General features: G+C 34.8%; 4 protein-coding genes across 7 annotated transcripts; all 4 read left to right on the top strand.

Annotated features, from left to right (window-relative positions):
* The first annotated feature begins 68,626 nt into the window (after nt 1-68,626).
* Nucleotides 68,627-74,396, top strand: LOC120072819 (uncharacterized protein C24B11.05-like). The gene is made up of 8 exons (XM_039025330.2): nt 68,627-68,901; nt 69,269-69,334; nt 69,432-69,529; nt 69,640-69,677; nt 71,203-71,290; nt 71,402-71,686; nt 72,753-72,818; nt 74,011-74,396. The coding sequence occupies exons 1-8, from the start codon at nt 68,838-68,840 to the stop codon at nt 74,170-74,172; spliced, it is 867 nt and encodes a 288-aa protein (XP_038881258.1). The 5' UTR covers nt 68,627-68,837; the 3' UTR covers nt 74,173-74,396.
* A 2,374-nt stretch (nt 74,397-76,770) lies between these two features.
* On the top strand, nt 76,771-80,891 carry LOC120074713 (NAD(P)-binding Rossmann-fold superfamily protein). The gene is made up of 7 exons (XM_039027933.2): nt 76,771-77,179; nt 78,791-79,062; nt 79,140-79,176; nt 79,262-79,359; nt 79,679-79,740; nt 80,142-80,265; nt 80,489-80,891. Exons 1-7 carry the CDS (start codon nt 76,912-76,914, stop codon nt 80,606-80,608), a joined length of 981 nt encoding a protein of 326 aa, XP_038883861.1. The 5' UTR covers nt 76,771-76,911; the 3' UTR covers nt 80,609-80,891.
* Nucleotides 80,892-81,868: 977 nt separating this feature from the next.
* LOC120074032 (membrane protein insertion efficiency factor) lies at nt 81,869-84,342 on the top strand. Of its 4 annotated transcripts, none has more exons than XM_039027009.2 (5): nt 81,871-82,172; nt 82,259-82,318; nt 82,438-82,578; nt 82,727-82,816; nt 84,102-84,342. In XM_039027009.2, exons 1-4 carry the CDS (start codon nt 81,980-81,982, stop codon nt 82,789-82,791), a joined length of 459 nt encoding a protein of 152 aa, XP_038882937.1. In that variant the 5' UTR covers nt 81,871-81,979; the 3' UTR covers nt 82,792-82,816; nt 84,102-84,342. The 4 variants fall into 4 exon arrangements, with proteins under 4 accessions (XP_090167902.1, XP_038882937.1, XP_038882934.1 ...); XM_039027006.2 differs by having other exon boundaries at nt 81,875-82,172; nt 82,438-82,619; XM_090311776.1 differs by lacking the exon at nt 82,259-82,318 and having other exon boundaries at nt 81,869-82,172.
* A 9,223-nt stretch (nt 84,343-93,565) lies between these two features.
* On the top strand, nt 93,566-109,247 carry EMB2730 (Ribonuclease II/R family protein). Its single transcript, XM_090312276.1, has 17 exons — nt 93,566-94,031; nt 94,325-94,490; nt 94,634-94,747; nt 94,835-94,912; nt 94,983-95,114; nt 96,196-96,417; nt 96,506-96,688; nt 96,900-96,962; nt 97,168-97,274; nt 97,347-97,496; nt 98,127-98,286; nt 98,526-98,921; nt 99,472-99,696; nt 100,151-100,336; nt 100,741-100,816; nt 101,096-101,214; nt 108,883-109,247. The coding sequence occupies exons 1-14, from the start codon at nt 93,730-93,732 to the stop codon at nt 100,271-100,273; spliced, it is 2,421 nt and encodes an 806-aa protein (XP_090168402.1). The 5' UTR covers nt 93,566-93,729; the 3' UTR covers nt 100,274-100,336; nt 100,741-100,816; nt 101,096-101,214; nt 108,883-109,247.
* Nucleotides 109,248-144,179: the final 34,932 nt, after the last annotated feature.

The raw sequence follows: 144,179 nt of genomic DNA, 5'->3' as shown, positions 1-144,179 counted from the left end.
AATGTATCTTCAACGTATCAGTATCCTCGTTTTTTAGAAATATATATACATTTAAAAAATATATAAAAAGATGACGCATCCTTAGACGTATCCGTATCTTAGTTTTGTAGAAATTGACGAATCGCTATATCCGGTCGTATCTGTATTATATAGTCGTATCTGTGTTTGTGCTTCATAGGGCTTAAAAGTTCAGTGTAATAATTTATTATTATTATTTAAATTAGAAAATTATTTTTTTAAAAAAATATCCTCTTCTCTCTAAAATTATTTTAAACATATTTTTGTAATTCAAAAATTTATATAAATATATAAAATGAAAAAAAAAGGTTAAAGACCTTTTAAACATATTCTTACGAACTTGGGAATTAAAAAGAAATATTTTGAAAATTTAGGGACTAAATGCACTATTTCTAAAAAACTTAAGGACAAAAAAGCATGTTTTGAAAATTAAGGGATGAAACACATTTATTTTATAGAATTCATGGACTGAAATGGTAGTTTGTCCTTTATTCATCGTCATAGTAGTTATATTACTAAATGTGCGTTTGAAAATAAAAAAATATTTACTTTTTTTTTATCATACTTAATTATTAACTTTTACGAAAATATCATTTTATATTCATTGACTTTGAATTGTATCAGTTAAAACTTTCAACTAGTATTTATATTAATTTAAAATTTGAACATTCGTTAATTTATACACTCATTATGTTTTATTTAGATAAATATGATGTGAGATTAATAATTTTGTCAATTAAACATGGAAAAAATGGTCAAAAACAGGACACATTTTAGGGTGTTAAGAATTTTTTGGATCGCATTTTAAAAAAAGAAGACTTTTGGGACAAATAAGTGGTGAAATGTCCATTTTACCCTTAAATTGAGAGAACCTAACTTTTTATTCTCTTTTCCTTCAAATTTCGTGACTTCCTCTTCTTCTCTCATCTTTTCCTTCATTTTTCTCTTTCTGTCTAACTTCTCTTCCCTTAAGCTCCCTTGCCATGCCTTCAGATTATTAGCAACTTCAACATTCTCTCAACTTCAATCTCTCTGTGGTAAGTTTTTATGATTTCTTTTTATTGTTATAATTTTTTTTGTCCCTCTACTCTTATTCTTACGTTGATGTTCAGTTTAGTTAGATTATTTTTTTTCCTTTTGGTGCAACTTCCAAACTTGAATGTATAATCCCAAATCTATTTATACTTATTTTAAGTGATTTAGGGTGGTTTTATACACATGTTTTAGCAAGTTTTTAGCTACTTTTTTTTTTTTTTAATCTTGCAAACATCTCGCAATATCTCGCAACAATAACTTTTCAACTTTCAAATTAGAAATGTCCAACCACAAATCATTTTTATATGTGTTTTAGGTGATTTAGGGTGATTTAGAAATATTTTAGATAGCATTTTAGGTAATGCTTTTTATCTTGCAACATTTCGCAATAAATTTCTAACTTCCAAATTTGAAATGTCCAACTCCAAATCATTTTATAAGTATTTTAGGAGATTCAGGGTGGGTTATATATGTTTTAGATAGTTTTGTAGGTGTTTTTTTTTAAAAAAAAAATCTCGCAACATCTTGTAATATCTTGCAATATTTCGCAATATCTTGCAATAACTTTTCAACTTCCAAACTTGAAACACCAAACTCTAAATCATTTTTATATGTGTTTTAAGTGATTTAGGGTGAGTTTAGACATATTTAGATAGTTTACTAGGTATTATATCTTATCTCGTAGCATCTTGTAACATCTCGCAATGAATTTTCAACTTCCAAAATCCTGAAACACCCAACTCCAAATCTTTTTTATATGTGTTTTAAGTGATTTAGGGTAGGCTTAGGCATGTTTTAGATAGTTTTTTAGCTATTGTTTTTTTTATCTCCCAACATCTTGCAATATCTCACTTAACTTTCTAACTTTTGAACTTGAAATGTCCAACTCCAAATCATTTTTATATGTGTTTTAGGTAATTTAGGATGGGTTTGGACATGTTTTAGATACTTTTTTAGCTACTACTTTTTATCTCGTAAAATCTCGCAATATCTCACAATAACTTTTCAACTTTCAAACTTAAAACATCTAACTTCAAATCATTTTTACGTTAGCATAATTCCTTTAAATCTATATTGAATAAATTAAATCTAGGACTATTCATGCCAAATTGTCAAGAATATTAATATACCGGATTCCATTGAGAGATAAATGATAACTTCAAGATGATGATAGCTTTAAGATGACTATTGTCTTCCTCAACCAAAACTCCGAATGCTCCTAGTAGATCTTTCTCTAGATGAGATTCAAGAAAGACCAAGTGTGTGTTGTTTTGGTTTATAGGAGACCCTAGCTCTAAGGTCTCTATATATATACCAGTTCAATTAGGGTTCCTACTAAACTCTAATTAACAATGAATGAGCTTCTACCATTAAGTCCATATTCAATTAGGAATCTAGGGCCTTAATTAATTAGATCATATAATTGGGTCCAATATAATAAAATAACCTATTTGATAAAATATTAATCCACATACATAGCCTACACTTTAATTATACGTATTATTATTTAAAATATGTCTAAGAATCTCCCACTTAGGCTATGTCGTATATCTGATGTAATTAAATTATATAAACCTTAATCGTGCATAAACAAGTTATTTCAATAATAGAATTCCCTTTTAGTTCAATCTGGTCCATCTTCTGTATCAGCACGAAATCAAGACGACTTTTGTCATTACCCTTGTAACTAAATCTTCCTTAGCTCCAATACATTTAATGACATAGATCAGGTATGAATGGATAGCATGGAAACTACATGCAAAGTGATCGAGATCATGCCTATTTCCAACTGGTCCAAATTCCTTAGTGAGATCATTCTTAAAAAAAAAACTTTATGTAAAATCGCATGCATGATAAACAAGTTCAGATAATAAAGCATAAACCATCAACTTTAGTCTATATAGAAAATAAATAAATAAAGATAAAAAAACATCCTCAATAACAAACTTCCACTAAACCATGGAATCAGAAAAGTGACTAACACCCATGTGAGCAATATGCCCATGAAATACTTTAAGTGGTAAACCTTTAGTCAATAGATCTGCCACCATAGAGTTTCTTCCTAAATATTCTATCGAAATTTGACCATTCTGAATTCTTTCTTTTATAAACCGAAACTTCATCCACATGTTTTGACTTCATATTACTTATTTTGTTGTTGGAATACATCACTGCCGACTTATTGTCACAAAATAATTTCAGTGGCCTTTTTATGCCAACCAGTATCCGTAACCCTCTGGCAAAATTTCGCAACCATATTTCATGATTGGACACCTTATAACATGCTATAAATTATACAACCATGATAGAAGAAGCCATAAATATTTGTTTAACACTTTTTTGGGATACAACTTCTCTAGCTAACATGAAGATATAGCCTGAAGTGGATCATTAGGTGTCTTGACATCCAACATAATCAGAATCAGAATACCCAATGATCTCTAAAGTTTCTGCTCCGATAAGTGAGCGTATAATCGCTTGTTCTCTGTAAATACATATTAACCCTTTTGGCTACTTTCCAATGATCCATCCCCAGGTTATTCAAATATTTGTTTAACATTCCAAATATGAACGCAACATCTAGATGCGTACATACTTAAGCGTACATTAGACTTCTAACAGTCGATGTATAGGGAACCTTTTGCATCTCCTTAGTCTCAGTACTATCTTGGGACATTGACCTAAATAAAATTTATCATCTTTAGTGACAGTGATATCTCCTGATGCATAATCTTTCATGCCAAATCTACTCAAAACTTTTTCAATATAGTTCTTTTGTGACAATCTTAAAATACCTTGAGAATGACCTTGCAGTATTTCAATTTCTAATACAAAAGAAGTATCACTAACATCCTTCATCTCAAAATTATTTTTGAGAAACCTCTTAGTATCATGCAATAAACCTACATCATTACTTGCTATGAGTATGTCATCGAGATATAACACCAGAAAGATTGATTTATTCTTATTGAAATTGTAATACACATATCTTTCACTATATTCACCACAAAATCAAAAGATGTTATTACTTCATGGAATTTGTGATACCATTGGCGAGAGACTTGTTTGAGACCATAGATGGATTTCTTCAATTTGTACACCATATATTTTGAATTACCAGATACAAAGTTTTTTGGCTGCACCATATAAATCGTCTCATCAATTTTTCCATTGAGAAATGCAATTTTTACATCCATTTGGTATAGCTCTAAATCAATGTGGGCTATCAGTGCCATGATTACCCTAAAAGAGTCTTTCAACGAAATCGAAGAGAAAGTATTTTTGTAATCAACACCTTTCTTTTGAGTAAAACCCTTTGCAACAAGACGAACCTTTTATCTTTTGATATTGTTGTGCAAATCCCTTTTGGTTTTTAAATATCCATTTACAACATATGGGTTTTCACTCCTGATGGCAATTCGATAAGTTCCCAAACATCATTGTCTTTCATGGATTTTATTGCCTCTTCCATAGTATTTATCCACTTTTGAGAGTTAGAACTCTGTAGAGCTTGTTGGAAATCGATTGGATCATCTTCTATTACACCCGTATCATCTTGATGTTCTTGAAGAAATACAACATAATCATCTAGAATTGCACTTCTTATTTCTCTAGTGGATCTCTTTAGTGACACTTCTTCAAGTTGTTGAGTTTGAACTTCAGGTCCAACAATGGGGACTATAGTGTTGTCTTGTTCTATAATTGTTTCAATAGTGAAGTCAGGAATTGGAGCCTGAACATCATCTATAACCACATTAGGAAAAGAAATTAATTCCTCTTCAAAGACAACTTTCCTTATATTATCTTCCCCCCAAACTTAACATTCTCAAGAAATATAACATTTCATGTCTCAATCAATGATTTAGAAGTGGCATCGTAAAACTTGAAACCCCGAGATCGCTCATAATACCCAACAAAATAGCAGCTAATAGTTCTTGAGTCCAATTTTCTTTCATTAGGCCTATAAGGCCTACCCTCAGCTGAACAACCTCAGATGTGAAGATGCCTAAAACTAGGCTTCTTTCCTGTCCACGACTCATAAGAGGTTTTAGTTACCGCTTTATTAGATACCTTATTGAGGATATATGTTGCAGCCTTTAGTGCCTCATTCCAGAAAGATTCTGGTAAAGAAGAATGACTAATCATACTTCTTACCTTATCCTTAAGTGTTCTATTTCGCCTTTCCACCACACCATTCATGTTGGGCTTCTTTGGCATAGTGTATTGTGGGACGATACCATATTTCTTTAGATATTTAGCAAAGGGCCTGGACGTTATTCATTTGATTCATCATATCTGCCATAGTATTCACCATAAGGATTAGACTTGACAACCTTAATTTTATTTCCAAGTTGAAGTTCAATTTTAGCTTTGAAAGATGTGAAAGCGTCCAAAGTTTGAGACCTCCCATGTATTAAATGTATGTACCTATATCTTGAATAGTTTTCTATGAACGTAATAAAATACTGTTGTCCATTCCAAGAAGTCATATGGAATGAACCACAAATATCTGTATGTATCAATTCTAAGATGTCTGACCATCTGTTGGCACCTAATTTTCTTATGTTTGTTTGTTTTCCCTTAATACATTCCACACAAAATTTAAAGTCACTTAAATCAAGGGAATCAAGAATTCCATCAGCAGAAGTCTCTGAATTATCTGTTTAGAGTTGTGACCTAAACGCTTGTGCCATAACATAGCATAATTCTCATTTCATTTATGTTTTGTACCACATGAATTAGATAACATGATCTTGTTAAATGAAGCATATATAGATTATCAATTAAAGAACCGGTACCAATAAGCTTGGAATTTTGAAAGAGACTAACTTTATTATTTCCAAAAGAATAAGAAAAACCAAATTAGTCCAAACAAGAAATTGAAACTAAATTTTGTCTAAATGATGGTACAACAAAATCTCATTCAAATCCAAATAACAACTAGTTTTTCAATGTAATCTAAAATTCCCAATAGCTTCAACTTGAATTGCTTTGTCACATAGATAAATCTTTCAACATCACTTGGCGGCCGACTCTACAGGCAATCCTACATAGATATACTTATGTGGAAGTAGCACAGAATCTATCCACCAAGTTACGGTAGGTATATAAGCTAAATTAATTTCAGAACAAACCAAAAAAAGAAGTTTACCCTTCTTTACACACTGCTTGGTGTACTTGAGACAATCTTTCTTGAAGTGACATTGTTTTCTGCAGAAAAAACAAGGATTTTCAGTAACCTGTTTCTTGCTGTTATTTTGCTGAGATGTCCCTTCTACAACACTCATAGATTTCTTTTTTTTCTTATCACGAGAGTCAGTTGCCAAGTGAGCACTTTTTGTCATCTCTCTTAATCCTATCTTTTTCTTCCATACATCGTGAGATAAGCTCATTAATAGTCTATTTATCCTTCTGAATGTAGTCTATCTAAAACTGAGTGAATTGTGTATGAAGAGAGATAAGTACCAGATGTTCGAGTAAATTTTCATTTATCAAGTACCTTTAGTTTACCTGTGAGATTGGACATTTCCGTAATGTATTCTCTTATGTTCCTATTGTCCTTATACCTCATGAAAGTTAAAGAAATCAAAAGACTATTTGCTTTACCTTTTTTATTTTTAGCAAAATATTTCTCAATTTGAGCAAGAAACTTATTGGAATTTTCATTCTCCATAATAAACCCCAAAGGACTCAGGAATGGAATGCCTAATGATCATCAGATACATGTGATTTGAACGTTCTCACTTCTCAATATTAATCGTATTTGGTTGTTCCTCAATAGAAGTAGGTTTATCGGTCCTTAAAGCAAGGTTCAAATCCATACGCCCGAGAAGTATTTTTAGACTTTCCTTCTAAATCTTGAAGTTCGATCCACTCAACTTAGGAATTGAACAAAGATTTCTAGATATTTGAGTAAGACCAACTGAAACAGAAAAAAGTAAATAAAGTATATACTCAAAATTAATATAATATATCATAAAATAAAATATGACAAAATAATTTTACATATATGGTGGGCCCCTTTTACATGATACCTAGCACAACATTGGTGCCTAGTTTTGAGATAAACACACCAACTGTAAATAGTACTGTTAACGTAGTAATCAAAGTACTGACAATAAACTCCGTGCAAAATTAGACTTTGTTTGGATCGACTATTTTTCAAATAAGCAATCCTTATAATTGTCATATACTCATTACCTCACACATACTCATAATTTGGCCAAATAACTATATTCCTTTGGACCAACAATTATCCCCATAAATCCATGAATATGCACCTCTTATATTTTAGAATTAAACTAATCTAGTAGAGGCTATTTTGATAACATATTATTTTGACTAATTCAGTCCAAAATATAAGACACAATAATATAATAATCTTAAAATATTATTGTACATAAATAATATGAGAAGAACACCAAATAGTCTTGACTAAAATTCACCCAATAATTGCATATATAGAATACAATTAAAGCAACATAATCACGTAAATATCACTAAAAAAAGTAATCTATCAAATTCAAGCTTAAACCCACGACATGATCGATTAAACTTGAATCCACAATATGATTAATGAAATTTAAACCTAAATTCACAATATGATTAATATAATTTAAACTTAAATCATCAATCAAACTTTAGATTTAAATTTATCTTTAAATTCAAATGGTCATATAAAACTAACCATAATACATAATTTAGTGATAAATTTAATTATTTAATTAAAATTTTCTCACATTGATGATTTAAATTAATTGACTTTTTACAAAAAAAAAAAAAAAGGAACGGGAAAAAATTTCCTGTGCGGAACCCGATCCCCGCGAATTCCCCATGGGGAATCCCCGCCTCGATCCACGTGAAAAATTTCACAGGAATGTGGAATGAAATGGGGAACAGGGACGGGGATGGGGAATGGCATCCCGGCCCCGCCCCGCCCCATGGACATCTCTATGTCCAGCCTCATCTTTGTGGGTTTCACTTTTAGGCGGTGTTCATGCCGCAAAGAAGTTTCTTTCTCCTTTTTTTATTTTCTTTAATTATTTAATCATCTTTACCAAACCCAAAATTGAACCACAATACCAATGAAAAACAAATAAAACCCAACAATTCAACATGAAATTCAAGCTTTGATACCACTTGTTAGCATAATTACTTTAAATTTATATTGAATAGATTAACCCTACGACCATTCATGCCAAATTTTCAAGAAATTATTAACATACTGGATTCCATTGAGAGATGGATGATAGCTTCAAGGTGATGATAGCTTTAAAATGATTATTGTCTTCCTCAATCAAAACTCTGAATGCCCTTAGTGGATCTCTATTTAGATGAGACTCGAGAAAGACTGAGTGCAAATTATTTTGATATATAGGGGACCATAGCCTTAAGGTCTCTATGTATATACTAGTTTAATTAGGGTTCCCATTAAATCCTAATTAACTAGGAATGAGCTTCTACCCTTAAGTCCATACTCAATTAGAATCTAAGGCCTTAATTAATTAGATCACATACTAAGTTCCAATCTAATAAAATAACCCAATGTGATAAAATGATGAGGAAATTCAATTAAAAAAAAAAATACAGAGCAACAATAGAAACAATAAGCAAAAGAATAAATGATGGTGGAGATTCAATTATTGAAGAAATGTGGTGACATTCCATTGGTTGTTAAAATGATGGGGGAGATTCAATTTAAAAAAATCACGACGGAGTAAAAATACAGAGTAACAACAAAAAAAAAAAAAATGATGATGGCGATAAAATTCATGGAGGAAAATTAGAAATAAAAAAATTTAATTTCAATTTCTCTTTGGTTTCTCATTTTATTCATATTTCTGCAAAAGAAAAAATATAGTGGGCTAATTATTGTTCATTACCAAAGAAAAAAGAAAGAAAGAAAGAAAAACTTTAAAAATTAAAAGAAAAAAAAATTGCAATCTATATTTTATTTAAACAAAAGTGGATAGGATTATTGAATAAAAAAGTTTCAAAATAAAATAGTAATCATAAAAGTAGATTATTTAGCCCCCGTTTGAAAACCATTTGATTTTTTGTTTTTTGTTTTTGAAAATTAAGTCTATAGACACTAGTTCTACTTCCAAATTTCTTCCTTTGTTATCTACTTTTACCAATGGTTTAAAAAATCGAGTCAAATTTTGAAAACTAAAAAAAAGTAGATTTTACAGTTTTGTTTTTGGAATTTGGCTATGAATTTGACCATTGTATTTAAGAAAGATGCAAATCGTTGTACGAAATATGGCAGAAAGAGGCTTAGTTTTCAAAAACCAAAACAAAAAAATGAAATAGTTGTCAAACGGGACCTTAGAGTTCAAAAAACTACACCAGATACCCCAGACATATGAAATCAACTCTTGCACCCCAAACACATGAACTCAGATCAAATAACTTTGTACCCCAAACACATAATCTTAGACCAAATAACTCTGTACCCAAACACAGACATATAAACTTCATAGATATATGAACTCCTAAGACATATGAACTTCATACATCCTATCTCAACACAACGCTCCAAACAACCCCATCATATAGGAATTGGTGGAAGCTTGGAAGCCCATCGTGAAAGGTGTTCGTGAGAAAGAAAGGCATCTTCTCTTGTTAGCTCTGGAATGCTTGAAGGGTCTAATATTCAACTGAACCTCCATTGTTCTTGGTGATTGCAAGCACATAAAAAGGTGGCCTACCAACAAATAAATTTACAAATCAGAAAACTAAAAAAAATAAAGAAAATAAAAAACCTAAAAAAATCAACAAAGAATTCATCGATGATGCGTCGCTACTATCCGAGCCTCCGCAGTCACTAGATGGTCCAATTGTGGTGTCACTATCCGGTGGAAGCAACTTTTCAATGTTGATGCAACAATAGTCGCATACAAGGGGAGGATTCAATTGTGGAAGGCCAAATTGATTTTTAGGGATTTTTTTCACTAGGGGACAATAGGGGTATTCAAAAAACCCGACAACCCAAAAAAAAGATCAACCCAATCAAACCCGATTTGGGTTGGGTTATCAATTCATTTGGGTTGGGATGGGTTCAAATAAATGAAAACTTTATGGGTTGGGTTGGTTCATGGGTTCACCTAAATAACTCGAACCAACCAGAACTTATCATTAACTTTAATGTATATTTTTTTATACTTACGATATAATTATATATACATATATTTATTTTAGTTTCTGTCACACCCCGCCCCAAGCCTGCACTCCTGAGCCCGAGGAGAGGCATGATATTAACTAATGCTACTTTTTATTATCTTACTAGTTTCCTTTTATAACCTTATTTACAACAGCAACGGAAAAAAATCTTACATGTTTCATTTAGAAACTAGTTTACAAATTCAAGTTACATTTACATGAAGGACACTACCCCGACTACCAATCTCATTTAGTACTACTTCTAAATTTGTGGCAGACCTTGACCAATTTCGCAACCTAGGCTCTTCTGCTACCTGCGAGAGAAACACATAAAACAAACCATGAGCTTTACAAAGCTCAGTGAGTGGAATCACAAATATTATACCACGAGATTCCAATGCAAACCTCTATCATACCATGAAGCTTTTCACAAACCTATCCACACACACGGTAGATAGTTAACATTTCACATATAAAAATATCAACCTATGTGCACATAGTTCCCCCTTTCATGGGCTCAGAAGCTAGGCCCGTCGGCCCTCTGACCATTCCATTCAAAATTTTTCCTTCCCACAGGCTCAGGAACTAAACTCCTTGGTCCTCTAACCATCCTGTAAAGATTTATTTTGAGCCCAGGTTCTAGGTCCACAAACCCCCTGACCATCCCAATGTCATATTCACCTCATAATATAAACTACAGCATATTAATTCTAAATATGCTTAAAAGAGTAGAAGAAGAAACCACTCACAGTGACCCACTGAGATCTTTCTTCTCAGTTCACCCGGTTTCCCTTATTCTTTCGCTAGATCCTATTTCAAATTTAAATTTAAGCTTAGATTACTCACTCTTTCGGGCCTTATCTCAAGACATTTCTTTCTTCGAAAATGTGTGAAAATGTATTAGCCAACTTACCTTAAAGTTTCGCCTTGAAACTCCTTGGAGAAAGTTCAGAGTCTCAAGTTTACTCCCCCTGGCCCGACTGCTTCTCCATTGGTGAGCACCTCTCGGTTTTCCTTGAATTTGACAATCTTAGATTTAGAATTTCATTAAGGCAACCCTCACACTGAATCTACATTTAATTTAGAAACTTTTGGTCTATAAATAACCTGATTTGCACAAATAATCCGGAATAACTTCTCGTTTGAATTTAGCCTAGGCGTCTGTCCGTATACCCAGCTTCTTTCGGCACCTCTACTCGTACTTCCGCCCGATCAACGCCTTTCTTCCCTCATTCAAACTACGAATATCTCTTATTTTCTCTTTTCTTTGTGGTTTTTATAGACTCAAATGATTTGTGGGTTAAAGTAAAGTGTTGTGCCCCGTTTTTAGGCATCTCACCCTTCTCCTTTACCCGACACCTTCTCCATTGATCACATCCAGGTGTATTTCTCACCTTCTACCAATGCCCAGCCTCTTCCACCTCCTATTTGATGTGTCTTTTTCCCACACTATCAATGCAACCTTCATATCAATGCAACCTAAGGTGTCTTCCTCTTTCTTAGCCAACATTTAATGCTTAAATTTGCATGTCTTCTTGTGCATCCATCTTATTTGCTTACAACCTAAGATTTCTTCCCAATGGGCCACATGTCCGGATGACGACCATGAATGCATTCACTCAATCTCATATGCACCCATTTACCACCATTGCGTCCATTCAACTTCATTTGCGTCCATCCAATTGACGCAACATATCTATGTCCGTACACCACCCCTTGGCGCATGCGTCCATCCTATCTTTGCACCCTTGCGATGTTTTTTTCTTTTTTTTTAATCTCCACATAACACCCTTCAAGCCATTTTCGCCTAGCACCTTTCCCTATATGCAGCCTACTAACCTTAATGGTGCCATTTCCAATTAACGCAACCTTATCTTGTGCATCCAATTGACGCAACTTGGTCGCATATGCTAGACACTCGCAAGGCTCCTTCTTGGCCGCATGCCTTCTACCGCATGGCTTACCTTTGCCCTATATGCTCAACTAGGGTAATGACCCACGCTCTTCCAACGCAACTATTTTCTTTGTCCTACGCGCCCACATACCCTCAGATGTCCAACGCATAGCACATTATCAGCACATAACGACCCTATGTACCGCAAGCCTTAGCAATGCAAGACGTTTCACCATGCGTTCACCATGGCTCGTCTCATCGCCGCATAGCTCATCGTTTAGTACTACTGCCGTATAGCACCATCGCATAGTGTTGCCGCATAGCTCCATCGCATAGTGTTGCTGCATACCATCGTGTAGCATCGCCACATACACGATAAGCCCGCGTACACATCTCCAACGCCTTGCACCTATGTCTGCAACTTTGAGGCAACCACATGCTCTACTAACCTCTCAAATTCTAATGGCCAACGCATGGCACAATACCAACGCTAGCATAAGACCAACACATTGTCTAATACTTAGCTATTTTTCCTAGCCTCCAATGCATAGTTCTTTTTGGATTCATACTTAACCAAATTTTTACTAGTTAAGGCTTTTTTCAAAGTTACTTAACAAATCTATTTAAACACTTAGGATTTTCCTACTCTTTGACATAGGATTTAACTTGTACTTAGTTAATCTCTTTTATTTCTTGTTTAAGTAGGGAAAATGAAAATCCAAGTTTCACAGTTTCATTTCATTTATTTATGTTTTGGATAATTTATTCGTCAAGAACTCCTAAAAATAGTTTTGTTAGCACTTTGGAAAAAAAATTCATTATGTAAATTGAAATTGAGTTTTTAATTGTGAAATTATTTTAAATGACAAAACTACTAAAAATATTTACAATTAATAGTAAAATATCATAGTCTATTTGGGATAGATTGCGATAGATTGTGATAGACTACTATCTGTATCATGATCATATAGTAGTCTATTGCTGTCTGCGTGGTTTATCGCAAGTAGACAGTAAAATTTTGCTATATTTGTAAATATTTAGTTTTTTCCAATATTTGAAAACAACCATTTTAAATTTTAATTCAATATATAAAAATAGCTAAATCAAATTTTTATGTATTAACATTTTACTTCTTTTTAAAATAAAAATTTAAATAAATGACTCGAATCAACCCAACCTAAATATTTCATGGTTGGGTTGAGTTGTGTTCATTTTTTTTTAAATAAGGGTTATTTGGGTTGAAGAAATTTACAATCTGAACAATTGAGTTGATTCTTAAAAATCTTTAAACTCAACCCAAACTAACCCACGAACACCCCTAGTTTGATGTTTGAATTATGTTTGATTTATAAGACTTTGCTGGATAATGACTTTATTTTGAATTATTTTTAGATGTAAAAAATTCATTAGTTTACTAATTATTTCGATGTTTAGATCCCATTTGTTAATTATTTGTTTTTTTTTCCTACTTTTGAAAAACTAAGTCTAGAAAAATTCATTTTCACCTTTAAAATTTTTGCTTTGTTATTACTTTTTACCAAAATTTTTAAAACCAAGCCAAATTTGAAAACTAAAAAATAATTCTTAAAGACTTGTTTTTGTTTTTTAAAATTTGACTAGTATTCAGTTTTTCACTTAAGAAATGTGACAACCGTTCTATGAAATTGGAAAAAAGTAAGTTTAGTTTTCAAAAACAAAAAACTACAAATAAGATGGTTAAAAAAATAAATATAATAAGATCAAAATTATAAAGATAATTTGTCAGAGATTTAATGAACATTATTTATTATTTTTTTTAAAAGATCTTTTATCAAGTGAACTATAAATTTTTAATCTTTAACAATTATATTTTAGTTATTAAATAAATTTTACTAAACTTTAATTTTATCCTTGTTATTATTAGTAGTATCAACATTTAATTCAGGAACGTATTAGGACCACAATAGACAGCAATAGTCTACTATCATGACATAAATACACATTTTTTTAAAAAAATTGATTGTTGAATGCATAATCTAAAAAAGAATATTTAAGAATACAAAAAAGTATTAGAAATTTCAATACATAATATAATAATTAAAATTAATTTTTTAGTTCCTTTTTTTATGAATTATTTTTGTTTTTTATTTTTATCTTCTTATTATAGAGATCTATCTTCAAATGTGAGCCACCTATTATTCATGAAAATTTTCTATAAAAGAGAAAGTCAAATCAACACTATTGTAAATGACATAAAAAATATCTATCTCAGAAGGATTGAAAAGAATCACATGAAAGGCAGCAACTGCCCCTGAAAAAATGCCGCATATGGCTAAGTGTCAAGGGGCGGAAGCACGACTATACGTATAGTCTAAAAATTTTTTTGTGCGGCGTCATGGAAGCCTTCACTAGCCTAGAGCTTGGACCCAGTTTTTGAAGGAACTCTAAAACTAGAGAAGTAATGAGTGGAAACAGATCGTTCCAAATCCCATTGTGAAAGAATAAGACATTTACAATCAAACAATAACAGTTATGCATAAAGTTTAAATTACAGTATGCTTCAAAAGAATAAACATAAAGGGAACGGGTAAACATACCTTTGAAGAACTTTTCTTCTAGTATTTCTTCGATCCAATAACACAACGTCCAACAACACGTACGCAACACAAGAAAATCAGTGAACAACACGAACTAGAGAATACTCAATCACATTCGAGTTAAACTCGATACTCGACCCTCGAATGCAAACTCGACACTACCACAAGGCTACCTTGGTATTCTCGGTGTGAGAATCTAAAAGGTGTGGGCTCTATATGAATTTGGTAGAGGGAAGGAGGAACTCAACAATCGGGTAAATGATCGAGTAAGTGAGAGAATGAAGAAGTCTATCGTATAGACTTGGGTACCCGATCAATCGTTTAGTAGCGAGTGACTATTGTATAGAATAATCGTTCCTTGATCGTTTACTCTCTCAAAGCTATGTGTAGCTTTTGCTTCTTGCGCGTTTTATTCTGAAAAAATGAAAACATTTTTCATTTTATCCATCATTATCAAAAACTAATTAAAACTTCTCACTAAGTCGATTTTTAGGAGAAAAATCGAAATTCAGTTATCTTATAATTGATTTAATTGTAAATGAATATAATAACTAATTTATCATATTATATTTATAACTTGTAATTTTAATATCATATCATATGCAATATATAAACCATAGTTCTTTTTCTCCTTTATGGCATTTAATATAAATCATATTTATATTAATTTCTCCAATAATGTATTAAATACATTAAATCAATTATATCACATATAATTGAATAAATTAAATTATATCATATATAATCAAATTCTCTCTTGTTAATTTGAACACTTCAAACTAATCCAAAAACTGTTTCTCAACATGAATCCATTGAGCTACCAAGGGGACCTTATAGACCTGTAGCTTGAAACTCCAACGGTACATGAATAACTGACTAAACTCTTTAATCACGATATCCACCATCTGTTAACTGTCGGGCACTCCACTAAAGACCGACAGCTGCACTTTTCGCACTATAGATATATTTTTTGTCCATTAGATATAACCAATCAACAGTACGATGACCCTTCACAAATCGCTCGTAAGTACAGATGGGCAAATTTACCGTTTTGCCCCTGTAGTTACATCTAACTCCTTAAGTACCACTGATTCCTCTAATGAACAATACATCATAAACCCACTATTAGTAAACCCTTCTCGGGCCATGAAAAGGTGTGGCGCCACATTGTTCAAGCCCTAGAATCAGCCTTTAGGGGAGCAATTTATCTACTTACCTCTACTTCGGGGAAGGAGTGAATTCTGTCTTGTTTAGTTGAGTTCTCAGTTCCCCAATCAGACGAATCTCCAAAGTGGTAGGTTTGAGTTGGTGATCTGGCCACTTACACCCATGCAAATCAAAGGACTGCCCTCATAGGTAGAAGTTCACAACTCACTTAGGATTAAGGTCATGTTACCTATGGTCATCCTAGTGAAATGAAAGTCTTTGTCATGAATGACGTTATATAACGAGACTAAATATTTTGTGGTCTGGTTTTATGCAAACTCCTTCATATAGAGCATCCCCATTCATATCCATATTTCGTAGCATCACCAGGATAAGGTTTCCCTCCTATATCCATATACTACAGACCATTTAGCTTTTCACTTAAAATACGATCCACTTGTATGTCTCCACATACATGCTTAAGTTACAACGATAACTAGGGATCTTAGTTTATTGGTTTGTGATTAATGCAACTAAAATATCTCATATTTCATAGATAGAAGTGAATAAAATATCTTATATTATAAATTACCATATGTTTGTTCATACATATATTTACAAACTACAAGACCCTACGAGATTTAAGGCATCAACCCCAACATTATTTTTCCATACAGGAATCTACTAAGTCTCACGAACCCTAGAGTGGGTTGTGTGGCTAACTCACGTTTAGAAGTGATTGAGAGAGTAGACTTGAGGAAATAACTCTTTATTCACAAAGGGCTATGAAAACCACAACAAAAGGGGCATTAGTTACAAGACCAACTCTTTAAAGAGTTTACAAATAGAGAGTAATTCACTAAAGGCCTAAAGTGAATGCGATATTTTGACAATCCTAAGACTATCACTATTTATATAGGTGGCAGGAGCCTAAAATCGTGGAAGTAGTGAGGGAGTGCCCAAGTGGGGTTTAACAGCCTATTTCCCTCAACTTTAGGGCCATTACCTATGTCCCATGTTTCCTTCCTTTCAAGGAGGGGATATGCCCACTAATTCCCTTATTTTAGCTACCATGATCCCACTTACTAAATTTAGGACACCGTTACCTATTCTGTAGGAAATTGTTATCCCACTAAGTGAGTGATTGTACTTGGAAGCCTTTTTCAACATGTAACTTCATCTCACGCTAGGCACATGGTCTTCATGCACTTGAGAAATCTCCTAACCCTTCAAGGGTCACGTGTGCACCAAGTGCACTGCCCTCTCGTGGCTACCAAGATGAACATTGAAAAGGATCTCTCGTATGCGCTGTCTCGTGCATGTGCCACTGCCGGATTCTTGGTGCATGCCTGGGACACCCGTGCGTTCGCTTGACGTGTGTGCGCCTAGCGCTGGCTCATCGAGTGTCGCATCGCATCCATCAGGGTTGTGTGCCATGCGCGTGTGCACGCTCTATCGTTGAACCTCATGCACAAGCCTGATGGCGCTTGTGGGGCGAGCGTGTGTCTATGTGCTGCGAGGCACCTTCCTGCCACCTGTGCGGTACTAGCCTCTAAGCATGGAGCATGGGCTGCCTGCCCACGTCATGCCCTTAGTGCCTGACTAACCTCCCTAGGTCAGCCCCTTGCACTAGCCCGCACGACCCCCTTGAGTGTGTCTTTCTTGACTAACCTGCCATCAGCCTTGAACGTGCTCTCTGCCCATTGAACACCTCATGTGCTTTAGGTCTTGAGGGTCTGACACTAAGCCTACAAGTTGTGTCATATGCTAGTCTTTGTTTATATTAATACTGTATTATCTTTGAAAATTTAAATCCCATTCGATAATTATTTAGGCTTTTCTATTTTTAAATCATATATTTGTTTACTCTTAATTTTCTAATTATTATTTTACTCTTTATTAAATAAACATTTGAATTTATTGTAAAATTCAAAAAATAAAAAAGAGCAAATATCAATTTATACCTTTGAACTTTGAGGTTGTGTCAATTTAAATCTTATACTGATAATTGTATCAATTTAAACCTTAAACTTTGGAGATTGTATCAATTTAAACGTTCGAGTAATAATTGTATCAATTTAAACCCTGAACTTTTGAGATGGTATCAATTGAAAATATTTACTACTTTTTTTTAAATATTAGTAGAAAATTGTGATAACAATATATAAACATTTATGAGTGAAAGTATATGTTTATAAGTTTAATTTAAAATGAAAAAAAAAGAAGAAGAAATGTTTAGGTCATTGGTAACCATTTGATTTTTTATTTTTGAAAATTAAGTCTATAAACAGTCATGCCACCTTTAAATTTATTGTTTTGTTATCTACTTTTTACTAATGTTTTCCAAAAGTAAGCCAAGTTTTGTTTAATTAAAAGAAAAGTTTTTGTCTTTAGGTTTTGGCAAAGATTCAACCCTTAACATAATATAACAATACATTATAAAGAAGAATACTAAATCAAAATAATGCATTCGTAAAAAAAAAATCAAATGAATGTATATATTTTTTGATGTATGGGTGTTCAAAAAACCTGATGACCCGAAAAAACTGATCAACCCAACTCAATCCGTGCGGTTTTGGTTGGGTTGAGTTCAAATAAATGAAAACTTTATGGGATGGGCTAGTTCTTAGGTTTATCTAAATAACCCGAACCAACCCGAACTTATCGTTAACTTTAAAGTTTTGTGTAGGGAATTATTTCAAATGGTAAAACTGTTGGAAATATTTACAAGATATAACAAAATTTTGGAACTATCAATGTCACTGATAACCCGAACTATCAAATGATATACGTTGATAGACACCGATAGACTTTTATCAGTATCCATCAATGTCACTGATAGATAAAAGTCTATCAGCATCTATGAGTATCTATCATTGATAGTTCTAAAATTTTGCTACATTTTGGTTCATTTTTCTATATTTAAAAAAAACCCTTTTGTGTACTTATGATACAATTATACATACATATATTTATTTTAGTTTTCTTTAATTTATTTATATTTTTTATAATTTATTCTCCAACAACTTCTAAAAATTGTTGCTTTATCACATTGGTAAGAAAAATTTTATTGTGTAAATTGAAAATGAGTTTTTAATTTTAATTCAATATATGAAAACAACTAAATCAATTTTTTATATATTAACATTTTACTTCTTTTTCGAATAAAAGTTTAAATAAATGCTCTGAGTAACCCGAACCAACCAAACCCAAACATTTCATAGTTAGGTTGGGTTGAGTTCATTTTTTAATAAGAGTTATCTAAATTGAAACCCGTACAATTGGACTGAATCTGAAAAGCACTTAAATCCAACCCAATCCAACACACGAATACCCCTAGTCTGATGTTTGAATTATGTCTAATTTATAAGATTTTGTTGGATAATAACTTTATTTTGAATTATTTTTAGATATAAAAACTTCTTTAATTTACTAATTATTTCATTGTTTATATCACATATGTTAATCATTTGATTTTTTTTTTTTTTGAAAAACTAAGCCTAGAAACATTCATTTTCACCTTTAAATTTTTTGCTTCGTTTTCTATTTTTTTACCAGTATTTTAAAAAACATAACAAAATTTAAAAACTAAAAAATAATTCTTGAAGACTTGTTTTTGTATTTTGAAATTTGGCGAAGAATTCAAATTTTCACTTAAAAAATATGACAACCATGGTAAGAAATTGGAAAAAAAAATAGGCTTAGTTTTCAAAAACAAAAAACAAAAAATAAGATGGTTAAAAAAAGACCATAAAAATAAATACTATAAGGTCAAAATTATAAAGATAATTTGTCAGAGATTTAATAAACATTATTTTTAATTTTTTAAATTTTTATCAAGTGAACTATAAACTTTTAATATTAGTATCAACATTTAATTGAAGAAGGTATTAGGTCCTCATATTGTTCAATAAAAAAAATATTGATTTTTGAATGCATAATCTAAAAAAGAACATTTAAGAATATAAAAAAGTATAAAAAAAAATTGATAAATAATATAATAATTAAAATCCATTGTTTTAATTTCTTTTTTTTTTATGAATTTTTTTTTTGTTTTATTTTTATCTTCTTATCCATGGAGATTTACCTTCAAATATGAACCACCTATTACTTTTTAGAATTTTCCTATAAAAGAGAGAGCCAAATCAACAATATTGTAAATGACATAAAAATACTTACCATGGGAGGATTGAAAAGAATCGCATGAAGGGCGGCCGTTGTCCTTTAAAAAATGCCCCATATGGCCAAGTGTCAAGAGGCAAAAGCGTGGCTATGCGTATAGTCTAAATTTTTTCTGTACGCCGTCAAGGAAGCCTTGACTAGCTTAAAGCTTGAACCTGGTTTTTCCCCAGAAAGGAACCTACTAAGTCTCACGAACCCTAGAGTGCGTTATGTGGTTGTCTCACATCTAGAAGCGATGGAGAGAGTAGACTTATGAAAATAACTCTTTATTCACAAAGGGCCAAGAGAACCACAACAAAAGGGACACTAATTAAGAGCCCAACTCTTTAGAGAGTTTATAGGTGGAGAGTAATTCACTAAATCCTAAAGTAAATGTGATGTCTTGACAATCTCAAGACTACCATTATTTATATAGATGGCAGGAGCCTAAAATCGTGGAAATAGTGGGGAAGCGGCCTAAGTAGAGTTTAACCGCCCACTTCCCTTAATTTTAGGGCCACTACCCATGTCCCACATTTTCTTTCTTTTAGGAAGGGGACATGCCCACCTATCCACTATTTTAGTTCTCATGTTCCCATTTACTAAATTTAGGACGCCACTACCCTATTTTGTAGGAAGCCATGATCCCACTAAGTGAGTGCTTGTCTTTGAAGCCTTCTTCAACGTGTAACTTCATCTCACGCTTGGCACATGGTCTTCACGCAATTAAGAAGTCTTCCAACCATTCAAGGGTCACGTTGCATTAAGTGCACTGCCCACTCGTGGTTGCGAAGATGAGCATCACACAATATCTCTCGTTCGTTTTACCTCGCGCATGTGCTGTTGCCCGGATGCTTATTGCACGGTTAGGATGCCTGTGCATTCGCTTGGTGTGTGGGCGCCTAGTGCTGCCTCGTCGTGTGCCATGTTGCTTTCATTTGGGTTGTGCATTATGCGCGCACGCATGCCTTATCGTTAAGCCTCATGCACGCGCTCAGTAGCACTCGTGAGCAAGCGCGTGTCCGTGTGTCGCGTGTGCACCTGCCTGCCGCGTCAGTCGTGCTAACCTCCAAGCATAAGATGTGGGCTACCTATCCACGTCGTACCCTTAGTGTTCGACTAACCTCCTTGGGTTAGCCTCGTGCGCCAGTCCTGACACCCGAACCTTGGGTGTGTCTGTCTCGGCTAACATCCCGTTAGACTTGGGCGTGCTCTCCGCCCGTCGGACACGACCCACCTTTTGTGTCATGTGCTTCAGGTCTTAGGTTTTGACACCAAGCCTATAAGTTGTGTCGTACACTAATCTTGGTTTATATTAATACTATAATATCTTTGAAAATTTAAATCCCATTTGATAATTATTTAGGCATGATTTGGGGTTTAATTTTCTATTTTTAAAACATATATTTGTTTCCTCTCAACTTTTTTAATTATGATTATACTCTTAATAAATAAACACTTGAATTTATTGTAAAATCCAAAAAAAAAAAAAAAAAAAAAAAGAAAAGAAAATGGGCAAATATCAATTTATACCTCTGAACTTTAGGTTTGTATCAATTTAAACCCTATACTGATAATGGTATCAATTTAAACCTTGAACTTTGGAGATTGTATCAATTTAAATGCTCGACTAATGATTTTATTAGTTTAAACTTTGAACCTTTGAGATTATATCAATTTAAACCCTAAATTTATTTAAGTGTATCAGTATAAATTTTGACTTCGTTTTTTAAAATATTAGTAGAAAGTCAAAATTTTAAATCGATACACTTAAATAAGTTTAAGGCTTAAATATATACAATCTCAAAAGTTTAGGGTTTAAATTGATATAATTATTAATCGAGTATTTAGATTGATACAATCTCCAAATTCAAGGGTTTAAATTGATATAAGTATCAGTATAGGGTTTAAATTGATACAACCCTAAAGTTCAGAGATGCAAATAGATATTTGCCATTTTTATTTTTTGAATATTATAATAAATTCAAGTATTTATTTAATAAGGGTAAAATGATAGTTAAAAAAATATAGAGGAAACAAATATATGTTTTAAAAATAGAAACTTTGAACATAAAATCATGCCTATATAATTATCAAATGGGATTTAAATTTTCAAAGATATTACAATATTAATATAAACAAAGACTAGTGTATAACAAATCTTGTACGCTTGGTGTTAGACCCTCAAGACCTGAAGCACATGAGACGACAATGGGTCGTGTCCGATGGGCGGAGAGCACGCCCAAGGCTAAAAGGAAGTTAGTCGAGACAGACACACCCAAGGTGTTGGGCATGCATGCTGGCGTAAGGGGCTGACCCAAGGAGGTTAGCAGGACACTGGGGGCATGACATGGGCAGGCAAGTGGCCCATGCCCCGTGCTTGGAGGTTAGCACGACACACACGACAGGCAAGCATGGGTGCTCGCCCACATGCACCATCAAGAACGTACGTGCAGGGCCCAACAACAGGGCATGTGCGCGCGCATGGTCTCACAATCTAAGTAGATTGTGAACTTACTTGTGCAGACAGTAAAGTGGCGACACGTGAGTGTTGACACATTTGGCAAAGACAGAGGGCCAAGATAAGTTCCATGATGCGACCGAGGAGGACGGTGCATCATCCGACACACCAACATAAGTGGGAAAACATGTCATGTTGAATATTAAGTAGAAAGACAAGCAACCATGTCATTAATGGTGTCAGTAACAAGCTTAGTGGGGGCCAGATGGGCCCTAGAGTCATGACCTCGAAAGGTGGGGTTCCATCGCAATTTTGGATGGGTGGCTCTAGAGTTAGATGCATATTGATAAGATAGGAAAACACGTCGAATTTCATGTCAATGGGAGTTTAGACGGGCGTTCTACATTGGTGAGTGACCATTCGCCACATTTCATATACATGGGTGACAAAGAGGAAAATATTCAGAATGCACTATAGGGGGAGGCATGGTGTCAACTCTCCACCACCCCTGGGCCTTATGGCCCACGTGAGATACCCCATGGCACATGCGTGTGTCATGGTGTCGACGAGACTTACAAGACAAGTGTCTTGGACATCTTCCATCGAGAATGGGATCTCATGGACAGTGTCGGACGACACGGGTGTGCCAACATTGTGCCTCTTCCCATGGGCCAGAGGTTCAAGGTAGCATCTGGTATGTCGTTTTAATTCAACAAGGACTTGGAAGGGTCTAAGTCTCGATACATCCGGATGGATGGATGTCCAAAAAATTCCCGAGTTGGATAAATGTCCATGGGTCAATTGATGATGATTCTTGATAAGCGTGCCCGAATAGGAGAGAAAGCTGATGAAATTTTGACACTCGGGATGGAATCCTAAAGCATCAGTGGGGCTTGATAGTTTCCAATTGGCCCAATACTTCTTCAAGTTGTCTTGATAAGCATTGTCATGGCTAAGTAAAGCCCGGTAGGAGACCATTAGGCCGGTAGAAGCCTAGTAGACGATGAAGTGGGCCAGTAAACTCCAGTAAGCATTGTTATGTCCTGGAAAGCTTCAATAAGTGTCTGAATCACCCATAATCCCTAGTAAAGGGTTATAAGCCTGTTTTGGCCTAACGAAGGGTCAAAACTCATCCTGATGAAGTTTCGAAGCGATGCAGAAGTATGGAGGATGCGTTGTTGGGAACCAAGATGACAGAGAGAGATGTGACGTTGCATTGTGATGACCTTAGCCTCATATATGGACAAGGTCGAGCCTCAAGACTTGGCCTAGAGTAGAGGCAAGTCGGTTAGAGTTGCACATGAGGGAAATACACATACGGACGACGTGTATGACCGAATGAAGTTCAGTTTTGCATGATTCAGTTTGGTTGAGGATGGAATAACCTCGCTTAAGGTCCGACGAAGCTTCAAAGAGTCGAGCAAAAAATGAATTAGGACTTAAGCTTCCCTTAAGGTTGACGAAGATGACGAGTGAATCATAATGTCGCTCGGTTGGAGAAGTACGATCATGACACAAGGTGCATTGCACCCATCACACGATGAGACAACACTGGGCTCGCATACACGTTTAGCGGATGTATAGGTGTCCTAGACGTGTGTCAAGCATCCAAGCGACGACACATGCACGGGAGATGTTGTCTGATGCTCATCCTGGTAGCCGCGAGTGGGCAGTGCACTTTGTGCACACATGACCCTTTAAGGGTTGGGAGACTTCTCAAATGTGTGAAGATCATGTGCCTAGCATGGGATGAAGTTACAAGTTGAAAAAGGCTTCCAAAGACAAGCACTCAGTTTGTGGGATAATGGCTTCCTATAAAGTAGGGTAGTGGTGTCCCAAATTTAATGGCTTCCTATAAAGTAGGGTAGTGGTGTCCCAAATTTAATGGCTTCCTATAAAGTAGGGTAGTGGTGTTCTAAATTTAGTAAGTGGGATAATGGAGCTAAAATAGGGGAATTGGTGGGCATGTCCCTCCATAAAAGGAAGGGAACATGGGACATGGGTAGTGTGTTGGAATTAGCATGTAATTAGCGGAAGAAAACAGAACCATTAAGCACTTTAGTTCATCAATTTTAGCAACTACGAAAGCATGTTCATAGAATAGAAAAGAGGGTTTTTGATATACCTTTGTAGACCTTCTTCAATCCACAAATTCAGCTTCAATCTTGACTTCAAAAGCTTGTGGACCACCACTGGATCTTCCTTACTATTCTCTAGGAAATAGATTGGGTGGTGAAACCCAAGATGAACTAATTTTTTTAGGGAATTTTGAAGGGAAAATTTTGGTTTTTAGTTTCAAGATGAAGAACTCTTCCTCATTTGAAACTTAGCAAAAAAACACTCGTGCATGCTCAATATTTCTAGTCAACCAGCCTTAGTTTTGTTCAATCTCAGCATGTTATCTCATAACACAAGAGATTGACACCTAGGTAACTCGACCTCAATTTTGAGCCAACTATGAACTTCTGTTTATTCGGGATGCTGCTTAGATTTGCATAGGTGAGAGTTGGCTCAACAATGCCAGCTCAATAAACCTCCCATTTTAGGGGTAAAACCGAGTAGATAGCTGGGGACATATGGTGCAAGACCAAATTCACACTACCCGATTTAAGGATAGGAGAAAGGTTGTCCTTTTAAGTACTGAATCCAAGTCTTGACACAAGAGATTGTGTATACTGATTATGGTTATATCAAATGGACACAATCAGTAAGTCAACCCTTCACAGGTTGTTCGTAATAATGGTTGGGTCAAAAGTTGTTTTACTCTCGAGCCAATTAGAGGGTCGAGTCCATTATTCAAGATCCGGAGTCAGCACTTAAGGGAACAACCTCTCTACTATCCCTAAAAGCGGGTAGGAGTGAGTTACATCTTACACCCTATGTCTCCAGCTATCTATCCGGTCTTACCCCTGAAATGGAAGGCTTATTGAGCCGACATTGTTGAGCCAACCCTTACCTATGAAAATCTAAGGATAATCCCGAATAAATGGGATTTCATAGTTAGCTCAGGATTAAGGTCAAGTTACCTAAGTCATCGCTGTGAAAAAGTTAGTTTTAAACAGTAAACTGTTGGGTTGTATGTCCTAAAACTTGCAGTTTGTAAAGTTAAACATTTTCTTTTAGCAAAAAAAATGTTATTGCCATTTATTCAATTAAAGTATTGTTGAATCTGTAAATTTCACTTATAAAGATTAAATTCAATAAACTAAGATTCATGACTATTACATGAATACTTGAATTTTATGTAGAGACATAAAGATGGATCAAATTCGAGTAAATATGTAACAACTCAGATTTGTACGCATATAGGAAATTAAATGTCAAATATTAAGCAGAATGAAATTTTATTTAAAGGGGTGGGAATTTAGAAGGGAAAAATAGGAAATTTATTCAAAAATAATGAATAAGGGAGCAGAATCAGGGAGGATTAATTAGAAGTTGGACGCTAGCTAATTCAGGAGACAATGGGCAGTAGATAACTTTTTGTTTGGGCACTGCTCATTAGAAGAATTGGAGGTGAATTAATTGCCCATATACTCTTAAAATTTGAAATAGTTAAAAAGAGGAAGTGGAATCCATAAGCAGTGAAGGCAACTATGCGTGAAAACTAGCGAGATTGGAGAGAAAATTGAAGAGAGCGAGATTCTCAGCGAGATAATGGGAGAGAGTGGGAGCGGGAGCGGGAGCGAGAGCGAGAGCGGGAGTGAGAGCGAGAGTCACGAGAGCCAAACCAGCGAGAAAGCTGAAGAGAGCGAGATTCTGAGAACAAAGAGAGCGAGATTTGGACAGACACATGGATTATGCGTTGAATTTGGCCACATCTTATAGATTATACATGGAAAAACCCTAAAATTGAATACAAACAAAGAATGATGACGTAAGGGAAAACGTTAGCCAAGATTAGGTATCTTATTGAGAGAAATCCTTAAACCCTAGGTAATTTTAAAAGAAGCCATCTGTACGATGATTTATCACACTGAGAAAAGCTGAAAACTACTATAAATAGAACCCTTTGCCTAAAGATTTAACCCATTCTCAAACAAATCTCAGTAACAAAGAATCGTGTGAAAAAGTAAGTGTGAGTGAGGAAGTTCTGTGAGGTTAAAAGAGAAAAGCTCGGGTAAGGTGCTGCCCAAATTTCTTCCCAAATTTCCTTCTAGTTTAAAAAAGGAAAGCTTTACTCATCAGATCATAAAGAATAATAAGGAATAACTAGATCAAAGTAAGTAGTTTATCTCACCCTCTCTTTAAATGTTCTATGGTAGTGTACCTTTATTATGTTTCATGATTATGTTAATTGTTATATTGCATTACATGTTTAAAACACGTTTCTCTACAAGGGACCCCATGCATTATGTTTGTTCACGATTACGTTAAAATCAAGTTTTAATTAGGTGTAAGTTATGCTTCCAGTCTAATCTTACGTTTATGTTAATGGTTGATGTTGAATGCGACTCTAGCCCTACTGACTGCATGACCCACTAATCATCAGACGGGTTAGTTTCCGCTTAAGTCCTCATCTTCCTATCAGGGCGAAAAAATTTATGCTTCAAGGGCTGGCAGGGCATGTATGGTTGCACCCCTCCAGGCCTAATCTTACGTTATGTTTACGCTAGGGACTAGCAGGGTATGTATGGTTGCACCCCTTTAGTCCAATATTACGTTTATGCTAATGGTTGATGTTGGATGTGACTCTGGTCCTACTGACTGCATGACCCGCTAATCATCAAATTGGTTAGTTTTCGCTTAGGTCCTCATCTTTCTATCAGGGCAGAGAGATTTATCTTGGAAGCATAACCGACCACCACATGTTATAATATGTTTTAGATCCCAACCATATGTTTTCATGACATGTTGCTTGTGATTGTGCATTTGGTCACTACCCTACGTGAGAACTACTTACTGAGTATATTATATACTCATCCTATATTTTTACGGACTTTGTAGGTAAGGACACAGCGTAGATGGTAGAATTGGACTCGCTCAAATGGCCAACCATCAAACTCACTATTATAGGCATATGCATTTTGTACCACCACGTTAATGTTTTATGGATCCTAGTGTTTTGATAAATAAACTTTTTATATAGTTTTTCTATCTAATTAATAAAATTTAGATATGTTCTTTAAAATTTTCACCAGAACTCATCTTATGATAGAAAAGTCTAAGTATGCATGTCATAGCGGTCGGATCATAAGGTGTAAGGATCCGGGCGTTACAAAATATCCAAAACGATCTATAGTATACAAATGAGGTTGGGTATATTTTACTGGTAACACTATCGGATGCGACCCGCTTTGTAGATAGTATAAACGATGTGATCCTGACTCATTCATGTGGAGACATGAGAAGTGGGGGCATCCAATGCAATGAGTTTGCATAAGATTGGACCATAAAATAAGTCACTTTTACTTTATAACACTGTTTGCTGTTTAAGACTGACTATTTCGAATAGATGACCTAGGTAACTCGACCTTAATTCTGAGCTAACTATGAACTCCTGTTTATTTGAGATTATTCTTAGATTTGCATAGGTGAGGGTTGGCTTAATAGTGCTGGCTCAATAAACCTCCCATTTCAGGAGTAAGATTGAGTAGATAGCTGGGGACATATGATGTAAGACGGAATTCACACCTACCCAATTTAGGGATAGGAGAAAGGTTTTCCTCTTAAGTAATGAATCCAAATATTGAATAAGGGCCCCACCCTCTCATTGGCCCGAGAAAGATTCGGTTTCATGATTGGATCGTAAACTAATTGTTCATTAGAGGATCGGTGGAACTTAAGGAGCAAGATGTAATTTCGGGGGTAAAACAACATTTGACAAACCATTATTATGGACAACCTGTGAAGGGTCGACTTACTCATTATGGTTAAATCAAGTGGACAGAAATATATCTACAGTGAAGAGAGTGCAACTATCGAGCTATAGTGGTGTGTCTTGGTAGTTAACAAACATTGATTAATTTGATTTAAAGAGTTTAGCCAATTAATCTCATATCGTTGGAGCTCATGATCTGTAGGTCCATAAGGTCCCTCTACTAGCTTATAAAACAATAACACTTTGGATTAGTGAATTGAGTGATTTTGAAATGTTCAAAATCAAGAATTAAGATTTTCAATTTGAAATGTTCAAATTGAATTTAGGGTTTTCAATTTGAAATGTTCAAATTTTCAGTTAGGGTTTGAATAATTATACTCGATATAGTTAAAGTTTAATTTTGCTGAAATTAAACGAAACTAGAGAGTTTAAAATATTTAAATATTGATTTAATTAATAAATCACATGAATAGGATTCATGTACGAATTAGGTGTTTAATTCATTTAATATTTTACATTAAATTATTATTTAATTAATTAAATTTGTTTAATTAATTTTTAAATCAAATAATTTCCAAAATTAGAAATTCAATTTGAGAAATTGTTTTTTAGTTTAATTCAAAATTGAATTAAACTAAATCAATTTGAAATTGGATTTGGTTAGTGAAAAAATCCACAAAAGTTTGATGTGCTTTGTGGATTGATCTCAAACCTAGACCTAGCCCACTTCCAAGTGCCAATTAAAGTAGCATTCAACATTATGGTTTAATGGATACGTGTATTAGATACATAAAACTCTCCAATTTCTCAGATGGAAGAGGAAGTTTGGGTGAAATTTGGATTCAAAGGATTTCTTCAAAGGTAACAATTTCGATTTGTTGAAAAACTGTTTTGCATGCTTTTAGAACTCAAATTAAATGTAATTAGAGTACTTATTGATTCTGATTGCTTCCATTGCATGCTTCTACATTCCATCATAAACAACATTATAAAGTAAGAATGACTAATTTCTTGGTCCGATCTTATACAAACTCTTTGCTGGATATAGCTTAGGTTGTAGGATTACTTTGTAGGTTTACAAACAGACCTAGTATAGAGCATTGGAATGCTATAGAAAGGGTTATGAGGTACTTGAAGAAAACCCAAAACCTAGGATTACATTATTAGAAGTTTTTTATTGTCTAGAAGGGTTCAATGATGCTGACTGGAACTCCCTCTCGGATGATTCAAAAGCTACAAGTGGCTATATCTTTAATATAGTAGGCAAAGTTGTCTCTTGGAAGTCCAAGAAACAGACTACTTTAGCCCAGAGTCAGAAATGATAGCACTAGTAATAGCTAGTGAATAAACAGATTGGCTTAAAAGTCTGCTATCAGAGATTCCCCTATGGGAAAAGCCGATACCAGCCATATTGATCCATTGCGATAGTACTGCAACAATTGCAAAAGTTTAGATACATTACTACAACGAAAAGAGACGAAAAATACATCGTAAGCATAGTACTATTAGAGAGTTCCTCACTACTAGTGCAGTTAGAGTGGATCATATATGGATTGATGAAAACTTGGCAGATCCTTTAACGAAAGAATTGGCCAGAGAGAAGGTTTTCAAAACCTCAAAAAGGATGGGACTCATGCCTATAGAGAGATGAATCACCTGTAAGGAAAAGCCAACCTGTAGGCTGGAGATCCCAAGAAACAAGTTCAATGAGTAAAAACTGATCAAAAGTGATATGAAGTGAATCATGCTAAAAAGAACACAGAGTTCTCTTCTATGATCTATAGTCTGAGCATGATATCTTAAAGCGTAAGACAGGTTGAACTTAGTTCTTAATGAGATCTATACGTGATATCAAGTGGGGTACCTAGCTACAAAAGTGCTTTTGATAGACTCACTTATGTGAATGTGGAAGTGGGGGTCGTTTCCTACGGAGTTTTAGGCAAACTCTCTAGTGCGTTCACTAAATCGGGATACACGTGCTAGGTGTTAAAGCACGGGCCTTCGAACTACACCCTAATGATGTTGTGTGTGAGATATTGTTAAAGATAGAGTTCAAAACCATGAGTTATTCTAGTATATTCTGAATCATCTACACTACGTAAAGGTTCAAGTCGTAAGACACATTTGTTTATGCACAATATTGTATAGATTGATATTGCTCGATGAAAAATACTTTTCTTATGTTTTTTAAATTTTCAAGTGGGGGATTGTTGGTGAAAATTTAAGTTTTAAAGGAAAAAAAGGCTTGTTTAGAATCCCACATTGCTTAGTTTGGGAAGTGGAATCTCCTTCTTATAATCCCACCTTGAGTTATAGGTTTGGGCTACAAGGGGTACTCATGTCTTAAAGGGAGTGAGGAGATAGGCAAATGTGGGTATGGTGGACATCTCACACGCGCGCCGCCACCATTTGTCCATCCTAAAAGTTCTTATGCCAGTTACTTGTTTCGCGCAACTTTTCGGATCTGATGTTGGCCTTCGGGCCTATAAAAGGTGCAACGTTTCAAATATCTCAATTCATCTTCATAATATTCCATTTTCTCTCTCGACCTCTTCTTCCTTTCTGTTTTGGTTTTTTGAGCATCTTAGTCCTGAAGGGTGTGAGTTTTTCGACCGGGTACAATGCAGCTCCGATCGAGACAATTTTATTTATTATGGGTTGTTTTATCCTGGGAACGACGTGGCAATTTCGTAAAACTGCTTGCACACTTGGGCAAAGCCACAAAACATCTTAAAGAGAGCGAGATCCGCAACTCAGCCTGTAACAAGTTTCTGTTTTGCAGGTTCCATTTTTCTGATGACTGTCGTTTGTGATTGTTCGCTGCTGTCAAATCTTGTCCATTGAAGCTAGTCGGTTCTAACATTTTTTTTAGGAATACATTATTATGATTTTGTATTCTTTTTTATAATGTATTTTTATATTATGTTAAGAGTTGAATATTAGCCAAAATCTCAAGATGAAGACTTTTATTTTTAATTATTCAAAACTTGGCTTACTTTTTGAAAACATTGGTAAAAAGTAGATAATAAAACAATAAATTAGAGGTGGAATAAGTGTTTATAGACTAAATTTTCATAAAGAAAAAAACCAAATGGTTACTGAATTCCCTAAATATTTCGTTTTCTTTTTCATTTTAAATTAAGGTTATAAACATATACTTTTGCTCATAATTTTTATGTCTTGTTATCACAACTTTCTAATAATATTTAAAAAAAACAAAGTCAAAATTTTAAATTGATACACCTAAATAACTTTAGGGTTTAAATTGATATAATCTCAAAAGTTCAGAGTTTAAATTGATACAATTATTAACTAAGTGTTTAAATTGATACAATCTCCAAAATTCAAAGTTTAAATTGATTCAATTATCAGTATAGGGTTTAAATTGATACAACCTCAAAGTTTAAAGGTATAAATTGATACTTGTCCTTTTATTTTTTGAATTTTACAATAAATTCAAGTGTTTATTTAATAAGGGTAAAATCACAACTAAAAAAATTGAGAAGAAACAAATATATGTTTTAAAAATAGAAAATTAAACACAAAATCATGCCTAACTAATTATCAAATAGGATTTAAATTTTCAAAGATATTACAATATTAATATAAACAAAGACTAGTGTATGGCGCAACTTGTAGGCTTGGTGTTAGACCCCCAAGACTTGAAGCATATGACACGATAGATGGGTCGTGTCCGATGGGCGGAGAGCACGCCCAAGGCTAATGGGAGGTTAGCTAAGACAGACACATCCAAGGTGTTGGACGTGCAAGTTGGCTCATAGGGCTGACCTAGGAGGTTAGTTGGACACTAGAGACACGACGTGGGAAGGCGGCTCACGTCTCGTATGAAGGAGTATATCAGCATGCAGCAGAAGCAACAAGGATCAATAAGCATTCTAATTCATTAATTTTTGCTGTAAATATAGCATGCTCATACAATAATAAAAGGGTTTCATGTCATACCTTTGTAGAACCTTTTGAACCTCGAATTTAGCTGCAAATATTTTCCAATTCTTCTTGTGAACCATATCAAGATCTTCCCTACTATTCTCTTGAAGTTTTAGATTGAGTTGTGGGACTCAAAGTAAGTTTGAATGAAGGGAATTTGGAGAAGAAGCTCACTGCAAAAGCTTGAAGAACACTTCTTCGACCTCTCAAGTTTTCAACAAAACTTCATTAATTTCAAACAATTTGCATGTCCGATTTCCACTTCCATCTTCTCTATTTATTGCAGGACAATCATGCAATGAAGAAGGCTGCATGGAGAACACCTCATGCTTAGAAGATTGAAGCAAAAAACTTAAGTGGGTTTTGAGTGAGCTACTAGAATGATGGTGGAGAAATCCAAATTTCCAAAGTTTGTGTTTTTCCAATTTCTAATTTCAATATTGATTTCCAAAATCAACTTAATTTCAAAAATAAAATTATTATTGATTTTAAAAAATTAATTTCATAAATTAATTTTCTAATAAATTAATAATAAATAACTATTAAACAATTTAATTAATTCTAATTAATTTAATATCAAATATTAATTTTACACAAATTCTACCTTCATGAATCCCTATTCATAAATTTAATATTTAAATCATATTTAAATATTTAATTAATTTTCCAATTCCATTTATTCTAATTTGAACGTTTCAAATTAACTTATCACGCTACTCTAAAGCTAATCCATTTACGAGCTAGTAGGGGGACCTTGCGGATCTACAGATCATGAGCTCCAACGATCTGAGATTAATTGGCTAAACTCTTTACACTGAATTAATCCCCATTCGTTAACTAATGGGTCACTCCACTAAAGCCCATAGTTGCACTCCCCTCAGTGTAGATATATTATGTCTACATGATTTAACCATAATTAGTAAGTCGACCATTCAAAGGTTGTTCGTAATAACGGTTCGGTCAAATGTCTGTTTTACCCTCGAGATTATGTCTTGTTCCTTAAGTTCCTATTGATCCTCTAGTGAACAATTGGTTTGTGATCAAGCCACTAAACTAGATTCCTCTCAGCCTAGTGAGAGGGAAGGACCTCTTATTCAAGACCTGGATTCAGTACTTAAGAGAACAACCTTTCTCCTATCCCTAAATCGGGTTGCACCCTATGTCCCCAGTTATCTACCCGGTCTTACCCCTGAAATGGGAGGCTTATTGAGCCGGTGTTGTTGAGCCAACCCTCACCCATGCAAATCTAAGGATAATCCTTAATAAACAAGAATTCATAGTTAGCTCAGGATTAAGATTGAGTTACCTAAGTCATCTAAGTGAAATAGTTAGTCTTATATAGTAAATAGAGTTATAAAGTAAGAGTGACTTATTTCTTGGTCCGATCTTATGCAAACTCATTGCATAAGATGCTCCCACTCCTCATGTCAATACATGAACAAATCTGGGTCACTTCATTTGTAGTATCTTTACAACAACTCATAACAGCTACAGAGTAGGCCACATCCAATAGTGTTACCAGAATAAGGTACCCAACCTTAATTATGTACTATAGACCGTTTTGGCTATTTACTCGAACTTGGTCCATCGCTATTTCTCTACATAAAGTTCAAGTATTCATATAATAGCCATGGATATTAGTTTAATGGATTTAGACTTTTACTGCAATTTATAGAATCAATAATAAGTTTATTAATTATAGATTATGTTTATCTTTTTACAAACTGCGAGGTTTAGGACATAAAACCCAACACCGTGCTTGAAGGTTAGCATTGAAGGAATCAATGAAGGTTCGTAAGCGGAAGTGGAAATCAGACCTAAATCCCAATTTTACAGAACTCACAATTTTTACAGAATCATCATGCAACAAAATAAAAGTTACAGCTTGCTAAATGAAATTGAATAAAATAGCAAAGGGATAAGAAGACCCTTACCTTTGAAAAACCCTTCTTTAAATGAATCCTCTTCGATTTGGAAAATCACAATCAAAATGATTACTAAGTGGCCACGGACTCAAAACCCTAATTTAGACACCACCAAGTAGAGCCTTTTATATTCTCTGGGATGAGAATCACGGGAGTTTGTGGGCTCTATGATTATTGAAGAGGGAATGAGAATTGAGAGAGGAAAAGAGAGATTGGGAAAAATATTATAGATTTAATTCTCTAAACAACAATATGTAATATAAACCCCATTTATATTAAATTTAATTATATGAATCCAATACACATAATTAATATTTGAATCATTTTCATATTGGAAAAAAAGAAGTATGCACAGTGGAAGTAATGCATCATTAACGCTCTAATGACATTAAATAAACAAGGATTAAGCATGCATAGAGAGTTAGAGATACAACCTCTGTAGTTTCCACAAAAATCTTCGTCTCCACGATCAATCGGCACCACCAATGGTAAATCTCGCTATTCTCCATTTGAAAAACACGACTGTGAGACCGAAACTTTAGTGAAAGATAGGGAGTTTCACTAATTAAATTAGAGAGTCAAAGAGAATTTGTGGAAGAAATATATTGAATATTCAAGGAAGCATTAGTTTTTAAATTTTGAAAAACAAAACCTATTTATAAACAAAACACATGCAAAAACCCTTTTTGCATGGCTTCCACCTCAAACTCCATTAGCATGAATAATGTATGTGTCAAGTTTAGCATAAGCCACTTCAAAGCCCACTTAATTAGTGGGAAAATCCAACAATTGGATTTTTTCTACTAACTAATTTTTTATTAAAATAAATTTTATAATAAAAAAAAATTTGACAAAAAATATGAAATACTATTTTCATATTTTAGAAGTTATTTAATAAAAATAATTTTAATTAAATAAATAAAAAATTTAATATCACATATTAAATTATCTTTGATACCTAGTTTTTGATTAATCACATTAATCAATTTTCAAACACTTTCATACTAATATTTTATTTAAAACATACTCTCCAAAAATAATTAATTATATAAATGTAAATTATATCTCATATAAAATACAATTTTCTCTGAAGACCGAATTTGAACATTTCAAATTCTCACTTCACATACTTCTTCAATTTGGTCCGTAGTGAGCTAGCAAGGAGACCCGATGGACCTACAGATCATGGGCTCTAACGATACGAGACTAACTGGTCAAACTCTTTAACCTAGTTAATCAATATTCGTTAACTAACAGAACTGTCCATTATAGCCTGTAGTTGCACTCCCCTCATTATAAATATATTATGTGTCCATTTGATATAACCGTCATCGATAAGTTGATTCTTCATAGGTTGTTTGTAACCTCAACTAGGTCAATTACTATTTTACCCCTAAGTTACATTTTTTCTTCTTAAGTACCACTATCCTTCTAATGAATAATTGATTAGGATCTTAATCACTAAATCCATTCCCTCTCAGGCCAACGAGAGGATGGGGCCCTTTGTTCAAGACTTGGGATAGCCTTTAAGGGAACAAACTTTCTACTATCCCTGAAATGGGTAGGAGTGAATTCCATCTTGCAAATTCTATGTCCCAACTATTTACCCGATCTTATCCCTGAAATGGGAGGCATATTGAGTAACGTTATTGAGCTTATCCTATGTAGATTAAGGGACAATCCCGAATAAATAGGAATTCATAGATAACTCAAGATTCAGATCAAGTTATCTAGGTCATCAAGAAGTGAAATTAATCAGTATTAACAGTAAATGGCGCTAATAAGTAACAGTGATTATATCGTTGTCAGTCTTACACGATCTCATCGTGTAGAACACCCTCGCTCACATGTCTCTACATGAACGAACTGATCACATTGTTTATGACACTTTACAACATTTGTAACAATCATAAAGTGGGTCGTATTCAACAATATCTCCAGAAATAGGTACCCAACCTAATCCAAGTACTATAGACTATTTAGGCTATTTTACTTGAACTTGATCCAGTTTACGTCTCCACAAAATGTCCAAGTATTCATTACAATAGCCAAAAGTTTTAGTTTATTGGATTTAGAGTTATCAATTCATTTTCATTCAACAACATTTGTCTGAATAAACTTCATGTATGTTTATTGTTTACATACTACGAGTTTTAGGATATACAACCCAAAAAACTGTATGTGGCTTGTCCTGTAGACCTATACTCTGCAGGTGACCCTTAAACACCTTAGTCGTGAGGGCCTTTGTAAATGGACCAGTAACATTGTGCTCTGAAGCTATCTGCTTGACGATCACATTTGCTTGATGCACAATCTCTCGGATGAGATGATACTTACACTTTATGTGTTTCTCGCATTTGTGACCCCGAGGCTCGAGAATTAGCCACAATACCACTATTATCAAAATAAAAGGTGATGGGTTTTGACATGTCTGGAACCACTTCCAGATTAGTCAGGAATTTCCTGAGCCACACAGTTTCCTTAGCAGCTTCACAAGCCGCTACGTACTCAGCCTCCATGGTGGAGTCAGCAACGCACCCCTGCTTGGTGCTCCTCTAGACTACCACCCCTTCTTTAAGAGTGAACACTGATCCTGATGTGGATTTTCTTGAATCCTTATCAGTTTGGAAATTAGAGTTTGTGTATCCTATAGGATCAAATCCTTAGAACCATACACGAGAATGTAGTCCCTCGTTCTCTGTAGATACTTGAGGATGTTCTTAACGACAGTCTATGATCAAATCCTATATTAGATTGATATCTACTGACTATCCCCACCGTAGTAGATGTCAGATCTAGTACATAACATCGCATACATTAGGCTGCCAATAGCCGATGCATAGGAGATCTGTCTCATTTCCTCAACTTCTTGAGGTGTCTTAGAACACTGTTCCTTAGACATATAACTCCATGTCTGAACAAAAGTAAACCTCTTTTAAAGTTCTGCACCGAAAATTTGGCAAGTATTTTGTCATTATACGATGTCTGAGATAGAGCTAGCATTTTGTTCTTTCAATCTCTAAAGATTTGAATGCCCAAAATAAACTCTCAAATCTTTCATTTGGAATTAGGCTGCTAGCCAATTCTTAATTTCAGTCAGTAGACTTACATCATTTCTAATGAGTAGGATATCGTCTACATACAACACTAAAAAAGCTACTGAATTGTTGATGATTCTCTTGTATATACAAGGCTTATCAACATTCTGATGAAGCCATAAGATTTGATCACATTATCAAATCTTATATTCCAAGATCGAAAAGCTTGCTTCAATCCATAGATGGACCGATTAAGCCTGCAAACCTTTTATTATTGACCTTGGGATATGAATCCCTTAGGCTGCTCCATATAAATGGTCTCTTCGAGATTGTCATTCAAAAAAACAGTCTTGACGTCCATTTGTCAAGTCTCATAGTCATAATATGAGGCAATGGATAGGAGGATCCGGATAGACTTCACATGGTAACAGGTGAGAAAGTCTCCTCATAGTCGATTTTTCTTAACTTGCGTATATCCCTTTTGCCACAAGTCTAGCCTTGAAGGTTTGTACCTTCCCATCAACACCTCATTTTCTCTTGTAGATCTATTTAATCCCCTATAGATTTTACCCCATCATGTTGATCTACAAGATCCCAAACTAAATTGAAGTACATAGACTCCATTTCGAGATCCATAGCATCGATCCACTCATCTTGTCAATATCCTCCATTGCCTTCTTGTAAGACAATAGATCCTCAACATCTCCGCCAGCTACCATAGCTAGGATTTCTGTTAAACCCATATAACAGACAGGTGGGTTTGTAACCCTCCCACTATATAGAGGTTCCCTTAACACTTGAGATGGACATGACCTACTAGATGGACCAACTTCAACAACTCTTGTTGAAGGTTCAGTAGTTTCCGTGGAAAGTTCATTCAACACAATCTTACTGCGAGCCTTATGCTCTGTAATATGGTCTTCCTCTAGAAATGTAGCATTTTTCGGCACAGACACTTTATTTTCTTTAAGATCGTAAAAGTAACCACCTTTCGTTCCTCTAGGATAGCCTACAAATAGGTACAATTTTGAACGAGGTTCCAGTTTCTTAAGATTTTCATCAAGCACAAGTGTTGGGCAACCTCAAATCCTGAAATGGCGTAAACTATCTTTATGACCATTCCATAATTCCAAAGGTGTTCTGGTAACACTCTTGGATAGAACACAATTCAAAATATATGTTGCAGTCTGTACTGCATAACCCCAAAACGAGTCTGATAGGGATGCATAACTTATCATAAACCAAACCATGTCCAATAGGGTTCAATTTTTCCTTTCTAATACACCATTTTGCTAAGGTATACCAGGTGCTGAGAGTTGAGAAATAATTCCATGTTCTATCAAATAGTTCTGGAATGTAAGATCCAAAAAATCTTCACCTCGATCAGATTGAAATGTTTTAATCACTTTATTTAATGCATTTTCAACTTCAACTTTAAACTCTTTGAACTTTTCAAAGGCTTCAGACTTATGTTGCATTAAATAAACATACCCATATCTAGAATCATCATCAGAATGTAATGAAATATTCAAACCCTCCTCTTGCTTTAATATTCATCGAACCACAGAGGTCTGATGTACAAGCTCCAAGGGTTCTTTGGCCCTATGACCTTTTCTAGTAAAAGGTCTTTTTGAATTTTATCTTCAAGGTATGACTCACACACTAGTAAAAAATTTTCTTTTAACTCGTTTAGAAATACATTCTTGATCAATCTCTCAATCCTATTGAGATTGATGTGTCCTAACCTTAGGTGCCAAGATGAGCATTTTCTTTAGGAGAAATTTTAAGTTTTTTATATGATTAAAATCGCATTGATTGTGTTGAGCTACGGAGGGGACCTCATGAACCTGTATCTTGAAGCTCCAATGGTACTTGAATAATTAATTAAGCTCCTTTAATTATATTATTCAACATCCATCAACTGTCGGGCACGCCACTAAAGACCGATAACTAAACTCTTTACACTACAGATATATTTCAATGCCCATTGGATATAACTAGTTAACAGTGTGATAACCTTTCATAAATTGCTCATAAGTACAACTAGGCAAAAATTACCATTTTACCCATGTAGTTACATCTAACTCCTTAAGTACCACCGATCCTTCTAATGAAAAATAAGTCATAGTCTAACTATGACCAAACCCCTCTCAGGCCAGGAGAGGGTATCACACCAGATTGTTCAAGTCCCCCTTAAGGGGGAATTTATCTACTTTCCCCAACATTGGGGAAGGAGTGAATTCCGTCTTGTGTAGCTGTGTTCTTAGCTCCCCAATTAGATGAATCCCCGAAATGGTAGGCTTGTTGAGTTGGCGATCTGGTCACTTTCATCCATACAATTCAAAAGATCACCTTCATAGGTAGGAGTTCACAACTCACTCAGGATTCAGGTCATATCACCTATGGTCATCCTGGTGAAATGTAAGTCTCAATAATGAACGACGTTATATAATGAGACTAGTCATTTTGTGGTCCAGTCTTATACAAAATCCTTTGTATAGAATACCCCCGTTCACATGTCTCCACATGAATGATCAGGATCAAATCATTTGTAGCACTTTACAACAATTGTAAAATCTACAAAGTAGATCGTATTCGTAGTGTCACTAGAATAAGGTATCCAGCTTTATCCATCTACTACAGACCATTTAGGTTATCACTTAAACATGATCCACCTATATGTCTCTACATACATGTTTAAGCTACAGATGATAACCTTGAATGTTAATTTATTGGTTTATGGGTTTAATGCTACTAAATGTCAAATAAAACATCTCATATTTTATTAAATAAACAAAAAGTTTGTACAATTAAATTATAAACTACATGACCCTATGATATTTAAGACATCAACTCGAACAAGCATGGCACACGTGGTAGGCAGACACGCGTACACACATATGGGCGCTCACTCACAAGTGTCAATGGGTACGCGCGTGAGGCCCGACGACAGGGCATGCGCACGTGTTGGAGTATATAAGCAAGCAACAGAAGCAACAAGGATCAATAATCACTCTAATTCATTAATTTTGTCAATAACAAAAGGGTTTCAAGACATACCCTTGTAGAACTTCTTGAAATCTTGATTTTTAACTGTAAACTCCAAATCTTGTTGTGGACCACCTCAAGATCTTCCCTACTGTTCTCTTAGAGCTTTAGGTTGAGTTATGAGACTAAAAATAAACTTGAATGAAGGAAACTTGGAGAAGAACTCAATGCAATAACCCATTTGAAGAACAACTTCTTCAACTTGAATTTTTCAGCAAAAACTCTATAGATGCATGCCTCAGTTTCACTCCAATCTCTTCAATATATTGTAGAACTTTCATTCAAAGAATATGGTTGCATGAGATGCAGCTTATGCTTGGAGTTATTGAAGCCAAACTTAAGTGGGTTTGGTGTGAACTAGTTGAAGGTGTTAATGGAAATTCCATTTTATGTTTTTCAATTTTTCCAAATGATTTCAAAAATTGAAAATGTTATTAATTTTGCAAAATTAATTTTTCTAATAAAATTAATAAATAATTATTTAAAAAATTTAATTAATTCTAATTAATTTAATATCAAATATTAAATTAATTTTACACAAATCCACCTTCATATATTTAAATCATATTTAAATATTAATTCTCTTATTCTGTTTAATTCTTAAAATTAAACGTGTTATTATATCTCATATAATTACTAATTCCTTTAATTCTAATTTGAATGTTTCAAATTAACTTATCATGTTACTCTAAAGCTAATCCATTTACGAGCTAGTAAGGGGACCTCGGGAACCTACAGATCATGGGCTCCAACGAATAGAGATTAATTGGTTGAATTCATTACACCGAATTAACCTCCATTCATTAATTAATAGGTCACTCCACTAAAGCTCATAGTTGAACTTTCCTCACTGTAGATATATTATGTCCACTCGATATAACCATGATTAGTAAGTTAACCCTTCACAGGTTTGTTCGTAATAACGGATGTCTGTTTTGCCCCCGAGATTACCTCTTGTTTCTTAAGTCCCACTGATCTTCTAATGAACAATTAATTTGTGATCCAATCAACAAACTGAGTCCCTCTTGGGCCAAAATGATGGTGGGGCCCCTTATTCAAGACTCGGAGTTAGCACTTAAGGAAACAACCTCTCTACTATTCTTAAAAGCGGGTAGGAGTGAATTCCTTCTTGCACCCTATGTCCCCAGCTATTTACCCGGTCTTACCCCTGAAATGGAGGTTTATTGAGCCGACGCTGTTGAGTCAACCCTCACCTATGCAAATCTAAGGATAATCCCGAATAAATAGGAGTTCATAGTTAGCTCAGTATTAAGGTCAAGTTACCTAGGTCATCATTTTGAAATAGTCAGTCTTAACAGTAAACAACGTTATAAAGTAAAAGTGATCGATTTCGTGGTCCGATCTTGTACAAACCCATTTGCACAGGACGCCTTCACTCCTCATGTCATAACATGTACGAATTAGGATCACTTCATTTGTAGCATTTTACAACTCTTTGTAATAATTATAGAGTAGGCCACATCTAATAGTGTTACCAGAATAAGGCACCCAACCTTATTCATATCCACTTTTATGCCTCCACATAAAGTTAAGTACTCATGTAATAGTCATGGGTCTTTTAGGTTTATTGGATTTCTAATAAACAAAACATATATTCAATAACAACTTATGAAAATTTTATAGTAAGTGTTATTGTTTACAAACCATGAGTTTTAGGACATAAAACCCAACGAACTCCCACTTGAACTAAAGCTCTAGTGGTAACTTATATATACGAATATATAAGACTGAGTTTCTGAGTTTTATAGAGAAATACAATAAACTAGTGCATCACATACCCATGGTTTACCTTCCGGTATCACATACCCGGTATTTTTCCACATGCCCTAGGATATTAACCTAGTATTCCTAGTCTTACTAGGTGATTCTCAAACACTTTAGCCGAGAGAATCATTGTAAACATGTTAGCGTATAATAGACTTCTTATTAAACTATATGATGAATGCATCTTATTCTCAATAATGACCAGGAAGTCATACTTTCCTCCCACTACATTGAGGTACTCTAAACTTTTTGAGTAAGACACATTTGACCTGTCTTGACAACTCTTGTTAACAGAGTTAATTAAATAGATCTAGAAATCTTTAAACTTTCTATACTTTGATCTAATTGATTTCTAGCCGTTTTAAATATCTGAATATTTACAAATGACTTTTAACTAGTTTGATTCTTAGCAGAAGTTGCTATGAGATAAAACAAACATAATTTTCGAAAATGAACATTTCATTTACAACAGAAATATATACATTTTGTTCTTTACAAGATAACAAAAGCAAGTAAGATTATCATTAGACAACAACATCTCCCACTGGTTAAGCTGAGCAAGCGATCCTCAGGAACTAGTGTCACACCCCCTTCTAAATTACCCTTTTAAACTAAAAGAGGATATGACCGCGGTAGTTACTAGCCCTACTGCCAGCACCCACCACCTTAGCCCTCTAATCTAAATGCCAACCTGCTAAACATTAATAATGTATGAATATGGTACGCCTCCCTATAAGTTCAACAAAAAATTATATAAACACATGTATACAGCTATGATATAACATCTAAGGGGAGAAACATTCACGGATGAGCCCAAACATCTCTGACAGAGCCCTAGTCCCTCTCAAAACATGTGTACATAAACAGAACAACAACCTAAGTCCTCTTAATAAGCCGAGTCTTTCAGTGGCAAGCAGCAACAGGATCAACCCTGAGGAATCTGACCGCTACCTGAGAAGGGAAACACAGAAATTCCGTGAGCTAAAAGCCCAGTGAGCGACTATAAAATCATATAACATTATGCATTACATTACGAATAAACATGTAAATATATTAATGAGCATCTCAGGCAATTGTCTCTAAATGTAGCTTTAAACCATTCTTAGATATCATCAAACATCATTATTTCCTAGTTGAGAACGAGCCTAAATGCTCTAGCTCCCAATGTTTATTGCCGACTAAGAGACCCATACTTCGGCCTCTCATTCAGAACTGCCTACGTGCACGTGGCCATACTAAGTACCGTCATACCTTAGGTACTTCCGCTCAGATACCTTCTCAAACTTGTCCTTCAGTATCGAGCTACTAAGATACCTTTTCAAATGTCCTTCGGTATCAAGTTGGTCAGGTACCTTCTCAAATGTCCTTCGGTACCGGGGTATTTTATAGCATCAAGTTAAGTTCCATTACCTACCATCTAAACAAGAACTCATTTTCTCATAACCTTCCTCTAGGAAGCATATTTCAACATTAGAACTTAACTTTTGTAATGACTACATGACATACCTTGGCCTGTGCTACACATATACAAGCCGAGAAACATGCGTTAAGTTATTCTTTAACCATTTATTGCTTGAAGAAGTATAAATTTATCATTTATGTCACTATAACTTACTTGATCTTATATGCATAAGTACTAGAGACATTAATTCACTTAGTCACTCACCGCTCGTCAAGCTCTTAATGCTTTATATGCCCCTCCTAGCTCTTCTTGGCCTGAAAGAACATAATTCCCGATTAAACTACTTGGAATTCTAAGTAAAATACCTCAATTAATTCATTTATTAAAGAAACTTTCATCAACAAAGACAGCTTTACTGGCGAGATCCACTTGAGCGAGGTCAACGAGATCCTCTAAAGTGAGATCATCAAGATTTCCTTTATAAGCGAGATCCCCATCCCCCTATCTCTCTATAACCCCACGGTGAACTGTTTGCTTGTTCTTCCCAAGTAGTTGTCTGCTTATGCACTGATTCCCTGTTATAACTTCAAAAATTCATAACTCAAAATCCAGAGCTATTTTCAAAAATCTTCCTTCTACAAACTTGTTTAGAATTAAGTTAACTTTCTTACCTTAAAATTTAGCCAAGAATTCATTATAGTTTGGCCTAGAACTTTCAATATTCACCTTAGGCCCTGATTAACCCAAGATTCTGCCTCCTCTGTATTTTCTTCACTTCTTGTTCTTCTCCTTGTGCAATCTTCCTCCAACAAGACAACCTCGCAAACTAGATTCTCTCAGTTTTCGAATGGCACTAATTTCACTAAATTTACTCATGTCAATTGCCGAAACCAAACTTTTGAAGTTCTTCTTCTAAAAACTTCCTGTTGCCTCCAAAGTTCAAGGGTTAACTGCCACGTCACTCCTCATTTAATATGTTTTTCCTTCCCTTCCATCATAAATTCCTATAAATAAACATGAATTTCTACTTAATAAATCCGTAATATAACATTCTTTTGGCTAAACATGCTTATCTAAGAAACCTAGAGTTTGGGGTTTACAACTAGTTTTCCTGTTTTGCTTTCTCTACTCTCTTCTCAGCAAGGTACTGCAAGCAGTTTCTCTTCCAGTGCCATTCTTCATTGTAGTGGAAACACTTTCCTTTGTCTACAATGTTATTCTTGCCTTTCTTTCCAGCGAGTTTCTTCTTCCCTTTCCCTTTGTTCTTCTTAGCAGGAATACTCTTACTCTGTGAAGAGGAAGCAACATCAGCTTTTTGAAGGACGTTCCTCTCTTCTCAGTGATAGTAACGTTTACTTTTGATTCCAGACCTTTATTTCTTAACATAGTCTGGTAAGCTTGTAGCTCATTCAGCAAAGTAGTCAAACTGTATTCAATTTTAATTCATGAGTGCATTCGTGCAGAACTGCATAAAACTCTTCGAAAGAGATTCTAGAATAAAACCGACTTGAATTCTCTCATTAACAACAACGTCATTTACTTTTGCCACATTAAAGTGTGCCATTATTTCCAGGACATGTTCATGAACAGAGTCTCCCTATTTCATGCGGCAATTGTAAACGTACTTTATAGCATCATGCCTTAAGGAGAAGGACGGTTGCCCGAACATCTCCCGTAGAGATTCCATAATCTCTTTGGTATTACTTATATCCTCATGTTTCTTCGCCAAAACATCGGGTATGCTGGCGAGGATATAAGCACGGGCTTTATCATTTTCCCTGATCCATCTATCATATACATCCTGAACAGTTCAATTTGTGTTAAACGGGAGAACAATCTTCTGTTAAGACGAACCGTAAATCGTATATCACTAGTATAGTATTCAAATTTGATTTCCATGTTGCATAATTATCCCCAATCAATTTATCAGACGCCAACAATTGTACTAGTGAACTTGTCATTCTGAAATTATAAACAAATTTTATAAGTGAATTGCTTTTAAATCCAATCAAGTTTTAGCAAAGTAATAATATACCAAAATTATTTTTGCAACAATACTACAGCAAGACATTCTTGACTAAATATTATCTCCAGAATAAATCATATTCCGATAGTCATTTAGCTATCACTTTTGGTTAGAAATTACTAACACTTTAATAATTTTGTAAGTGTAACCCTCCGTTTTGAGACGTTAGAGGTCGGCCCCAACTATGCTACCAAAATGGAGAGCCAAGGTTGGGAATGGACCTAAGAAATCCTATCCATTTCTAGAGTTTGATTGTTCCGAATCCTATGTTACAACCCTCCGTGGGGATAGCCGTCGTTAAACGACTAGCAAAGGCTGCATAAAGCAAACCAGCAGGCGCAACATAAGAATCTCACGGTCCAAACTAACGGAAGAGACTGCAGATATATTGACACATATCCTTCATCCACTTACTATAAACAACTTCCCCCATTTACCTTGTTATTGACTCATACAGACATTTTCCGTATAGAGGTCACTCCCAGGGAGACACGAAGCATCATATGAATCTCATAGTGTAAACTATGTGGAGACGCGACAGTTGAAATCTATATGTCATATAATTGATTTATGTTTGAACAACTTCCTCTTATTCACCGAAATCTAGATTTATGCTAAAAATACTTTCCGTATGGAGGTCACTGCCAGGATGACACGAAGTATCGCTTAAATCTAGATTGTGAACTCTTAGGGACGTGAGAGCTAAAAATAACGTATCGTATATATTATTAATCTTCCACTGAAGTGTTCTAATAACTTTATCATATAGAAGTTATTAAACTCCCATTGAATTGTTCTATTAATTGGGTAAATTTATACTTAGGTTCATTTTGGCTAACAAACCACCCTAAGTCTATGTGGTTTATCCAAGTATAACACTTATAAATAGATTTAAACATACGATGTCTGGCCGATAAATCATTTTATTACCTCACATTGCTCACTTATGCTTATAAAACCGGTTCTCAATAATTCGGCCATAATTTCCAGATTGTCAACTTAAATACCTCCAGCTTTCAACAGGATTATATACCAGTTGAGTTTGTAACCCGAGTTTTACAAGTTTAACAAACTATTTCAACTTTTAAAACGAGTGGTTAACCTACATGAGCATGCAACTGTTCTTTGTTATGGATTTTAAATGTCTAACCCAATTTTAGAACAGCTTACAAAATTTTAGACATGCTAAACATCCACAACATACATTAAAGGCGTTCAATATTTAATATAACAATTATATTAAATAAAAGAAACCCTAATATGCAAACTATATATTATAACATTTTATAACATATTTTCAATGCATGTAACATGCTTTCTATGGTGGGTTTTAAATCTACATGGCATATTGTATGCTCATACAAGATTTATTTAATTATAACGTACATCAAATGCATAAATAATTAAATACAAACTAATATGGTTTTAGTTTTGGCAAAAACAAGCAAACAAAAACCTAATTATTACAAAAAAACCAGTGACAGCTTCAAAACCGCTTTCGGACCGCTCGAACCAAACCAGAATAGCCTGAACCGGACCAGCCAAAACCCTTTTGAGGCTAAACTAGATAGGACCTAAAGAAAACTGGTCGAATCGGCTGCTCTCGCTAGCTCTAGTGTCGTTTGGTTCATCGTGTAACGCTGACGTCTAGTGTCTGCCTGATTGTGTAGCGCCATCGTCTAGTGCCTCTTCACATCGTTCAGCATCGCACAAAGCTACATGATCGCTTAGTGATTATACCGATCGTGTAGTGCTATCGTCTAGCGCCTCTTCACATCGTCCAACACTCGCACAAAGATACACGATCGCCTAGCGTTTATACCGATGGTGTAGTGCTATCGTCTAGCGCCTTTTCACATCATTCATTGTCCATAGCTACACGATCGTCTAACACACAACACTTCAATGCCCAACGCCCATAGCTACATGATCGTCTAGCGCACAAAACTTCAATGCCCAGCGCCTGTAGCTACACGATCGTCTAGCGCACAACACTTCAACGCTCAGATTTGAGGAGAGGCTAAAGAACTGGAATCTGTTGCTCGACCTTTTTCACTTGTTTCTTCAATTACATCTTAATTTCAACTTTAATGACTCCAAATAAATTACAGACTCTTGAGAACACATAAAAACTCATCACTCAAGAGCCAATTAAAAATTTAATCAAGAAATCAAAGAGAAAATAAATGCCAAAACTCAGAAAATCATATCAATGCACCATTCTCATATAACTCATGAAAAATACCCATCACACCAAAATTAAACCAAATTGAATGCTTAAATGATGCTCTGATACCAATTTTTGGAGTATATCATCAAGCAGCATAAGCAACAAGGATCAATAAGCACTCTAATTCATTAATTTTGACAATAACCAAAACATGCTCATACAATAACAAGAGGGTTTCAAGACATACCTTTGTAGAACTTATTGAAATCTTGATTTTCAACTGTAAACTTCTCCAAATCTTGTTGTAGACCACCTCAAGATCTTCTCTACTATTCTCTTGGAGCTCTAGGTTGAGTTGTGGGACTCAAAATAAGCTTGAATGAAAGGAACTTGGAGAAGAACTCACTGCAATAACCCACTTAAAGAATAACTTCTTCAACTCGAATTTTTCAGCAAAAACTCTATAGATGCATGCCTCAATTTCACTCCAATCTCTTCAATATATTGCAGAACTTTCATGCAAAGAAGATGGCTGCATGAGATGCAGCTTATGCTTGGAGTTATTGAAGCCAAACTTAAGTGGGTTTAATGTGAGCTAGTTGAAGGTGTTAATGGAAATTCTATTTTGTGTTTTTCAATTTTTTCAATTTTTTCAAATGATTTCAAATTAAAAATATTATCAATTTCTCAAAATTCTAATAAAAATAATAAATAATTATTTAAACAATTTAATTAATTCTAATTAATTTAATATCAAATATTAAATTAATTTTACACAAATCCACCTTCATATATTTAAATATTAATTCTCATATTCCGTTTAATTCTTAAAATTAAACATGTAATTATATCTCATATAATTACGAATTTCTTTAATTTTAATTTGAACGTTTCAAATTAACTTATCACGCTACTCTAAAGCTAATCCATTTACGAGCTAGTAGGGAGACCTCGCGGACCTACAAATCATGGGCTTCAATGATCCAAGATTAACTGGCTAAACTCATTACACCGAATTAACCCCCATTCGTTAACTAATGGGTCACTCCACTAAAGCTCATAGTTGAACTCCCCTCACTGTAGATATATTATGCCCACTCGATATAACCATGATTAGTAAGTTAACCCTTCACAGGTTTGTTCGTAATAATGGATGGGTCAAATGTCTGTTTTACCCCCGAGATTACTTGTGAAACCTGGAATCCATTTTCCCTTTCATAGCAGGAAATAAAAGAGATAACTAAGAATGAGTTAGATCCTAAGAAAAAGAGTAGGAAAATTTCTAAATGATAAAAAGGATTTGTTAAAAACTTTGGAAATAAGCCATAACTAGTGAAGATTTGGCTAAGTATAACCATGTGGTGGAAGCTAAGGAGGAAATGACTAAGTGTGGGACTATGCGTTGATGTGGTGCCATACGTTGGCCATGAAGAATTGAGAGGTTATTTGGGCATGGAGAGAGTTGAAGTATGGCCAAGAACAACGCATGCGGCAGCCACTATTGAGAGGTTAGAACAATGCATGGGGTGCAAGGGCTGCGATGGACACGACGGTATGTAGCAGTGTTACGCGAGGCATGCGTTGGTTACGGTGGTACTGCAATGCGGTCGATGGTTTGCGGCCGAAGAGATGTATAAAACCCAAACCCTAATTACTATAAGTAAGAGTAAGTAATGAGATGTCTCCTAATGAGTTAAATGAAGCCATATCTTAGAAGGGTTAGAGGATGGAAGCAAGAAGAAATAAGCTCTTGTGTAGCTAAGTGTAAACCCCGAATTCTAAGTTCCTAAACAAGTATGTTTAGCCAAAGGAATGATATATTAAATATTTAATAAGTGAAAATTATTGTTATTTATAGAAGTTATGGAGAAAGGAAAAGAAAAAAATATTAAATAAGGAAACTCACTTATTGGTTTAGCACGTGGCGGTTAATCCTTGAATTCGGGAAGCGGCAGGAAGATTAAAAGGAAGAGGTATTCGAAAGCTTGGTTTCGGCAATCTACATGAGAAAATTTAGTGAAATCGGTGTCATTTGAAAGCTGGGAAAATCTAGTTTTCAAGGTTATCTTGCTGGAGAAAGATTGCAGGAGAAGAAGAACAAAAAGTGATGAAATTATAGAAGAGACAGAATCTCGGGTTAATCAAGGCCTGAGGTGAAGATTGGAAGCTCTAGGCCAAACTATAAGAAATTTTTGGCTAAAATTTTAAGATAAAAAATTTAACTCAATTATAAACATGTTTATAGAAGGAAGTTTCTTCAAAAGAGGTCTGGATTTTGAGTTATAAATTTTTAAAGTGGTAACAGAGAATCTGTGCATAAGCAGACAGCTGCTTGGGAAGAACAAGCAAATAGCTCACCGTGGAGATTATAAGAAGATTTTATGATAAGGATCTCACTAATGAAGGAAATCTCGCTAATTTTGTGATGAGAATCTCGCTCTAGAAGGGAATCTCGCTAGAAATTGGGTTGAATCTCGCTGGAAAAGTGAGTATCACTAGGATGAAAGGATCTCACTCATGAGGAGGATCTCGCTCATGAGGATCTCACTCATGACGAGTATCTCGCTGGTAAAGCTGTCTTTGATGATGAAAGTTCTATTTGAGGTATTTTGCTAGGAATTCTAAGTAGTTTAATCGGGAATTATGTCCTTTCAGGCCAAAAAGAGCTAGGAGAGGTGTATAACCCGTTAAGAGACCAACGAGCTGTGAGTGACTATGTGATGAATTGATGTTTTAATGATTTAGAAACCATGATTTCCTTGAAGTTATTTCTCATGCTAAGTGTTAGAAACAATGATTTCTTTGAAGATATTCCTCATGCTAAGTGTTTAAATGAAGTGCCAAGCAACGTATTTGTGAAACTGTTTCTCATGCTAAGTAAAGCATGTTTTCCATGGAATTGACATGATGTAAATATGTTATCTTGTCCAAATACTTTCAGGATGTTTAAGTAACTCCATTTTTATGATAAGCTAGTATGATGGAGGAACTAGTATGATGATTTGAGCATTAAGCCTTAGTGTTCAACTAAATGTTTATGACTAGTTTTACCTAAAACGCGATACCGAAGGACATTTGAGAAGGTATCCGCCCAACCAGATACTGAAGGGAATTTGATAAGGTATCTGACCAACTTGGTATCGAAGGACATTCGAGAAGGTACCGGACCAACTTAATACCAAAGGACGTTTGAGAAGGTATCTTAGCAGCTCGATACTGAAGGACATGTGAGAAGGTATCTGAATAGAAGTACCCAAGGTATGATGGTACTCAGTTATAACCACGTGCACGTAGGTAATACAACGTCGAGGGATTGAGCAAAAGGGTTCTCCCCGACTAAGGTTGACGTTGAGGGTTAGATCTAGTAGTTCACTCTCAACTAAGGATAAAGGCAGTCATATCTTCTCCTAGGCTAGAAGGATAGTTTGAAATTGCTAATGCTTATAAATGTTTATCAACGCATGATGTTACTAATGTATGAATTTTTCAAGTATGTTTTCCATATCTAAAGCATGCTAATAGTTTTTATAAGCAAGTTCAACACGATTTAAACCAACTTATTTTATAAAGTATGAAGCATGCGTTGGGGTTAAAACTAAGCTTGATATGCTATGTTTATATACCTAAGATTGCTAAAGTACATGCGTTGATATTCCTAAACACAATAAAGAGGAGTACTGAAGGTAAGAAAGGTATATGAATAAATGTACCTAAGGTGTTGACGGTACATAGAAACCTCCACTTACACGTGGGTAGTTTTGAAGGAAAGGCTGAAGTATAGGTCTCCTAGGCCATAAACCAGCAAAGAGAGGCCGAAGCATGGGTCTCATGGCCGATAATAGACGTTGGGAGCTAGAGCGAGGTATGCTCGTTCTCAACTAAGAAATAATGATGTTTAATGGTGTTTAAGAGTAGTTATCAATGCTAATGTTTAGAGGAAGTTGCTTAAGGTGCCCATCGATATATTTTTAAAGAGATCGACATAGGGTCCCTCCTAACAATAGCTCAGTATGAAGAGATCGAAGTAAGGGTCTCAATTAAGATTCAGGTTTCAGATACAATGGTTGTAAAGGTTTTATGTACACGGTTGCTTGGTATATTTTAGTTCTAGTATTATGTTTTCGAGCTTTTAGTTTAAGCATGAGATTTATGTTTTATTAAGTCATTCACTGGGATTCTAGCTCACGTTTTCAAATGTGCGGCCGAAAGTGTGCGTCGATGGTATGCGGTAGCACTATGCATTGATGTCACACGCTGATGTTATGCGTCAATGCGATAGGATGTGGCAACGCTATGCGTTGATAACATGCGGCGGTGCTATGTGTTGATGACATGCGACGGTGCTATGTGTTGATGTCATGCGACAGTGTTATGCGTTAGTGGCCTGTCGCAGCCTTGCTACTCGAGAGTGTGAGGCCAAGGGCATGTGATGATGCGACTGATGGTATGTGTATATGCGGCCGAATGAGTGCATTGGTAGCATGCGATGGCCTACGGCAATGGATACGATGGATATGATGGATGCGGCGGCCTTGCTAAGGTATGAGCTATGCGATGGAACGAGCTAAGATGGACGCATAGTGATTTGCCCTTGCATTGTTGGGGCTTGCGGTACCAAGGTTCATAAGGTGGGTTGCGTTGGTCATAAGAGATACGTTAGCAAGAACCTAGGTGATGGTGAGCTATTCCTTGAGGTGTTGAGTTGAGAACCAAGTTGACCCAAGGGTTGCTATGCGATGGTGATATGCTATACGTTGGATATCCGAGGGCATATGGGCACATAGTACAAGGCTAGTAGTATGCATTGAAAGGGGTTTTGGTCATCATCCTAGTTGAACGCATATTGAGTTGGATGGACGCATATGAAGGATGAGCGTATATGAAGGACGTCATCCAGACATGTGGTTTGTTAGGAAGGAGTCTTAGGCCTTAAGAAAATGAGGTGGGTGCACGAGCAGACATGCAAAGTTAAGCCTCAAAGTGTTGGCTATGGAGGAGGAATGTAACGCCCGGATCCTTAAACGTTATGATCCGACTGCTACGACATGCATACTTAGAATTTTCTATCATGAGATGAGTTTTGGTTGAAATTTCAAAGAACATATCTAAATTTTATTAATTAGATAGAAAAACTATATAGAAATTTATTTATCAAAACACCAGGATCCATAAAACATTAGCGTGGTGGTACAAAATGCATGTGCCTATAATAGTGAGTTTGATGGTTGGCCATTTGAGTGACGTCCAACTCTGCCCTCTACACTGTGTTCTTACCTACAAAGTCTGTAAAAATATAGGATGAGTACATAATATACCCAGTAAGTAGTTCTCACGTAGGGTAGTGACCAAATGCACAATCACAAGCAACATGTCATGAAAACATATGATTGGGACCGAAAACGTATAATAACATGTGGTGGTTGGTTATGCTTCCAACATAAATCTCTCCGCCCTGATAGGAAGATGAGAACCTAAGCGAAACTAACCCATCTGATGATTAGCGGGTCATGCAGTCAGTAGGGCCAGAGTCGCATCCAACATCAACCATTAGCATAAACATTATGCTTCCAACATAAATCTTTCCGCCCTGATAAGAAGATGAGGACTTAAGCGGAAACTAACCCATCTGATGATTAGCGGGTCATGCAGTCAGTAGGGCCAGAATCGCATCCAACATCAACCATTAGCATAAACGTTATGCTTTCAACATAAATCTTTCCGCCCTGATAGGAAGATGAGGACTTAAGCGGAAACTAACCCATCTGATGATTAGCGGGTCATGCAGTCAGTAGGGCCAGAATCGCATCCAACATCAACCATTAACATAACCATAAGATTAGACTGGAAGCATAACTTACACCTAATTAAAACTTGGTTTTAACGTAATCGTGAACAAACATAATGCATGGGGTCCTTTGTAGAGAAACGTGTTCTAAACATGTAATGCAATATAACAATTAACATAACCATGCAATATAATAAAGGTACACTACCATAGAACATTTAAAGAGAGGGTGAGATAAACTACTTACCTTGACTGTGATCTAATTATTCCTTATTATTCTTTATGATTTTATCAGCAGAGTTTTCCCTTTTTAAATCAAAAGAAGAAATTTGGGCAACACTTTACCCGAGCTTTTCTCTTCTTCACAGAACTTCCTCACTCACACTTACTTTTTCACACGATACTATGTTACTGAGATTTGTTTGAGAATGGGTTAAATCTTCGGCAAAGGGTCCTATTTATAGTAGTTTTCAGCTCTTCTCAGTGTGACAAATCATCGTACAGGTGGCTTCTTTAAAATTACTTATGGTTTATGGATTCCTCTCAATAAGACACCTAATTTTGGCTAATGTTTGCCCTTACGTCATCATTCTTTGTTTGTATTCAATTTCAGGGTTTTTCCATGTATAATCTATAAGATCGTGGCCAAATTCAACGCATAATTCGCGCTTCTGTCCAAATCTCGCTCACTCTGCTCTTAAAATCTCGCTCTCTCCCGTTTTCTCGCTAGGAATTTACTCTGGAGCTTTCTTGCTGAAAATCTCGCTCTCTCCACTCTCGCTCTCAAATTTTCTCTTCCGTCTCGCTCTCGCTCTCTCCAGCTTTCTCGTTCTTGCTCTCGCTCCTGCTCCCGCTCCCGCTCTCGCTCCCTCTCTCGCTCTCGCTCCCGCTCTTTCCTACTGTCTCGCTAAGAATAGCTCTCTTTACTCTCGCTCTCTCCAACTTCCTTGCTACAATTCTCGCTCTCTCCAAGTTTCCTTCAATCTCGCTCTCTCCAGGGATCTCGCTTTTTCTACTCTCACCAGCCTCAATCTCGCTAGCATCACTCGCTGGGTTTCTCGCTCTCCAATTCTTCCTTCGATCGCGCAGCTCTCTTCTCAGAATCTCGTTTTTTCCAGTTTTCTCGCTGGTGTGGCTCTCGCTCTCTCTCACTTTCTCGCTCCCGCTCGCTCCCTTATTCATTATCTTTTGGATAATGAATAAGTTTCCAATTTTCAATTTATTTATTTTTTATTATTATTATTATTTTTTTTTCTAAATTTCCACCCCTTTAAATAAAATTTCGTCCTGCTTATTATTTGATATTTAATTTCCTGTATGCGTACAGATCTGGGTCGTTACAAGGAAGACACAAAAGATTGCATTGATGAAAGGGTTGCGTTGATAGTGTGAGGTGAAGACACCTCAAGCAGGAGGTGAAGGAGGCAGAAAGTTGGCAACTGCTAAGGAAAACACTTAGATGTGATCAAGAGAGGAGGTGTCGGGTAAAAGAGAAGGGTTGAACGCCTATAAAAAGGGGAGAATGCCTCACTTCCACCCACACATCAATTAAGTACTTAGAAACCACAAAGAAAGGAAAGGATAAGAGACACTCGAAGAAGAGAAAGCAGTGCTCGGTCGGAGGCACAAGCAAAGGTGCCAAAGGGTGCAAGGTAGTATGGACAGATGCATAGGCTAACTTTAAACAAGAAGCTTTTCCAAACTACTCATGCAAATCAGGTGCTTTTTGAACAAAAAGTTTCTAAATTAAGTGTAGTTTCAGTGTGAGGGCTGCCTCAACACAATTCTAACTCTAAGGCTGTAAAATTCAAGGAAAACCGAGAGGTGCTTAGAAGGAATAAACTTGCGACTCGGAACTTTCGCCAAGGAATTTCAAGGTGAAACTTTAAGGTATTATAGTTAAAACATTTTCACACATTTTTGAAAAGAGAATGCCTTGAGATAAGGCTCGAAAGAGTTAGTAATCTAAGCTTAAAGTTAAACCTGAAATAGGGTCCAACGGTGGAACAAGGGAAACCGGGTGAACTACGAAGAAAGTTCTCACCAAATCACGATGAGTGGTTTCTTCCTTTGTTTTTTCAAGCATATTATGAATTAATATGTTGTAGGTTATGCTATGAGATATGTATGACGTTGGGATAGTCAGGGGGTCTAAGGACCTAAAACTTGAGCCCAAAATGAATCCTTACAGGATGATCAGGGGACCGAGGAGTCTAGTGTCTGAGCCTGTGGGATAGAGAAACCTTGAAATGGGATGGTCAGAGGGCTGACGAGCCTAGCTTCTAAGCTCATGAAAGGGAGAACTATATGCACATAGGTTGATATTTTAGTGATGATATGTTAACCATCTACCGTGTGTGTAGGTGGATTTTTGAAAGCTTCATGGTATGGTAGGGGTCGCCTGAGAATCTCGTGATAATGCTTGTGAAAGACTTGTATTTGTTTTACCACTCATTGAACTTTGTAAATGTCACACCCCCTCCCAGATTACCCTTTTATTCTAGAAGAGGATATGACCGTGGTAGCTACTAGCCCTACTGCCAGAACTCACCACCCAAGCCTTCTAATCTAGATACAAACCTATTCATTTAATTAGTAATATACGCAAACAGCTAACCTCCCCCTTAAGTTCTTACGAAGATTACATAATTACAAGCATACAGCCAAAACGTCACTTTTATAGAAAAATATTCACAGGTGGCCCAAAAATTTCTATAGAAACCCTAGTCCCTCACAAAAAATGTGTACATAAACGGATTATCAACCTATGTTTTTTAATAAGCCGAGTCTTTCGGTGGCAAGCAGCAGTAGAATCAACCTTGAGGAAACTGGCCGCTACCTGAAAAAAGAAAACACAGAAATTCTATGAGCTAAAAGCTCAGTGAGTGACTATAGAATTATAATGCAACAAGCGTAGCATCACTATAAACATGTAAATATACCAATGCGTAAACTCAAGCATTTGTCTCTATATGTCGTTGTAAACCATTCTCAGACATCATTAAACATTATTATTCCCTAGTTGAGAACGAGCCTAAACGCTCTAGCTCCCAAACCTTTATTACCAACCAAGAAACCCATACTTCGATTTCTCATTCATAACTGCCTACGTGCACGTTGCCACACTAAGTACCATCATACTTTAGGTACTTCCGCTCAGATTCCTTCTCAAATTTGTCCTTCAGTATCGAGCTACTATGATACCTTCTCATATGTCCTTCAGTATCAAATTGGCCAGATACCTTCTCAAATGTCCTTTGGTATCAAATTGGCCAGGTACCTTTTCAAATGTCCTTCGGTACCTAATTGGTTAGATACCTTCTCAACGTCCTTCGGTATCAAATGTGTATTTTGTAACACCAAATTAAGTTCCATTGCCTAGTATTTACACAAGAGTTGTTCCATTGCCACTCATTTACAACAAAACTCATTCTTTCATAGTCTTCCTTTAGGAACCATATATCAAAATCAGAAACACAACTTTTGTAATGGTTACACAACATACCTTGGCTTGTGTTACACACATACAAGCCAGGAAACATGCATTAAATTATTCTCCAATTTTTTGCTTGAGAAAATTTAAATACATTATTAATGTCACTGTGTTTTACTTGATCATATATGCATAAGTATTGGAAACCTTAAGTTTACTGAGTTACTCACAGTTTGTCAGGCTCTTATTGGTTTATACGCTTCCCCTAGCTCTTCTTGGCCTGAAAAGATATAATTCCCGATTAAACTAATTAGAATTCCTAGTAAAATATCTCAAATAATTCATTTATTAAAGGAACTTCCATCAATACAGACAGCTCTACTGGCGAGATCCTCCTGAGCGAGGTCAGCGAGATCCCCCTGAGCGATGCTAGCGAGATCCCCTGAGCGATGCTAGCGAGATCCCCTGGAGCGATGCTAGCGAGATCCCCTAGAGTGATACCAGCGAGATCCCCTAGAGCGATCCCAGCGAGATCCTCTAGAGCGAGATCAAGCTTTTCCTGTGAAATTCTTAGCGATACTCACCTCAATTCCTAGCGAGATTTCCCCCTAGAGCGAGATCCTCCTTACAAAATCAGCGAGATTTCCTTTATAAATGAGATCCTCATGCCCAAATCTCGCTATAATTCTCCCTGATGAACTGCTTACTTGTTCCTCACAAGCAGCTGTCTGCTTATGCACCAATTCCCTGTTATAATTTCAAAAATTCATAACTCAAAATCCAGAGCTCTTTTCAAGAAACTTCCTTCTACAAACTTGTTTAGATTTGAGTTTACCTTAAAATTTCAGCCCATAATTCTTTATAATTTGACCTGGAACTTCCAAAATTCACCTCAGGCCTTGATTAATCCATGGTTCTGCAAATTCTCCACTTTTGTTCTTCTCCTCTTGTAATCTTTCTCCAGCAGAACAACCTTGAAAACTAGATTCTCCCAGCTTTCAAATGGCACTGAATTCGCTAAATTTACTCCTGTCGATTGCTAAAACCATGCTGTTGAAGTTTCACTTTCCTTTTTAATCTTCTTGCCGCTTCCTGAGTTCAAGGAATTAATTGCCACGTCACTCCACACTTAGTGCCTCTAGCAGACTAATGATTGAGTTTCTTCATTTGATATATTTTTTTTTTTTCCTTCCTTCATAATTCCTATAAACAACATGAATTTCTATTTAATAAATATGTAATATAACATTCCTTTGGCTAAATGCTTATCTAAGGAACCTAAGTTCAGGAGTTTACAGTAAAGCTCATGGTTTATCTCTATGTTTCTCTTGCAGGTAGCTGGCGAGTCCAAGTTGCGATGTTGGTTAAGGTCTGCCACAAGTCTAGAAATAGTATTAAATGAGATTGGTTGTCAGGATAAGGTCTTTCATGTAAATGTAACTTGAGTTTGTAAACTAGTTTCTAATAAAAGCATGTAATATTTCCCACTGCTGTTATAAGTAAGGTTATTAAAAGAAACTTGTAGGTTAATCAAAGTAGCATCAGTTAATATCATGCCTCTCCTCGGGCTCAGGAGTGCGGGCACGGGGCAGGATGTGACATTACCTCTTGTTCCTTAAGTCCCACTTATTCTCTAATGAACAATTAATTTGTGATCCAATCAACAAACCGAGTCCCTCTCGGGCCAATGGGAGGGTGAGGCCCCTTGTTTAAGACTCGAAGTCAGCACTTAAGGGAACAACCTCTTTACTATCCTTAAAAACGAGTAGGAGTGAATTCCTTCCTGCACCTTATTTCCCCAGTTATCTACTCGGTCTTACCCCTGAATGGAAGTTTATTGAGCCGGCGTTATTGAGCCAACCTTCACCTATGTAAATCTAAGAATAATCCCGAATAAACAGGAGATCATAGTGAGCTTAGAATTAAGGTCAAGTTACCTAGGTCATCGTTTTGAAATAGTTAGTCTTAAATAGTAAACAGCGTTATAAAGTAAGAGTGACTGGTTTTGTGGTCCGATCTTGTACAAACCTAGTTCCCACTCCTCATGTCATTATATGTACGAATTAGGATCACTTCGTTTGTAGCATTTTAGAACTGTTTGTAACAACTACAGAGTTGGCCGCGTCCAATAGTGTTACCAGAATAAGACACCCAACCTTTTCATATACTATAGATTATTTTGATTATTTACTCGAATCTGATCCACTTTTATGTCTCTACATAAAGTTCAAGTACTCATGTAATAGTCATGGGTCTTTTAAGTTTATTGGATTTCCAATAAGCAAAACATATATACAACAACAACTTATTGAATTTTCAGAATAAGTTTTATTATTTACAAATCACGAGTTTTAGAACATAAAACCCAACAGCACGGGCATGGCGCATATGCCCATACGGACATGATGTGGCACATAATGAGGCAACACTAGGTGCGCACGCACCAAGCGAACACACGGGTGTCCTAGGCACGCACCAGGCATCTGAATGGCAGCACATGCACGAAGCAATGTGCATGAGAGATGTTGTTCGATGGTTATCTTTGCAGCCACGCGTGAGTAATGCATTTGATGCGCACATGACCCTTGAAGGGTTAGGTGACTTTTCAAGTGCGTGAAGACCATGTGCCAAGCGTGGGCTGAAGTTACACATTGAAGAAGGCTTCTAAGGACTAGTACTCATTTATTAGGATAATGGCTTCCTATAAAATAGGGTAGTGGTGTCCTAAATTTAGTAAGTGGGATTTTGGGAGCTAAAATAAAGAAATTAGTGGGCATATCCCTTCCTAAAAGGAAGAGAACGTGGGACATGGGTAGTGGCCCTAAAGGTAAGGAAAGTGGGCAGTTAAACCCCACTTGGGTCACTCCTCCACTACTTCCACGATTTTAGGCTCCTGCCACTAATATAAATAGTGATAGTCTTGGGATTATCAAGACATCACATTCACTTTAGGTATTTAATGAATTACTCTCTGTTTGTAAACTCTCTAAGTTGGTCTTGTAATTAGTGCCCCCCCTGTTGTGGTTTTTATAACCCTTTGTGAATAAAGAGTTATTTTCATAAGTGTACTCTCTCCATCGCTTCTAAATGTGAGTTAGCCACACAACCCATTATAGGGTTCATGAGATTTAGTAGGTTCCTGTTTGGGGAAGAACCGGGTCCACGCTCTAGGCTCGTCAAGGCTGCCTTGACGCTGCATGGGAAAAATTTTAGACTATATGCATAGTCGCGCTTCCAGCCCATGACACTTGGCCATATGGGGCATTTTTTTAAGGGCAGTTGTTGCCCTTTATGTGATTCTTTTCAATCCTCCCGTGGTATGTATTTTTATGTCATTTACAATAGTGTTGATTTGACTTTTCCTTCTATAGAAAAATACTCATAAATAGTAGGTGGCTCATGTTTGAAGATAGATCTCCATGAATAAGAAGATAAAATAATAGTAATAATAATTCATAAAAAAAAAAAGGAATTAAAACTATCACTTTTAATTATTATGTTATTTAATTAAATTTTTAATACTTTTTTACATTCTTGAATGTTATTTTTAAGATTATGCAGTCAACAATCAATTTTTTTAAAAAAAAATAACATGGGGATCTAATATCTTATTTAATTAAATGTTGATACTAATAATAATAACAAGGACAAAGATTAAAATTTAGGAAATTTTATTTAATAACCAAAAAAATGGTTAAAGATTGAAAATTTATAGTTCACTTGATAAAAATTCTTTAAAAGAAATAAAAATAATGTTTATTAAATCTCTGACAATTTGTCTTTATAATTTTGACCTTATAATATTTATTTTTACGGTTTTTTAACTATTTTATTTTTGGTGTTTTTTTTTTTAAAGTAAGCGTACTCTTTTCCAAAAAAAAAAAACAAAACAAAATGGTCACAAGACGTGGCAAAAAATGTTATTTGAAAATTTGGGAGCCAACTTGGTACTTTAACTCAAAATCTCATTATCCAAGAGTGTAAATGCACACAGTAATATATATGTTAAAAAAAATTATTTTCTAAAAAATTAAAATTAAGATGAAGTAGTCGTGGCCAATCTTTATCCTAAACGTGCACTTCCTTCAATTTCGATCATTTTAATAATTGGATGCCTAATAATGATTGCCTTAACGATTGTCATATTTCTTAAGTGAAAAAAATTTAATTCTTAACCAAATTTCAAAAAACAAAAACAAGTTGTTTAGAACTATTTTTAATTTTCAAATTTAGCTATGTTTTTTAAAATATTGATAAAAAAAATAGACAACGAAGCAAAAAATTTAAAGGTGAAAATGAATGTTTCTAGGTTAATTTTTCAAAACTAGAAAAAAAAATCCAAATGATTAACAAATGGTATCTAAACAACGAAATAATTAGTAAACTAGCGAAGTTTATCTAAAAATAATTCAAAATAAATTTATTATCCAACAAAATCTTAAAAATTAGGCATAATTCAAACATCAAATTAGGGGTGTTCGCAGGTTGGATTAGGTTGGGTTTCAGGACATTTTAGACCCAACCCAATTGTTTGAGTTTTAAATTTCTTCAACCAACCCTTAATAAAAAAATAAACCCAATCCAACCCAACCCAACCATGAAAATGGTTAGGTTGGGTTGGTTCGGATTACTCAGGTTATTTATTTAATTTTTTTTCTAAAAATAAGTAAAATGTTAATATGTAAAAAAAATTAGTTGTTTTCATATATTGAATTAAAATTCAAAACTCAATGTCAATTTACATAATGAAAATTTCTTTCCAATGTGCTACAAACCTACTTTAGGAGTTGTTGAAGAATAAATTATAAAAAGCATAAAGAAACTAAATGAAACTAATATATATATATATATCTCGTAAGTACACAAAAATATACGTTTTAAAGTTAATCAGGTTGGTTCAGGTTATTTAGATGAGCCCATGAACCAACCCAACCCATAAATTTTTTATTTATTTGAACTAGGGTTGGCAAAATTCCCCGCGGAAACCAGCCTCGATCGAGGCAGGGAATCCCCGGTTTGACTGGGGATGGGGTCAAACCGAAAAAAAATTTTGGGACCTCGTCCCCGATCTCGATTAATCCTCGACCCCAATTTGATATATTTATATTTTTATAAATATATATTTATAATATATAAAATAATTTATTTATATATATGTTTATAATGTATAGTGTTGGATTAAAGCCCAATATTAAATATCCAATTTTTAACTCTAAGCCCAAGAAGCCAAGCCCAAACTTAAAAAACTAAAAAAGAAAAAGGCCCTAAATTGAATATGGTAGGAGATTCCCCGTGGGGAACTAGTATGGGAATCCCCGCCCTCGTCCCCACCGCGGAGATGGGGTGAATTTCCCCCACGGGGCCGGGGACGAGGGACGCCTCCTGCCTCGCCCCGGCCCCATTGCCAACCCTAATTTGAACCCAACCCAACCTAAACCACACGGGTTGGGTTGGATTGATTGGTTTTTTGGGTCATCAGGTTTTTTCAATACACCTAAGGGACAATTGGACATTTCATGTGTCTATTTGTCCCAAAAATTTTTATTTTAAAAACTCATCCCAAAACTCGGGAAATTGGTACCGATGGCCTAAGAGTCATCTCAAAATTTAGCCTTACTTTTCAATTTGCTCAATTTTTGGCCTTCTGTTGTTGTCATCATCTTGTGAATTTACCATTTTAACCCTTCTTCATTCTTCTTTCTTCCTCCTCCCTTTTGCAAAATTTCCCCCCTTTTTTCTACCTTTCTTCTTCTTTTTCTTCTTCTTTTTTTTTTCCTTTTCCGGTGATTTCTTCTATTAATGACACCCTTTGTTTTTCAGCGATTTTTCTTTTTTCTTTTTTGACGAGATTTCCTTCCCACCCTCTTTTCTTCAGTTGCCTTCCTTTTCCGATGATTTCTTCTGTTTATGTCAACGTCTTCTTTTTCTTCTCGAAACAAAGATGTAAGTTGGAGCATGAATAAGAAGAAGTAAGAGTGAGAATTCGAATAAAGGAAAAAAAAAACTCAAAGAAAAAACTATAAAATTGATGAGGAATAAGCTAGAGGAAGAAACGAGAGAAAGAAGTGAGAGGAAGAAGCAAGAGGAAGAAGTAAGAAGAAGAATTTAAAAGAAGGAAAAATCAAGGAAAAAAATGAAGGAGAGCAAAGTGAATTGGGGAACGAGATGGAGTGAGAGGAATGAGATGGAGGAACAAGAGGAAAGAGCGAGAAATCTAGATTTCGCCTGGCCTCACATGCGTTATGGGGTCAAAACGGTACTTTCATACGCGACTGACATAAACAGAAGACCAAATTTCGAGCGTTTTTTAAAGTGAGACCAAATTTCAAGTGGGCCCTTAAATAGAGGTTATCTGTATAAATTTCCCTCTAAATTCTTTTAACCCCCTAAATTTGTTTTATATTTGTTAATTTTCCATTGAACATCTACACTTACAAAGGCCAAGCAATTTAGACTTTTAGTTACGATTTTATTTGAAAAGTCACCCATAATAAAAAACTCCTAAACTTTCTCATTTGTTTAAAAAGTACGCATATACTTTAAAATATTTCAATATTCCCCTTGACATTTTATAAAAGTCTAAAAATCACCATTGGAATAGAAATCCTTTAAAGCCTATTGATATGTAAACAATATTTTACTTTAGTGTTTTCAAATATGTACTATTAGCAATCAATTCAAAAATTTGAACCCAATTTAAACTTGTTTAAATAGTAATTAATATAATATATTTATAAATCATAAAATTAGCTATAGTACATCTATTTAATAAATAATAGGTTGATTATAAACTATTATTAATTAATTTATGGAGTGCTTATTTGAAAAAAAAAATTGTATAATTGTTATTTCACAACATCATAGATTTTTTATATTATAGATATTTTAGTCTTACAAAAAATAAATTGAGTTTTCTTTAAACTAAAAATGGATTGAGTTTATAACCTGGAATTACCATTTTTTATATTAAAGATATCTTGATCTTACAAAAAATAATTTTAGATCTTACAAAAAATAATTTTTTGAAAAACTAAAAGAGGATTGAATCTATAACTTGAAATACTACATTTATTAAAATTTTAATCTTTTAAATATAAATATTTATTTTAAAATTTTAAATTCAAAATTTGGATACAATGAAAAATAAAAAAGAAATGTTGTGATATGAATTTGCACAATTTGAATTACAAAATTTAACAAGTTTTTAAGAAAACATATATGTCACCTACATTATTCGTTAAACTTAGTAAATTTGGAAGCATAAAATAAATTTTGAATTACCTACCAAGTAAATCCTAAAGATTTTAGGCAAAAATTAGGATGTGTAGTGGTGGCCTTTTAACAAAAACTTTTAAATTCAAAGGAATTTCTATCTCAAGGAAAGTTTTATAAAATTAAGAGTAATCTGTAATTTTTTTGAAGACAACAAAAGTTTAAGAATGTTTATATATATTTTTAGAAAATTAATGGTTCTAAAATTTATATAGGAATTAAAAAAAAATGGAGGCTTTCATAATATTCAAATAATTAAAATAATGGCTTGTTATATCATTCATTGCACATATACACTATAATTATGAACTTCCATTATTTGTAAAGTTTTCCCCATAAGGGTCAAGGAACCAAAACCCCTTTGTGTTCCTTCTAATAATAATTCCACAGCTCAAACCTAATCTCCAACCTCAACACTCTAATTATAAATCTATCAATTATTAGCTCTTTTTTCCCTTTTAAATTAGTACTATCTACCATTTTAACTTTTGTTTTTACGTTTACGTCTTAGATCATTAGAATAAATCTTGCTTTCATATCATATTAAACTATCATTAAACATAAAAATACAAGTTGTTTTCATTTTTCATAAATTTAATATATCTATTATCAATTTTTACTATCAATTTCACTTATGACTTTAGTTTTTTAAAAAGTAAAATAAATATTTTTTTAAGAGAACAAATCTTATGATAATTATGGAGAGCAAATGGGCTCTATATGAAGTTCAATTATCATTACATAAAATACTACAAGGTCATGGACCTCATACTCAAATGACATGACATAGAAGGAATTTGTCGTCTCATAAAGGCCCACCATTTATTCATTATAAAACATACACATTTTTAAGACTATAGAGCTCTCTCTCTATTGTAGTCTATGGAAAAAGAGAAAAAAAAAACAATCAATTTCTAATATGGTTTATTAGTTTAAACTTAGATTTTCATAAATGTGTTTAGCGGTATATTATTCATAATGATGTTTTTTAAAAAATTAATATGCAACTAGACTTTCCATCTAAAAAAATCCACCGCTTTCTTTACGTTGTTCTTGTACTTTTATCGTGAAACTTTTTCTTAAAGGAATTATCATTCATATGGTGTTTATCTGATTTTTTTTTTTTAGTGAAAGATTGAAGATTTGACCATTTGACCTTAAAGAATAGAATACATGTCAATTACGAGCTTTATTATCGTGTTGTTTATTTGTTTTGTCACTTTTACTTATGGATAGGAGTAAAGTCACCAATAATTGTTGGTAATAGTGATGTGTGCATAAATATTTGATTTCGTAGCCAAATGTATCTTAGGATGGAGTAGTACACAACATTGGAAGTGTTATCATGTGTCAACATTCAGCACTTTGATCGAAAAATAAAATTCCCAAAAAAAGTTAACCAATAATTTTGAACTCTTTTGATGGTCCAAAAATAAGGTGGAAATTCTTATTTTTATGTAGTTACTTAATTCATTATGTATTAAAAATCAATAAACATATGACTTCAGATTCAAACTCAAATTATAAGAGTATATGATATACTATATCAAAGTTTAATATGAATTAATTTAATGTAAAATTTAGACCAATAAATATATATATATATATATATATAATATAATATAAAATATATATTCTCCACAAGTATGTAGTTTGAATCTCTTCAAAATCTTTCTATTGATATGTAAAAGTAAAGCAACTGAAATAATTTATATATTTTTTTAAATAAAACAAAGTATCATAAATAAATTATTAACCACTAAAAAATGAGCGGATAATTAAATATTAATTGGATTGACCTATCTCCCATCGACAAGTCTACCAATAATATAGTAGATATCTCTCCAATATTAAACACAAGGGCTTCTTGAATTGGTGGATAGAATTTATTCTAGAGAAAATGAAACCAATTATTTGTTTGTTTATTTATTATTATTATTATTATTATTATTATTATTATTATTATTTGAGAAAAAATGAAAAGCAATTATTGTTTAAAAGCTAATGATATTATTGATGCAGATTTTTTTATGTACTAAAAAGTAACTGTGGTTCCTTTTCTTTTCCATATCAATTATAGAGTTGAATTTAGTGGTTGATGATTTGTCTTAGAAGAGTATAACCTTATCTTTAAATAGTTATGTAATTTTCTTTTTAATTATCTAAATTGGATCTTCATTATATTATAATGCATTTCAAACTCTTGAACCCTTCACAATTAAGATAAGAAATATTTTATATTAATAAAAAAATGTATATTATAATTAAATTACACAATCAATATTCATTTAATTATTTCTAGATAATGTTCCAATAATTTGTTGAATCTTTATGAAGTATTTAAATTACTAGTTAATTAAACACGTTTATATTTTAATAAAGACGTAGATAATCAAATTGTTGTAACGTATAAATAACGGGATAGAATGATGTGATTTTTTCTATTCATAAAAATCCATTTGGTGAAATATACTATAAGTTACATTTTTATACACGTTTTTCCTTTGAACAACTTTTTTTTTTTTTTTTTAAGTTTTTTCGAATCTTCTTCATCTTGTCTAAGGGCTGAGACACGCTCGTCCCCTCAAGCATCTTGCTTGGAAAAAACTGTTGTTGGCAAGCATATTAGGGACAGACAGATAGGTTGGCAGGTTGAGAAATATACTCTTTGCTCTTCTGAGGAAGAAAAGCTTATTCAACTCGAGAAATTTTTTACTACATTTTTTTTAGTACAACCATTATGGAAGGGAGTCAAACTTTCGATCTCAAAGGAAAAGGTTCCACTTTAACTTTGAACAACAACTTCCGTTGAACCGAAAAAAAAAACTCGAGTCTTTGAATAGTAATGAAATAATGATAACATCAACCAACTATCTCAATTCTCAATTTTTTTTTTTTAAATAATATTGAAGAAAAGTAGCCCTAGGAATGAAAGATGTGACAAAGATTGCATTGAAAAGCAATGCTTTAGAAATAGCTGGCCTCCAATGACTGAAAAGAGGGCAATATTTTAGGACCTTGGTGGGTTGAAAAGTATTGGGGTCTTTAAGAAGGAAGAAAAGAGAGTTCAAAGTCCAATTAAGTACCATGAGGAAACAGCTTGGATGTTTTCTCTCCCCTTCTTTATTATTTCAATACAAAGTATATCTTAGGTTGTACTCTAGAAAGCACAGATATTTCTAATTGTGCAGAAAATCAGTATCAGATACGAATACGTGGTAGATACGTATCTGTACGTGATTTGAAGTATCTGATTTTTTATTTTTATTTTTAATTTTCAGATACGCGTATCTACTTCTAGATACGTGAAGGGGATACGTGAGTTAATTTTTTGTTTCAAATTTAAGCCCAACCATTTAAAAAGCCCAACCTACAACCCATTTTATTTTAGTGCATGTTTAGGAGTGATTTTAAAATCATCAAAAATCACTTTTTTCATTTTTAAAATCACTCAAAAACACAATTTTAATTACTCAAAATTAATTTAGTTTTCAATTTCACACTTTTAAATGCAATTTTCATATCATCAAAATTAGTTTTGAAGAATTAAATATGTTTCACGGTGATTTTGAAAATGACAAAAGTGATTTCAACCATTTTAAAATTACTTCCAAACATAAAAGTCCACTTAAATTGAGCAATCCAAAACAAAATAAATTAAAAATGATAAAACATAAAAAAATTTAAAAAAAAAAAAAAAAAAAAAACCCAAAACTTAATTAAATTTTCATTCTTCCATTCTCTCTCACTATTTAAATCATAATTCACACCTTCTTCATCCTCAACTTCATTATTCAATCTTCATCTTCTACTTCTTTCTTATCGTCTACTTTAGTCACTCAACAATTACTCGATGTTACTGGATTTTTTTCAAGTTTTCACTCTCTTCTTGAATCTATTATAATCTAACTTAAAATATGTATTATAGAAATTAATTAGACAATACATATATATATATATATATATATATATAATACGTATCTTCAACGTATCCATATCTTAATTTTTTAGAAATTAATGTATCGTCGTATCGTATCATATCCATATCATGTATTCGTATCTATGTCTGTGCTTCTTAGGTTGTACTTATCTTTTTACAATACATTAGATATTTGTTAGAATATTGGATAAAAAATAAAATATAAAATAGTGCGACAGTTGATTTAGAACAAAATTTATTCAAGTTCAAATTTTATTCAACATTCTAAGGTTGCATAATTCTACTCCAAGAATAGTTTTGAAACATTTAAAAAAAAATTGCAACTTTTAAAATAATAGAGATAGTTTTAAAACAAATGTCAAAGCTTACAGCTCTAATTAGGTTAAATTGTAAATTTTATCTCTATGATTTGAAGAAAGTTAGAATTTAGTCCTTAGAAGGTTTAAATGTTAGAATTTAGTCCAGGATAAAAATCTCGTAAATAGCCAAATCATATGGACTAAATTTACCATTTAACCCTTTAATTATGAGTAGAAAAACAAGTTGAATTTTCTAAACAAGAGTCCTGATTTTTTTTTTTTTTAAAAAAAGCAAACTTTTGCCTATTTAAACCATCATATCCCTCTCTTTCTCCTCCCCCTTCTCCTTCTAACTTCTCTAAGTTCTTTAATTTCTTCTTCTCAAACCCTCTCTTATATTTCCTCTATCTCTCTCCTTATTCCCCATTTTCTCAAGTGAGGAACATTTTCTCTCTCATTCTACAATTCATTACCACCAAGAAAAATATAAAAATGGAATATGATAAGTGTTACAAATCAAAGGCTCAAATTCCAAATTTTGATTGTCTTCTTTTTGGTAAGTTTGATATGATGAATACTTTGATATACTTCTAAAATTTGTACTTGCTCGATGATTCTCTGTCCAAATTAGGCTGAATTATGCAGCGTAAAAAAATATTGACTCTAATTTATATAACGGAATCACCATTTACCCGTTAACGAAGAAATAGTAATTAAAAGATAAAACCATTCCATTTCGACAAAAGTCCCATATCCAAGTTTTGAATTCTTTATAATCCATCTTGAAAAACTTGTAGTGTAATGTAAGGTCCTTATTATAGTAGTTTTTCTACTTTTTTTTTTTCCCTCTCCATTTTCATAACAATTGGAAATTGATTGAAAGGGATAGAATTTTAATAAGTTTGTGTTTTAAAACCTTACAGATCTTGATGACACTCTGTATCCATTAAGCTCTGGCTTAGCAACAGCTTGCAAAAACAACATACATGGTGACTTCCCTGTCTCAAATATTCTTCTTTTTTCTTTTTCTTTTTTTTTTTCATTTTTCTTATAAAAAAATATGTTTTTTTTTTTTTTAAATTGTAGCTTATATGGCTGAAAAGCTTGAGATAGAAAACAGCAAAATCCCAGAGTTGAGCAACTTACTTTACAAGAATTATGGAACAACAATGGCTGGTCTCAGAGTAAGTTTTCTTGTTCTATCTAAAAATCCATCTAATAACATGAAATAAGAAACATAAACGTTATCAAAAAGGATCTCAAGTTTATGTTTCTTTTGGTTTCTGTTTTGCAGGCCATTGGCTATGAATTTGACTATGATGAATATCACAGGTATGGTTGTGCCTCCACTGTCAACTTTTTCTTTCCTCTGTTTTGACTATTTAGAAAAATGTTCTTCTAGCTCATGAACCCTTGGTAATATAATCTATTGACAATTAAATTTACTTTGAGATTTTATCTAAAAGACCTCTTGAGTAATACTTAGCTGCTAGCTGGGTAGTTGACATTTTTTGTAACCCAAACTTGTGGCCTAATCACATGGTGCCACGTGACACTTTCTTTTTATGAAAATTTTAAAGTTTTTTTGTTGTTGTTGCTGTGTGGTTGGGTCGGGCTGCAAGCAAAAAAAGAAAATGGTTGCAGCCTAGCTAATATTCAAGATTTATTCTCAAATCAACGGAGTTTTTTAGTGTTATTAGAATCTCACATCATTAATTAGACAAAAAAAAACACATTAGACTATAGTTTTGTTGATACCTTTTTTTTAAAAAAATAAATATAACTTTTTAATTGAATGTAACGAAATTTTGAGCTTTTGTTTTGTAGTGAGAAACAATGAAATTGAATTTGATTGATTGAATTATTACAAAAGGGCAAAGAATGTCATTCAGATTACATAAAGTAATTCCACTATGTAATATGAGAGAGGTAAGATTGTAATCCCATATTAAAAAAAGGAAGAATTTATATCAATAGTAAAAAATAATAATAATAAAATGTGTTAAAAAAAAAAGGGAAATTATTTCCAGAGACAGTTATAAATATAGACATTAGACTCAAAGTATTAGCAGATATAACATAATATAAAAAAAATTACAAATATGATCAAATTTAAATAGGTGATAGACCATATTATTAGTAGGAATATATCAGTGATAAACCATATCACTGGTAAGAGTCTATCAACGATAGAAGTCTACCGTTGATATACTTATCTATATTTACAATTTTTTTAAATGATGTTATACATTTGGTTATTATTTTTAAAAATGTTACCAATTGTAATTATCCTTATTTCAAATAGTAAAACTGTTGAAAATACAGTGTCTATCATTGATAATTCTAAAATTTTGCTATATCTTGTAGAAAGTGATTGAAGTCTAGTAGTGTCTATCAGAGTCTATCATCGATAGTTTTAAAATTTTGCTATATCTTGTAAATATTTTGATTTATTTTTCTATATTTAAAAATAGTCCTAGAAAATGTGAATTTCATAACTTTATCTTCAAAGTTGTGGTGCTCCGTAATAATATTATGATTTCAATAATTGCCTTTGTTTATGTCTTAGATTCATTCTCTCTACTAACTTATGTGAAACTTTTGTTTATAAATGACTTTGAAAGAGTTAAAATCACTTTTGTCATTTTCTAAAACATAATCAATTTAATGTTTAATTTTACACTCTGAAATGTATTTTTCATTTTATTAAAATTAGTTTTGAATGATTAAAAATATTTATCAAGTGATTTTAGTCACTCAAAATCACTCCAAACATGATGCTAGACGACCCATATTCCAAGAAATTTAGAGTTTCTTACTTCATTTCTTACCATCAATTAATTGCTTCATATGACAGGTTTGTCCATGGAAGATTGCCTTATGACAACCTAAAACCTGATCCCATTTTAAGAAACCTTCTCCTCAGCCTCCCTTATAGGAAACTTGTAAGTATTTAAAAGAAAAAAGGAACTAGATATTCCAATTAATTCACATGTTCTTTCATATTTTCATTTTTCTCTAACAAACCCTTCTTTGATTTTTGTGTGAAAAATTAGATCTTTACCAATGCAGACAAAGATCACACTGCCAAAGTACTTAACAAACTTGGATTAGAAGACTGTTTTGAAGGCATTATATGCTTTGAAACCCTCAATCCTACACAAAAAAGTCCTGTTTTAGATGAAAAAGAGCATCCAAGTACTGAAATATTTGACATAATTGGCCATTTCTTTCAACCAAATCCTCTAATGGAGTTGCCAATTACACCTATTGTCTGCAAACCATCAGAAGCTGCCATTGAATGGGCTCTCAAGATTGCCAACATTGACCCTCAATCAACAGTAAGAAAATTATCTTGAAATTTAGATTTGGTAAAATTTGTGTTAGATATTTATATAAGTAAGGGCATATTTGGAATGACATAAAAAAATGTTTTTTTTTAATTTATTTTTATTTAAATATTTTTAATAAAAACTCTTTAAAATAAAAATATACATGTGTTTGACAACTCTTTCTCAAAAATACAAAAATATTTTTGTATGTAAGTTTGTTAGAAAAGGATTTTTATTAATGTCAAATTAAGACGACCATAAAATACTATGAACTAATATTTTAAAATAATGGTCGTTAAAGTTGGTCGTATAAGGGTGGTTACTGGAGTTGGTGGCCAGTTGTGGTGGTTAGGGTTGAACGATGGCCGTCACTGGAGTTTGTTAGCGACTATGGTTGATGTTGGATGATGACAGTTTCTGGAAATAGTGGCCGAAGGTTGGCCAGTCGCAGTCGCCAAAAGTGGTGGTTGGAGGTCGATCGGCGATGGTCCTCGAAAGTGGTGACCAGTGGCGATCTCTGGATGTTGTGGCCGGAATTGATCAGAGGTGGTTGCCAAAAAATGGCCGCTAACGGTGGTCATCAAAGTTGGCCGCCATTAATGGTAATTTTAAAAATTATACAAATCAGAGATAACTATTAAACACTAAAAATTCATTTTTCAAAAGTAGTTTCAAGTGTTTATTCTAAACCAACTTATTTTATACTCATTTTTTGTAAATCCACTTTGAGTAGTTGCCAAACACTTGAATTTTTTCCAAAGTCACTTAATTTTTTAATTAAACAATTGAAAAGGTATTTCAAACACACCTTATATTACCGTAATTCATTGGCTAAAAATTTTGGATTAGGTTGTGATTTAACATAGTATCAAAGTATGAGATGTTGTGTTCAAACTTCTATAATGGTTCATTCTACCTTTATTAATATTGATTCGTATTAGTTAGATAATTTACAAATTTTCTAAGTCACGAGTATTTATAGAATTAAATTTACTGTAATTATCTACTTAAAAGCTTTTGGATTAATTCTCATGTTTTTGTGTTGTTTTTATGTTGTTTTTGTTCTGTTTTTCAGTTGTTTTTTGAAGATAGCCTTCGGAACATTCAAGCAGGCAAGCGACTTGGGCTTCAAACTGTGTTGGTAAGTTGCTTGTGAATTAAGAGTGAGATTTTTAGCTTACATTATACACAATACTCTAAACTCTGATCTTTGAAATTTGTTCGAAAAAATATCTTTCCATTTTAAAAATATATTTTTTTTTTTGTTAAACTAAAGAATGAAAATTGTCCTGATAATTGAAGTATAAAAATAAAAATTCAAAGGTAAACATTATATTATTTACAACCGTATATAAGATTAAGGTCATTATTATCAATTATCAAAAGCTATCGTTAAAATCATCACATCAACTGTCATGTCAATTTACATAAATGATATTATAAGTGATGTTATGTATGACTTACAATTTTTACTCATTAGCCGAAATGCTAATTTTTTAATTTATTTTAACAAAAAAAAACTCTCTTAGGGATTTTATTTTTTTTAAACAAACTTGAAAATTCAAGTATAAAATGAAACACTTTAAAATTTAGATGCATAATTGAAACTTATCCAAAAGTTAAGGAGCATTTTGTATAATAATCTTATCTATCTTTTATTCAGTTTCAAAAAGGGAAAAAAAAACTATTCTTTTTATTTGAAAAATTTTTACCGATAAAAAAAATGTCAAACTATTTGTAAAATAGTAAAAAAAAATAAGAAAAAAACACCGATAGACATTGATAGATTTTAATCCGCGTCTATTACACAGTATATAGATTTCTATCAATTTTTATCAACCTCTATCAAAGAATAAATCTTACTATTTTGCGCAAATAGTTTTCGTTATCTTTCATTTTTGAAAATTTTCTTTTTATTTTAGATTAAATTTCCATAGTTAAGAAGACAACTCTTTGCCCTTTAGACACGACTCTGCTATAATGTTATTTATTTTGTCTAAATTTATCATTTCTTTTGGACAATATCTAGAAGAACCTATTATATTATAAAGATATAGTGCCCTCCTTACTCCACATTTATGATCTTCCTAACATTTAACGTCTATTTTCTTTAAAAAAAAAATAAATGAAGTCATTATTGATTCTTAAGTTATGATTTGTAAATAATAATTTCAATGTTCAAAATAACATTAACTTTCACGAGTTTTTCAAAGAACTTTAAAAATAAAAATTAGGAGCGTATTTAGATTGATTTTCTAACGGTTCGTTTTACAAATAAATCTCAAGATTGAGGGCGTAATATATAATATATATATATTTTTTGGTATGTATAGGTTGGCACTTCCCATAGAAGTAAAGCAGTAGATTATGCAGTTGAAAGCATTCACAACATAAAGGAAGCAATACCAGAGCTTGGTGAAGTTGAATTAAGGAAATCAGAACTCAATTACTCAGCCAATAATAATGTAGCAGTGGAGACTTCTGTGACAGCATAACAAATCATATCTTTATTTGGACTTAATAATAATAATAACAATATTCTATGTCAAAAGTTGAATAAAATTGCTGTTCAATCCTCAGTCCTTCACATTTTAATATGATTTTCTAGTGGTTGTGATTTGTTTGTTGTGTACAAATTATCAAATGTAATCCATCCTCTGTTCTTGGCTTTTTTCTAACAATAATAAATGAAATGTTGTATAGCCTTCCTAAGCTCCAATATATTGTTCTAGTTCTCAAAATTTATAGATGCTTTCCTCTTCAAAACGACGGTTAAATAGTATCCTTAAGATTGTTAGTTTAAGAGGCTTCTTTGAAGGTTGTTTGTGGCTATTAAATCTTACACGTTGTCCAACATCAATTTATAAACCATTCCACTTTGTCCAAGGCAATTTTGTGACTATTAGATTCACATTGATCAAGGACAATTTGGACTTATTATATTTGCTTGATGACCAAGTTTAGAGTTATTTTCAAATATAGCAAAATGAGTCAATTTATTTACAAATATAGCAAAATATCATTGTCTAACAGTGATAGACACTGATAGACATCTATTAATATCTATTAATGTCTATCAATGATAGATGTCTATCATTATCTACCATTGTCTATCACTATTTGAAAATATTTTAAGCAATTTTGTCATTAAAACAATTACCCTCAAGTTTAATGTGGATTATAAATAGGTACTAATCGTTGGCACTACATCTCAAACCTCAAAATCAAATGAGTTGTAAGATAAAATAAAGAAAGTGTCTTCTTATAAGTTGTAAGAGAGTTTTGATAGCACCAAAAATGTGCTATCTAGCTCGGCTTAATTTGAGTTTGTTCTTGGATTTTATGTGTTTATTTGACTATTTTATAGGTTTTGAGCACTAAAGAGGTAGAATGGGACGTAGTAACGAAGTGGAGTTAAAACATGTCAAAACAAAGCTTAATTGTATAAATCAGGAAAGAGAAGGCCAAAATGACCAAAATGCTCTTGGAGGCACAATGTACAGCACAGCGGTGCTAGCGCATGGCATTTTTTCCAGTATCCCTAAATTTAGTGCTCTATGGCACCGCAATGCTCCAAACTTAGACGCACAAATATTTCCATTAGCATTGCGACGCTACACTGCCACGATTTTTTAAATAATGATTTTAGCCACCTAGGTTAGGAGTTCGCTTGATTTGCCGATTCTAGCTAATTCCCACACGATTTCTTTCCTCTTATCTTCTCTTTTAGTATGAGAATGTATCAAAACAATTCCTTGGCGTTATTCATTAATATTATGGGCTAAGATATTCGTTTCTTGCTTGGGTTTTAAGATTTTTCCTATGTATTTGTGAGTTTTTGAACTAGATTATTGTAATTGTGGGATTCAATTTTGTTCCTCATTGATTATGATTATATTATTGGACATTTGGAAATTTTTATAATTATAGTTTTTTTTATTATTATTAACATTTGATACGTGATATATAATCTTGTGTTAATCAATCTAGAATCAATAAGTTGGGTTAGCTTGCGAATCAATTTAGATTAGTATTGTTCTAACTGACTTAGAATTAAACCAACAATATTTAATTAAGGTTTTTTCTATTAGATATTTAACTAACTTTGTCTTAGACCTTGATGCAATTAGGCCAAATTGAATTTGCATGTCATTCATCAATTTGAATTGGACTAATTAGTTGATTTGGACGAATGAACTGGCTTTTCCAATTAATTTGGTTAGGTATAAACAATTACATGATTTTGGTAATGAGAATTCTATGATCAAATACATTGAATAGGAGAATTCTGTCATAACTCAAGCTAGACTTTCTCACATAGACTTTCAACGCTCTACTTTATGCTTTTTATTGTATGCATTTAAATTTATTTGCAACAAAACAACTTACAAACTCCCCTTTTGATTACCCTAGACTGCAAATTGTTTAATTGAGAAATTCGAGGACTACCTGAGTTCGATATGTGCTACCACTACTACATCAATTTTGAGTGGATACAGTAAAATTATTTGATCTGGATTTGGACGACGAAATCCGCTCCGACCAAATTTGTAGTTTCTCTATAAGAAAGAAAGTTTGTAACTTTTATTTTATTGAATGGAATTCTTCATTTTGTTCACTATATGTTATTCTCTCCTTTTCTTTTTCTACATAATAATTATTTACAAACTATTTTAACATCATTGTTTTAGTTGTTTTCACATTTTGAGTGACTATAGTAAAATTATTTGATCTGAATTTGGACGACGAAATCCGTTCCGACCAAGTTTGCAGTTTATCTATAAGAAAGAAAGTTTGTAACTCTTATTTTATTGAATGGAATTCTTCATTTTGTTCACATTATAATTATTCACAAACTATTTTAACATCTTTTTTTAGTTGTTTTCACAAATTACTTGCGAACATGAACTCGAACAAGAAATGAGAAGTGTGAGAGAAAGAGGAAGAGTCTAAGGTGTGAGAATACTAATCTATTGAATTAGTTGAGTTTGAACGTAAATGCCAATACATGATGCAAGCAAAAATTATACATCTTTGCTTTCAAAATTTGGATGAAACTTTATCTCGACCGTGAAAGGATGAAACTTTATCTCGACCGTGAAATTTGAATTATCCGTACAAAAATGTCTCCATCTCTCTCTTGCGCGCACTGCTTCAGGAAAGAGCTTTATATGTCATAACCAGAGGTTTCCAGATGGAAACCAGTCCCTGTTAGCGTCCTCAAGTCTCGGGCCATGGCGATGCTTACACGTGTCCCATTAGTCTACTCCGCCTCAAGGTCTACCTCTTCTCCACCACTAGCTTTTCATCAATGCCATAAATGTTGTTTCGTACCCAATTCTAATTCAATCCCATCTCCGTCGCTTCAAATCCTTGGCTCTTCCATTTCCCCGACCTCCCAGAAGAGTTTCAGAAGGCGCCGAGTCCCTGCTCTTTCGGTTGTTGCAATGGCGGATTCTGGTCCCTCCACCGTCCTCGTCACCGGAGCCGGTGGCAGAACCGGTAACTCTGCCGTTTTCTATTTGCTTGCATGTTTATCGTTGGTTTGGCTTCTGTTTGGCTGCTGGGAGAATTTTAGGGAAATTTAAGACGAAATGAGTAATGGGGTTTCGATTTTTTCTTCTGGGTGTGGAATTTTATATTCTATAATTGTTATCTTCCCTGTTGACGATTTGATTTCCGATATATTAATTGGAGCCGCTGACTTAATTCCTTCACACCACACATGGGAATCTGGGACATCCAATATTAATACTTCTCATATTACAGGATAACGATGCTGTTAGGGCAAACCATTATATAACAACATTTTTTTTTTTTTGGATTTTACTGAAAGGCTTCAAATTATGTTCTTATCCCGATACCATCGTGGATTAAAACATTTTTTAGCTGTGCACCTAGTTTTGCTTGTTCCCAAACATTAGACTTTGAAATTGGTTGCTAGAATCTTAATTCTCAGTCTTTCGAGTGTTTATGAGCTCGACTTTGTGGAGGTCATGGAAGTCCAATTTGACATAAATGGATGTTGAAGTTCTCAAGTTTTCACCACGTACGTTTGAGGGATGATGTTTTTAAGTTCGTATTCTATAGGGTTGATATATCCTTTACGCATAGGGCTTACTTGAGATGGCAAAGATGAGAGAAGACTTTGGATGATGTTCTTTCTCTCGAATGGGTCATTTGTTTGGTGGGAATTCAAGATTTCCATTTGATGGGCATCTAGATACTATGTTTGTTTGTTTTTGTAAGAAGATATGATAAGTCATTATTTTGAGATGTTCATACGTGAAGCATGGAACCAATTTTGGATGTGCTTTTGAATCATGTGTTTGCAAGATATTGCGAGATACCCATGACGAGAGAATCGTCTTGGGACATTTTTTGTAACACCCCGTCCTAAAAAAATTCCCAGGAGGTCACCCAACATAGGATTGCTCAAAGCTAAGCACGCTTAACTTTAGAGCTCTTATGATTGAGCCACCAAAAAGAAAGGTGCACCTTGTTGGTATAGGTAGTAACTTTCAATTCTTTTAAGCCTTTCTTAACTATACATCCATGTCCTCATGATCCCTCTCATTAGGATGTGATATTAGTTCATTCATATACCCCTCCTGAACTCAGATCGTTACATGTTTGCCCTTCATTTTTCTTTTATATATATATATATATATTCATCTATTTTCTTTATTTCACATCAACGTATTTATCTATTAAAAAACGATCATATTTAATTATTTATTTTTATAATTTTTACATTTCGATATAAAATAAACTTTAGTTAAATTGAAGAATATATCGATTTATTTTCAATCGGAAGTTAAAATGCAATATTCATTTTATTCTACTTTTCTAATAGTTGCACAATACTTTAGCATTCAACGAGGGCATTATAATCATAACACATAATTTTAAAATATTCTCATACACAAATCCTAGAAAACAAACATAGTTTATCTGAATTTTTGTTATTCTCAAAGGTTCTTATAAATTCCTTCAGGACAAACATCTATGCTATCTATAACTTCAGGCTGATTTCGGTTATCTAGATTTCCAAGGGAAAAAAAAAACTATCGGACCAATTCTCAATATGGCTTTATTGGTCCTTTTTGGCAGGTCAAATAGTTTACAAGAAATTGAAGGAGAGATCGGATCAGTATGTTGCAAGAGGTTTGGTTAGAACTGAAGAGAGCAAGCAAAGTATTGGTGGAGCAGACGATCTTTTTGTTGGCGATATAAGGGATGCAGATAGCCTTGGTCCTGCAATTCAAGGCATTGACGCTCTCATCATTCTTACGAGTGCCGTGCCAAAGATGAAGCCGGGTTTTGATCCTACCAAAGGGGGCAGGCCTGAGTTCTACTTCGAGGATGGAGCATATCCTGAACAGGTACCTCAACTTTCTCTTCCTTTCTCTTGGTTACCTATCTTTTATGTAGTTCCTTCTCTGATGGAAGTTTGCCATAGGTTGACTGGATTGGCCAGAAGAATCAGATTGATGCTGGTGAGTGATGATGCTCCTTTCTTCTTGCTACCATTTTCTTTTCACGAGTTTAAAATGCTGAAAGTTATCTAATGATTCAAAATAGCCAAGGCTGCTGGCGTTAAACAAATCGTTTTGGTCGGCTCTATGGGTGGAACAAATATCAACCATCCTTTGAACAGTTTGGGTAATGGGAACATATTGGTTAGTATTCTCTTTCCAATTGCTTCAAAACCGAGTTTGATAGAGAGAAATGAAAAAATGAACAAGGGCCTTAGAAAAAGTAAGCCCAGCAGAAAAAGGAGCTAAAGAGTTTCCAATCCAACATAATCAAACTAAGATCATGGTTACAAAAAGGATTCCTGACCAACGCTCTCAAGGGTATTGAACCTTGTCACCTCTCAAGTTCATCACACAACCTCTCCACGTCTCTAAAAATCTTATTGTTAGCGAAGAAACTAGCTCGCCAAATGAATTTATTCTTCCCCTGAAAAGAGTCTAAAAACTGTTTATTATACAATAGGTTTGGAAAAGGAAGGCTGAGCAGTATTTGGCTGACTCCGGTGTTCCATACACCATTATAAGGTACGTCGTTGATTGCATTTCATATTCATCTTCACCACAAAGAGTTATGTGCCTTCGCTCAAATCATAAACACTTGAAATTCTCAGAAACTGCTTCTTCTTGTCTTCTCCTTTAGTTGGGATCATTGTTAAAATTACTGGATTAAGCATGATTAAAGCATTTATTGGGAATTTGAAGATCTTTCTTTGGTTCAAAGTCTTTATCATATTAGATACATCCTGACCTGAAATGATTTGATCGATGGTTTACGAATTTATCTAGTTTTGTGGATGTCAATATAATGTTTCATCTTCAATCCAAACTTTCCTCTTTTATCAGTCCCTAGTTAGAGTGTTTGATATTTGACTACAAGTAAATGCCATAAACCTGTCAACTTACCCGATTGGACTACCCTTTCTCAGGGCTGGAGGTCTGCAGGATAAGGATGGTGGGATCCGAGAGCTGCTGATCGGGAAGGACGATGAACTTCTTCAAACCGAGACGAGAACCATTGCCAGAGCCGATGTTGCCGAAGTCTGCCTTCAGGTACTTGTCTACAGGAATTAGTATCAAGAACTTAGTGAACGAGAATGATCTTAAAAAGAACAATCAGGCATTGAACCATCAATACAACTAGGAAATGTACTCATTAGTTTTTACACTCGGAATCTGACAAATCAAAATCTAACACTACTTACATTATTCCTCAAAGGACAGTCCATCATCCTTCCTGTTTAGCATCTAATCCAAGCTCTGAACTCTTGAATAGGCACTGCAATTTGAGGAGGCCAAATTCAAGGCATTTGATCTAGCCTCAAAGCCTGAGGGAGTAGGCACGCCGACGAAGGATTTCAAGGCCTTGTTCGCTCAAGTGACAACGAGTTTCTGATTTGGGTAGAGTCTGTAATATCAATCTTTCCGAATGAAGCATTGTTGTCCTGAATTGTTGTGCTGCTATTAAATTTTGAACTGTGATCTTTCAATAGGTGTGGGAGAGGAGAGGCTGTAAGGATCTTAGGTTAATGATGCATTAGAACTAGAGGTTACTTAATCTCTTTCAATTTGCGGCTTTGATTGGCATGCCATCAGTCTGCATTTCAGATAAATTGTCCCGGAGAATGTCGTAATGTATGACTTTGCTTTTTTCTCTAATGAACTGGATGATTTATTAATTTCTTTTTTCTTCTTCTCCGGTCGGCCGTACTAGTCTTGAAAAATTATTTAATAAGATTGCTATGATGTGACTGCCGTCAAAGACGTTGGATTTAGATTTGAGATTTGGAGTGTCCTCTAGCAACAGTCGAACACAAATTTGGCATACGTCTATGTAATTTAACCATCAATCTAGCTGATTGTATGTTTCAGACAAAAATGAACGAAATGACTAATTTAATTAGTATAGTATTTATATTATAATCTCTAGAGTGAAAGAAAAAGTTAAATCTTTGGACAATTAAAGGGTTATCATAATCAACCATGTGATAAGTGTAATATATTAATATTGCTTTTCAAGGTCAAGATATCAACTGATTTTTCACATCATAAAGTTAACCATGTTTGAAAGTAATTTTAACTAATTAAACTTGTCGATATCATATTCAATTTTGAATATGTTGTAATCAGTGAGAACGGGCACCGAAAATCGACCAAAAAAAGAGTGTGAAATTCGTCCGACCATCGGGTTTTTTTTTAAAGAGGAGTCAAGATGAATGAAAATGAAAGATGAATTGATAATGAGTTTTAGGTTAATAAAATTAGCAACTTTTTTAATTTTATATCAATCATTTTTTAATGGAAAAATTTAAATAAATCATATAATGGATTTGAAAATTAGGTAACATAAAGAATAATAATAAATCAATACTAAAATAGTAGGTTTGGGTTTGGGTTGATGGTAATGGGTTTGCTTTTATACTTAATTTTTTTTTTTTAAAAAAAAAACAAAAAACAAAACAAATATGTAAACATCGGTGGGTCGGTTTTTAATTTTTTTCCTAAGAAAATAGAAAACCAACCAAACGATCCCTAACTCCGACCGACCGACCTTAATTCGATCGGTTTTGGTCAGATTGATGTACACCCCTTGTAATAAAAAAAAAAGTTAATTCAATATTTGGTTTAATATTTTTAGAAGTGTTTTAATTTTGGATATAGTAGGAATATAATTAACAAACCACACCTCATTTGCCTTTAATCAACAAAAACTGGGCTACATCTCCAACCTCCATTAGCATTGGCAGAACAACCGAAGCAGATTGAGATGGCGGTTCTTTCCACGACGAACTGCCACAAACTCCAAAACCAAAATCCAAGCTTCTTCGCCGGCCGCTGCCATCAACGGCCCTTTTCTGCTGCTGACTTCAGTATTCAATATAATCGCCGGAACCTCCGTCGGCCGTTAATCCTAAGCAAAACGCGCGCCACATCGAACTCAAGCTCAAACAGCGACCAAGGTACTTGCCTCTTCTTCATTCCTTCGTATTTTATAAAGTCAACATATAGACTTCGATGAATTAGGGCATTTGAATCGTCTTCACAGATGGCGAAGTGGACAATTTGGGTGTTAAAGCTGCATTATCCATGCTTAAATTCTACAAACGTGAGTAGAGTGGTGTTATTTGCTCGGTTTTAGGCTTCTAATTCGAAGAACTATGTCACAATTCGATACAATTGAAGATAACGCATACCGTTAAGTTCTGATTTGGTAAATGTGTGCAGGAGAAATCTCGCCGCTATTGCCAAATAGTTGTCGCTATTTACCTACATGTAGTGAGTATTCCATGCAAGCTTACAAGAAATATGGTGTTGCGAAGGGTACTATCTTGACTGCTTGGCGTCTCTGTCGCTGCAATCCCCTTGGTAATGACATTGCTCTCCTTCAAAGGGAACTCGCGAGACGAGTGAGAATCATCTTCTTGAACCTTCAGGAAGGAAATTCGTCCGTGTTTTTTTATCTTTGGTTTTTGATTTTGTGCAATACTCATTCTAGGCCATTCCTTCCTTGTAGGTGGATCTGGGTTTGATCCTCCTCGGTGGTTTGATGAAGAAAGCTTGCCCGAACCAGAAGATTGACAATTTCAAATGTTGCATATAATTTGTAAGTATATGATGCAGACCAATAATTTGAGTTCACTGCGATGAGTTTTTCAGTTTTCTTTCCTGAAATTGCATTCTTTGAAGAAGTGATGAAAATTGCTGCAGTCATAAGGTGCATTTAGGAGTAGTTTTGAAATGATTAAAATCATTTTTGTAATCACTATTAAACGCGCTTTTAATTATTTAGATTAGAATCGACTTGATGTTTGAGTTTACATTTTTCAACACATTTTAAATAGAACGGACATTGAGTTTGAATAATTGAAAACATATTTCAGTGTGATTTTGAACATTACGTAGTTTAACAATTTCAAAATTACTTCTAAATATGTCCTCATGAAAGTTAATTTTCTGACAACAAATTAGGGAGGGTTTTGATATTCGGTGGAACGACTTGCAGAAGGATTGATAGTGTGGATGTGAAAATGGTGAAAGATTCCCATTGAAATCGATTCAACTCATGGATAAACATATTTTGTATTGAATAGATTGCACAATGCACAGTATCATGGTATCCCCACCTGTAAAATAGACAATTTCAGGTGTTAAAATAGAGCCATTTTTCCTTGCAACTCCCTTATTTAGGCTCGCTAGACCTTTAATAACACTTGATTAATGAAGCAGGCGCAAGCTTTCCCATCTTCATATGACATATGTTAGACAGTTCTGTAGAAGCTAGTCCAATTGCTGTCTTTGACGAACTTAAAACCATGGATTATGTACTAATTATCATTCATTATTCAGATGCAAAGAGGTTATAATTGGTAATCCTTCCATAATCAATCTGATTGATGGAATCTCGAAGTAATCCTATCATTACTAATAGGTTTAGATTAAATGTTACATATGATGATGACTTCCTTGGAGATTATATGAAAGGAAGATATCTTCCCTTCCTATGCTTTGTTGCTCTTTTGTTGGGCTATTACACTGCCACTAGACTTGGTGAGATCAAATAGCTTAGCTATTTGGGGCATGTTTAGATTGACTTTCCAACAGCTTCATTTCTAAGCATTTGAAAAACCAACCTAAACAGACTCTGGGTGTTTATTTATGATTTAACATGTTTCTAATACCTTCACTCACACATAGATATTAGATTTAAAATAGACATCGGCACATAAAATTGAAGCGAGGATGAATCACTCTTAGATCAAATGTTTGAGCTATTGTGGAAAATCCATATTTTCTTTCCTCTTTTCTGCCATTTTGAGAGTTAGTTTAGTTCGGTTCTTTTGCTGAGCTTTTATGGTTCTTTCAATCTCATCACACAAATAATTATGCAGGTTGTATTGGCTAATGTGTTGGTTGATTGTCGTGCTGTTGGGGGTGAATCTGTGGGAGCTAATTCCCTATGCAGAATGAAGAATGTTGTAGAAATTGGCATGTTACACCAATATTTTTGTAATTAGGGAATGCGGAAATTTGAACCTCCATGGAGGTAATACATGTCACATATAATTAATGTTCATGTTCACTTTAGCTATACAAATCATATTTAATGTATAATATATCTGATTTTGATTAGAATTTGTACATTATATAGTATTTTTCAGTAGCTCAACATTTGACATTTTCGATTTTTGAGGAGTTAGTTCAACAATCATTATTATTTATTATAATAATTGCATAATTAACCAGGAGAAGGTAGTCTATGATGTAAAATTGAACTTAGATTTAAAAAATTAAGAAAGGTAGTTAAATTCCTTCAAAATAAACTTCTTTCTTTTTTTAGATCAATAACAACTAACCAGTGGGGATTTGACCTGATTTTGGTGGACTGTAAGTCTTAACCAATAAGTTATGGTTGACAGAAAAAGAATTAAAGAACTATGACATTTCTTAGGTCTTTTTAACTTGACGTTAAAACATCGTTAGTATGCTTTGAAATTTGTTCCGTTTTAGTTTATGAATTTTTAAATGTCGTATTTTAGTCCTTATATTTCTAATAAATCTCAATAGATCTTAAATTTAGCAGGAGCCATTGCTGATTTTTAAAACTTTTCTATTAGTTTTTATTTTTATATATAATTAAAAATCATCATTGTTATTTAACCAAATTTGGAAGAAAAAAGGAAAAAAAAAACTGAATTTCAGATTTTCTACAAGGACTAAAATTAAACTAGTTTTCAAAGTACTCCATAAAAAAATTCAGTTGTTAACCATAGTCATTCGGATGAATTCTCCATCCATCTAATTCTTGAGAAAATTATACAGAAGGCCTCTAAAGATTAATCATGAGTCTGAAAATGAAGGAATTTTAGCCTTCTGCATGTCAGTGCCATGTGAAATTACCATTTTAACTTCAAATGTACGCTATGAAGGATGTTAAGGATGTCAACACACATATACCAGTCAGTAGCTTACCTAGAGAATGCCACGATGCCAAAGCAATCAAATGGGATAAATCTGAGAAATTCCAAAAGGAACTGCTGGTACAAATTGGTGAGAGAGAGTATTCCTTTTTGCCAATATTGTTGTGACATTTGTATTCTATTGTAAATTTATTTTAATTATTGTTGAGCTCAATAATGGGCATTCTTTGTATAAATGCCAAAGGCTCGTATTCCTTTAGTAGTGTGGAAAAATACCAAAAAGTGAAATTTCACCAAGGTTGTTATTCGTTCTAAATTTCAACTTGGTATCAGAGCTTCACAAATGGCCAACACCAAAAACTCTAGGACGACATCCTTCAGCATCCCACTGCTGAATCAACTCCTAAATCAAATTGAGCAGGAGAAACTATCTTCTATGGAAAACCTTAACTCTTCCCATCCTTCGCAGCTATCGTCTCTAAGGCCACTTGTTCAGTACAAAACAGTGCCCTCCAATGTTTACAGAAACAGCAAGTGAGAATCCCAACCCAACTATTGGTGGAAACACTGAAGATGCTGGAGGCTCTAAAACGATAGTCAGCAGTGGAGCATCAAGCTCGAGCACCACCTACATTGTGAATCCTCTATATGAAGCTTGGATGACCACAGATCAACTTCTCCTTGGGTGGTCGTACAATTCCATGACACCAGAAGTAACTATCCAATTGATAGGACATGAAATGTCAAAGAGTCTATGGGAAGCTATTCAAAGTTTGTTCGAAGTTCAATCGAGAGCTGAAGAAGACTCCTTTGACAAGTCTTCCAACAGACACGAAAAGGTAACATGAAGATAGGTGATTACCTTAATGTAATGAAGTTTCATGTTGACAACCTAGGGCAGGCTGGCAGCCCTATGAGTACATGATCCTTGGTGTCACAAGTTTTACTAGGACTCAATGAGGAATACAATCCAGTAGTAGTTAGAATCTAAGGTAAGGGTGCTATATCCTGGTTAGATATGCAAGGTGATTTACTGTCTTATGAAAAATGATTAGATCACCAAAATTCTCAAAAGGTAAGTGGTGATTTTAGTCACAATGCTGCTGTGAATGTAGCCTATAGCAGAAATTCAGGTGAAAATAGACAAACATCTCAATGAAACAATAATCAATAACGTTTTAATGGGAACAGAGGCAATAACAATGGAAACAGAGGTGGTGGAAGAGGTACCAACAAAACTATATGCTAGGTATGTGATAAAATTGGACACACCGCTGACATATGTTACAATAGGTATAACAAAGAATTTGGTGGTCAACAAAATCAAGGGAAACGCAACAACTCCTCAAACTTTTATGGTCAAGGCTCTTCTAGCAATTCAAATCCCACAGCTCTTGTGTCCACTCAAAGGAGCTGGTTCCTAACAAACACTGGAATGGTGAATGATCCTAGTTGGTATGTCGATAGCGGAGCCATGAATCATGTCACTGTTGACTACATCAAAATAGCTAATCCAACTGAATATAGAGGTAACAAATTTGTAACAGTAGGTAATGGTAAAGAATTAAAGATAAAATGTGTAGGAAACTCTTGTCTAATGGATGGGATAAACACTTTTAGCCTTGAAAATGTTTTTTGTGTACCTGAAGTAGCGAAAAATCTGATCAGTGTATCTAAGCTAGCTCATGATAATAATATATTCATTGAATTTCAAGGGAATTATTGTCTTGTTAAGGACAAGGGTACGGGAAACACAATGCTGAAGGGAGTGCTTAGAGATGGTCTATATTGCCTTCAAGATGCCTAAGTTAGTTGATGCTTGTAGAGGAGGAATACAAAAGGAATTGTAGCTTTTGAACAAAAATAATGCAACTATAGCCTTAGTTCTATCCAACATGAGTGCTAATATTGTAGTTTCTAAAGTTGTATGGCATAGAAGGTTGGGTCACCCATCCACTAAAGTTTTGAATTCAATAGTTAAAAAGTGTAATCTCTCTGTTAAAGGAAATAATGAACTCGGTTTTTGTGATTTATGCCAAATTGGTAAGTTCCCCTACTCTTTCCAAATTTCGTTTCAAGAACAAAGGCTAAGTTTGAACTAATTCATATTGACCTCTAGGGACCAGCCCCTATTCTGTCAACCTTTGGCTTTCAATACTATGCATTATTTCTTGATGATTACAGTAGATACATGTGGATATATCCGTTAAAACAAAAAATTGACACTTTAGATGCGTTTCTTCACTTCACAAAGGTTGTGCAAACTCAGTTTAATACCATGAGTAAACCATTACAATCCGATAATGAGGGAGAGTAAACTAAAGATCATAAAATGTACAGTTCACCAGGGATTAAGTCTAGTTTGACTTGCCCGTACACATTGGCTCAAAATAGAAAGGTTGAACATAAGCATAGACAAGTTGTGGAAATGGGTCTTACACTCTTAGCCCAAGGTTCTTTATCCCTTCGTTACTGGTAGGATGCATTTCAGACGTCAATATATCTAATAAACGGACTACCATCTACTGTTATTCAAGGTAAGTCACTGGTTGAATTGATGTTTAACAATCAGTTTGATGTTTCAGGTTTAAAAATTTTTGGATGCACATGCTTTCCTTGCTTATGACCATATCAGAAAACACAACTTTCAAAATCACTCTATGAAATGTGTGTATCTAGGACCAAGTCCCCTGCACACAAGATATAAGTGTGTTGATGAATTTAGAAGAATCTACATCGCTCAGCATATCCAATTCAATAAGGAGGAATTCCCCTTTGCAAATGGGTTCGACAGTCATCTAAACAATATATCTCAAGCCCAACCCTAAATTGACCAACACAATCCACCCATCATATCCAACACACTCAACTAGCCCATACCAATAAGCCCAACTCCACCTTTATCCCCACCTGAGGCCCACGAATCCCAACTCAACCAAACCATAAACTCCTTAGCCCAAGAAACTCAAATCACGCCCAGTCCAACCCAACTCCCACTTGACTCGTCATTAAACATGGGCTTCTCATGCCCCAGCCCAATAATACATTGTCCTAGCCCACCTCCAGAACATAATCCAAGAACACCTACACACTCACCTTTGTCTAGCTGCCCCACTGAACATACATCCGAATCTCCCACCCAAACCTCTTATTGTTCAAAGCCTATTCCTTACTCTCTGAGTACCCCTGTGGTTCTTTCTTTGACAATTCCTCTGCCCTCTCATCTGATGATATTCCATGAAAAGGCGGGCATATTTAAACCCAAGGCATGGATGTTAACGACCAAGAGTGATTGGACCACAACTAAACCAACACGAATTAAAGACACTCTTACTACTCCACAGTGGAAGGAAGCTATGGACAGTGAGTACTCTGCCCTTGTTAGAAATCATACCTGGCAACTTGTTCCTCCTTCGACAACTTCAAAGTTGTAGAAAACAAATGAATTTTTCGGATAAAGCATATTGTCGATGGGTCCATTCAAAGATAAAAAGCCAGGTTAGTTGCAAAAGGTTTTCATCAAATCCTTGGGATCAATTTCTTCAAGACCTTTAGTCCCATCGACAAGGAAAATACCATTCGAGTTGTTCTAAGTATGGCGGTAACGAACGGGTGGCAATTACGACAACTAGACTTTAATAATGCCTTCCTAAATGGTGTTCTCACAGAAGATGTATACATGGTGCAACCACCCGAATATGAAAGTGTGAAGTTTCCTACGCATGTGTGCAAGCTGAACAAAGCAATCTATGGCCTTAAACAGGCATCGCGCACTTGGAACAACACATTAAAAACCACTATTCTACAATAGGGATTTGTAAACTCCAGGTCAGACACTTCCTTATATATTTTCAATTTCTCCAGTAAAACACTACTGCTTTTAGTCTATGTTGACGATGTCATCTTAACAGGAAATGATGACTCTCTAATGATCAGCTAATCCAAGAACTAGATAAAACGTTTGTTTTAAAATATCTAGGTACTCTGAATTACTTTTTAGGAATACAGGTTCATTATTTGGATGCTGGCTTGGTCCTCAATCAGGCAAAATATGTTGATGATCTCCTTGTTAAGCTAAAACTGACTGATCTGAAACTTGTTCCTTCTCCAAGTATGATGGGGAAGCATATTTCTATCATAGATGGGACACCCTTGGATGATCTGTTCATTTATCGAAGTGCCATCGAAGCATTGTAATACCTCACAAATACACGACTTGACGTAGCCTATATGATAAATCACCTAAGCCAATTCTTACAAAAGGCCTTTGATGTCCACTGACAATCTGTTAAGAGGGTATTGTGATATGTTAGTAGTACTAAACCCTTCGGTATCCTCTTTCAACCTAACACGGGACTTGATACCTTAGTTGTAAACCCTGAGCCCTAATTTCTCTATTTGTGTATGTTCTCTACTGAGACCAGTATGGTGAGTAGGTTAATGTGAGAATTAATGTTTAATTGTAGGGAAAAAGGTAAAATGTTAGAAGAAAAGTTTAAGTTTGGAAGCTTGACTCTTGGGTGGAGCTAAAAAATTGGCTAATTGTTTGCCCATGCGTTGGCCTTGTGCTAGGCATTGGAGTTGAGTCAAGGGCGTTGGCTTTACCTATTTGAGAGGTTAGTTGGGCAAGTGTGGCCGAGTGAAGAAAAGCCATGTGTTGGACAAGACATGCGGCAACCAAGTTTTGGAGGTTAGCATGCATGCAGCAGAATTAGGTGTGCACAAGCGTGGGTGTTGGGCGTTGGGCGTTGGAGTGTTGCGTGCGCAGACGATCATGTAGCTACATGCGGCGCTAAACGATGCGCTAGACGATAGCACTACATGATAGACGTGAGCGCTAGACGATGGGTGATACGTTAAACGATGGGTGATGTGTTAGACGATAGGCATAAGCGCTACACGATGAGCGACAACGAGAGCTACATGATGAGCGACATCGAGAGCTATACGATGAGTGGTAGTGAGAGCTATGCGATAGGCTATGCGCTATATGATGAGCGACAGCGAGATCGTTGGGTGATAAGCGACAACGAGAGATCACTGAACGATGAGCTATGCGATGGGCTCTGGGCTAAATGATTGAAGCATGCATTGATCAGTCTTAACCATCAATTAAGGGCAACAACTGTCCTAAGCACTGGATTTAACTCCATTTAAGCTGAAGTTGTCATGCCAGACTTTAATGATAAGCGGTAGGAAGCTGTATAAAAAGGGAGGCTGAACTTCAAAAGCTCAGTTTGATCAATTCCTTCGTGCAGATTGAGAGATCTTGGTGTTGTTGGAAAACTATAAGAGTCTAGTTTCAGAGATGACGCTGCCGGAAGAAGGTCTCACCGGAATAAGGGCAGAGACGGGAAAAAATGACTAGAGGTTTAGTTCAAGGGTGAATCCGGGCCGTCGATGAAGAATTGAGGCTCCAGGACAAACCACAAATATTTTGAAGTTGAAATTTTAAGGTAAGCTTCCTAAGACAATTTTAAACAAGTTTATAGAAGGAAATTTCTTGAGATGAGCTCTATAATTTGAGTTATTAATTCCATAAGTTGAATCTGGAATTTCCTGGACAAGCAGACAACTGCTTGGGTTGAGTAAGTTGGAAGCTCAAAGTAGACGCTCGGACAGACCAAAGGGTTGAACACTCCTATGCATTGGTCCTGCTATGTGGGTTGAGGAAGGCTTGCATTGAAGTATTGGATGCATAAGCAGCCTTTGTGGATGACCATGTGCGGCTGAAGGAACACTTAGAGCAAGTGTTGGTTGAACAAGTGGGATGCGTTTGTGAAGTGTGTTTGGACGCTTGACAAGAGCCAAAATCTCAAGGAAATTTCTAAGTACTAGATCTACAACAAGGTATTCGTTTGAGTGAAAGTCTTCTAGGTGAAGGCAAAATGCAAAGCTTATTTGAGGGTTAGTCTCAAAAGGGAGACCAATGCTAGTAACTAAATATATACTTTTGTGTCCATAGGATTGACACTAGTGTTAGAAGCATATCAACCTTTGAGGAGTAATCCTAAAAGTTGTGAGTGATTAGATATTTACAATGTTTTAAAGAAACTATGTTTTAAGAAAGATTATTCTCATGCTAGCTAGTTTTACAAAGTAGTTCTCCAAGCAAACTATGAGTTATGTTTCAAATGCATGCCATGTATGAAAGTTTATTGAAAAACTATTTATGTGTTTAAATACACAAAGCATGCGTTAGAACCTTTAAAGACATGTTTTCTATGCGTTTTGCTTTGCATGCTTTAAATAGAAAGTCATAGTATGACTAGTATACTTTAAGCTTGATACTGAGAGACATTGAGAAGGTATCCGAGCAGCTCGATACTGAGGGACATTGAGAAGGTATCTTAGCAGCAGTACCTAAGGTATGACGATACTTATAATCACGTACATGTAGGTAGTTTAAAGTCAGAGATTGAGTAAAAGGGTTCTCTCTTGACTAAGCAGTTGATGTTGGGATTTAACCACAACAGGGTTATTATCGACTAAGTAACAATTTAATGTTTCATGATGAAAACAACTTTACATGCTTTATGCTTGGAAATTTTTTTTTTATTTTAGTACAAGGTTACTGTAAAGATTTATGTTTTAGTATAATCTCTTTATTGAGACTTATGCATGAGAATCAATTTTCTTTCTTAAGCCACTCATTGGGCTAGCAAGCTCACTCCGTTTTCAAATGTTTTTCTTTCCACCAGGTAGCGGTCAAATCCTCAGAAGGTAGCTCTGCATCTGCTCTGTCACTCAAAGACAAGAGTTATTGTAACCCGTCAGCTAGGTGGTTACTGTAAATATTGTACACATATTATAGTTGTTCATGTAAGAACTAAGATTTTGGGTGTCGAAACTTATGAGACTTGTATTGTAATCTCTGTAAATGTTTTGTGTTTAATAATTAATGTTTATATTGGCCATAGAGGCAGCCGTTGTGTATGAGATTGCATGTTGGTATCAGATTATTTTTCGCTAGAGTTAGTAGGCAGTAAGTGTCATAAAAGAGTTGATAACTGCTGCAGTCATGTCTTTTCCTACGCTAAGAGAGTAGTCTGGGAGAGGGTGTGACATTAGCCTACTCGAATGCTGACTGGACCTTCGACATTAATGACAAAAAATCGATAACTGCTCACTGAAATTTCTAGGGAATAATTTAGTCTCTTGGTCATCCAAAAAGAAAACAATTGTGGCCTAGTCGAGCACGGAATTTGAATACAGGATGTTAGGTCATGCCATAGCAGAAAATCACTTGGATGATCCAACTCCTCAATGAATTAGGCATATCTCCAAAAGGTAAACCAGTGCTATGGTGTGACAATTTGAGTGTAGGGGCCCTAGCTGTCAACCCTATGTTTCATGCCCGGGCAAAACATATCGAGATAGATATCCATTTCATTCAAGATCGAGTTCTCAAAGGACTTATTGATGTGAGATGTGTACCTACCTCAGGTCAATTGGTAGAGACCATTGACACATTCCCAGTTCTTATGTCTTTCGTTCCAAACTCGGTGTTCTGGAAGTATCCACTTGTTTGAGGGAAGGTATCAAGGATGTCAAGAATGTCGACACACCTAAGCCAATCAGCTACATAGTCAACAACTTACCTGGAGAATGCCACGATGCCAAAATAATCAAATGGGATAAATCTTAGAAATTCTTTTGGAAGGATTTGCGGGTACAAATTGGTTAAAGAGAATATTCCTTTCTACCAATACTGTTGTGATATTTTTATTCTATTGTAAATTTATTTTAATTATTATTGAGCCCCAGGCATTCTTTGTATAAATGGCCAAAGGCCCGCATTCCTTTAGCAATGTGGAAAAATACCAGAAAGTGAACATTCACCAAAATTGTTCTTCGTTCTAAATTTCAACTTATGCTTCTTCCTTATTTGTTATGCAACTTTTTTTTCCCTTTTAAATCTACTATGCAACTTTATATTAAAATATATCTATATCTATATCTATATATATATATAATATCATTCTTCTTCTTTAATTGATTCTTTCGATTCTTCTTAGGCTCAATCTGCATTTTTTTAGAAATAATGAGAACAAGTGAGAAGCGAGAAGATTTATGATCATAGAAAAGCGAATTGAGAAGGAGGATCGAAGGGCGAGAAACAAGAAGAGGGAGGCGAGAAGCGAGAATATTTATGATCATAGAAAAGTGAATTGAGGAGGATAACAAGGAGTAAGAAGTGAAAAGCGAGAGCAAAAATCCTCAAGTATGATCAAAGTAGTAATTTTACATGGGAAAAAAAGAGAGTCAAAATTCATTTGTATTTAAAGGTTAGACTAATTTTCATTTGGGTACCAAAGGGGTGATTCGGATAAAAAAATCACCTAATTAGCTGCCTTGATGATTTAACTAAAAGGGGGGAAAAATCCATTTTTCGGAAAAATAAAATAAAAATAAACAAAAGCTACCATAGCCATCGCGCGCCTTTATCATCAGCTGTGCAAACTCGGTTCTTCTGCTTCACATTTTCGCTCTCTCCCTCTCTCTCAGTCTCTCTCTGTGTGTAGAAAATCAAATCCATGTCAACTCCAGGCCGACGCCGAACAACGATAAATCCCTATTCTTCAATCTTCTTAACTGCATGAGCCTCGATTCTCTCCTTTCACAAACGATAATGGCGTTGCGAGCTGTTAACACTTGCTCGGTCATCCGCTCTGCATCATCTCCGCCTCTCTCTGCCTTCCGATGCTGCCTCTTCAATCCCAGCAACCTTCAGTTCCGTTGGAGCTCGAAATTAAGATGTAGGTCTCCTGTATTATGGCATAAACACCAAGTTTTTAGGAATGGCGGAGGTCGATTCTACTCCTTGTACAGTATTGTCGAAAACGTTTACGAAGAGCTTGAAGCTTTGCGCAGGCGACAGAGAGTTTCCGCTTTCGCTAAGTACGTTTCTGCTCCTCAATTCTTGTATTTTCCTTCTAGTATCTTGTGCATTCAGTTTTTGCTTTGATGATACATTCTCTATTTCTTCTTATATAGTTAAGCTGAAATATGTGCTATGGTTTGGATTTCATCTTCCCTCTGTTATTTTGTCAAATAACCGCAATAAATTTCTCAAAGTAAGAGTATACTGTTTTGAGTTTCGTATGATCATCTGGAAATTGAGCATTTAGAACAGGTTTTTTTCCCCCCAATTTATTTCCCAATAATGAGCAAGAGAAAATTTATGTATCCAGAATGGGATTGGTGGGCATGGGCAGTGGAGAGCTTATTGAAGATAAGCTTGTGAACCGAACATTGGAAAAGGGACTGTTGCTGGAGTTCAAGAAGGATTCGGAGAGGGTATTACTTGCAGTTGCTCAGAAACCTGATGGGAAAAAAAACTGGACGGTGTTCGATCAGGTTCTAGTAAAAACAACTAGCGCACCATTTTGAATAGGCTACTAGGTTGATTCATGGCTTATTATTATAATTTTTAAAAGCTGCAGCAAATTATTCAGTCCATAAATCTAATTTTCTCTTGGTCCATCACTTTTCTTTGGCAGAATGGTGTCACATCATCTATAAAGCCACAACAAATTACATACATTGTTCCAGGTGTTGAAAATTTTGAGCATACAGAAATTGCAGACTTCATTAAGAAAGCTCAGGATAACTTGGTTTGTTCTTTGCCTGAAAATAAACCCAATGTCATGCTGACTGGTGGTGATTTACAGTCTGATTTGAGCCAATAATTATGAGTGCAGGACCCGACACTACTGGAGTTTGCATGGCTTGAGCTTCTTGAACAAAATAAGGCAGTGACTACCGAAGAATTAGCTGAGGTTATCTATTTTCTGGGTGTCCTAGATCATTTGGCAATCGTTCTATCACTAACTATAGCTCCTTCGACAGATCATATTTGGGAGTGCAGAGCCTCTTGATAGCTATTGTGCACATCTGTTGTTATCAAGAGATGAATTATACTTCACTGTTCTGCAGACAAAAGGTTCGCGATCTTTTTATGGTCCAAGGCCTACTGACCAAGTACGCATTATATTTTAATTCAAAACTTTCTTTTATTTAACGATTAGATCCCAGCTACTAGATTCTTATGGTGGTGCTTTCTGAAACTTACATGCTCTAAGAACAATTGGAAACTAATAATTGCTTCTTTCAAAAGATATAGAATGTTCAAATGCAGATTGTAAAGGATGATAATTTGGTAGAAAGTATTTAGAGCTTTCTTGAGTTTACTCTTAAGTTTATGTGGTGCCAATTTATCAATCCTGGATAATTAAATATCATTGATTCCAAGGCCATCTCTCGTACCCATTAAAGAGATGTTTTCTAATGTAAGATTTATAATTTTTCTTCGTTCTTCTCTCTCCATTGGCAATATCATTGATTCCAAGCCTGTTTACTTTACTGCTACCTGTTTCAAAGATCATTAAACAAGGTATATTTGAAAATAATTTAAGTTAAAGGCTATATAGAAATTGATTTTTATTACCATATAAAACAATATGTTCAAAGCAACTTCTGGAAATCACACACACACTCCCCTTAAGAATTTTAGGTCTCTTGGGGTACGTCCGCACGTGTGCCCTACTACTAAATCTAATGTTCTCAATTTCTCATTCTTCTTTGGTATTTTGTGCATTTGCATCATATTGGTGTTACTCTCTGCTTGTAAAGCTCTGTCACATTATTGCTTCCTGTTACATAACCTCCTCTATGCTCCTTTGACATGATGGTGGTGCAGTAGAACGGATCCATAATGATATCAGATAATACTGCCCTAAGTCCAATCCCTGTGTAGTTTCATCCCTCAATGCAGAGTCATCAGTCAATGTACTTTATTAGAATTTTATGATAGCTCAACTATTTTTGTACTCTTTTTTTACCGATAATTTGCTCGAAGCTTTTTATAGGTGATAAACAGGTTTTTAGTTGCATTAATGAATCGTCTTTATCCTTTTTTACATCTCACTCTTTCTTCTTTGTCTTACATTAAATTATCTGTCACATGGACAATATTTGGGCTAATGCATTTGTTTATCAATCATCCGTTGATGATTCAGTGTTTTTCTGAGTCATATTTTCTAACTTTTTGTTTGAAAGCCAGGTTGAAGAACTTCAACGTAAAAAGCTTGTGAAGGAGGCAGCTGAGAAAGAACTACAAGAGTTTGTAGAATTATTGAAATCTGCCAAGGCAATGCCTTTGAAGTCCAAACTACCTAAATCATTCTGGGCAGCTGAAGAGAAAACCAGACACAAGATTGAGTCTCTTGAAGCTTATGCTATTGATGCTTGCAGGGATGTTGAACAAAGGAAAACAGCTGGGATGGTACTCCTTTAATGTGATTTGCTTGATGATTGAAAAGTACATTTTTATCATTCACTGCCCTTAGTATGTTTGATAATCTCTTCTTTAGATTCTCAAGGCAATGGGACTGGTGAAAACAGCATTATCAGCAGTAAATCTTCTCATAGACATAGGGTATTTCCCTCGCCATGTTAATCTTGATCTTCTGAAGCTCAATATTCGGACAGTTCATTCAGATGAGATTATAGCAGCTGCAGAATCACTTTTACTGGAGGCATCTGATCCCGATGAGGTAGTGTCAGGTTCCATCACTGATTTTTTTACATGTGATAATAATATAATATGTTATGTCTGTGTCATTTGAGATTCTCCCTTGCTTCCCTGTGTGTTACATGATAGAACCTTATAAATTTGTCAACTGTTAAATCCCATCCAAGGCTTGTAAATCTTCATTAGTAGTTCATGATTTACTGCTAATTTCATACGTTCCCCTCTTTGTTTAGGTTGACAGGAAGAATCTCACACATCTTAAGGTTTATGCCATTGATGTTGATGAAGCAGATGAGGTGATAGTATTAAAATTATAAAGTATATCCTATTTGGATTGTTGTTTCCTTTTCTTTTTTAATTCAATTATAATTTATTCTGTAATTTTCATTTAGTTAGTCTATTCACTCTGAATGTGATGATTTTGAATTTCTACTTTTGTATAATTCTTGCATGAAATTTTCGGAGATTTCCACCTCACGTTCTTATCATGCTATATTTTAGCTTGATGATGCTTTGAGTGCAACGAGACTATCAGATGGTCGAATTAAAATATGGATTCATGTTGCTGATCCAGCTAGATTTGTTCGACCAGGAAGCACAGTAGACAGGTGATCCTTAAAGCTTAAACTTCTTGTAGTGTTTTTCACCATGCTGACTTTCCTTTTGTTTATCATTCATAGGGAGGCCATGAAAAGAGGAACTTCTATATTTCTTCCAACAGCCACATATCCTATGTTTCCAGAGAAACTTGCAATGGATGGAATGAGTTTAAAACAGGGAGAGATTTGCAATGCAGTTACTGTATCTGTTGTCCTTCATTCTGATGGAAGGTGAAGCTTGTTTACGTGCCTAGTTTTTATTATGAGACTTCTTCCCAAGAAATGCTGTTGTCTGCTATTCTGATGGAAAACAAAGCTTGTGCTTAACTTGTTGTATTTTAATATGTGAGAATACTTTACTGGAAATGTTATATTAGGGAACAAATTTTCATAAGGTGCGTGGCGTCCCACTAAATTTCAGTTTTGAAAAAAAGAAACATTGTCTATGGTTGTATGCCTTTCAGAAGCTATTTTTGGCCATTTACTTTTTCTGTTGGGTTTTGCAGTCTGTGAAGTTTGTTTTTGATATCATATAACTAGAAGATTTCGTGGTTCTATGTGTTCAAATAGTAAAATCATATGTGAAAGTTTTACTGTTGTTGCTGGCACATTATTGTTCTTTCCTTTTCTTTCTAGAGATCTCTTAATTGCATTTATCTGTGTACTTTCTATTGCCGTGCTCTTCCTGTTCGTGCTTGCCATTTTTGTTTGTTTGAGTTTTTATTTAAGAGAGATGGGGAAAAATCTTTATCTGCTCATACTGTAGAATGGAATTTTTGCTTTCTTGAAACTATGGCATTCATGAAGATGTCTTTACTAAGGAAGCAAACATGTAAACGATAACACTTTTTGCCTTAATAGCATTGCAGAATACTCTGTGGAAAACTCAATCATCAAACCAACTTACATGCTGACATATGAAAGTGCGTCGGAGCTGCTTAGTTTGAACTTGGAAGAGGAGGCCGAACTTAAAATTCTATCTGAGGCTGCAACTTTGCGATTAGCTTGGCGGAGGCAACAGGTACCTTAATAGCCAGATATCATTTTCATTCAAGGGTTCATAGTGGCTTAAAGTATTGGCGAGAATGTTGGTTGTTTAATAATTGTTCTCTGTTAAGGACTGTTTAATTAGAAACCCTTTTGGACTTCTTATAGACAAGTTTGATGGGATTTTGTTCCTAGAAGATTTACTTTTGTTAGTTTTTGATGCAAGTTATTATCTGCCTTCCATGTTCTGGTGTCATATTATAAAAATTTCAGGGTGCAATCGACATGGCTTCTTTGGAGACACGAATAAAAGTACCAAATCCAGAAGACGTGGATCCTGAAATCAATCTCTATGTGGAAAACCAAGCTGACCCTGCCATGCGACTTGTTTCTGAGATGATGATCCTATGTGGAGAAGTTATAGCCACTTTTGGATCTCGCAATAACATTCCGTTACCTTACAGAGGACAACCTCAAACAAACGTAGATGTATCTGCATTTTCACATCTTCCAGAAGGACCTGTTAGGAGCTCTGCAATAGTTAGAACAATGCGTGCTGCTGAAATTGACTTCAGGAAGCCTATACGCCATGGGATTTTAGGAATACCTGGTTATGTTCAATTTACATCTCCCATCCGTAGGTATTTGGATCTTCTTGCACATTATCAGGTATTTCTTCTAATTTCCTATGGTCCGCGGACCCCGTTTGTTTTTTTTTTTTTTTTTGGAAATCAAGCTTGCAATGTCCGTTTGTCGTGGACATGCTCTGTCCTTCCTTGAGAAAAGATGAGAACAGTATTATGTTGTCCGCATTGCAATATAGTAATAGATGTATGCATGTACATTTATGTAAATATTATATATTATTGGACCTCATTCCTCATAGACGATTCTGTTGTCTGAAACACATTTATTGCTCACACTTAATGGTTCCCTGGTTCTCTCTGCCACCTGCAATCTGCGGGGAACTAACTGTTGAAGCTTGCAGCTTTAGTAGTGTCATCTTTTTTAACGTATTAGTTTTGTATTACTTGCTCATTACCGTCAGGAATTTCAGTTTACAATCGTTGATTCACTAACTACCATTGCAACCATACTCATAATATCATCTTGTTATGCGTATGATTTTGGTTGCATAATTAGTAATCATTCATTTCAAGACTATGTAGATGGAGTTTATGTTCTTTTAACTTGGTTTTGATCTTATATTTATTCGTAGGTTAAGGCATTCCTAAGAGGCGACTCTCCTCCGTACTCCCATGGTCAATTGGAAGGGATGGCATCAACTGTAAATATAAATACTAAATTGGCAAAGAAGCTCTCAAGCATTAGTCTTCGTTATTGGGTATTAGAGTACTTGAGACGGCAACCAAAAGAAAATAGATATCGGGCATTGATTCTTCGGTTTATTAAAGATCGAATTGCAGCCCTGCTGTTGGTTGAGGTGAGGATTGATTGATAACAGCTTTCTGATCTTGATGTAAGCCTCATTCTTAAAGATTGACTTGCACTTGACGAAGAAAAAAAGGAAATTCTCATCTTTCCACATGTTTGAATTTGATTTGATCCTCGTCTGATTTTTTTTTTCTTTCACTGGTTGCTCGCCTCTTTGCATCCTGCTGATTATTGACAACTGTCAATAGCCTCTCCTGGTTAATGGGTTTGGCCCATGAACCAAGAGATAAACTGCCCCCACGTGATGCTTTATAAGCATACGACAATATCAAATGCATGCAGAAATGACTTTCTTTTCTCCCATCATCAGTTTCACTGTCAGATTCCTTCGTTTATCCATTGCTCAAATAAAATAAAACGTGTATAAAGTTTTATAGGTGCGTATAGTCTCTCTAAATATAAATATCATCATATTTTGTATCTTATGTATTCGGAATTTGTAGGTGGGCATTCAAGCATCTGCGTGGGTATCTCTTGGAGCACAAATTGGAGATGAAGTACAAGTTCGAGTGGAGAACGCCCATCCACGTGATGATGTTCTTTCTCTGAAGGAGATCATTCAGTAGATATATGACGTTCTCTCAAGTCAAAAATATTTTAGACAAGGTGTTACTCCCCGAACTTGCACGGTTGGTACTCTTCCCCAAATTTGAAGCCACTTTTCATGGAAAAATGAATGAACTTGATTGCAATTTTTGCTTCTATTTCTGTTTTTAGAAAACCAATTGTTTACTAATAATCTTTTATCTACTTTTTTTGTACTTGTCAGTAGCCCTTGTGAAACTTTAGCCGCATTTAACAAAAACTACGGAAAACCATTTGTTTAGTTTGACTACGACATGGTTAATGATATGTTTTATATTTCTAAGACCATGAACTAAGAACAAAATATTTATGGACCATGCTAGATCGGAGTCCTATTACTTTGTCCGATTTTCTTAACTATGCATAATGGGCTACTCTATTAAATTACTTAAAAGTGCTCGTGCTATTATCAAGTAAATTAGACAGCTTTCAACAACGTTTGCTGCAGGGTTGATGCGATGATGAGGGATTCACCAAGAGACCCTATGTCCAGCCGTACTGTAGAAATTTGGGACGTTTAGGAGGTGGGAATTACTTGGGCTATTAGCCATGCTGCCATTTTTGTATCTTCTAATTTGTTACACGGTGATTTTTGTTATTAGATCAAGTACAACCACAAAAATCGTGAGTTACAACTGTATTTTCTTAAGTAGGTTGTAAATGAATTATCTTTGATGAAGAAAACATATCGATATTGTTATTGTAGGTAACTGAAAACTGCATGGAGCTTTTCAATAGTTTATTGCCTTATATTTGATAGAAAATAAAGGGAATTATACTTTCAGCTAATAAAAAATTAGTAGGTGCCATGCCGACTTTTGGAGATCAATTGAAACGTGGAAAGAAGATGACAGTCAAAGGCGACAGCATTTTCCAGACGGTTGCTATTGCTGATTCAATGCTCTCATAATCTCGTTCAAAGGTATTTGTGTGGGTATTGTTCATCTTTTCTTCATCTGCTTTAATATATAATAATTTTAAATAACGGGATGGGTGTCATATAATAACCCGTTTAGTAACTATTTTGTTTTTGACAATGAAACTTATGGACATTATTTTCATTTCATTTCTATTTTTCACCAATGGTTTAAAAAATCAAGCCAAATTTTGAGAACTAAAAAGAATAGCTTTTAAAAAGTTTTATTTTTGGAATTTGGCTAAGAATTCAACAATTATATTTTAGAAGTAAATTATTATAAGAAATGTGGATGAAATAGGCTTAATTTTCAAAAACAAAAACAAAAAATCAAATGACTATCAAACGGGGCTTGAATAACTCCATTTTATGTACCTTGGTTCATTTAATGTTACTAGTGTTTTACAACGTGTTGGTGCATGTGTAGTTTTTTTTTTCTAAATAAATTGAAATATATAATTTTATAATAATTTGGACAAAATATTATTTAATATATTATTTTAAAATTAGATAAGATTAATTTTAAGGAAATTGCATTGGGTGGCAAGTTTTAAATGTATAATTAGGGGCGCGGATAATTGTAGATATGACAATTCTCAAATTTAAATTTAAATTTATTCTATATTTCAATTTTGCCCTTTTAACAAACCCATGTTCTTTAATATATTAGTCAACTAATATACCAAATTTAAAATACTTTATTTTTTGTATTTTCTGTGAGCTAATGTGAATATAATTTCATGGCATGCTTGATTTTAAAATGGCTAAAATCATTTTTGTCATTTTCTATCATCGTGAAACATATTTTTAATCCTTCAAAACTAATTTTGATGACATGAAAATTGCATTTAGATGTGTGAACTTGAAAACTAAGTTAATTTTGAGTGATTAAAAGTGTTTTGTTGAGTGATTTTAAAAATGACTATTGAATGAGAAACTTTGGCCAATTAAATTTTGCTATGTATCACAACGAAAGCCGAAGCTTATTTAGAAATTATACATTAGATCAGGTTGAGTAATTTAAAGTCACTTGGGTCTAGAGTTCACACCCAAGTCAAGCTCATGGCAAAAACTTTGGGACAAAGGAAAGACTGGCCTCAAGCCAAACTTTAGCTCAAGCCCAACAAGCAACTAGGCCCAAGCCCATATAAAATCCATAACTTCTATAAATAGAGGCTTTCCCCTTTCATTTTGGGGAGTTGAATGTGGAGACTAGCTCTGAAGATAGGAGGCTTTGAAGATTGAAGTTAAGAAGAATTGAAGATCAAAGTTCCCAAGGGCCGAGCTTCACTTTCAGTAAAGAAACCAAAAAAGACTAAAATAAAAGGAAAAGGTTGCACATTAATGCTAAAGAAGAAGAAAATTTGAGAGGTGAATGAGTTTCTCGGTAGCAAGCTTCGAAGTTGTATAAAAGAAAAATTTTTTAAAAAAGAAAAAGAAAATAGTAAAGAGGGAGTCTTTTTTTTCCTTCTTTTTTTCTCAACAAGGATCAAACATTTTAATTGCTTGAAAAATTGAAGAATTTCGGTTGTATCCATTCCTATTGATAGATGGTGGATATGAAATCGCAACCAAATCCTCCAGGCAAACTATGACCCCGGTGAAATTTCACTCAAATAAAAAAAAAAGCATTCAAAGAATGATGAAAAGCATAGAAAAAAAGGGAAAATTGAAAAGAGAAAATAAACATCTTGAAACAAAAAGAAGAGATGATGAAGAAAAAAAAGGGGTTGAAAGCTTGCTGATGAAATAAAAAAAAAGGAAGAAGAAGAAGATTTAAAAAAGTAGTGGAAGAAGTTCTGAAACAAAAGAATCGAAAAAATGTTTATTGGTCAAACCAAATAAAATGGCTGAAGAACTCCCTTTTCATTTGAGATTTCAATACCAATGTAGACATCTATATATTGGAGCTATGAAGCACAAACACAGATATGGCTATACGATACGGATATGACGATTCGTCAATTTCTAAAATACTAAGATATGGATACGTCTAAGGATACGTCATTATATATATATATTTTTAATATATATATTTCTAAAAAACGAGAATACTGATATGTTGAAGATACATTTTCTTTTAAAAAAATCCATGATATAGATAAGTTTAGCATACAAATTAATAACAAAAGTACAAAATAGAATACAAATATTGAAATACAATACAAAAACCAACATCTAAGGTGTTGAAGTATAATAGTTAATAAAATGCAATAGAAAAATGACTCATATTGCAAAGAAGAAAAAGAAGAAGAAGATTAGAGGGAGAAATATGAAGATAAACGAAGAACTTCTCCATTGAATTGTTGAAGATATCCAAATGGTTTGTATTTTGGTGGACTTTGTGGGGACTTGAATGTGAAGATGGAGATTAGATGATTCTAGTCTAGGGTTTGGTCCGTTATTCTTTTTTCCTTTTAGTTTTGGACTCGAGTATTGAGGTTTTTAAATAGGTTGCCTAGTTTTAGATTGAAATAGATTAGATGAGTTGCTCGTCTTTTTCTTTAAAAAAAAATATGCGTGGAAATAGATACGTCAAATCACATATTAGATACGTATTTGGAAAGTATCTGGAAGTATCGGTATCTGATACATGTCTGATACGGATTCTTTGCCTCACATGAAGTATCTGTGCTTCATAGTATAGGAGGGAGTATTGAATTGCAACCAACATTTGAACTCTAATAAATTGTTGGACTAGATTTTTTTTTTCAACCAAATCTTCCAAAGTTTGGGTAGTTGAGATTAGGGTTGACAACGGGGAATCCCCGATCTCCTAATTGGGTCCCTAAGTTCCCATCCCTGATTAATTTTTTTTTATTATATATAAAAGCGGGGGATGGGTCCCCGTGGGGACCCGTTTTCCCGACGAGGATGGGAGAAATACCCTCGCAGGGACGGGGACGGGGAGTCCCCTTGCGCCGCCCCGACTCTGTTGCCAACCCTAGTTGAGATTATATTTGAGTTAAAATTGTGATTCTACTCTCAAGTCAAATGTTCAAGATTAAAAGTTTAATATTTTTCATTTACTGAGCCAAAATTTAGGAAAAATTTCAAATTATCCTGGTAGGTCACAAATTCCACTCATTTTGGAGTAAAATTCAAATTAAATCCAAGCCGAAATTCTGCTTGACCCTTCATCTCAGCTCAAGGCAAAACGGAGATGTATTACAACATTTCAAAGCTTCATGGAGTTTATTTCAAATTCAAGCCAAATTTTGGATTAAATTCAAATTATTTTCGAAATTAAATATTCTCCAGTCAAAGTTTGACAAAGTCAAGTCAAAATTGGAATAATACAAAAATTAGCATTTCAAATCCAAGCCTAAGATATGGGTACCAACAAAATTTTATCCTAATGTCACAACCTTGGTGTAATTTAAGTGTTTTCTTAAATCAAAATATGAACACACTCCAAAAATTCTCCAAACCAAAGTTGGAGTGAAATTCTACATCAAATTTGCATCAAGAATTGAGTATATTCCAAAGTCAAAAAAAGAAAAATATTGGTAGAATTTGGGATACTACTCAAAATTTAATTTGCAATTAAAGTGGAATATAAATTCTAATTTAGTTCAAATTAAAGTTTACTTGGTAATAAGAAAGTCAAACACTAAAATTCATCTTTTATTTATTTGACGAAAAATCTGTCAAGCAAACAAAATTTCAAATCAAATTTTTGAGTTAAATTATCATATTTTGATCAAGATGATGCATCAAATTAAAGAAGTCAAAATCATACTTTGATTTCAAAGGATCTTTTTTGAGATTCACTTGTCTATGTATAAATCTCGAAAAGGGACATTTGTTGAATAAGAAATTTCAACCAATTAAATTTTGCCACTCATCACAACGAAAGCTCAAAATTATTTGAAAATTATAAATTGGATGGGGTTGAGTAATTTAAAGTCACTTGGGTCTAGAGTCCACACCCAATTTAAGCCGATGACAAAAACTTGGGCCAAAGGAAAGACTGGTCCCAAGCCCAACTTTAGCCCAAGCCCAACAAGCAACTAGACCCAAGTCCATGTAAAGCCCATGAGGAACTTCTATAAATAGAGGTTTTTCCCTCTCATTTTGTGGGGTTGGAAGCTGTGAAGATAGGAGGCTATGAAGATTAGAAACTTTGAAGATTGAAGTTTGAAGAATTGAAGATCGAAGCTTCCAAGCTTTCAAGTTTTGAAGGCTGAAACTTCCAAGTTCTCAAGCTCTAAAGTTTGAAGCTTCTAAGTTCTCAAGCTCCAAAATTTGAAGCTTCAAAGTCTTGAAAACCAACACTCTCAAGCTCTCAAGGATCAAGACTGAAGTTTCTCAAGTTTCGAAAACTAAGACACTCAAACTCTGAAGAATTAAAGATCTAAACTATTTGAAACTTCAAAGATTAGAAGACTTCAACAAATTAACTATATCTTCACAACCTGAAGTTCAATCTCCTCAAACTTAAGAAAAGGTTCACAAGCCGATCAACAAGTTGGAGATCGATCCAAGCTAATCAACAAGTCAGAAGCTGATTCGAGTTGATCAAGTCAGAGGCCGATCCAAACTGATCAACAAGTCAGAGGCCGATCCAAGTTGATCAACAAGCCAGAGACCGATCCAAAGTGTTCAACAAGATAAACAAGTCCAAAGGTTGATTCTCCAAGATGATAAACAAGCTAGAGGCCAGTCCAAGTTATTAAACAAGATCAACAAGTCCAAAGACTGATCCTCCAAGAAGATCAACAAGTCCGAAGGCCGATCATCCAGGAAGATCAACGAGCTTGAAGATTAAAGTTTATTTTCGAGAGAAAGTATAAGAGGATCATGTATTAGAGATGATACTCACTATACTATACTAAAATTAATATAAATGCAAAGTTCAAATCCCATGAATTAAATTTCTTTGGAAATCTTGTCGAACAATGACAAAAGTGATCTTGATGATTTTAAAATCATTTCCGAACATGTAATTTAATAATTATTTTCTAATTAATTTATTACCTAAACGTTAGGTTTTTTTTTTTTTTAAATACATAAATTTATGCAGGAAGATTTCATTCTTAAATGACTCATTTTAGTCCATAAAAATAAGTTTATCATTTAATTTTATTAGTAAAAAATCAATCTTTTTGCTTAACTACGTGATATATATTTCTATTACTTTGTTTTATATTATAAGAAGAAATTGTAGTTTTATGTATATAAGTCACTACATATTATACAATAGATAAAATTATTTTATTATTAATAAGTAATGCAATTGTAAAAATGTAATATTATAACTCATCATCATTATGAACAAAAAGAAAAATAAATTTGTACAAAGTATATAGAGTTAAATTTTTGTTTATGTATAAATAATTACTAACAAGAGTTATAAGAATTTTATCTTTTACTCTGTCATTAAAGTCTTAAATATTTTCTTCAGCTTTCATATTGTTCTAAATTAATAGAACAGATAAATTTAGAAACTTAAAAGATTATAACTTAATTCTAAGTTGTTCGTATGCTATGATTAAATACAATTAGATAAAAAAGCTATACTTAGAACTAATTTATTATAGCTTTTCACATTCTAATTATTTAATCTCTGTAGAATTATTAAAATCACATCATCATACATTTTGTTTACATTTTTTGTTTTAATGTAACATTTTTAAAATATATAGTACTAACATTTTTTTATCTTAAAAATGTTTTTCTTAAAGGATCTATTAAATTATTTGGCTCATTTCGGAAGCATTAACTTTTTAACTACTTGAATTCTAAAGATTTTCAAGTTAATTTTTATTTTTATTTTTTATGTGATGAACTTTTCAAACGCATTAAAAAATGAGTTTAATAATTTTATTTCATATTATATTAAAAGTTACTTTTACCTTTTAATTTATAATTCATTATTGATGATTAATAAATTAATTCATTTACTATTTATAGTCGATTAACAATTTTTTAAGCATAAGATTCCACACACACATATATATATATATTTTAATTTCGACATAACAAACATAAACATATGATTGATTAATCAATAATTGTTTTTAGATTTGTACGCATACAGAAAATTAAATGTCAAATAATAAGCAGGACAAAATTTTATTTAAAGGGGCAGAAATTTAGAAGGAAAAAAATGAATAATTGGAAATTGGAAATTTATTCATTATCCAAAAAATAATGAATAAGGGAGCAGAATCAAGGAAGATTAATTAGAAGTTGGACGCTAGCTAATTCAGGAGACAACGGGCAGTAGATAACTTTTTGTTTGGGCACTGCTCATTGGAAGAATTGGAGGTGAATTAATTGTCCATATACTTTTAAAATTTGAAAGAGTTAAAAAGAGGAAGTGGAATCCACAAGCAGTGAAGGCAACCACGCGTGAAAACTAGCGAGATTGGAGAGAACATTGGAGAGAGCGAGAGTAAAGAGAGCGAGATTCTTAGCGAGAGCAAGAGTGAAAGCAAGAGCAAGAGCGAGAGCGGGAGTCGCGAGAGCCAAACCAGCGAGAAAGCTGGAGAGAGCGAGATTCTGAGAACAAAGAGAGCTAGATTTGGACAGAAGCGTGGATTATGCGTTGAATTTGGCCACGATCTTATAGATTATACATAGAGAAACCGTAAAATTGAATACAAACAAAGAATGATGACGTAAGGGCAAATGTTAGCCAAGATTAGGTGTCTTATTGAGAGGAATCCTTAAACCCTAAGTAATTTTAAAGAAGCCACCTGTACTATGATTTGTCACATTGAGAAGAGCTGAAAACTACTATAAATAGAACCCTTTGCCGAAGATTTAACCTATTCTCAAACAAATTTCAGTAACAAAGAATTGTGTGAAAGAGTAAATGTGAGTGAGGAAGTTCTGTAAGGCTAAAAGAGAAAAGCTCGGGTAAGGTGCTGCCCAAATTTCCTTCTAGTTTAAAAAGGGAAAGCTCTACTGATCAAATCATAAAGAATAATAAAGAATAACTAGATCACAGTAAGTAGTTTATCTCACCCTCTCTTTAAGTGTTCTATGGTAGTGTACCTTTATTATGTTGCATGGTTTTGTTAATTGTTATATTGCATTACATGTTTAGAACACGTTTCTCTACAAGGGACCCCATGCATTATGTTTGTTCACGATTACGTTAAAATCAAGTTTTTAATTAGGTGTAAGTTATGCTTCCAGTCTAATCTTACGTTTATGTTAATGGTTGATGTTGGATGCGACTCTGGCCCTACTGACTGCATGACCCGCTAATCATCAGATGGGTTAGTTTCCACTTAAGTCCTCATCTTCCTATCAGGGCGGAGAAATTTATGCTTTCAGGGATGGTAGGGCATGTATGGTTGCACCCCTCCAGGCCTAATCTTACGTTATGTTTATGCTAGGGACTAGCAGGGTATGTATGGTTGCACCCCTCTAGTCCAATATTACGTTTATGCTAATGGTTGATGTGGGATGCGACTCTAGCCCTACTGACTGCATGACCCGCTAATCATCAGATGGGTTAGTTTTCGCTTAGGTCCTCATCTTCCTATCAGGGCGGAGAGATTTATGTTGGAAGCATAACCGACCACCACATGTTATTATACGTTTTCGGTCCCAACCATATGTTTTCATGACATGTTGCTTGTGATTGTGCATTTGGTCACTACCCTACATGAGAACTACTTACTAGGTATATTATATACTCATCTCATATTTTTACAGACTTTGTAGGTAAGGACACAGCGTAGATGACAGAATTGGACGTCGCTCAAATGGCTAACCATCAAACTCACTATTATAGGCACATGCATTTTGTACCACCACGCTAATGTTTTATGGATCCTGGTGTTTTGATAAATAAATTATTTATAGAGTTTTTCTATCTAATTAATAAAATCTTAGAAATGTTCTTTTGAGATTTTTACCAAAATCATCTCATTATAGAAAAGTCTAAGTATGCATGTCGTAGCGGTCAGATCATAATGTGTAAGGATCCAATCGTTACAATAAATGAAGTAACATTATACTAATTATAAGAGAACAATGAAATATATAATAGTAACAAAAAGAAAATTTATGATTTTCAATACATATTCCTTAAAATAGATTTGCTCACTTGATCATGACAAAAAACAAAGGGACATTTGAGACAATGAGTTAGTTATTAGTCTTAGGTTATTATAGTTGAGTTATGATAGTTTGCGTGTGGGGTATAAATTATTTTAATTTGGGTTATAATAATATGTGTGTGAGGTGTAAACTGTTTTAGTTTAAGAAGGAAATAGTAAACATTGTAGCAAATAATAAAAAAAATGATGAATGTAAAATAGTAAAAACTGTAGTAAATAGTAAATACTGTAGCAAATGATGGTTTTAAAATAAGTGAACCGACTTGACCCGAATTTTCCGTTTTGTTTGAGTCATTTTTATTAAAGGGTAGGACGAAACCGAACTGATCTGAGTCGAGCTGGTTTGGTTCGGATCGGACCTTCGTTTGTCCCTTCAAGTTAGGGTTTTCCATCTTTTGGTCGTCACACGTCTCTCTTCACCACTGAAACTCTCTCTCACTGTTTCTCTCTACCACCTGAAATGGAAGACGAGGGAAATTTTGTTTGTTTCTCATTGAAGGAGGAGAAGAAAAAGAAATCATCTTAAACAGAGGTATATTTGAAATTCACTAAAAAGGTAAAACAGTGGGGACTTCAAGAAATGTTGTATGTTTACAAGAAGGTGTAGCCAAGCCATCAAAGGGAGAAAGGCATAGGAAAAAATTTGCTTGCTTCTCCTGCTGGTAACATATGGAAATTTTTTGTTAAGTAGATTTTAATCTCAAACGTCTAGGAATTAACTATTGGATATTGTCCATCAAAACCCTTCAGCTTCATAGCTTCCCTTATTTCCATATTTTTCTTAACAAACCTGACATTATAAAATATTCATGATTTTTTTTTTTTGAAATTTTATTTTTAAGTATCAATTATATTTCTAGACTTTGAAAAAGTTTCATTTTTATTTTTTTAAAATAAGATAAAATTAATGTGATGACAAGTATTTTTAACATCATTCGTATAAATTGACATGACCAATTGATGCACAACAATTATTTATGTAAATGATTTTGACTATTATTTTGGAATGAAATAAATTGTAACAACAATATTAATTCGTAACACTCTTGACCACAAACTAAGTCCATGAAGAGACAAATAAAAAGTGATTTTAGAAATTTTTAGCTGAATCCGCCACAATGTGGCTAGTAGTTTCTCACCACTGATGTTACTCCAAATTTATATTTTGTATTTATTAGGGATAGATAGATTTTCTTAATCACCATCAACGGTAATTGAAGGCAAGTGCAAATGAAGTTAGGAAGTGAACATTTTCATAACTATTAGGATACATATTTTACGAGATGCTGGCTGGTTGATACTTGATAGAGATTAAGGCGTGTTTGAATATTTGACTCCAAGTGGATGGAGTGGCCTATTATAATTCATCACATGTTTGAATTTTGTTATTTAGTGGTTGTTTGGGGCGTTGAATTGAGATATAATATTTGAAGTTTATATATTTGTGGTATTCATATGTTTGTCTGCGTTTAGGGTGTAGAGTTCGGTTCATATGTTTGTGGTATCTAGTGCAGTTTTTGGAACTCTAAATAACCTGCTTGAATGATAACTATTTTTGTTTTGAAACTTTTGTATTCAATAATTATATCGATATTTGTGTTGAATAAAATATGAACTGCAATTTTTCTTTTAATTTTAAAATTTTTTCTTTCGTTCTTTTTTTTTTGGTAATGAACAATAATTAAACGATCATTACATTTCTTGCAGCAATATAGTTAAATAAAATAGGAGACAAAAGAGAAATCAAAACTTTTGATTCCTATTCTTTCTCTATGAATTTCATCATCATTTTCTTCTTTTTCTTTTTCTTCATGTTGTTGCTCTCTATTTTTATTCTATCACGACCAAATTTCAATTGAATCTCTCCCGTATTCTTAGTAGCCAATGAAAGGCCACCACATTTCTCCAACAATTTCACTTTCAATTCTTCAAAATTCAAAGGATTATCAGAGAACAAATTTACATTGTTCACTAATTCTTGCCAGAAAATATTTCAAGAAAAAAAATTCCTCATTATATATATATATATATATATATATATATATTGTTATGCATTACACAACTACAGATATATACTTTTTCAAATATTATTAACACTCATTTGATATGTAAATTCAGTTAAATAAAATATATTTTACAAAATTCTATGTATAAATATTGCACTTAATCTAGACAAAATACTATTATTTATTTAATCAACAACCCTAACAACTTTAAGTTGATTACCGAAAATGATTTTCACTGGAGCTTGTAGTTGGAAGTGGTTGTCGGAGTCTGAAGTTGGTCATATGAATGTGGTATTAGAGTTGATCACTAGAGTTTTTTGTCGGATGTGGTTTTTGGAGCTTGAAGTTGGCTGTCAGAGTTGGTTGCGAGAAGGACGTTGTCGAAGTTGATCATCAAAGATGATTTTTATTGAAGTTTGTAATTGGAGCTCGAAGTTTGTCGCATGAAGGTGGTATTGGAGTTGGTTGTTGGAATTTTTTGTTGGAGGCAGTTATCAAAGTCCGAAATTGATTTTCGGAGATGCTCGCTTGAAGGTGGTCATCGAAGTTGATAATTGAAGGTGATTTTCATCGGAGTTTGTAGTCAGAGGTGGTTTTCGGAGTTGATCATCGAAGTTTGTTGTCGGATGTGGTTGCCGAAACCCAAAATTGGTCGTCGGAATTGGTCGCGTGAAGGTGGTCATCGGAGTTGGGTCACCGAAGTTGTGATCGAAAGTGGTTCCTAGAGCCCAAAATTAGTCGTCGGAGTTGTCATTGGAGGTAGTTGTCGAAGCCCGAAGTTGGTTTCTGGAGTGTGGCAGTGATAATCGTCGACAGTGACCGATGGGTGTAGTCATTGTAAACATTAAAAGAAGGGAGAATTGGGTGAGTTGGTAAAATATACCAACTCAACTCCACCATTATTTAATGTTGGTAAGCCAAACATTGAGTTATACCAACTCAACTCATGTTGGTGAGCAAAACACCTCCTTTACAGTTAAAATCCCCTCCATCTTCTTAGAGACTTTTTATTCCATAATAAAAAAATGTGAGGTTGGTACTTTTCACACATCAAAATAGTCTTTAAGAAGACAATTTTAACCCATTTTTTAAATTAGGAACTTGTGAACCTGATCCATAATCGATCTCTTATCCATCATCTAGAATTGTAGCCATTTGCTGACATATTTTTATTCCTGCCTGCATTATCTCCTCCATATCTAGATTCCAAAGTGTCCCAGATTGGTTTTGCAGACTTTTGGAACATGAACAGATCAAATAGTGAATCATTAATTTGGTTGAGGAGATGATCATAGATTGTTTTGTTGTCTTTCTCGTAGAATTCTAGATTTGTGATGGGAATAGATTTGGATTAATTAATCTATCGGATTTGCAACTTTAGATTTGTCCATATTGATCACCACGATAGCCTTATCTTTGTTAGATCTGTCGAAGGTGAGGACGTAAGAAAATCAGGAGCTTCTGAGATCAGTGCCAATAATTGGATTCGTCTAGTAGTTCCAACTTTGATAGATTGAGAAGCATCTTACTATTCTTGATCGACATTTGAAACGAATAACGAATGTAGATTTTTTGCTTTCAAATTGATAGGACCAAATGCATATTGTTGTGTCCCGGAGAATCCCTACCTTTGAAAGGAAAAGCGATGCGTCCTTAGTGCTAAATCGCAAGAAGCTAATTTCTCATAAAAATCAACACAACAGCCAGACTTTGACGTGCACTCATCGAAGAATGGATTGAAATCATATGGAAGAAAGCTCAGAAAACAGAGAGGAAGAAAAAGATGATGAAATTTGAAATTTCTATATCTCCGAGACCAAACAACAAAGACTTGATGAAAAAGGAAAATAAAACGTTGTTTTTAAGATATGAGGATTAATTTTAAGAATTTATTCGGATCCACTAAATCATTAAAATGGTAATAAAAAAAAAAATAGTAAAAAGTTATTTTCTTCTATACGCGAGCATGATTAACCAAATCCACCAGCCTAGATGGGTAGCGATGGTAGTACACATGTAGGAAAAGTTTCTACTTTCACCATACTTCCACCACAACTATAATTTGAAAGCTTCCCTGAAAGCCCTAGCATATAAATCTCTTTGGTAGCAAAGTTATTCCAAACAAAAATTCAAATATGAAACGAACTACTACCTTTTTCTCAAAACATCTTTTATTTTTTGTTATGGCCAAAGACGCAAAGTTATTCCAAACAAAAACTCAAATTTAAATAAATAAATAAAAAGGAACCCACTTTCTTTTTGACGCTAAACTGCCTATCAAAAGCTAGTTAATTATCTCCAAATGATAACATGTATATGTGGACAGATTTTGATCAATCTCTTAACTTTATTTTTGGATTTGGTAGCATCCCATCTATGCCTCTTACAATTTTCATTATTCCACTGGATCTCTCAATTTTGTAAAAGTTTTAGGCTAATTAATATATACATCAATTACTTATTTATATATATATATATTCAAACCTCAAACAAATGACTATATATCAATTACATAACAACCAAACTACATTTATGTTGGATGTTGGTCATAGACCTCCAAATTCATGATGATCAAGGCATTGGTTTTTTTTTTTTTTTTTTTTTAAAAAAAAATTAATTAAAAAGTTCCTTTCATTTTTAATTTACTTTATTAGGCATCTATAAATTAAAACTATACCAAAATCAAGAAAGGAGGCCACAATAATTCATAGTGGATAATGGTAGTTTAAAATTATCAAATTAAAAATTGGAGAAATACAAATCAAACAAGTGAATCAACCTTTTTTATTTTTTCATTCTAAAAAAGAATAAAAGAAAAAAAAGTGAAATTGAAAGGCACTTTTCTTTTTTTGTAGTTGCATGCGATGTTTACTATGTGTTATGAAGTAGAAAAGCTAGAATGGGCCAGAGTAGAAAGCCCAATCTGAGAGAATCCAATGCATTTTGGGCCTTGGATGGGCTCAAATGCAAAATCTTCGGGAGAAATTGTACATAATGGCCACAAGACTCCGATTTGGATAAATGACTCATTTTTAAAAGAGATTTTGACGTAAAAGACCTTAAAATAGGGGTTATATTACATTAATGTCTTGAACATTTAATTTTTATTTTTTTTAATAGAAAAGGCCTATTTGATTTTGTTTTCCCACTAATGTCTGTGGCTATTTAAAATTTAACCCCTTGGTCTCACACACACATATATAATTGTGATTCTCTCTCCTCCATGCACAGGCTTAAGGCTTCATACCCATTAATGTTTTAAAAAAAGAAAAATCATTGACTCCTCCACTTCCTCTTTCTTCCTCCTCCCTCTCTTTTCTCCTTTTGGCGATTTCAACCCTTTGCTATTGTCGTTTGCTCGTCGGATTTGGTCGACTGTCGTCGTCCCCGTCCACCAGTCCGTCGTTCTCTCGTCGGATTTGACCACTATGCGCCATTCGTCCTCATTCATCAGTCATTTGCCCGTCGAAATCGATCATTTGTCCTTGTTCATCAACCATTTTACATCATCGTTGACTTTCGATCGCCGACCATGAGTCGCTGATGTAAGCCGCCATCTTCTCATTGATTCTCTCTCCCATTCACAGTTTGCTCTCTTAGTTTGTGTCGTGCACAGAGATCCAATCGCCTATACAGATCTGTGGTGCCCATGGATGAAGAAGATAAGGGATGAAGATGGAGGGTTATATGTTATAAACCTCATATGAAGATGGAGAGATGAAGATGGACTTTGTTCGTGCCGCCTATGTAACACCTCACACATTTTTTTAGTAATAATGTAATTTCAGTAATTTTATTATTTGGAATTTCAGTAATTGTTATTAGTTGGAGGGCATTTTTGAAATTTTGGATTTCAAGTGTAAGTGCGGGAATTTAATTGTTGGCGTGAAATTATTCAATTTGAAAATTAATGGCAGAGATTAATTTTCTTTTTAAACGGAAATGAATTTAATAATATAAAACGGAAAGGAATTTAATAGTATAAAACATAAAGGAATTAAATGTAATTATATTTATTTCTTTTTTTGTTTTATTATTATTATTATTATTGTTATTTTTAAAACCCTCTTTCCCTTTCTTTCTCATGCACCCGCCGGCACCCCCCCTTCAATTTCTTCTTCCTCCAACCGAGACCCTTGCCGCCGTTCCAGCTGTCCTCGCTTGGCTTGTCACGTCCGGCCAACGATCTCTTCTTTAGCCTATCATAGCAACCGAAACCCATGGCCAGTCGTCAGAATTTTGGACCTTAGGAAGATTCGAGCACTGGTGGAATTTTAAGATCTTATCCTTCAACCCAAAAGAGGTGTATGTGTATACGAAAAAGGTGTATACGTAACCATGTGTACGAAAGAGGTACACATTAAGACCTTAAGGTCTTAATATGTTATTTGTTTAGGTTGAAGGATAAGGTCTTAAAATTCCACCAGTGCTCGAATCTTTCCTAAGGTCCAAAATTCTGGCGACTGGCCACGGGTTTCGGTTGCTGTGATAGGCTGAAGAAGAGATCGACAACCGGATGTGACAAGCCAAGCGAGGACAGCTGGAACGACGGCAAGGGTCTCGGCCGGAGGAAGAAGAAATTGAAGGGGGAGAGGTGCCGACGGGTGCGTGAGGAGGAGGAGGAGGAGGAAGAAGAAGAAGAAATAAATATAATTACATTTAATTCCTTTCCATTTTATACTATTAAATTCCTTTTTGTTTTATACTATTAAATTCCTTTCCGTTTAAAAAGAAAATTAATTCCTGTCATTAATTTTCAAATTGAATAATTTCACGCCAACAATTAAATTCCTGCGCTTACACTTGAAGTCCAAAGTTCCAAAAATACCCTCCAACTAATAACAATCACTGAAATTCCAAATAATAAAGTTACTGAAATTACATTATTACTAAAAATATGTGCGGGGTGTCACAGCCTATACAGATTCGCCGCACCAAGACAGAGGAGAACTTTTTTTTTTTTTTTCTTTTAAACCCTAAATATATATGTTATAAACCCCAAGGGAATATGCATTCCTTTACTTGATATATGTGAATTATATATTGTTGTATATACTATTTTTTTATTTGATATATGCTGTGATTATGTTGAATATTAAGTCAATATGTGATTTATATACTGTACGATAAATGATAAAGAAATTCGATTAAACAATATATAATCTTAATTTTGTATATTGTAATATCTACTGATCTTAATTTTGTATATGTTCCAAGGTATATTGACAATGTTTTAAGGTATTTGTTAGAATATAAAAATTATTTGATAGTTTTTTTTTTTTTTTTATATATATTTAGATTTTATGTATATTATGATATATACAAATTTTGATGTGTTGGGATTTCTGATTACTTAAATGGATATATATATATTGTAAATGAAATTTATGATATATACTTCGATTTATGTCGAACATTAAGTCAATATTATTTATATATTGTGGTATATTTCATATTTAGATTATACGGTGATTTATGTCAAATATTGAATCAATCTCTAATTTATATACTGTGGTATATTTCATATATTGATTAAAATATTTTCAAATACCTAACAAAATGTTTTGAAGTATATTTTAAATAGCCATGAATCCGTTAAAAAAAAATGTAAAACCAACATAAATAAAAAATAAAATATCATAAAATGCATTTTTTCTCTCCAATTAAATTAAATAAAGGGAAAAATCTTAACAATAAATGCATTTTTCTCTCCATTTGAAAATATGAAAAAATTATATTAAATAAATTTTCTCTCTCCACAATTCCACAATAAATGCAGATTCTCTCTCCAGAGAAATATATATAAAAATCGGGAATAAAAATAATAAAAAAGGGTAAAATTGTCCTAAAATAATACTAAAAGCCTTTATTGAAAAAATTCAAATTTAAAGACATTTTTAAATATATGATCTAAAGAGGATATTTTATGTAAAAATCTCTTTTTAAAATTTCAGATTCATGACCATTGCATTGTGCAGATGGTCCCATCTCTATACTTATTTATTTATTTAATTTTACCCTTCATTCTTGGTGGCGTTAAATAAGGAGGGTGAATATCTTCCCACAAATTTAGGCAATTTTTTTTGGGTAGTTTTTAAATTTGTTAAGTTCATTTTTGTTGGGATTTGATTACTTAATTTTTTGTTTTTAAATATTAGGGGTGGTTTAAACACAAATAAAAAGTTCTTTGTTGTTTTTGTTTTTTTCTAAAAGCTTTTATTTTTTGAAAGGTTTGGGATACCTCGAAGCGGAAGCAATAAAGTGCAATTGTGTGTCTAATTTCGTTTTACAAAACATAAAATTTAGAGGGACAGAAACATGGATAAGCAAAAAAAATATAATTAAGCATACTTTGTACCAAATTTACAGAGAGGATAAGGGATTATGAAACTCATCCTTGAACAACCATATCTTTACGTATCCTCCTGTTCACAACACGAACTAGACCTTCTCGATCTCTAGAACTTGACATTAAAACCTTGAACACAGCAGTAAGGAGACACCACCACAAGGAGTCTGAGTTATTCTCTAGAATGAGAATCAATAGAGAGTTGTGGGCTTCTATTGATTAATTTTGGTAACCAAGGGAGGAAATTTTCTAAGAGATTTTTTTTTCACACAGATCTCTAGGAAGAAGATGAAGATAATAAAGAATAATCATGGAATTGAACTCCTTAGAGAAGAATGGGAATAATTCTCCACTTTGTCAAAATAACTCCCTAAGGAGTTATTGATTTTAAATTCAAAATTTAAAATCAAATTTGATTTAATTATATTAACCATCTAATAGAAGTAAATTATGTATTATATCTCATATAATATATAACCTATAGTTTATTATATCACATAGAATATAACATATAGTTTAATATTCTCTCATATAAACTACCGTATTAATACAAATCATATTCATATTAAATTTTATCTATAGTTTTTATATGAATCATATTCATATAATTAATATTTGAATCAAATTCAAATATTTATTTATCTTATCAAAACTTTATATTATAATGTATCATATACATTATATTAGTTTTATCTTATATAATTAATTCCCTCTAATTAATTTGAACAATTCAAATTAATCCAAAATTAATTCGATTCTCATTAATCCCAATTGAGCTACCGAGGGGACCTTATGAACATACTATTGAAACTCCAATAGTACTTGACTAATTAATTAAACTCTTTAATTAAATTAACCAACTTCCATTAATTGCCGGTCACTTCACTAAAGATCGACAGCTGCACTCTTCGCACTACAGATTTATTTATGTGTCCATTGGATATAACCAATCAACGATGTGTTGACCCTTCACAAATTGCTCGTAAGTACAGTTGGGCCAAAATTTCACGTTTTCTCCCTGTAGTTACATCTAACTTCTTAAGTACCATTGACCCCTCTAATGAGCAATTAGTCATAGTCTAACTATAACTAAACCCCTCTCGGACCAAGAGAGAGTATGACACCACATTGTTCAAGACTCGGAATCAACCTTCAAGGGAACAATTTATTTACTAACCCTAACAATAGGGAAGGAATAAATTCTTTCTTGTATAGCTGTGTTCCCAGCTCCTCAATAAGACGAATCCCCAAAATGGTAGGTATATTGAGTCAGGAAAACTGGTCACTCTTACCCATACAGATCAAAGGATCGCCCTCATAGGCAGGAGTTCACAACTCACTCAAGATTAAGGTCAAGTCACCTATGATCATCCTAATGAAATGTAAGTCTCTTATAACAACGGTGTTATATATAAAGACTATTCATTTTGTGGTCTGGTCTTATAAAAACTCTTTAAATAGAATACCCCTATTCACATGTCTTCATTAAAGGAACCTGTGAAGGCCTTGAGCGAAAACGTGGGGATCAGTCCCAATTTTATTTTCACAGAATATCAATTCTATAGTAAATAAAACATGCATAAACTAAATTTACAACATCTTAATAAAATTAAAGAAAAGGAAAATTAGGATTTGAGAAATCCTTATCTTGAAGAATGAATTTCTTCACGTATTTCCTTTTCTCCAAAATTGGTTACATACTGCCACGAACTTGAACCCTAATGGCCACCATCATGAAAAGAATCTCCTATATTCTCTATTAGGATGAGAATCATTAAGGAGCTTTGTGGGCTTTTAGAATTTTTGGAAAAAAAAAGGAGATTGAGAGGAGAGCAGAGGGAGAGTTTTTCTCAGAATACTTTTTGCAAAAACCTTATGTGAAGAAGAACTTTGATTTATGTAAAAACTGCAAAAGGAAGGAAGAAATGGTATATCCTACTCCACCACTTTGATCGTGAGATCAAGAGAGAATTAAAGGGAAGGAAGTTATTTCCCTCCCTTTAAAATTCAAATTCAAATAAATAAAATATTAAATTAATTTTAATATATATATATATATGTTATATCATATATAACATTTAACCTATGGTTTAATATTGTACCATATACAATATAACCTATAGTTTTAATTTTCAGATTAATGGTATTTAATATAAATCAAATTTAATTCATATAATTAATATTTGAATCATATTCAAATATTTATTCCTCTGAACTAACCTTTATATTATAATGTATCAAATATATTTTTGTAATTATATCATATGTAATTAAATTAAATAAGTTATATCACATATAATTAATTCCCTCATTTAATTTGAACAATTCAAATTAATCCAAAATTTATTTTCATTAAATCCCTATTGAGTTATAGAGGGGACTTCATGGACCTGTAGATTGAAGCTCCAATGGTACTTGAATAATTAATTAAACTCTTTTAATTAAATTATTCAACATCCATTAACTAGCAGACATTCTACTAAAGATCGATAACTGTACTCTTCGCACTACAGATATATTTTTGTGTCCATTGGATATAACCAGTCAATAGTGCGATGACCCTTCATAAATTGCTCATAAGTACAGCTAGGCTAAAATTACCATTTTTCCTCTGTAGTTACATCTAACTCTTTAAGTACCACTAATCCTTCTAATGAATAATAAGTCATAGTCCAACTATGACAAAACCCATCTCGGGCTAGGAGAGAGTGTGGTGCCACATTGTTCAAGTCTAGGAATCAACCATTAAGAGAGCAATTTATCTACTTACCTTGACGTCGAGAAAAGAGTGAATTCTGTACCGTTTTAGGAAGGAGTGAATTCCGTACCGTTTTAGGAAGGAGTGTTCTCAGCTCCCCAATCAGACAAATCCCTAAAATGGTAGGCTTATTGAGTCGGCGATCTGACCACTTTCACCCATACAAATCAAAGGACGGCCTTCATAGGTAGGAGTTTACAACTCATTCAAGATTCAGGTCATGTCACCTATGGTTATTCTGGTGAAATGTAAGTCTCTATTATAAACGATGTTATATAATGAAACTAGTCATTTCGTGGTCTAATCTTATACAAACTCTTTTATATAAAATACTGATAACGGGCAAAAATGCACATTATTACAACGTAAAGATATAAAACAATGCAGGATTGCGACGGTAAAAATATATAAAATCGTGTCCAAAAGCATTAATTTTAGAACATTGCGATCGCATGCGCCCATCGCATTAAAGCAGCCAAGTTATGTATTTTGTGCAGGAAAATGCATTGGTGCAAGGCAGAGTTGCGATCCAAGGAATTCAGCGTCCGAGTGCATTAAAAGATTGCGACCGCAAGGCTATGTGATTGTATGCGTTCGCGAAGAAGCTGATGACGGTCAAGAAGATTGCGACCTCAAGAAGGTGGCCGCATAGAGATGGCACATCAAGGTGGAAGCTTAATAAATCATGATGGGACAGAAAGCTGATGACGGTCGAATCCGAATTAAGTTGACAAGCCGTTAACGACACACTGTAGCAAGTACACTGAACTTTTCGGTGACAATTAATCGGCGCATCAGACAGAGAATTAATGACATCCCATCAGTGCAGTCATTTGAGAGAAAAGATCTTCACCCTGAAGCTCTATAAATACCAAAGGCCACCTTCGTTGAAGGGGTTCCGCTATTCAGAATTTAGAGTTCTTCTTCGCCATATACATAGATAGCCGTAGTCTGTAACTTTATATACTTAGAAGACGGAGGCGAGTGAAGAGAGAAAACGCTGAAGGATCGTCCTGGTTAGCTCAGAAGAGTGCCGGGAAGTGTTGAGAACAGAGAGAGGGCCGACTCTTGTGGAAGAAGAACATTCTTTTGAGCAGAGTAAAGAAAAACTCAGTGTAAAAGCCTTGGGGAGCAAGACATTGCTACCAGGCTCTATATCTCTATTTTCCATTGTCATTCGGTATTCTGATCTTATCTATAAAATGGAAATTACATCTCTACATCTGTTCACTCTCTTTACATTATGCATGAGTAACTAAACTGTCGAATAGGTTGAGAAGCACTTAGCTAGAATGACCTGAGATCTTCACTTTATGCGATCATCTTGTATTATGTATGCATCATTCGTCCTTTAGAGATGCTCGGGAGGGTGGTCTAAGGATAGATTCTAGGCTTGGAAAAGTTAGATTAGAATCTAGGCTCGAGAGAGTCAGATTAGAACCGCATAATCAAGAGATAGAAACTTAGGAATAAGTTCTGTTTGCTATTAATGCATCACATGCACCCTAGAGATAGGATATGATGGTATGCGGTCACCTTGTATCTGTGTGTATCATTCATCATCGCATAGGCAAGAAATAGAGACTTAGGAATAAGTCCTATAGACATCATCGCATACATCGCATGCGTCCTAAAACTAGGAGCTATAGCATTTGCATTGGAAGATGATTTGCTGTTATATGTGTTTAGCATGATCGCATAGCTTGAACGCAATCTCAGGAAGCACTAGCTAAATACCTTCTCAACCCGTTCCCCTGCATACTCATTGTAACTTTCGTTGTTATTAACTTTTTTCTCAAGTCCGCCGCATAGAATATATACCTTAAACAAACAATACCAACCAACTCATTGTATTATTTGTCACCGTAAAGTAATCTGAAATCACCGTCGCATACTATCTCCATAGTCTCTGTGTTCGACCCTGGGCTTACCAGGCAACCTAGTAGGGTTTATACTTGGATTCTGCTAGGAAAACTTGCATGCACAACGCATACACCACCATCGCAATATACACCATTATTTCATCATATTCACAACGCATCAAATACCCTCACTCATATGTCTCCACATGAATGATCAAGATTAGATCATTTGTAGCACTTTACAACAATTGTAACATTTACGAAGTGGGCCATATTCGTAGTGTCACCAGGATAAGATATCTAGCCTTATCCATCTACTACAGACCATTTAGGTTATCACTTAAACATGATCCACCTGTATGTCTCTACATACATGTTTAAGCTACAAATGAGAACCTTGGATGTTACTTTTTTGGTTTGTGGATTTAATGCTACTAAATGTCAAATAAAATATCTCATATTTTATTAAATAAATAAAATCTTTGTATGATACAATTACAAACTACAGAACCCTACGTGATATAGGGAATCAACCCAACATTCATATGAATGATCAGGATAAGGTAACATTCAATTGTAACAACTACAAAGTGAGTTGTATCCGTAATGTCACCAGGATAAGGTACACGACCTTATCTATCTATTACTAACCATTCACGTTATTATTTAAACATGATACACTTCCATGTTTCCACATACATGTTTAAGTTACATCTAATAACCTTGGATCTTAGTTTTGTTGGTTATGGGTTATGAAAACTAAATGTCAAATAAAATATAACTTATTTTATTAGATAAATAATATGTTGTTACAAATACAATTTACAAACTACAAGACCATGTGATTCAAGGCATCAACCCAAAAAATTTTCCACTTGTTCGAAAATTAGTGGGGCGTACAAATAAAAAGTAAAATTACAAGGTACAATACACAAAAAAAAAAAAAAGAAAAGAAACCAGAGCATACATTACATGACCAGTAAAATCTCCTACTTGCCTTAGACTAGAGAAGACTTGTCTTGTGAACCTAGACTCTTCAGGTGACCCTTGAACACTTTAGGTGTGAGAGCCTTTGTAAATGGATTAGTAACATTGTGCTTGGAAATTATCTTTATGACGATCACGTCCTCTTGATGCACAATCTCCCGTATCAGGTGATACTTGCGCTCAATCTGCTTTCCATGCTTGTGGCTTCTAGGTTCGCTGGAATTAACCACAACACCACCATTATCACAATAAAGAGTGATGGATTTTGACATGTGTTGAACAACTTCCAGATCAGTCAGAAATTTCCTATGCCATACAACCTCCTTGGCAGCTTTACAAGTCGCTACACATTCTGCCTCTATGGTAGAGTTAGCTATGCAACCTTTCTTAGTGCTCTTCTAGACTACAAATCCTCTGTTAATAGTGAACACTGATCCTGAAGTATTTCCTAGAATCCTTATCAGTCTAAAAATTAGAGTTAGTGTATCCTGTAAGGATCAAATCCTTAGACCCATACATATGCATATAGTTCCTTGTTCTCCAAAGATACTTGAGGATGGTTTTAACTACTTTCTAGTGATCTAATTTGGATTAGACTAATATCTACTGACTATCTCCACTACATAGCAAATGTCACGTCTAGTACATAACATTACATGTATCAGGCTACCAACAAACGATGTATATGAGATCCATCTCGTCTCCTCAACTTCATGAGGTGTCTTAGGACACCGTTCCTTAGACACGATAATTTCAAGTTTGAAAGATGATAAACCTCTCTTGAAATTATGCATCATAAATTGGACAAGCATCTTGTTAATATATAAGGCATGAGACAAGGCGGCGTTTTGTTCTTACGATTCCTAGAACAAACTACGCCTCTCCCAAATCTTTCTTTTGGAATTGAGCCGCTAACCACTACTTTACATCAACCAGTAGACTTATATCATTCCCAATGAGTAAGATATCGTCTACGTACAATACTAAGAAAACTACTGAACTGTTTATGTTTTTCTTGTAAACACAAGATTCATCAACATTTTGATAAAAAGAATATGATTTGATCGCAGTATCAAATCTTATATTCTAAGATTGAGATGCGTTTTTCATTCCATAAATGGACCAATTAAGCTTGCAAACCTTTTGCTCTTGATCTTGAAAATGAATCCGCATGGTTGTTGAATATAGATGGTCTCGTCAAGATTTCCATTCAGAAAGACAGTCTTGATGTTCATTTACTAAAACTCATAGTTATAATATGCAAAAATCAACAGAAGTAACCAGACAATAGTTGAGAAAGTTACCTCATAGTGAATTTCCTCAACCTGGGTATAACCCTTTGCCATCTGTCTTCCTTTAAGGTATGTACCCTTTCTCCTCTTGTAGATCCACTTGCAACCTATGGTTTTAACACTATCAGATTAATATACAAGATTTCAGACTGAATTGAAGTACATAGCTTCCATTTCGTGATCCATGGATCTGACCCATTCATCTTTGTCCACATCCTTCATTACTTGTATATAGAATAATGGATCCTCAACGTCGTCATCTGATATGATGGTCAGAGTGTCTGTTAAAACCCATATAATGAATAGGTGGGTTCGAAACCCTCCCATTGCTTTGAGGCTTCCTCAACGGTTGAGGTGGATGTGATTGACTAGATGAACCGACATCAACAACTTTTGTTGATGTATTGGGTGCTTCAAAAACTCTTGTTGAAGTTTCAGTAGTTCTGTTAGAAAGTTCGTTTAACACTTTCTTACTACATGTTTTATGCTCCCTAATGTGGTTCTCTTCTAAAAAAGTAAGCATTTGTTGACACAAACACTTTATTATCTTAAGGACCGTAAAAGTAACCACCTCTCGTTCCTTTGGGATAGCCTATAGATAGGCATAGTTTTGAACGAGGTTCCAATTTCTTAGAATTAGCCTCAAGCACCTGTGCTGAGCAACCTCAAATTTTTCAATGGCGTAAACTACCTTTACAACGATTCTACAATTCCAGGTGTTTAAGAAACACTCTTTGATGGAACATAGTTCAAAATAAAGCTGTAGTCTTTACCGCATAACCCCAAAACGAGTCAGGTAAATGAGTATAACTCATCATAGACCGAACCATGTCTAACAAGGTTCTATTCCTTCTTTCTGATACACCATTCTAATAAGATGTACCAGGTGCTGAGAGTTAGGATACGATTCCATATTCTATAAAATAAGTCTTGGAATCTCAAAGCCATATACTCTCCACCTCGATCAATTCGAAGTATCTTAATTGTTTTACCTAATGTATTCTCAACTTCAGTTTTGTACTCCTTGAACTTTTCAAGAGCTTCAGACTAATGTTGCATTAAGTAAAAATGCCCATACCTAGAATAATCATCTATAAAAAAAAGATGAAATATTCAAACCCTCATCTGGCTTAATATTTAGAGAAACACATAGCCTCGAATGTACGAATTCCAAGGGTTCTTTGGCACTTTGATCTTTTCCAGTAAAAGATTTTTTTAGTAATTTTGCCTCAACTTTTTTTGAACTCGTTTAGATGTCCATTCTTGTCACACCCCGCCCTGTGTTCGCACTCCTGAGCCCGAGGAGACGCGTGAGGGACCACAGATACCACCCTTTTATGATACCTACTATCCAACTAAACCTCTTTACTACACTCAATAAATTTAAGTCAAAGAGATAACAACAACTGATTAAGTAGGCCCATTTTATATTACAACAATGTAATGTTCATACAACTCCAAGACTTAATTATAAAGTTTACAACAACCATTCTTAAAACCCTTCGGAAGTGTAACTGTGGCTTGTGGTAGACCTTGACCTTAGCAGCACCCTGGAACTCTTCACCTTCCGCTACTGGGGGGGGGGGGGGGGGAGGGAGACATAAAACATAGAAACGTGAGCTACAAAGCTCAGTGAGTGGCAATTTTAAACGAACATAAGTTTGCTTTTAGAAATTCATCTTTGGGAAAACAATTCCACATTCAACAACAATCATATAGCAAAATGTAATCTCCCCAGCCTGTCAGCTGGACAATCCTGATATGTTTATGTATTTTTCCCGGGTTTTCTCCGCGAATAACCCGTGATGACCTTCGTGGACACAAGCTCAATACCCTATAACTCGTTGACTGTGCACATGTCGACATTCTTTGTTAGCCATGTTTGGGTACGCTGAGAATCCCAGCCAGATATTTTAACAATCCCAGCCAAGTGTCCCATCAAGCACACTAACACTATCCTGGGTATGTATCCCATTTTCTAATGCAAATATACACGCTTTGTGACAACAATACAAATCAAATATCTAGACAAACAATTTCCCAATCATGCCAATATTTCAAACACAACCTATATATATAATCACACATATATATATAGAAATCAACCATTCAAACAATGGAATAACCACTCACCTTGGTTGGTTAGGAACTTTCCTTTTCGAAGTTCCTTAGATTTCCTTGGTTTCCCTTTTGAACCCCTAAATTCCAGATTCAATTATCAGCTTAGATTATTCATAGTTATAGAACTTATTTTAAGATACTTTATTTTGGAAACATGTTCTAAAATGTCTCAGAAAGCTTACCTTAAAATCTTAGCTTAGAACTCCTCGTGGTTTGGCTGGAATCATCAAAACATCAAGGCTGGCCCAAGCTTACCCAACAGCTCGACCCCTCTGTCTTTTCCTCATTCTTCAGCCCGATTCCTTGAAGCTTCTTCTCTAGAAGCCCTACCCTAAAAACTAGACTCTTAGAGATTTCAGGTGGCTTTAAAATCACTCCAAACTCATGAGTATTCGGGGAGATATCCTCGTCCCAAATTGATGCTACTTCTAGACCTTCTTGTCCGACAGCATCTCCTCCTCTTGGAACTTCCTGACCGACGCATGGTTTTTGCTACCAACGCATGCATTCTTCCATTAACGCATAGTTCCTCCCACTCGACCCTCGTATGCTCTTCCTAATGTCCTTTGAAGAGAATTCGAGTTATGGTCTGAAGAGGTCCTTGGCCTATTTATAGGCATCCAAAATCTCTCCAAGGCCGACACCTCCTACTTGGCCACATGTCTAAGTGTCTTTTCCACACACTATCAACACAACCTTCATGCCATCGCAATCTAAGGTGTCTTCTTCTCCATTAGCCAACACATACGTTCAAATTTGCATGTCTTCTTGTGCATCCACCTCATTTGCTTAAGGACCAAGATTTCTCCCCAACAGGCCACATGTCCGAATGACGACCTTGAATGCGTCCATCCAACCTCAAATGCGCCCATCCTACCTCAATGCGCCTGTCTACAAAATGCGTCCATCTAATCTCATATGCGTCCATCTACCACAAATGCGTCCATCCAACCTCATATGCATCACAAATGCGTCCATCCAACCTCATATGCGTCCATCCAATCGGTGCAACATATCTATGTTCGGACACCACCCCTTGGCGCATGCGTCCATCCCATCTTTGCGCCCTTGAGGTGTCTTTTTAAATCTCAACGTAACACCCTTCAAGCCATTGCCGCCTAGCATCTTTCCCCATATGAGACCTAGAAACCTTGATTGTGCCATTTCTAATTAACGCAACCTTACCTTATGCATCCAATTGTCGCATCTTGGTCATATATGCTAGATGCTCGCAAGGCTCATCCTGACCTTATTTCTTGGCCGTTCATATCCTTTTCTTGGTTAGCCATCATCAACTTGTGGCTTTCTCATCAATGCATCACTTGAGTCAAAACTCAAGGTATCACATCCTTGGCCGCATACCTTCCTCTCCCGCATGGCTTACCTTTGGCCTATGCGCTCAACTAGGATTATGACCAACACTCTTCCAACGCATATTATTAGCCTTTTCCTATGTGCCCACATGCCCTCGGATGTCCAATGCATATAGTAGGTCGCATAGTTCACACCATACGTTCAATGCCAACGCATAGTATTAGCCTTATCCTATGCGCCCACATGCCCTCGGATGTCCAACGCATATAGCACATCTTCAATGCATGTCAACCCTTGAGTCAAGCTAAGTCTCAACTCAACGCCTCATGGTATAACTTACCATCGCCTAGCCTCTTGCTAATGCATCCCTCATGACCATCGCATGTATGTCTTAATTGCTTGTCAACATCTTTAGTCTCTTATTCAAGACCAACACAATTAACCTTACAAGCCTTATGTACCGCTAGGCTTAGCAACGAAAAGACAATTCACCATGCGTTCACCATGGCTTGTCTCATCGCCTAGCTTATCGTTTAGCAAGGCTGCCGCATAGCACCATCGTATAGCGCCTGTGCCCATGGCTTGTCTCATTGCCTAGCTCATTTTTTAGCAAGGCCGCCGCATAGCACCATCGTACAGCGCCTGTGCCCATGGCTTGTCTCATCGCCTAGCTCATCGTTTAGCAAGGCCGCTGCATAACACCGTCGCATAGCGCCTGCGCTCATGGCTTGTCTCATCGTGTAGCGCATCATGGCTATCGTACAACGCATCATCGCAATGCCTAGCGCATCATCGCATAGCACTATCGTCCATTGCATAGTGCTATCGTTTAGCGCCTCACCGTTTCGCACAATCACTTACCGCATCGCTTAGTTCCATGCATTTGGTATACGATCGTCTAATGCCCGCCTACACGATCGCCTACCTCATCGTGTAGCGCCGCTCACTTACTATACGATTGCATACCCCATCGTGTAGCGCTGCACGTTTGCTACACGATCGTCTACCTTATCGTGTAGCACTGCTTATTTAGTACACGATCAACCAGCGCACACAACTCCAATGCCCAACGCCTATGTCCGTGCAACTTGAGGCTACCGCATGCTTTGCTAACCTCTCAAGACATTGGCTGCCGCATGTTTGTCCCCGCATAGTCTTTTCTCTCAGCCACACTTTAGCCTCTTTCAATACCCAAATAACCTCTCAAATTCTAATGGCCAACGCATGGCACAACACAAGATCAACGCATTGTCTAATACTTAGCTTTTTTTTTCTAGCCTTCAACGCATAGTTCTTTTTGGATTCATACTTAACCAAATTTTCACTAGTTACGGCTTATTTAGAAACTACTAAACAATCTATTTAAACATTTAGAATTTTCCTACTCTTTAACATAGGATTTAACTTATAAGTAGTTAATCCCTTTTATTTCCTGCATAAGTAGGGAAAATGGAAATCCGGATTTCACAATTCTTAACCAACCTCTCAATCTTATTGAGATTTATGTGACCTAATCTTAAGTACCAAAGTTGGACATTTTCTTTAGGAGAAACTTTTTGTCTTTTATTTTGAGTTACTATAGTTCTGAACATTTCAGTATTAAGAAGGGCCTTAGATGCTAACGGGCTTAGCACATAAAGTTTATTTTCTAAGTTTGCTAAATAAATAAAAGCGCCATTCCTGTAAACAAATGATTTATTTACATTAAAATTAATATAATAGTTTTTTTTCAAGTAGACATTTTACACAAATCAGGTTCCTCTTTAAATTAGGAACTGCATATACATTATCTAATAATAAATAAAATTTTTGTAAAGATAATCAGAGGCCTCCCACTGCTACAGCTGAGATGACTTGCCTAGTTCCAACATACATAGTTATCTCACCAGTCCTGAGCTGCTGTCAGGAACTAATTTCCTTAAAAGAAGAACAAACATGATTAGTGGTGACTGAATCAATTATCTAGGCTGAACATCATTCTCCACTAAGCATGTTTCTAGGACTAGTAAATCACATTTACCTTATTTGGTTTTCTTCTTTTTTGTCAAATACTTGGGAAAATTCCTCTTTCAGTGTCCTTCTTAGTTGCAATGGAAGCAAATTCTCTTGGCAACCTTGGCCTTTCTGCCCTTTTGTGTGCAATAGGGTTAGCTTTCCCCTGACCTCCCTTATTTTTCTTCCACTTTTTGGTATTGGAAGAAGAAGGTACATACTTCGTTCTAGAGGTCGAACCTTTATGAAATTTTTTTAAAGTGGCAACATTTGCCTCTCCCTTCTACTCCTTGACTTTCATCAAAGACTGATAAGTCTGTAGCTCACTAAGAAGGGTGGTTAGGTTGTAGTCTAGGTTGTTCATAACAGCGTTACTACAAAACTGGAGGAAACTCTCAAGTATAGTCTCTAGAATAAAGCTAATCTGACTGGCTTTTTTGATGACAGACCCATTCATCTCAGCCACGTTAAAGCCCGTCATGTTCAAAACATGTTCTCGAACAAATGTCCCTTCTTTCATATGGGCGTTAAAGATGAATTTAAGAGCATCGTGTTGGAGTTGGGCGACAGATGTCCAAACATTTCCCTCAACAAATCCATGATTTGTTGTGTAATGACCATGGTTTCGTGCTTTTTGGCCAAAACTTCAGACAAGCTAACCAAGATGTACACTCGAGCCTTTTCGTTCGTCTTGACACATATTTCATATGCATCCTAAACATTTTGTGATGCTCCAGTAGCGGGTTGTTGAGGGTATTCTTCAACAAGGACGAACCTTAGATTATCGATAATTAGCACAGTGTTTACAATGTTCTTCCAACTAGTATAATTATCGTCGTTTAGTTTATTAGCACTTATCAAATTAAATGCAGCGCTATTAATCTTGCGAATTGCTGAAACATACAAATTATTTATATTAGTTATTAAGGCATTATCCATGAAAAACCAATCAATTTAGCAAAATTCTAATGTACCCTATGTGGCATATATTTTGTAATGATGCTTTAGTGAGTCAGGATAAAAGCCACCGTAGGGTGATCAGTTATCCCTTCAATGAATTGAGACAATCTCAACTAATCATTACACTAGAATAACTTTTATTCCTATAACGATTAGTCACCCTTTTTCGGTCCAGAAAACATTAACTTAACAATTTCTTGTAAGTGTAACCCTTCATTTTAGATTCTAAAGTTCCGCCACAATGAGCCAACCGTAGGGAAAAATTGATTGGGGCAAAAACTAAAAGAGTCCTATCTATTTCTGGAGTTAGTGTAAAATTTTATGCAAAATGCTATCCGTAGGGGGACACTAGCAAAGGTGCTTCAAGGCCGAACATAAAACTTTACACCGAATCAATGAAGGAGACAGTGGGTTGTGTTGACACACGTCTCTTTCCAACTTACTATAAACACTCTCTTCATTAACCTTGTTATTGGCCTATGCAAAATGCCATCTGTAAGGGGACACGATCAAAAGTGCCTCGAGGTGGTGCATAGATCTCACGGTGTGAACTATTTATGGAGAAACGTGAAAAGAAATTAAAGTATCATATACATCATTTTCCTCCCACGAAGCAAATTCAACTAATTAATTTTACTATGTGAATATTAAATTTTTCCCAATAAAACTCTTATATTGGATAGTTTAACAATAATGATTCCTATTTACTAAATACTTTAATAAACCTTAATCATTCATTGCATGCTTATAATGTATTTATCTAATTCAACTTCCAGGTGGTTCCAGGTAGAGGTATCATGTTTCCGTCAGCTTAAATAGCCCAACCTAAACAAAATCTTCCTAAGACAAAGGTCCCTTTAGATACTATATTATAAATTTAATCTTTTATTTACACAAATTTAATCCTATTAAAAGAGAATTAAAAGATCAAACTTATTTTTAACCTCATAGAAATATTATTAACACAGTTCTATGTGAAATCAATTTAAAACCATTTATAATTAATTTAACCTATGTTTACATGCAACTCTTGATTATAGATTTTAATTTAAATTTCACTAACTTATAACAATTATAAAGTTTAATAAAATAATTAAAACCTATATATGCATCTAATGACATACTTTAAAAATGTAACAATTATACTTTTCTAAAGTTGTGTCATGCTTCATGCATCTCCATTTTTATTACATTAAATATAAAATTGATATAATAAAGTAACGAAAATATACATATCATACATCCATCATCTAAACTATATATTATAACAATTATAATATAAATGATGCATGAACATGTTATAAATGCATGTAATCATATAATATAACAATTATATTAAATATGATGCACGGGCATACTTAATTAAATATGCAACTATATTAGATAACATTTATATTAAAATAATGCATGAAATAATATTTATCCTATGGTGGGATTTTTATACTATATGACATACACTATGCAATATAATAACTAAACCATACATCACATATATAATAAATATAAAAGCAACATTGGACAAAAATTGACATCCTAACCATTAATTAAATTAATATAATACTTATTACAGATTAATAATTAAATAAACGATAAAAAACTACTTGAAACTGCTTGTCACACTCGAAGCCACGATCTGGAGGTTGCTAGACGTGCACACAACAAGTTCAAAAGCATACTAATGCTCTGGGCCAACGTCGTTACATTGCCTTTTCCTTTGCCGTAGGTAGCCCTACGCTGCATGTAACATAGCTAGGTTGCCTTTTTCCTTGCTAAAGCATAGTGTTACACTGTATGCAGCGTCGCTACGCTTCGCATCAGCACTGCAATAGTGATGCTGAATGTAACTACACTGGCGTTCTGCCTTACAACGTAATGCATAGTGTAATTATGCTGTGCGTTACGCTTGGAGGCAAAAAGCTTCATTTGCTTCGATTCTTCATCTGAATTGCTCCTATTTTGCTCCAAATTACTCCAAATTGAAGCTGGAACCTCGTCACGAATGACACAAATAATTATAGAGTCGATTGCAGAATTAAAACGCCTAAAATACACCGAGTCCTTACAAATCGATTGATTAAAGTAGTAAACAACTATGCCAATTTCGAAACATCCAAGCGCAAACCATCAACATTCAAAATGCAGAACATACACCCATCAAAAACTCTAAATGATGTTCAAAAACGAAAACTAGAGACATGAGATGTCTTTGATACCAATTGAAGGGTTTGGAATAGCCTGAAGGGGAAGACATCGAATAAAATTATGTCTCTAGTTTTGTTTTAGAAAACATAAAATTCAGAGGGAAGAAAACATGGATAAACAGAAAATATAATTAAGCATGCTTTCTACCAAATTTACAGAGAGGATAAGGGATTTAGAAACACACGCTTAAAGAACTATATCTTCACGTATCATCTCGTTCACAGCAAGAACTCGGCTTTTTAGATCTCTGGAAATCGACACCAAAACCTCGAACACAGTAGGAGTCCGAGCTATTCTCTATGATGAGAATCAATAAAGAGGTGTGGGCTTCTATTGATTAGTTTTGGTTACGAAAGGAGGAAATTTTTTGAAAGAATGTTTTCCATAGAGATCTCAAGGAAGAATATGAAGATAATGAAGAATAATCATGCAGTTGAACTTTCTATGTATTTCACGTATATGAGAGAAGAATGAGAATAACTCCCCACTCTATCAAAATAACTCCACAAGGAGTTATTGATTTTAAATTCAAAATTTAAAATCAATTTTGATTTAATTATATTAATCACCTAATATAATTAAACTATATATTATATCTCATATAATATATAACATATAGTTCATTTTATCGTATAATCTATAGTTTAATATTCTTTCGTATAAATTATAGTATTGATATAAATCATATTCATATTAATTTTAATCTATAGTTTTTATATGAATCACATTCATATAATTAATATGAATCAAATACAAATATTTATTTATCTCATCAAACCTTTATATTATAAAATATAATATATTGGTTATATCTTATATAATTAATTCTCTTTAATTAATTTGAACAATTCAAATTAGTTCAAAATTAATTTGATTCTCATTAATTCTTATGGAGCTAACAACGGGATCTTATGAACCTATAGATTGAAGCTTCAATGATACTTGATTAATTAATTAAACTTTTTAATTAAATTAATCAACAATCATTAAATGCTGGCCACTCCACTAAAGATTGACAGCTGCACTCTTCACAATATAGATATATTTCTATGTTTATTGGATATAACCAATCAACAGTGCCAATTTATCCATACTCGTAGTGTATGCTAGTTTAACCAATTTATCCTTACGAGTATTGATAAAATATCCATATTCATAGTGTCACAAGGATAAAGTACCCAACCTTATCCATCTACTACAGACCATTTAGGTTATCATTTAAACATGATCCACCCGTATGTCTCTACATACATGTTTTTTAAGCTACAAGTTAACCTTGGATGTTAGTTTATTGGTTTGTGGTTAATGAAACTAAAATAAGGAACAAAATATCATATATTTTATTAAATAAACAATGAGTTTATACAAAATATTTACAAACTATAGGACCCTACGAGATTTAGGGCATCAATCTAATAATCTCCCACTTGACCTAAAAATACTGGGGTGTACAATATAATTAAAATACAAAGTACACAAATAATAAACTAGGGCATAATAACACGTGCCTTGTACAAATCCCCCACTTGCCTTAGTCGAGATGTGACCTGTCCTATAGACCCATACTCTGCAGGTGACCCTCAAATACCTTAGCTATGAGGGCCTTTATAAACGGATTAGCGACGTTGTGCTCTGAAGCTACCTGTATGACGATCACATTCCCTCGATTTTCATTGTTTTAATTCGTCGGTTACTGATAACTCGTAAAAATACAAGTTATTATAGCCTTTTATTTAGAATTATGAGGGCTGATAAGTAGAAAATACGGTGATACTTAGAATTCATGTAAAATTCAGTTTTGCGTCGATTAGCACCTAAATTCTCACTAACCTAAATATTATGCGTTATTCCGTGCCAACGTGCCTATTTTTGTAGCTATCGTAGGAGTCAAATGCATGCGATGAAAGTAAGCTATCGCAAACAAACGCATGCGCTAAAGACAGGAGAACGCGTAGACAAACGCATGAGCTGAATCCGAGTTACCTTAAAGATGAACGCCTGCGTCGATCGCATACATCCAACGCAACAAAGCACTGTGATCGTATTCGTCCATTGCATGGAAGTTGCGTCCAATGCACCAAAGTTTCAGTGATCAAGCAAATGCGGTAATCACTTGGAAATTGTGGCCACAGAGCAATAACCATAGTAGAAGGGCGATCGCAAGATGGGATGCATTGATACTTCAGCTGGACCAAGCTCGGACGCATGACGCCTTAGGAGTATCAATAAGATAAGACGATGTGACAATGCCCATACCGCGACAACAGCAACAGTGAGCCATACCTTCATCATTACAGCTGTCGGCGTCCAACTTCTATAAATAGCCCCTTCGATCTTCACTTCAAGGGATCCGAACTTCTGCCTTAGGGAAGTTATTTGTGATCACAAATGAGAGCATGAGCGAGATTTTCTTTGAGGATTCTTCACCTCCATAATCCATTCCGAGTGACAACCGGAGCTTTCGCCGAAGATAGAGCTCGAGAGAGACTTCTCCGTCATTCATCCATGGCATCACCAGCATCCTTGACGCGCTATAAATGAAAGGCAAGAGATTGTTTTCATCTAAACCTTCCATTTCTCTTCCTTACCACAATATTGTATTGCATTCTGATTTAAGACATTAATTCATTGTGTAATCAATGCATAACTTCATTCCTTCATTGCCATCTCCTTCATCCTCTTTATCTTTATCATCATTCACTTCCATCGTTTGATTATTAAAGACAATCGCATACTCATTTGTGTAGCCTAGAGATAGAAAGCATGTAAGAACCCATCAAGAGGTGTGAGTTGTGCGAGTATAGTGAGTTAATCTTCTTTGCTCAAATGTGAGCCTGTGGCAACACTTGTCTATAAGCTGTTACAAAGCTTGTCCATGAGCTATTGGGCCGCAACTAGAAGCCTAAGAGGGTGAATAGTGAAACGCACTGAAGCAAAGTATGCGTTGTTCCTAGAGATAGACACAAACTTAAGCACGACGCACCCGTGCATTATAGAGATATAAGCATGCGGATGAACACCGAGAGGTGTGATGCGTTAGTGTGGAGAGCTGGGATTTCTCGAGCGATTAATATCATAAATATTGTCACGCGTTAAAAGTTGTTGCACCTCTACCTATTCTCATTGCATATCTTCCATCGCTCAGTAGTTAGGAGTAGGAGTAGCATGTAAATCCATTCAAATTCTTTTCATTTTTATTCATCGCCTCAAATGCATTACTTCACTAAGCGTTATTGAGTGACAGTCCCTGTGTTCGACCTTGGATTACCCGAGAAACTTGTGTTCGCATTATACTTGGCACGAGCGTAAGAAAACTTGTGATAGGAACACACGGTCATTACATACTAGATTAGTGCATTTTCACTTCGACGCATGACCTCCAACGCATGAGTGTAAATGCATAAGTTTAAGCCATGTCTAACGCATGGATGCGTTCAAACCCTATAGTCCAGCGCAACAAAGCACATCATTCCATTTATTCCGAAATTCATTTTCCGATCAACAGTTACCATAACCATCGCAGCCCCACTTTCCACGTCCAAACATGGATAAATCCATTAATTATCAAATAATTTAATTAATAAATATAATCATATTATATTTATATCCTATAGTTTGATATCATATATCTACTATAGTATTTTCTCCTCTACTTGATATAATTCATATTTATATCTAATTTCCTCCAAAATAATGTATCTCATACATTTAGCCAATTATATCATATATAATTAACCAGTCCAATTATATCATATATAATTGAACTTCCTCTAGTCAATTTGAACATTTCAAATTAACCTAAACATTGGTTCTCGACTTTATCCCAGCTATCCAGGTGACCTAATGGACCTGTGGCTCGAAGCTCCAAACGTGAATAGCTGACTAAACTCTTTAGCCACGAGATCCACCATCCGTTAACTGTCAGTGATTCCATTAAAGACCAACAGCTGAACTCTTCTTACCACAGATATTTTTCTGTGTCCATCGGATATAACAAATCATGAATACGATGACCCTTCACAGATGCTCGTAAGTACAGCTGGGCCAATTTACCGTTTTGCTCCTGTAGACACAAGGTTCATCAACGTTTTGGTCAAAGCTATATGACTTGATCGCAGCATCAAATCGTATGTTCCAAGATCGAGACGCCTGTTTCAATCCATAAATGGATCGATTCAGTTTGCAAACCTTTTGTTCTTGACCTTGGGCTATGAATCCCTCGGGCTGCACCATATAAATGGTCTCCTCAAGATTTCCATTTAGAAAGGCCGTCTTGACGTCCATTTGCCAGATCTCATAATTATAATAAGCTGCAATGGACAAGAGGATGCGGATCGAATTTAACATGGAAACAGGCGAGAAAGTCTCCTCATAGTCAACTCTCTCTACCTGGGTATAACCCTTTGCCATAAGTCAAGCCTTGAAGGTCTGTACCTTTTCATCAGCACCCCGTTTGCACTTGTAGATCCATTTACAACCTATAGGGTGAACCCCATCAAGCTGATCTACAAGATCCCATACTGAGTTAAAGTACATCAACTCCATCTCGAGATCCATGGCCTTGACCCATTCATCCCGGTCAACATCCTCCATTGCCTTCTTATAAGACAACGGATCCTCAACGTCGCCATCTACTACCATAGCAAGGATTTCCGTGAAACCCAGATAGCGAACGGGTGGGTTTACAACCCTTCCACTACGTCGAGGTTCCTTCAACTCTTGAGGTGGATCCGACCGACTGGATGAACTCCCATCAATTACTCTTGTTCATGCAATAGGATTATCAATAACTCTTGTCGAAGTTTCAGTAGTTTCATTGGAAAGCTCACACAACACGACTTTGCTTCGTGGACTGTTCTCCCTTATATGATCCTCCTCTAGGAAAGTAGTGTTTGTTGAAACAAATACAATATTTTTCGTTGGATCATAAAAATAACCCCCCCGTGTACCTTTGGGGTAGTCTATAAAGAGGCATAACCTCAACCGTGGTTCTAACTTCTTGGGATTAGCCTTAAGTACATGTGCAGGGCAACCCCAAATGCAAAAATGACGTAAACTAACTTTACGCCCATTCCACAACTCCAGAGGTATTCTTGCAAAACTCTTTGAGGGAACACAGTTGAGTATGTATACCGCAGCTCCACTGCGAAGCCCCAAAACGAGTCCGGTAGGGAAGCATAACTCATCATCGAGCGAACCATGTCTAACAAGTTCCTATTTCTCCTCTCCGCTACACCATTCTGCTGAGGTGTACCCGACGCTGAGAGTTAGGAAACGATTCCATGTTCTATCAAATAGTCCTAGAATGCGGAGTCCAAAAACTCTCCACCTCGATTTTATCGAAGTGTTTTAATTCGTATATCCAATGCGTTTTCAACTTCAACCTTGAACTCTTTGAACTTTTCAAAAGATTCAGACTTCCGTTGCAAAAGATAAACATACCCGTACCTAGAGTAATCATTAGTAAAACTGATGAAATAATCATAGCCACCTTGGGCTCGCACATTCATAGGACCACAAAGGTCAAAATGTACTCAAGAGGCTCCTTGACTCTAGAACCTTTTCCAGTAAAAGGTTGTTTAGTCATCTTACCCTCAAGGCAAGATTCGCACACGGGTAAGGAATTTTCTTCTAACTAACTTAGAAATCTATTCTTCACCAATCTCTCAATCCTATTGAGATTTATGTGCCCTAAACGTAGATGCCAAAGTTGGCATTTTTTTTTGGAGAAATTCGTTGACGTTTTGATTGAGTTACGGCAGTTCTGAACATTTCAGTATTATGGAGGGAATTAATGGCTAACGGCCTTAGCACATATAAATTCGATTCCAGATTTGTTGTGCAAATAAAGACGCCATCTTTATGAATAAACACTTTACTCAAATTGAAAGAAACAATATACTTACATTGCAATAAATAATTTACAGAAATAAAGTTCCTTTTTAGTTCAGGAACAATATATACATCATTTAAAATTAGAAACATATTCTGTAAAGCTAATTGGAGTCCTCCCACTGCCACAACTGAGACGATGTGTCCGTTGCCTACTCGCATCGTCATCTCACTAGCCTTCAGCTACCGCCAAGATCTAATCCCTTGAAAAGAAGAACAAACATGGTTAGTAGTGCCTGAATCAATTATCCAGGCAGAATCATCATTCTCCACTAAACAAGTTTCGAGCACAAGTAAATCACATTTACCTTTATCCACCTTTGCTACTTTCTTCTCCTTCAGATACCGAGGACAGTTTCTCTTCCAATGTCCATCTTGGTTGCAATGGAAACACTTTCCCTTAGCAACTGGTGGACGCCTCCCCGGGGCGACAGGCGGTGGGTTAGCAGGTGCCTTCCTTTTTCCCTTACCACCCTTCTTCTTCTTCCCCGTTAAAGAGTTAGAAGTAAAAGGTGCAGACTTCGTTCATGAGGTCGAACCTCTATGGAACGTCCTTGAGGATGATGCAACATTTGCCTTACCCTTCTGCCTCTCCTTACTTTTCGGTAAAGATTGGTATGTCTGCAACTCGTTGAGGAGAGTTGTAAGGTTATATTTCACTTTTTTAAAAATCACATTGCTAACAAAGTGTAGAAAGCTCTCCGGCAAAGAATGTAGGATTATGCTAACCTGGCTGCCCTCATCGATGGTAGACCCATTCAACTCCGCCACATTGAAATGGACCATCATGTTTAGCACATGTTCATGAATAGAGGTATCTTCTTGCATTTTGGAGTTGATGTATTTAAGAGCCTCATACATAAACTATTCAGGCGGTTGTCCAAACATACCCCGCAGGGACTCCATGATCTCACGGGTTGAGACCATAGACTCATGCTTCTTGGCCAAGACGTTAGAAAGACTTGCCAAGATATAGGCTTGGGCCTTCTAATTCGCCCTTGTCCATCGCTCATATGCCTCCTGAACATTTTGAGCGGCATTTGGAGCTGGAATAGGAGGACAAGCCTCCGTGAGAGCGAACATGAGATCCTTGATGATTAGGATCGTTGTGATCATGTGTTTCCATGTTGAAAAATTGTCGCTAGTTAATTTTTCGGCGCTTAACAATGATAAGGTGGCTGTAGCCATTTGAAAAAGTTGCTGAAAATATGAAAAAATCTTTATTAGATTTTGGTAAACCACTTTTAAACCAATTTTTTTTGTAAAACAGTTTCAAGTACCCTAAGTTATAGACTTCTATTTTGCAATGATGCCCCAGTGAGTCAGGACAAATGCCACCGGTGGGGTTATCAGTTGTCCCTTCACCGGAATGAGACATTTTCAACCATTAGGCAGAACCAACTCTTTGAACTGAACCTAAAGACCACTATTTTTCGGTCTAGAATAGTTAACCTTTAACTATTCTGTGTAAGTGTAACCCCTCGTTTTTGGTGCCAGAGTCCCACCCTAATGCGCTTACCGTAGGAAAAAGACAGATTAGGACAAGAGACTAAGTTACCGTATCCTCTTCCAGGAGATCAAATAAAGAAACGTGCAAAACTGGCATCCTTTAGGGGGACACTCTCAGGGTGCCTCAAGGCGATGCGCAGAAACTTTATTTAACCTAATAAGGGAGACCGAGGGATATGCTGTCGCACTTCCCGTTCCCACTTACTATGAACATTTTCTCCATCCACCTTGATATTGACCTACCAAGATACCATCCGTTGGGGGGACACGCCAAAGGTGCCGCGAGGCCGAGGATAAATCTCACGGTGTGGACTTTAGGAGAAAAGTGAAAGGTTTAAGTGAAGCATCTTATGCCTCAAGTACCTCCCACTGAATGTTCTACCTAGAAATTCATTACCCTAGACAATCCAGCTACTGATTTTAGTCTAAGTGGTCTTTTTAAAGCCTGCTCATAAACAACGTTTGTTTATGAAATATAAATAGGTTCAAGTAGTCACATTTAAACACTTTAATGGACCGTCCTTAACTTGCATGCATGCATCAAATCTATCTAATTCACCTTTCTAGGTAAGTTCCCAGGTAGGGTGTTACGTTTTCGTCAACTTAAATACCCCAACCTAGACAAAACCCGCCTTAGACAAAAGGTCCCTTATAGATAGATTTGCTACACTTTAACCTTTTATTAGCCAATTTAATCCTATTAAACTGATTAAAAGATTAAAGCCTTAGGGTTGCTAATCATATTAGAACCGTGATCTTAGGTCTATGTGATCCAAGTTTTAAACATTTTAAAACCATGAATTAAACCTAAGTGAGCATGCATGTCTTTCTTATTTATTTTAGTTCTAATTTCTCTTTAACTCTTAAAAAGAAACAACTAAAAAGCATTGCGCATAACGAGGCATTTATAACATTTATAAAGTAATCTATATGTCATGTTTCATGCAATGTCATGTCATTACTATATAACTTTTATATTACGCGTAGTAACCAAACAAACATGCTATCATTCACCCTTATACTATAACAATTATAATAAAAAGATGATGTATGTCAATGCTTTTTATGCATGCATAAATATAACTCTTATATTATATGATGCATGAGCATGTACTTACATAATTAAAAATCATGCTTCTCTAAATTATAACAATTACAATAAAGAGATGATGCATGATCATTGCATAACCTAAAGTGAGATTTACTATATGTGCATACCATATGACATATAAAACATACATCGCATGTATTAAACAAAGAGATTAATGGATCGGGATGAGCCTTTAAACCAAAAAACCGAAATGAAAAACCCTATCTATTACATTTTTCGAGCAAACCGGTTCACAGGCGAACCAGGTCTTGAATCGCCAGGAGGTCTTCATCGTGTAGCAAACTCTAGCAGGTAGATAATCATTCAGCGCGCACTAGACGATAGGAACATTAACAAATGATCGTGTAGACAAGGAGGAGGCTGGAAGCCTGATCGTAGCGCGACGATAGGTAAACGATTTACCCTTAGTTACTAAGCATCGTTTAGTCAGTTACTAAGCGATGAAGCTTGCTAACCTAAACGATCGTCTAGCGTGCTTTAAACGATATGTGAATGTCTCATCGTCTAATCGATGCGTTCAACTTGGAAAACGATTTACCTTGCGATGCTAAGTGATCGTTTAGTCAGTTACTAAGCGATGAAGCTTGCTAACCTAAACTATCGTCTAGCGCGCGCGTGCATTAAACGATACTTTGCGATCGCGTGCCCGATCGTCAACCCGATACAACCAACTCTTGATCGCATACCCCATCGTTTAACTGATGCATTCAACCGTGATCGCATAGACCTTCATCTTCACGATGCGATGGACAACGATCGCATAGAACCTCTTCTGCACGATGCGATCAACCCTATATCATCCCCTTCCTCGAAGAGCTGCAACCTTTGCCTAGGACTTCAATGAATGACTTAAGACTTTAAACATTTTGAATACAGACTCGATTACGATTATTTATGCCCAAAAACGCAGGAGCCTTTACAAACAACCGAAAATGTAAAAGGAATTAAACACACCGAGGCAATTCATCCCGAAAACATCCATTAATATGGCACATCCACAACAGAATTAACATTTAAAATAGTGTAGAAATGCACCCACCATGAATGTATACAGTATTTCGTTGCAACAGATAAAATCGGAGTATCAGAAACTTGGCTCTGATTCCATTTGAATGATCTCATACCGAGAGTTCCATGAGTGGGTTTAGATCGCTCCGATTTCGTAGTGACTGAAACATAAATGACATACATTCAACACAAATAATTATGCATATAATCTAATTATCGGCATGCTCAAAATACAATAATAACCATGGCAAGGGTTCATACCAGATGAAGACACTCTTCGATTGTCTAAACCCTAAGTAGCGGACAACCTCCAACGGATCTACCAGCACCCGGCAAGCATATCGACTGCAACAGCACGATCAGAACGTACATGAACAATGCAACGGGGACACACCACCACAAGAGAAACAAAGGTATCCTCGGCGTCAAAAACCTAAAAAGTGGGCTTTGGTGAGTTTGGTAGAGGATGGAGGAGAATACATCATGTAGACGATAAGGAAGTGGGAGATGAAACTCTGCTATCGTATAGCGAAAATGCTTATCGTATAATAGAGCTACACGATCGTGTAGGAAAAACTAAACGATCGTTTAGGAAAAACGTGTACGGTCGTTTAGAGAAAACGTGAGGCAGACGATAGTTTAGACGGATGAGCTTCTATCGTATAGGCTCTCGCGATCGCTTTCATGGATTCTTTTGGGCGCACAATAATACGAATGCACGATTGATCAAAATGAAAACGATTTTCATTGTTTTAATTCGCCGGTTACCATAACCATCGCAGCCCCACTTCCCACGTCCGAACGTGGATAAATCCATTAAATATCAAATAATTTAATTAATAAATATTATCATATTATATTTATATCCTATAGTTTGATATCATATATCTACTATAGTATTTTCTCCTCTACTTGATATAAATCATATTTATATCTAATTTCCTCCAAAATAATGTATCTCATACATTTAGTCAATTATATCATAATAATTAACCAGTCCAATTATATCATATATAATTGAACTTCCTCTAGTCAATTTGAACATTTCAAATTAACCCAAACACTGGTTCTCGACTTTATCCAAGCTACCCAGCTGACCTAATGGACCTATGGCTCGAAGCTCCAACGGTATGTGAATAGCTGACTAAATTCTTTAGCCACGAGATCCACCATCCGTTAATCTGTCAATGATTCCACTAAAGACCAACAGCAGAACTCTTCTTACCACAAATATTTTTCTGTGCCCATCGGATATAACCAATCATGAGAACGATGACCCTTCACAGATGCTCGTAAGTACAGTTGGGCCAATTTACCATTTTGCCCCTGTAGTTACATCTTACTCCTTAAGTACCACTGATTCCTCTAATGAACAATACAAAATAGTCCAACTATGTGTGAACATCTCTTGGGCCAAGAGAAGGTGTGTGGTGCCACATCGTTCAAGCCCCGAAATCAGCTCTTAAGGGAGCCATCTATCTACTTACCACTGCCTCGGGGAAGAAATGAATTCCATCTTGTGTAGCT

Source organism: Benincasa hispida, chromosome 3 (assembly GCF_027475165.1).
Source record: "Benincasa hispida cultivar pf3 chromosome 3, pf3_genome.v1.1, whole genome shotgun sequence".
Classification (NCBI taxonomy): domain Eukaryota; kingdom Viridiplantae; phylum Streptophyta; class Magnoliopsida; order Cucurbitales; family Cucurbitaceae; genus Benincasa; species Benincasa hispida.
The sequence above is the reverse complement of the archived record's forward strand: the minus strand, read 5'-3'. Positions and strand labels throughout refer to the sequence as shown.

Bases quoted from the DNA above. Each gene is read 5' to 3' on its own strand.
- LOC120072819 (XM_039025330.2), top strand. From the start codon at position 68,838: ATGGAATATGATAAGTGTTACAAATCAAAGGCTCAAATTCCAAATTTT. The intron at 69,335-69,431 runs GTGACTTCCCTG...TTTAAATTGTAG, and splicing joins TTGCAAAAACAACATACATG to CTTATATGGCTGAAAAGCTT. The intron at 71,291-71,401 runs GTAAGTATTTAA...GTGAAAAATTAG, and splicing joins GCCTCCCTTATAGGAAACTT to ATCTTTACCAATGCAGACAA.
- LOC120074713 (XM_039027933.2), top strand. From the start codon at position 76,912: ATGGCGATGCTTACACGTGTCCCATTAGTCTACTCCGCCTCAAGGTCT. The intron at 77,180-78,790 runs GTAACTCTGCCG...CCTTTTTGGCAG, and splicing joins CGGAGCCGGTGGCAGAACCG to GTCAAATAGTTTACAAGAAA. The intron at 80,266-80,488 runs GTACTTGTCTAC...ACTCTTGAATAG, and splicing joins TTGCCGAAGTCTGCCTTCAG to GCACTGCAATTTGAGGAGGC.
- LOC120074032 (XM_039027006.2), top strand. From the start codon at position 81,980: ATGGCGGTTCTTTCCACGACGAACTGCCACAAACTCCAAAACCAAAAT. The intron at 82,319-82,437 runs GTGAGTAGAGTG...AAATGTGTGCAG, and splicing joins CATGCTTAAATTCTACAAAC to GAGAAATCTCGCCGCTATTG. The intron at 82,620-82,726 runs GTGAGAATCATC...CCTTCCTTGTAG, and splicing joins AAAGGGAACTCGCGAGACGA to GTGGATCTGGGTTTGATCCT.
- EMB2730 (XM_090312276.1), top strand. From the start codon at position 93,730: ATGAGCCTCGATTCTCTCCTTTCACAAACGATAATGGCGTTGCGAGCT. The intron at 96,418-96,505 runs GTACTCCTTTAA...TCTCTTCTTTAG, and splicing joins AAAGGAAAACAGCTGGGATG to ATTCTCAAGGCAATGGGACT. The intron at 99,697-100,150 runs GTGAGGATTGAT...CGGAATTTGTAG, and splicing joins CAGCCCTGCTGTTGGTTGAG to GTGGGCATTCAAGCATCTGC.